Source organism: Paramormyrops kingsleyae, chromosome 6, assembly GCF_048594095.1.
Source record: "Paramormyrops kingsleyae isolate MSU_618 chromosome 6, PKINGS_0.4, whole genome shotgun sequence".
Lineage (NCBI taxonomy): Eukaryota > Metazoa > Chordata > Actinopteri > Osteoglossiformes > Mormyridae > Paramormyrops > Paramormyrops kingsleyae.
Window position 1 is genome coordinate 31,483,557 of NC_132802.1, and position 134,051 is coordinate 31,617,607.

At 45.7% G+C, this 134,051-nt stretch overlaps 1 protein-coding gene across 2 annotated transcripts; it reads left to right on the forward strand.

Moving 5' to 3' along the window:
• The first annotated feature begins 9,668 nt into the window (after positions 1-9,668).
• plxna3 (plexin A3) lies at positions 9,669-112,885 on the forward strand. Of its 2 annotated transcripts, none has more exons than XM_072713038.1 (32): positions 9,669-9,847; positions 17,744-19,035; positions 20,732-20,914; positions 57,890-58,030; positions 62,769-62,869; positions 69,285-69,408; positions 69,596-69,752; positions 70,491-70,590; positions 75,573-75,687; positions 85,987-86,187; positions 93,736-93,832; positions 94,889-95,079; positions 95,244-95,392; positions 95,592-95,712; positions 98,387-98,523; positions 99,675-99,845; positions 100,403-100,496; positions 100,578-100,817; positions 100,997-101,140; positions 102,508-102,742; positions 103,621-103,763; positions 104,444-104,700; positions 104,782-104,848; positions 105,823-105,969; positions 108,164-108,323; positions 108,807-108,910; positions 109,207-109,303; positions 109,745-109,935; positions 110,042-110,211; positions 110,540-110,752; positions 111,386-111,536; positions 112,750-112,885. In XM_072713038.1, exons 2-32 carry the CDS (start codon positions 17,842-17,844, stop codon positions 112,843-112,845), a joined length of 5,691 nt encoding a protein of 1,896 aa, XP_072569139.1. In that variant the 5' UTR covers positions 9,669-9,847; positions 17,744-17,841; the 3' UTR covers positions 112,846-112,885. The 2 variants fall into 2 exon arrangements, with proteins under 2 accessions (XP_072569139.1, XP_072569140.1); XM_072713039.1 differs by lacking the exon at positions 9,669-9,847 and adding an exon at positions 10,115-10,136.
• Positions 112,886-134,051: the final 21,166 nt, after the last annotated feature.

Here is a 134,051-nt window from a genome sequence, read left to right on the forward strand (position 1 = left end):
GCGACGCCAGGGAAACCGGAGCTCCATGTGGATGACATGGCGCTCCAATGGCACCGACGCATCACCGCTAACACAGCTAACGGGACTTCTTGTCTGTTAGCCCAGCCACATGGACACCAGCTCGGTGGGAATTGGCTGCATATCATTGTCACAGACCTATGGCGGGATGCCCAGACTCTATCATTTTCATTTAATCCCTCTCTTTTTTTCTAACAGAAGCTTCTTTTTTATGGCGGGGAGGAAAAATAAAAGCTAGCTTACTAGTTCGGGGTCCGCAATTGTGCACACAGCGTGGATCGGATTCTGCCGCCTGCTCGTTTTACGGTTTCTTAGTCTCGAATGCCCTCCGGGGTGGATGGTGCTGACACCGTGTTTGCGGCGAGCTCTCCGCCACCACTGCTCATTGCTCCTTCGGCACACTTGCAAAGGAGCACTCGGTCAAAACACGTCTCCACCGCTGCTCCCCCTTGAAATCGCCGGATCCGAGGCGCAGCGCTAAAGGCAATTTGTCTTCCGCCCGCCCGTGGGACAGCAGCTACCTGTAATGCTTAACTTCAGAAAGCCATCCACTGTAAAATGGCTGTGTAATGCAAAAATTAGCACCGTTCGCGATAGTTTCCAAAACATCACCAATAACATCAATCGTTTTTGTGTATTTATAAACCTATCTATTTTGATAGCTTTGAGGGAGTGCTGAAAAATAAAAGTAGCTTCTTTAAACGCAAACTTATAGCTATCTTTGAATGATACACCGTTACCCAACCCCGAGTTACAACTAACACTATTTACCTATGTGCATGCGTCTCTCATATACATCAAGAAGTGGAAGATGAGAATCAAATAATTCCTGTGTATCTGTATTTGTGCAAATAGCAAGTAATGTATCTTTCATTTAAGCCTGTGAGCTTCTTGGTTTAACGAGAATAATAAAGAGATTTAATAACCTTGTTAGAAAGATATACTTGGAGTGCGCCATCAATTTTTTTTTGCTTGATTCATACATGTTTTATCAGATTTCAGAAGATGTAGGAGATTTTTAAATTATCTCTCATTTTTATTGAAATTAATACAGAATACAGACTCTAGTTGCTAGGTGACTGATAATGCTGAGCATGCCTTGTAATATGGAAGGGAACTGAAAAACACACAATGTAAATCAAGACATAAAAGGATATTCCATTTTTGCTCTCGTCCCTTGAAAGCTGCTTTTCTAGTCAGGTGGTTACAGATGTAACAGGCCATGTCGTGGTTTCCATGGCAACAGAACGCTGTCGATTGTTCCTCCACATGTGGAGCAAAGTACAGCAGTAGTATTTGTATCTAGGTGTGTGAGGTGAGTGGGGGCTGCATTGTAAGAATTATTTTATGAATGATGTCATTATGATGAATTAGGTGTCATTATTTCACCAAATCAAAACAGTGCCAACAGTTGGATCTAAATCAATGGAATCCTATCTGCTTCAGTTTATTCATGATTCACCTTTATTTATCTAATTAGCTCCAACCAGCGTTATGCAGTTGTGCTCCATCGTGCGAAAATCACCAGAATACATCCCCCATTAAAATAGAGCAAACAATCTGGCAAAAAATGACTGCTGCAGGGCAACAGTTAGGTTGCCAGTTTGAGGATTCATCTTTCTATTCAGGTGTAAGAAGGTAAATAATAATAACAACAGATTATCACTATGATCCTTACGGCATTGCTCAGCTAGATTTAAGTGCATTTCAGGTGACTTATATCCCAGAAGTGCTTTATTTGTTTCACACAACAATTTACATTCAGCATTTCTTTTCATATTTGGGATATCAAAGCCACGCATTTATGAAACCAAGCATGTATCAAGCAATATGAATGCCACTAAACGACCTCTGTTTCAAAACTTAAACATTTATTTTTATTAAATATACAGCACAATATGTCTACTGTACACTCACAGGGCATCTTAAAGGAACAGTATCTAGAAAGACAGAAAGACAAAAATGAAAAAAAGGCCATAGTTGAACGCTGTGGCCTGCATTTCCCTCCATTCCAAGGGCTTTTCTTTACAGGGGCTGAGCGGCAGACAGAGGCCCAGCACCAGGCAGCACAACTACTGGCTTGGCCTCAACCCGAAGGCAAATCACTTACAGATTCGAATCGTCAAATTGCTGCTTCTCCACCTCTCTGTGGTTTTTTGGGAGGGGGGGAGAGAGGGGGCTTTTTTCCATATTCACAACCCTTCCAAGCACACATAAGTCCTTCGACAGCTGCAGCGGCTTACACGGGCTGGCCAGCTGTGCAGATCACAGGACTCTAATGGCAGTCCTCGGATGCAGCGGACCCCAGCGAGGGGCCTCGGCGCTGGGCGTGGTGCGCGGGGGCGTGAGGGGGCGGCATTGTCATGCATGCTGCGGGGCGTTTTATGGTGACTTGAGCACATTACAGCAGAATTAGCATCAATTTTCATATGGATTCCTCTACTGTAGCACTACTGTTTTGAGCAGCGTGCATAGATTTTTAATTATTTTTATATGGCCGTTAGCTTTCATTTGATTATGTTTTATGATGTTAAGCTTTTGAAGTGACTAGTAAACGCAGAAGGGTCTCTCAGCAGGGCCATACATAAACCCAGGTTCAAAAGTCGGGTGGTTGTTTTGTTTCTTTATTAAAGTGGCGTGTGTCAAAACAGGAATGTAGTGCAATGTTTCCACATTTTGTACGTTACAAGGATTCTGTACATTTGCAATGACTTACAAATGATTAAGCTGAAATATGTGAGTTGATCTTACCTAATCAGCATCAGGCTTCAGCACATTCAATTTGCAGTATTTCCAATTAAAAATTACATGTAAACTTTATTTTAAACTGGAGATTGAAACTGATCTAAATATGCCTGTATCTAGTACAAAGTGAAAATATTCTGAACCGGAATTCTACAATCATCCATCCTTCCATGTTATAATCATTTATCTCACTCAGGGTCACAATGGATTAGTTATGAATTTTTTGAAAAATACACAGAAATTCAGATCATCAACACTCCTTGAAGACTAACTTAAGTGATTTTTGGGCTTTCTAGCTTTATGGAGCTGACCTGTATAAAAATATAAGGCATTTTGCTAAAAACGTCCATAGTGGCCAAAATGTGTAATCTGAATAAACACATCTCTCCCCTCACCAGGAAATCTGTAAGGCCGTGACAGGCTAAAATACCTTATTGTGTGTATAAGTGGTAAGATGGATTTTTCTGACACCCTTTGGTTTAAAAAAATAATGGCTTGTATTCCTTTTACAGTCCAGGAAACACCTACCTCACATATTAATATTTATGAAAGTATTACTAGCAGGAAAATCTAAGCTGGTGTGTAAATATTCCTGAACTCCCATCAATTTTTTCTCTTGGTCTAGCAAACACTTACTAAAGCCACAGTAATCAAATGTAATAAATAACCAAATGAGAGTCCATTTATTTAATCAATAGATCAAACATGAGATTAAGCGGTGGCAATCACAGCAAATGTTTAGATTGTGTTATAAGTTGCCACATGGACTTGAAAAGAAAACTTGGAAACATGCAGATTGATAATTTAAAATGTTTGCTCAGTGCCTAACTGGTGGTGTGTGCAGGTTATCAGAAATATGAACTCTGCAGCAAACAGCAGAAGCACATGAAACCAAATTATAGTTGTTCAGGCTTGATAAACTCATCAAATTATTTTATTTATTTACCATATAAACATTTACATATACAAATACATACAGTATGCAGTCACAAATTTGTGTGTGTGTGTGTGTGTGTTATATTACCAATCATAGTATATTTTGTTCAAATAATTTTCATAAGCAAGAATACTACTGTGGTACTATTTTGACTTGAAAAATCTGATACATGTAAAAATGTATTGACTATTTTTTCTGCTTTGGTTGGAGCTTTAGAAGGAATTCTGACGGATTCAGATTCCTATAGAACTATTTGCATTAAATGTATAGCACATCCAGTTTGTTTTCTTAAAAATCAAGCCCTCCAAATCATAAATATGTAAATTTTACTGGGGATGTATATAAGGTAATATTCTTCCTGTGAAATAATTTCAGCTTCAAAGTCACTGAAGGATAACATAAACGTTTGGTTAAAACTGAAATGCTCTCAAGCAGATAATGCTAAAAACAAGTAATGAAGTTCAAGGGAAACAATATAGGTATTATTAAAGTGGTAAACAGACCCCTGCACTAAAAACAATTGTCCTAATAGGAGAAATAACCATTATATAAAGACACGTGACTGTATGGGGTAAAAATCCATCTAAATCTTCTAACGACCTTTCCTGGTCAAGGTCAGTACTGCGGTACCTGGAATAGCGTAGAAAGAAAATCCAGTTTGTTCCAGGAATTGCAGGCATCAGAACAGAACGACGTGAGGTCTTATTCTGGAATTAAGAAAAACGTGATTGCGTTTAGTGCAATAGTGAGTACAATCTGGGAGAGGCCAGTGAACACACCGTTAAATGGAATAACACTGGACAGATAAAATTAAAATAAGAATAAGTATACAAATTGAGATTAGCCGCACACAAAAAGCAGAAAGTAGTCTGTGAGTGTAAGGCGAGTAGCGGCCGGACACTGGGTAATCTCTTACAAACTCAATAACAATAATCCTAACAAAAACAATAAGGTTCCATAGCACTACGTGCTTTGGACCCTTAATTAAAGCTGCAAAAAGTTCATGAGTCAGCAGCAAAGTAGTTAAGAACCAGAACAGGGAAGAGTCGGGCTTTGCTTCGTCACCAATGGCTAAAAAGCGAAATCTTACTGCTTAAATACAAAGCAATTTCTGGCATGTAATTTACTGTACATGTGTTTGGGAAACAAATATTTTAATAATATTAATAATTTAATAATGTCCTTATTTGAATTGCTATATATAAAAGCCATTCTTATGCCAACCAAGATAACACGTAATATTAGTAATAAAATGAATTAATTTGCTTCCTCCTGTGGCCACTGAGAGGCACTGTAGGCTGTGATGGTGCAGAGATCGCCTCTAGCTGATTAATTTGATTGATCATGTGCATCATCTAAACAGTAACTAAGCAGTACAATAATACATAATATGGCATAAGAAACCATCAACAATCAAAGCTGGCGTTTTGAGGTTGGTAAACTATACAAGGATTCGTTAAAATTTTGTAAAAAAAAATATTTCGGCGTATACAAGCACACATATCCCCCACTTTGTAAGACATTACAATTAGAAGTAACTTATATGGTTATACACAGAAACACTATCTATAAACAAATGATAACGTCTGTAATTTGCTGCCTCGGTCCCTGCACAGGAAGTCCCCCATCCAGCACGGTGTGGCTGGCATTGGTCAGGGCTGTTTTCAGAGGAACCCACAAACCCTCTTTCATCTGCTCAGGAGGTTCACTCCCTCTCCCCTCCCATAGGGGCAAGAGTACCACTCTGTGTATCCAAGATGTGGTTGAGGAGCTAAAAGCAAAGCCCATCTTCCTCAAGTGGATCCAATTAGGGAGGCTGACAATTATAGGGGAGCCTCAGACCAAGGCCTGCTGGATTACAGGGCAAGGGGGCGACCCTGCCGGCCCCCACATTTGTGTGCGTCCTCCCCCATGCTGTATTTCCCCACTACCGTTTATTTTCGGAAACCACTCCAATGGGCTGGCCCCCACCCCAGGATCAATCCATCCCATTTTGCTACTGTTACAATCACTAATTACATTAAGCATGTAGGAAATTTACTCTAATCTGCAACTAACAAATAAATCCATTAAAACAATACACACCGCTGGAGTGAAAAAGAGACAAAACTTCCAGTAAAAACATTCTACAGGCCTGAGCGACTCAGTGCTTTTAGTTTCCTTTGAGGCAAGTATGAAGACAATCAAGATCATTCCCTAAACCCAGTGTGGTGACTACTAGTTAATGGTGATGCTTTTCCTACCTCAGCTAGAGGTGCACATGTTCAGTGCACAAAGAGATTGCTGCTGTCATCTTTCCCAAACAGGCAATTACTGGTGACACAATTTGAATAAGTGGATTGCTTTGCCGCTTGCAAGTGGATTGCTTCAGACTTTATTACCAGTGAATGACAGAATGGCTCCATAATACGTCCTGACTCCTTCAAATAAGACAGGGGCCTTTCAGATGAATAATATTTTTATTGCTTTTAATTTGGTTTCCTTTTTCCCCCCAATGATGCCAGGATTGCCTGTTTGTAGGAAGAGATGGACTTTGAGAAGTACCTGGTAACCCTTTGGGTAACACTTTACTCCTGTGAGTAAATACTAAAGCTTCATAAATCGACTTACTTGGACATAAAGATCATTAAATACATTTGCAACAACAAACAACAATAAAATATATTTAAACTAATACGGTTCATTTGCCTTTGCTTAGTACTTATATTTCTGAGTACAGTGATTCCTCTTTTACTCTCCATATACAGATAGCCTGATACGCAAAACATCATTTGTCATTATGACCTTTAAAACGTTCCCATGACAACCTCCTCCGTCCCTCCACGCACCTCTAGTAAACTTTCCATTTCTCAGTGATGTCTTTGACGCTACTCGTTTATTTTAGCTCCACCCTGAAGTTCCCACAACTCCTCACAGCCCATCTGTTACCGCGTTCCTTCTGCACACGTCTTCCCATGCAGAAAGCTGAGGAGGAACATGATGCCCCATGTCCTTAGACCAAAGAAAAGGGCTGCACACCACCTTCCATGTGACCAGCATGAAAGACACGCACTCACGGTGGTCCCCTATCTGATTATCGAGGGTTAGGTCATTCTCTACTTTATTACCTTAAGTCTATCTACCCCTTTTCTTATAATAGAGAGTTCCTCCATTCAATTTCGTCTCTCTCTTACTCACATTTGTCATAGAGCTCCATGATTCAGTTCTTTTCATTGACTCCCTGTTGCGGGACCCATTACCTTCAAACCCAGTTCTGGCTCACTGCTGAGCTAACCATGATATTTCGCTGTATATTCTATTTATCATTCTTCCTGAACCCCCTCTGGCCCCAGATGATCTTTTCCAATCTTTTCTGTCTCTCGTGTCATTTTTCTCAATCCCAAACGTTCTCTTCTTCAGCTCTTCAATAGTAAAAAAAATTATCAAACGAAACATTTAGCCTCTTGCTTTTTGGATTATGTATATTCTGAAGAATGTTTCAGTCAGTCTTTGATTTGTCAGCTACCTTTTAGTCATTTATTACATATATTCTTGTAAAAATGTAGCTTTTCCAAAGCATGACAACTTCCTAGGTTGTCATACCCACAATTCCATCCATCTTCTACCTGCTTACTCGGCCAGGGTCAGGGGGGTCCCTGGTACACCCTGAACATGAAGGCAGTTCATTGCAGGGCACACAGACCCAGGACCTCATGCACACAGTCTACGGGTACTTTAGAAACAACAATTAGACAAACTGTGTCTTTGGACTGCGGAAGGAAACCAAGACATAAATAAATATGATTTGTTAAATGTAATAAATTCATGTAATTCTAGACATTTCATTGCAACACTGTTACACACGATTTAATAACGCCATGATTTCCATCACAGATATTACTAATAATCACAATAAATCATCTTTTAAGCATATGATGTGTATGAACTTCTTAGAGCACTTTCTTGTTTTTCAAGTGATTATTAAACTTTCATCTTATCGATCCCATTTGTAAACCTTCCTCCTGTCCCGACTTCAAAGTAAGCAATTGTCTGTCAGCCTATTCAATAGGATTCATAGAGGTTGACTCATTGATTAGTTGATATATCTGGTTGCAAGATCCTTCATCTCATACTGAAGACAGCCCTTTTAAAATGTTCATTCATGGTCAAGTGATACAACTACTCTATCTGGAAACAGCCAAGTAGTTTTTACATTGGTAGAAAAGGGTAATGTTAGCATAAATGTTCATCTTATCAAGAAAACAAAAAAAAAAACTTGATGGGGTTTGTTTGCATATCTTCTGCCATTGTATGCAGATACTTCTGAAGATAAACTTGGGGCTTCTATATACTGCATATACTCTACATTGTCCTATTTAATGATTTAGCTGAAGCAATTAATTAATTCTCCATTATAGTTTCATTTTGACACTCTCTTCTAATCTTGAAGTCTATTCATAGTTTTCATTATTAATCTTTTATTAACTCACAGTATTAAGTAACACTGGCTTATGAAAATAGGGAATGTCAAAAAAAAAACGATAAGAAAAGTATATATTCTATACTTTTTCCTGGTGTGAAGAATGTGTGTGACAATTGAACCATTCAAGAAGCATTTATTCCTTTCCCCACACCAAGGCCTATCTTGGTGTTTCTGTCTTCACTCTATTAGACAGCCCAATATAAGTGTGGATATAACAATTCCATTCACTGAGGCATGTGTGACAAATACATTACTTTTCCAATGTAAATGGCAAGGGGTTTATTTAACTGTCAGCTTAGATGCACAACATGGTTAAAGCATTAAGTTTTTTTTTCTGCACGAGCCAGTGTTTTCTAATACAATTTTATTGCACAAGGAACAACTCGGATATCGGTTTTAGAATACTCACTCTAAAGTTATTTACCTAGTGTACATTTCTGACTGGATTCAAGCTAATTATTATTTATTCTTCCTTTACTGGTTTCCTTAACTCTGTTTTAATATTAGCATCTACTTTCAACGAATGCTGTTTATAATACTGCCTATGAGAAAAACAAAACCCCTAAATATCCAAGGACAAAAACACGATTAAAGACTGGTGAGGTAACAATTCGATCTGTTACGATTCAGTTACACATTAGTGTACGCGACATAAACTAGAGACTTGACCCGGATTGTTCACGGTTTTGGCTTGGCTGTGTAAAAATGGACACGAGAAAACCGCCGCATTTGTACTACAATCTTTACTGGATCTCACGCCCTTACAGTTAACATTTAAACTGCATGTGACTTTACGATCGAAATTAATCTGAGGAGTGATACATCCTTTTAGACCCAAACTATTGTGAAAAACGTTTCTAGCATTTAACATTCTCCCTAAAACGGTATTTAAGCAAAACGTTTTGAAATACAGAAGGGATCGGCTGGCGTTTTTAGAGTAATCCTACCAGAACACAGCTGTGTATCAGGCATACAGTGTAGCCATTGACACAGCATGCGCGAACACATGCGTTTTCCATGCATTTATTTTGGTTTTTAATGCTGACTTGCAGAGCAGACGCATGGCCAGCATACACAGCCTATCGACATTTTTTTTAGCTATTAATAAACACCATGCGGGATACTTCTACTTGCATTCGCCTTGTTTCGACTACATTAAAATAAAATAGTATTTTTTTCTCAGACACCATCTACCGCTCAGATAAATACAACCATTTCTCCAACATCTGGGGTTGGTCCAAAAATACCTGATTAACGACGGGCGACTACCACGGATAAAATGGGCGTTATGACCACATTTCATAAATTTAGTTGTATATTTAAAATTCTAAAAAGATTTCACATATATCATATGTATGTTTTAAAGTTTTCTAAAAACATTTAGAATAGAAAACTATTATTATGCTTCTACTATCAACATAATTTGATTGAAAATACGTTAACAGCACCCCCATGGTCATTATGGTATCTTCCGTATTTAAAGAGATAGTTACTCCCAGACTCGTTCCTGAAGAAAGCAAGACCGTTTCTTAAGGGTTTGGCGATTACAATGCAAATACAGCAGTGAGCGCCTTGTGGGCTTCTTTCGAGGATTCTCACTGGAGTCACAAACAAAATTTTTGCTTGTAGGAGAAAAACAGAAGCGGACCGTTTGTGGATGTGGAACTGTTGCACCTTACGTACAGGTAGGCGTATGGCAATATTCTCAAAACAATGCTGCTCTGAAAGATTGATCCCATGGCTGACCGATAAAGTAAGATGGCAAATGTTTATAAGCAGTCTTGATTTGCGTATTATCGTTTGTACTTGGGTTGTCGTGTCGCTTTGGGTGGCTGGGGACCGTGGAGCCTTTTCCAGATGAGTATCTTGTTGGATGCCAAGCTTATTGGAATGGGAATTTGCACTGCTCCGTTAGAACAAAGGGGTGCGATCAAAACCTATACTCGCTTGCTGATGGACAAACAGGTATCGGCGGTAAGAGACACTAAGTGCTTTGCGTATGATATTTGTAAAGGATTTGCAAAGAACAGCTGCGGCTGTTTTGTTAGCGCAGTCTGGCAATGCTGTGTTTGCCGTTCATTTCGGACATGCTTTCGTTTGCGAGTATCATTTAATTGACATGATCGTCACCGACTGCCGGCGTCGTAATTCTATAAAAACGTGTTTGCGGAGATATTGCCCGCATACGTGGCTACCGATGGCGATTGAGCACTGCCATGTGACCGCATATGTTGTGTAGAAGGGATACAATAAGCATCCCCGCCTATCCCAAACCACACTGTTATAGCATGTAAGCTATTTTCCTCCAATTCTCTGGGCGACACTGTGATCGGGACTCTTTCTTTACCTCGTTACATGTGCAAAAGTTACAATCAGTGATGAACTTTAAATGCCGCATACGCACCTTTTGGAGTGATTTGATTTATTCCCTGGATTTTCTGTAGCCTATTATGGGATGTTGGAAAGTTATCGTGGATAGAGGGTCACCTGTAACTCGCGTCGCAGCCTGATGCCGACGTGTTTGTTGTGCAGATGCGCGGGCAGCCCGTTAAAGCCGTCGGTTGATGGGGATTTTAATTTGGCTTCACGACGAGACCGGCCCAGGAAAATTACTCGGGTAGACATCAGCATCGTGGGATCTGCCCAAACATAGGCGCCCCTCGGTCCCGATGATGTTTTCTACGGCTGATTCCTGTCACTTCATATATAATGTTTTTTTTCTTCATTACTACCGATGCGTGTCGTATGGCAGTGTGTTTGTCACACACAGATTCCTGAAATGGATCCTGTTTATTACCAGGCATATGTCCTATGGCCGCTACGAGCAATACGAATTGAAGTTAAATCACATCCGCGTCGCGCTTTACGAGCACAACACTGGCTTTAACCTCCCTAATCCCGTGAGACGTAGGTGCAGGTTTCTCACGTTGTTAAATGATGGGCATCCGTTTAAATGCAGGCTGCACTTATTTCCCCGTGTAATAGGCGCATTCCCCCTCCGTGTGGATGTGTCTCAGCGGGCTGCATCAGCGCTGCTCCCCGTATTTTCTGCACACGTCTGCAGCCGGCATGCTGTGGCTGCTCGGGAAGAGCCTTTGCCATAAAACCATCTCCCGCTTTTCCCATCACCAGCCGAACCGATTTAAGGGAGCCTTTATTCTCGGCCTCAACACCACCGTGTATAATCAAGACCCAGGATGGATTATGGTGGTTATGGCAGCCCGATTGAAATCAGCCGCTATTGAGTCCATTCGCGCCTGGTGATGGGGATGCAGGGGCACCAAAGCGGTCTTTCTTCACCGTGTTGATCCGTTAGAGAAGCAGACTTATTCATGTCAGCCCCATTTTTGGGGCACCTGGAAGAACGGGAAAATTGTAGGGGAAAATGGGTTTCACCGGGTGGATTTTCCCATTGCAATACATATCGAAAGATTACATTTTGTCGATGCCTCGTATCGGTGAAGTAGAAGTGGTAAGAAATACGATATAGAGCAGTAGTTTAAACTAATGAGGGCGTTGATTGTTTTAAAATGTGGTTCTCAGTAGGCAGGTTGTGTCCCATGAGCCGCTGGATGTCACACTCATACAGAACTGTCTCCCGTTAACCGATTCATTCAATAACATGTGAATGAATGGAAAGCACATGTCTGCTAAACGGTAGCATATCTGTCATTAGGCTTTACCTTTGGCAGATCCAAGCGTAGACGTCTTCGAAGAAGGTTTAATAAACGTTAATCTTTCCGTATGGTGTAGCATACAAATGCTTGAAATGGCTGCATGCGAATTATTTTTCTATGTAGTATATAAAATAACCGTATTTTGCTATATGTGTTAAGTGTTAACACATTATAAGTGTACATATGTAGTGAGTAATGCAGTTGATTGACTGTCATTAGAAATGGTTTGCAGCAAATTCCCGAAAGCATGAATCCTGAAGTACACAGAGGTTCTCTCATGATCGCTGAAGATTTCCCCAGTGATGAATTTAATCCAGTTAGGTCAAGCCCTGCTAACAACAAAGAAATAAATGGTTGTGATTTAAGGTGCACCAAATTGTTTGTTGCAAAACAGGTGAGGCCAGAGATGTTTTGGAGTGCTGAAAACCACCTCGCACAAGATGTAATGAATGTCTTTGAGTGGTTGAAAAGATGGCTGTATATCAGTTTGAAAAATGTAGAAAATTACTGGCCTTGTGTGAGCACTAGAGTAAAAATAAGTTTGTGTTACTGATCTTGATTTAAATGTGGCACAAACAGAATGTTTGCTTTGGAGCCAGTGCTGGCCAATTGCAGAAATAATTTGCAGCCTGTGGGAAGCGTTCATGTTCTCAGTGTTTTGAGAGAACAGTGCTGAAACTTGACCTCGTACTTTGGTTTCCATAAGTATATTGCTCATGACGTTCTTTGGCAATATTCATTTCAATCTGCATGATTCAATCTCCATGACTACCTTTGCACTTTTGCACACAATATACATATATTTAGTATATATATTTTTTTAGCCTCAAAGCAGAATTCTAATGAGTACAGAAGCTGGATGTTGTTTTAAAAAAGGAATTTCACCTCCGAAAAAAAGTTAATTCTTACATGGCCAATGGTAATTTTATTCCTGGTACAGTACCCAGAGTACTATGGTTTTTGAAACATCTGATGTTATTAGGAGATGTATATGTGTATTTATTTACTTATTTATTGGATGTATTGCTGGAAATCTCCGGGAAGTAGAAAAAAATGTAGCTTTCTCTAGTTGTCTGTGTATTCATGTTTTTTTGCAGTAGTATCACAATCCAAATACTAAATTTCCCAGTAATCCTGTGAATTGTAGCCTAAATGTTTAAAAACAGCTATTGACAATTATATAGTTTGTTTTTGAGTAGAAAGTAGGTCCATGAAAATAGTGAAACATACATTTCCTCTCACACTTACTAAGCTTTATATTTCGTAGATTAGCTAAAATGTCCTTATTTGGAGGATAGTGTACAACAAGTGTAGAAAAACAATAATAAATGTAAAAAGTATGAGCAGAGTTCAAAAGAAAGAACATCCTTTTTAGAACGGGACAATTTTACCTTTTGATCATGTTTATAAGGCTCTTATCAGTGCTAAAGGTCCCTCCACACACACCACATGATATTGGTATCGACAATTAAACTGATTTTTGCAAGCATTGAATCCAGTGTCAAATTCCTTTGGTACTGAACTGCCCATTAAACATTAACATTCTCGGGCCTGAGCTGAACTGAGCGCGCTCTGCTGGTGTGTGGTTAGCTAGTAAATAAGTGGCGATGTAGCAGCACAGTAACTCTTCGCCGGTCTGCTTAGGTCTTTCTGATAGAAGTGTCTAGCTATCCGTAATGAGATCTGTTGTTTTTGTTGGCATAGGCCAGTGATTTTTCTCGTTCTCACCAAAGGTACAACAGGAAAGGTTTTGTGGGCACAGCCCACCGAAAATGTTCCAAATGATAAAGTCTAGCTATAGATACAATCTCTCAACTGCTTAGTACAAAGATCACCATTGAGATGTTTTTCATGGTACAAACCTTATGGCAGAAAGTGATCGTTTACAGAACAAAAATCTTGACCCCCCCCCCCCCATGGGGTTGTGAAATAATAGAGAAAGAAATCAGGTGACGCAAAAACATTTGTCTGTTTGTCACGTGTTCTCATTTTTTCTTCTTTTTTTTAAACCTGTTGTACACAGGGCACTAGATATCTGTAGCCTGAAGAAAATGTTACTGGCATAATTGGATATTTTAATTACCGCCTTTAAGCAAATGTATGTAACCCGTTTTCTGGCAGTACAAGACTAAGGACGGACCTTGCTGACATTTCCGCGGTTCACAGAGTGCTGCTAGTTACTCCCTGCGGAGTTAATTCAATTAGCCACATGGGATTATTTGAAAAATACGGGTATGGAGATTCGATGACAAAGCACGCTCTTAAGTTTACGTCTCCATGTATGAAAAGTAAGCTACGTTTCGAGTTTGATGCGAAAGGACCAAAAGAAATGGACCTTTACGGAGGCCGTGTAGATGTGTGAGCGATGGAGGGCTGGGGGTTTCTTTAAAAGCAGTGGCTGCCGTCTGCGTGCTCGGCTAAGTAGCTGCGGAAAACGTAGCTTGGAAAGTGGCTTTTTCTCCCCCTCCTAATCAAGGGCTATTGACCCTCATTAGTAGCATGGCGGGCAGAGGGCGCCGTGCTCCAGGCTTTGATGAGGCGAGGATTTAATGGCGTGTTTTTTATTTAATGGCAATGGTGTCACGCGGGGGCCAGTGCTGCGAGGCCCGGCACCCCCTACACCATGGCCCTGCTCCTCACGCCCTCGGCCCCTCTGTATGGGAAGCTCATTCCAGCACGGATTCCTTCTTCGAGGCACTTGTGAATCCCCTGATGCAGTTAAAGTGGAGCAGTTTAGCGCGGCTGAATTTCTTGGCCCGTTGCGGAGAGCCTGCAGCCCCGTGCTTGGCCCGCAGCGAGATGGAGCGTCTGTTGACCAATATGCTTAATGGAGGCGGCGTGATGGTGACACGCGGGCGTGACGCTGAGCGGTCACTCGAACCTCACACGTTCCCCCTCGTGTCGGCTCGCTCAGCCGCTCTGTCCGTGTCTAATGCTCCACGAATAGTGCAGTTGTCAAAATAATGATGCCTCACGACGTTAAAAGGCTCTTTCAAAGCAGCCACACGAAAGCCTTCCTTAGGCTCCGCCGCGCTGCGCTAATCTGCCCGAGAATAAGTCTCTCTTCTTTAGTTGCTTAATATTCTGTGTTAATGCCTTTGCTTTGCGTGTGTGTGCGTGCTGGTGTGTGGGCGCGGGTGCGCTCGCTTGTGGGAGGATGTGGAAGTTCAATCAATTCAGCAGTTTAACTGTGGCGTTTAATCCGTCCGCCCCACAGACACCTTGGTCAGGTAGTGGTCAGGCTGGGAAGAGCATGTACTGTATTTCAGTTAACTGAAAAATGATATACTCAACTATCTCAAGTGAACTAAGAAAAAAGCGTGTATAAGATGCAAAAATAATTGAAAATACACCCTAAATGGGATTGGATGGATGGGTCTTATTCACATGTATACACTTTTGTTCTATGTCCAAGAGAAAGTAGTCCTACATACAGATTATCCGGTCATCAGGTCTTAGAGCTAATTCTCCACTTTCAGTTGCCAATGGCGGCGGCTTCTGTCCCTCAGTGGCCAATGGCGGTGGCTTCTGTCCCTCAGTGGCCAATGGCGGTGGCTTCTGTCCCTCAGTGGCCAATGGCGGTGGCTTCTGTCCCTCAGTGGCCTATGGCGGCGGCTTCTGTCCCACATCTTACTAATCAAATCAGCAACTGAGGCTCAGATATCTTGCAGATGTCAGAACCCTCACGGCAGCTGGGTGTTAACATGGCCAGTCCATTCTCTGCAGTCCACAGAGCACACAGCCATGTAGGCTCATCATGTCCTTCTAAGAATCTGCATGTTAATGATTACATAAGTAAATCATATATTTGAACTACAGTAATTGAATTACTGTAGTTTAGAATAGTGGCTGTATTGCTTTCATATTTGTATTCCGTGCAGCATAACTGGATCTTGTAAAATTCAGTGAATGCTATAGCGAATGTAATGACATTAAATGAGACCTCGATTTCCGTGTCATTATTCCTCTCCATTATTACTGTTGAGGCAATGTCACGTTATTGATGACTGTGTCTCTAGTATCACATTGAACCTTAAATGTCTAAAGTAATTAAATTTTGAATATACTTGATGTGCAGCTCAAAATGTGAACAACACAATACTGTTCAGCTAAACAGGCATTGGCAATCAGTCAGTAATTAAACTTCATTACAGCACAGGCTTCTCCGTTCATGTAAAAAGAGCCCTTGCTGTCTGGCCAGAAGCTGTAAAGCGCAGCGGTGGATTAACGTGGAGTGAGATTGGTGACGTAACAGTGGATGGGATCCTATGAGACCGTGGAGGGACAGCAGTGCTAATACTGTAAAGCGGCATTGTGCTTACGAGGTCGTGGCTATAAAAAAAAATTAATAATAATAAAAACCTTGCTGGCCATTTGCTTGTAAAGTTCCTTACGCGCCTCGTTTTTGTTCACCTTTCCTGGTCTAGATGAAGATCTTTACTCGCCGCCATTACAGCAGGGTCAATACGATGTCAGGCTGAAAAATGGCAAGCGCTGAACCCATTCATGACCTCATCATATTTTCTTTTACTGAACTTGTGCCAAAAAAAACTGGAACTAAACCATTGACGGTAATGACTGAAAAGATGTAGCGTGTCTTTCAGACGCCGTGTGTTAAGGTGGGGGGGGGGGTGTCTGCTGTGTGATCATAGGCACCTGAGATCCAGGCCACATTTTCAGTCCCCAGTATCACCTTTTCATTTTAGCCCATCATTCTGCTTTATTATTCACTGCATATTGTAGGTTACATGTACAATTTGAAAGGGTTTTCCTCTGGTCACCGTACAGCAATACCGAGAATAGTTTATAAATATCATGTTTACTGAGGATCATTTTACTGTATATGCTGCTTAAGATGGGTAAAGATCTATAAAAAATGTACTATTCTCTAAAGATCGATGTACAGGACAGTTTCTGGTTTCTAACAATTGTACTATAATTATAACCACGTGGGTGAAATGAGTGCACTCTCAATGGGGAAAGTGTCATTGTCATCCAGTAGTTAGTTAATCTTAAATGTAACTAGTAGTCAAATGTTTGTTTCATGTGAAAAGTACTCTGTCAGAATGTAACCAGCTTATTAGGCTGTGCTTATTGTCTATTAAGCGGGGGGGATTAGCTGGGCATATGCCTGCAGATCAGCGTTTAACAATGGGGAAGGAAATATCCGTGCAGCGCAAACCTGGCTGCAAATCACGGAATTCATTAAGCAGACATGAAAGGTGGCCGTCTCTCTGAATGCAGGGGGAGCCCGTCTCTGCGGAGAGCGGAGTCTCCTCCTGCCTGCCTGTCCCAGCAGTGCCACCCCAAAGGGGTTTGTTTGAGGGCCGTAAGGCATTGAATGTTTCTGAGCACCAGAGCACAGTTTTTGATCCATCCAGTAATCACTCGTGTTAAAATTTACAAATGCATAGTGCTACCGGGATCTCAGCTCCTATAAATTCTGCCGTTCTAACTGCAATCCCCCCCACCCCCCATCTACACTTTCCGCCCCCCCCCCCAAATCCAACCCAATACTGCTGCCTAATTAACAGATGCACTTGGGATTAGTGTTAGCGATGGCTGTAAAGGTTTATTAGCGATCCAGTGAGCGAGCGGCGTGGGAGTGACACAGCCTGAAGCTGTCAGTGGCCATTCGATCAATAGCCCCCCCCACCTCCCCATGCCTCCCCTGCGAGCACACATGCTTTCCAGACCAACCATTTTGGGTCATTAATGCAGCTTTTTTCCCAAATGGACTAGAGGCAGGTGCGTGTGATAGAGCATGTCCCGTGCGAGGCGAGGCGAGGGCCAGAAATGTGCCGTCCATCCGGATCCTGCACAGCTGAGAGTTGCGGGGAATTGGAGACCTTTGCTGCCACCTGCGTGCCTCTGTCCTTAATCACTGTGCCTTTATCTTTTCAGAGATGGCCCACTGATACCTGAAGTGAAGCAGAACATAAAGGACTCCTCTGGAGAGTATCACCCCCCCCCCTTCTGCATCTGACGGAAGATCTCTAATCATGATGTCCACATGGCTGCCGCTCGTGTTCCTCGTGCTGCGCGCCGGCTGCGGAGGATCCTTCCCCACGGCTCCGACCGAGACGCCGCCGGAGACTGGAGCCTTCAGAGTGACCGACACCAGCCTGACGCACCTTACCGTGCACCGCAAGACGGGCGACGTTTACGTGGGCGCCGTCAACCGCGTCTACAAGCTCTCGGCCAACCTGACGGAGCTGCGCTCGCACATGACCGGCCCCGTGGAGGACAACTCCAAGTGCTACCCGCCACCCAGCGTGCGAGCCTGCGCCCACAGGCTGGAGCCCACAGACAACGTCAATAAGCTACTGCTGGTGGATTATGCCGGGCACCGGCTGGTGGCCTGCGGGAGCATCTGGCAGGGCGTGTGCCAGTTCCTTCGCCTGGAAGACCTCTTTAAGCTCGGGGAGCCCCATCACCGCAAGGAGCACTACCTGTCCGGGGCCAAGGAGGCCGACGGCATGGCGGGGGTGGTGGTCGGTGAAGAAGATGCCACAGCCGGGGACGGGAAGAAGAAGAAGAAAAGAGGCAGCCGCCTCTTCATCGGTGCTGCCATCGACGGGAAGTCCGAGTACTTTCCCACCCTGTCCAGCCGCAAGCTGGTGGAGGACGAGGAGAACGTCAGCATGTTCAGCTTGGTCTACCAGGATGAGTTTGTGTCTTCGCAGATCAAAATCCCGTCGGACACCCTCTCTCTGTACCCGGCGTTCGACATTTACTACGTTTACGGCTTCTCCAGCCGCACCTACATCTACTTCCTGACGTTGCAGCTGGACACGCAGCTCACGCAGATGGACGCCACCGGCGAGAAGTTCTTCACGTCCAAGATAGTGCGCATGTGCTCCAACGACACCGAGTTCTACTCCTACGTGGAATTCCCCCTGGGCTGCACCAAGGATGGGGTGGAGTACCGCCTGGTCCAGGCCGCCTACAAGCATCGGCCGGGCCGGATGCTGGCCCGGGCCCTCGGCCTGTCGGAAGACGAGGACGTTTTGTTCGTGGTCTTCTCCCAGGGCCAGAAGAACCGGGCTAATCCACCCCGTGAGACCGTGCTATGCCTCTTCACCCTGCGTCAGGTCAACTCGGCCATGCGAGAGAGGATCAAGTCCTGCTACCGCGGTGAAGGCAGACTGTCCCTGCCTTGGCTGCTCAACAAGGAGCTGCCCTGCATCACCACGGTGAGTCCCAGGGCCGCCTCCATCAGCTGCCTGTACTCACTGTGTTCCATCCCTCCTCTCGCCAAGTCTCTGCAGCTCTGGCCCCGGCCCCAGCCCAGGCCGGGCCCCAATCTCTCTTGCTGTGTCCCCATCCATCATTCATTCAAAATGAGAATGGATTTTATAAAAGAGTGATGAATTTTACATTAAAATACTTGTGATTTATCTCTTAAATTACTGTTTAAGAATCTGACCGTGGAGCATGGAGTGATATGATTGGTGTTTAAGGTTTAATCTAGGAAGATGAGTGATTTGCAGTATCTCTCAATTTCCCAGTAGGTTTATACCGAAAGCCGGCATAATGTCCTTAAGACGGGGAATCTGTTGGGCTCTGACAAGTTTTTCAGCCACAAAGTTTGCCTCTAATGGCTTGTTGTAGTGGTAGCTAGCTGCAAATGTCAGAGGCTAGCATAGAAAATAAGATATTGACTCTGCTGCTGTTTAGGATCAGATTTTAAATTATATTTTTTTCTCAATCATTCAACTCTGAGCTCTATAGGTGATTCTCTCCTATTTATTTTTCGCCCTAAGACCCGTAACCATGGTTTTCAGCTTTATTTTTCAATATATTTTTTTAAGGCTGTAATTCCTGGCAGAGTTCCAGCATTTGTATGCAACGATAAGAGCAAATCAGTGTGGTTCATTAAATGTGTGGTTAGTTTAGCTTGGATAAACAGACTTAACCATTTTTTTCATGTTTAGAGAACGTGATTGATTCAATGAAACTTATAGAAAGGTTTATTAGAGGGCAAAGCCTTCATTGGATAATTTATTTTAAAAGTGATATAGCGTGCTTTACATATCCGAAGGATTAAAAAAAAATAAAATATCCGTTGGAGGAAAAAGCCAGATTATATTGGTGGGGGGTGGGCGGGGGTGCTTATGTGCACTTGACTTGTACCAGTGTCGGCCATCATTAACACCCTCCTTCATGCTCAGCAGCAGCCCTTGACCGCGTAATGAGTGTTTGCGTCCCCCAAACCCGACACACACCCCCTTTACGCAGCGTGCACCCCCCCCCGTGCATTTCTGAATGCGGCTTCTCCTGCTTCACCCTCCTCGTTTATAATGAATGAAGATCGCTTAAAAGAACAGCTGAGAATCGCAGGCGATTTTTTTAAGAGACAACGGTGCATCACCATCGCCGTGCTTTGTGTTCCTTTGTTTAATGAAAGTCATGTTTGATGAAAAGCAGGTTAACTAAGTGATAGCTGCCTGGTGTGTCAAGATCCTGTCTGAGCCAAAAGAGTTTATTAAAATCCCTTTTATTCCTGTCTTAAATAGTGTTTTGAATATTGTTTTCGGCAGGTAGTTGTATCTGTTAGTTCCTGGTTTATCAGGTCTCATATACTCAATGTCAGCCTCTCTTCTGACTGGTGTAGAGCTTTCATTTTAGGAGTCCCCCCCCCCCCCCCCCCCCAACAGTGAATTGTTTTTGCTGAAGAGAATATAAATGAGAATAGCTCGTTAGCCATCTTTATGCATCGACCGTTGTCCTTCGTTTGGGCATCTGTGTTGGGTTTGAGCTTGTTTACAAGTAGCCTGATTAGTACCACTGACGCATCACAGCTAATCGTGTTACGGAATAATAAGCGTTCTGCTAGGAACTGGATATTCACACGTGATCTCTCCCCCCTCCGTTCCTTTTGTTTTTAAGCCCAAGCAGATTGGCGACGATTTCTGTGGCCTTGTGCTGAACCAGCCACTAGGGGGCCTGGATGCGATCGAGGGGACGCCCCTGTTCGACGAGCGTGTCGACGGCATGGCCTCGGTGGCCGCCTACACCTATGGGGAACACACGGTGGTGTTCTTGGGCACTCGCAGTGGTCATCTCAAGAAGGTGAGTCAGCCAAACCGGAGCGTCCTGAACCTCAGTGGTGAGAGTGCTTGGTTGTGTGGTTTCTTCCACAACGCAGGGGACTGGGCTGTGGGGCGTTTTTTAGCTTCTGAACAGCAGAAAAAGCAACTGACTCAACTCACAGTTGGGTCTCTGCTTAAAAGGACTGAGTACAGTTTAGGTCAGTCATGGGAAAGTTAAGAGTACATGGTGTGTTTTTCCGGCCTGAAGCCAGTGATTTCAGTTCTGTTTTTTAATTTGCAAATAAGGGCTCTTGAGTGCGTTCCAGTGCGGCCCCTGACTGGCGTGGGTGAGTGTTGTTTTCCTTTGTTGTTAAGATGCAGTCCGGCCCGGTGGGAGCTGCCAGGATGACACAATCGGCGCTCGTGTACAGGGGTGGAGGGCGAGAGGGGGTTCAGTGATTCACAGAGTGGGGGGGGGGGGGGCTGCTCCTTCAGGGGCGGGCCGTATCGCTTCTCTTGGAGCACTCCCTCTATTCACCTCTGTCTGCTCCCTCTTAATGCCGGCGGAGTTTGGCACCGAGTTCCTCATTTGGCAGATTCCACTCGCTAACCCAAATTCAGGATTTGTCAGCCCCGCCGCACACTCCGGGGTCTTTGTTAGAGCTGATCTTCACACTAACCAGGTATAAGTTAGCAGTGTGGCAGCCTGGTGGCTGTTAGCTGCTCAGCCTCAGCTTGCTAACTAGTGACTGCTTGTGTGAAACTGAAGTCCAGCACGATTAGTGTAATTAATATTAGCTGTGGGGCAGCAGGCCGGCTGAGGGGCGGCAGGCCGGCTGAGGGGCAGCGCTGTCAGCTCACACCTCCCGGCTGGTGGCTTGGATCTCAGCTCCGCTCTCTCTGGGTGGAGTTTACATGTACTTCCTGTGTCATGGGGCTTTCTTCCCGCCGTCCAAAGACATGCAGTTAAGTTAATTGGTGTCTCTAAATTGCCCATATAGTGCATGTGTGTGTGTGTGTGTGTGTGTGTGTGTGTGTGTGTGTGTGTGTGTGTGTGTGTGTATGTGCGTGCGTGTGCGCCCGGAGACGGACCCGCACCCCATCCAGGCGGTGGCCCTGCCTTATGGCTTGCACTGCCTGGGCCTGGCTTCAGGCCCCTCTGGGATCTGGATCAAGATAAGTGCTTGGAAGTTGGATGTTAGATAGATTTCATCTGAAGGGCTGAAGTGCTAAAAGAATGAAAACATTTAATGTGGATCTTTTTGAATCATCATGTGATGTTTGATAATATAAATTGATTTTGTTTTAAAGATAATGCCTAATTCTGTTTTGCATCTCTGATTAGGTCGATGACTTTTACACTCAGTGTATTAGATCATAGAATAGAATGACTTATTTACATTGTAAAACCAAATGCAACAAAATTAAGTCTTGGCATATGCAACCTTGCTCTCCAATTGGACCAGTGTTTCTCAATCCGGTCCTTCTGAGAGTTGGGAGGGAGCAAAAACATGAACTGTCTATGGGTCCCTGAGGACTGGAATTGGGAAACACTTATTAGACACAGACCCATGCATACAGGTGAGAGAAAAGCTTGGGGTCAAAGTGACGGGTCAATCATTTATTCAGCGCCATTTTTGGGGCTAAGGGCCTCGCTGAAGGGCACAACAGGGACATGAGCACTCTGCGAGCTGAGGGACTGGAAGCAATGACCTTTCGTTTGCAGGCTCAGAACCCTAACCCATGCTGCTCTGTGACACATGAATTGGTTTCCTTTTTATTTGAAAAGCTAAATAAGCTAAATTAAGAAGCTCAAACATAAGCCAACTCAAACGCAGTTCATGTCCAAGGTCAGGACAGAGAAAGCTCTACCTGTATCAAGTAAAAATCATCTCATTACATCACTCCATTGATTACATCATTGCAGCACAGGGTTAACTTCACTATTGCCAGCACTGCAACCCAGATTTTGAAAGTGAGCATTGACACGAGCAAAGTGTACTTGTTCACTTTATGTTGGAAACAGTGTGTGAGAACCTTAAATTGACCTGCTGCCTTGCTCTGTGCCGTCTGTTTACCTTCAATATATGAAGTTTACAGTTTGGTCTGTTCTGCCTGTATGTCTCCTCACTGTTTGGATATTCTTTCAGTTTGTTGACATCCACCCTTTATAAGTTTTGGCGATTATGAGTACTGGGAAAATGGAATTATGTTTGGAACTGATACCACCAGACACGGAGAGCACAATGGCCTGTGTCATTCCGCCCCAGGATAGCAATCTAAGGGCACTAATTGTGTGTGTGTGTGTGTGTGTGTGTGTGTGTGTGTGTGTGTGTGTGTGTGTGTGTGTGTGTGTGTGTGTGTGTGTGTGTGTGTGTGTGTGTGTGTGCGCGCGTGCGTGTGTGTGGCTGCTGGCTTATGACGAGTTCTGTCAGCCAAACCAGATGGCCCTAATAAACAGGCTCAAGTGACCCCCCTCAAATATTATATCAGAAGAAAAACACTCTGACTCCATCTAATCCCCTGTGGCCGTCAGTGTTTAGAACAATAACATTGTTCCACCTGGCCAGTCTGCGAAAACATCTGAAGAGACAAAGGATCCTTTTGGATGCGTCCACGCCGAGTCGCGTGTGGACTTCGGGGAACGCGGAACTCCTGCAGGACAGGCGGTTCTGAGTATGGATGATAAACAGGCCTTTAATTACAGCCCTATCTCAATCAGCTTCTCTATGATAATCCCTTTTAAGGCTGCAAGTGCACTAGGACTCTCCGTCCTGATCAGAGCAATCGCACAGAAGCTTCTCAAACAAGTGACAATTTCAGACTTCACAAATAGATCAGGCGCTGGGATCCGTAATAATTATCTCTGTCTGTTCTGCCTGCCGTGGTTCAGCTTATACGCTTAAAGGTAATGGATCCCATTGCCATTCAGACTCCGGAAATGTGCATCTCTTAGTGGCTGTTTTCATTTTTCCAGGACTGAAGGGGAATCAAAGCCGACAGGTTTTGGATCTCTTGGAATTGCGCTCTCTCCTGAGAATGACCGTGGAAGATTACTGTATGCTGTCTGTTTTGTAAAAAAAAAAAATAAAAATACACTTTAAGTAATATGGTAAAGCTATCTAAAAGAGCACTCTTAAGCTATGCCTGAATAAATGTAAATATAGCATCATTGCATGGATATATTGCCACTTCTCAGAAGCGGTGAGAAAATCCGCCATGTCTCCTATATGGAGTGGAGCACGGTCTCATTACCGTCGCCTGGGAGGGGAAGCGGGCCGCTAGCGGAAGCGCGCAGCGCCGGCGCCGCTCTGGTGCCCCCCCCCGCTTGTTTTCAGCAAGCTCTCCTACATGCTTCTATTCCGAGTGGAGGCTGGGGAGAGGCGCGGCGGCGGGGCCGCCAGCGCGGAGCGGAGATGCAGAGCTGGCCGCCGCGGAGATCCTGCCCGAACCGGCGCTGGCTGCTGTCGCCCTGTAGACGGCATAATTAAAATTAAGTGGATGACGAACATGTGCTGCAGACCGGCAGATTCACCCCCCCCCCCCCCCCCCCCAGGCTTTAGTAGAGCAGTGAGGAGAAGTAAGCAGGCTTTCCCAGTGTGGATTAATACAGGATGAAAAGTATTTAGCGTCATATTCCACGCAGGGGGCGCCGTGGTGGGAGTCACTGCGAGTCACTGCGATCGAGTCCTGCCCCGCTATTTGTGTGTGGAGTCTGCGGCTGTGTGTGTTTCCTCAGGGTACTCCGGTCACCTCCCACAGCCCAAAGATGTGCCATCGTGTTAATCGGAGTCTCAAAATTGCTTGTGTGTGTGTGTGTGTGTGTGTGTGTGTGTGAGAGAGAGAGAGAGAGGGAGACAATGGACTGGCTTCCTGTCCAGGCTGTTCCCATGCATTACATGCATTGTGTTCTCTGCTGCCTTTAGATGGGCTCAGTAACCCCCCCACTCCCCAAGACCTTGTACTTGATAAGGGGGTGCAAGTAGATGGATGATGATGAAATTCTGTACAACAGATGTCATCATGTGGGGTGGGGGGGGGGTTACGCGGCTTGCTAGCTTTGCCACATGTAGACGAGTATCGTTACAGACACAGTGTGCTAACCTACACCCTCCTTTAAGGAGACGGCAGCCCCGTCTTGACCCGTGTTTCCCAGTTCTTGGTCAAAACCGCCTTCAGTTTTAATTTGGGGTTTTAAAGGCGGCGCACTTTTGGTTCCTCCTGTATGCTGTCACTTCCCCACTGAGTCGCTTTCTTGCCGCCTACAAGCAAAAAATGTAACTGTGTGTGTGGGGTAGAGGCTTAGGGGATGTCCCTGTAAGCACAAGGTTGCTGGGTCAAGTCCCGGCAAGCAGCCTGCTGGAGTGCTTTAAAATTCTACAGTGAAAATATCCGGCAGTATAAATTGGTAGGCCGTGTTTGCGCGCTTTGTTGATGTCCTCGCGGAAGCCAACGTCGATGCTGTGTGACTGTTTGTCTGAGGGGAGGGGCAGCACCATCGAAACACGCTCTTCGGACTGGCCCTCGCATATCTCGCCCTCATATCGGATTATTTGTTTTGGCAAGCGAAAAGAGCACAAGTGCCGGCTTTGTAGCGCAGTACGGAAATCACCCACGAGCCCCTCGCACTTCCTCTCGCTCTAAGCGGGGTCGCTGCGGCCTGTGTGGGTGGGAGGCACCGTGCCCGTTTATCAGCCCTGGAGTTTACTGATCGCTCTCCCTGATATATCGAAAGTTTTAATATAAAGGCATCAGCAGAGATGCAGTTGGGGGCTTGATATGACTCACACACACACACAGGCGTCTCTGGGTCGGCACACGTCCGTGCGGAAATGGCTACGCCGCTAACCAGACCTGAAAACTACGGTGGCCCGGCGGCTTCTCAGAATAAAGCCTGTCATGGTTACTCGCGCCCACTGTGTGTTGATGAGGCAAAAGTCTCTGGCAAACTGAGAAGGATCCTGGTTGAGTCACTGGACGTGAGATGGTGTGGAGCGCCTCGCGCAACCAAACGGCCTGATTCATTTGTCTTAAGTGCCGCGCTTCTCCAGAGAGGTGTGATGTCGTCACGGGCAGGTCGGGGGGTGGGGTGATGCCACCGTGGCAGACACGCTCTGCACCCCCCACCCCCTGCTCCTTCTGCTCGCTGTGACATCATCGACCGGCCACTCGCATGACATCATCCCGGCTCGGAAGCAACTGGCGCCGGAATACTGTGGAAAAAAACACAGAAAGGGTTTAAATGAGCAGAGCTGGCCATGGAATGTGGAGGCAATGGGGAGGATGATCCTACCTCTCTCCCCCCCAGCCTGTCTTCTCCATAAACACTGTTTGCTGTTGCTGGCACCCCCGTCCTCAGTGCCTTTTATATTCAGTTAAAGGTCTGTATGGTGGCTGAAGAGATGCAGGCCTAGTACTTCAGCTGCTTGAGGGTACACTGAGTAGCAAGATGGCTGTGGAACATCCACGCTTCTCTGCATGGGTCAGCTTCCTTATAGCTGTGATAGCTGTGCCCCCCCCCCCCACTGCGTGTGCCTTAAATGACCTCAGCCCCCCAGCTAAAGATGAGGCCATTGATTACCTGGCACAGACATGCACACAGATGGTGGCCTAGGGCAGGACTGGGTGGGCTAGCTTGGGGGAGGGGGGGGTGGAGATGCTTTAGCTGGTATTATGGGAGATTTTCTCCACAATTCTGCAGTATTGCAGTCTGCCTTCGCCGTGTGTGGAATGTGAGATTACGATGAGAGCTCTGTCACGGCGCAAGGCTGAGCTGTGCGCGCACACACATACACACACACACACACACACACACACAGACACACACGGTGTCTAATCCATGGTGTGCAGCGGAGTCTGAATTACAGGTAAATACCTTTCCGGGCGGCACGCTGAAGCGAGTCTGCAGCAGGCCGCGTTAATCTCACGTTTAGGAAATGAGTCCTTTTCACTTTTTAAGCGCTCCCCCCCCCCCACCCCCCCCCCATCTGAGCAGCAGGAGCCACATTCTCACCATGTGGGGGCATATCCGGCCTACACTGAGCCGCTTTGGAACCCCCCCCCCCCCATATTGCGGTTCACCCGTACAGTGTTTGTCTAGCTGCGGGGCTGTCTCATGTTGCCGCGGCGACCTCGAGCCGAACCAGCAGTTTGTTTCTCTTTGCCGATAGGAAAGCGAGCGCCACCGCGTGTGTGGCCCCCCCCCCCGAGCCCCTTAGCAGCATGCCCGCGTGCCCCCCCGCCCCACCCGAGCCCCTTAGCCTACTTCTGCTGCAGTTGCCCTACTGCTGTTGATCCTGGTACAGCTGCTGCAGACGGCAGCCTAAGTGAAGCTTTTGCCAAAGAATCGCTGAGCAGAATCACAGCCGTTCTGAGGTGTTTCACTGTAAATCTTCCCCGTTATTACGGGGAAGCCCAGCCGGGAGGTTCCCGCTCCGCCGGCCTCGGTGGTGGGGCGCCATGCGTATGGGGGTGTGTAAGGCATGTCGGGGGGGGGGGGGTTGAAGGTCAGGGCATTTCCTCCGCTCAACCTGCCTGCTGATGTCATGCCGCAGGTGACTCTGGGTGGGGCCACACTGTCATGGAAATCGGGGCTAATTCTGAGCCCTAAATCAGCCGGGTGGGGGGGTGGCAGCAGCTGGCAGGCTGCTGATTTACAGCCATCCCAGTCCTCTGTGCCTTTGATCATGGCGAAATGTGTTTGCCGTAAATCCCTTTGTCACAGAACGCTGTTGTGGCTGCCTTTGGGGACCCAGAGTGCCGAGCTCTGCGTCTTGCCCCTGTCGCTAGGGGTTCTGGAAAAGCCTCTGTGTTTTTCGCAGTCGGCTGCATCACCTTTGCATGGACCTCCAGTAGGTCAGGGTCTGATTATGGGTGTAAAGATCCATGTTAGTTTATAGCAGAAATACCTATAAACCTATCCAAACAACAGCTCTGTTTTCGTTTAAGCTGGTGTCAGAAATGTGTCTGTGGGGTCAGGAAACATATGATTGAATGTGTCATAGTTTGTCTTTGCTCAGCATGCCATATTTTTAAAAATGTAGCTGTGGCCGAGACTCGGCGAGCTCTCCACTGACCTAAAACACAGCCCCAGTGTGGCAGGCCTCCCTGTGTGCCCCGCAAGGCCCCGCCCCCCGTGAGGCTCCGCCCATCGCCTGGCATGCAGCCCAATCGCCCATCCACGCTGAGACGGAGCTGTTCCTCCTTGTGACAGCAGTGCGGGGGTGAGCGAAACAAAGTGAGGTTAGCGATGGAGGATGGCGGGGCTTACATGGAACGGTAGGGAGATGGTTGGGTGGGAAATGGCTTCCAGATGTGTACCTCTGCTCGTCTGCCTCCATTAACGCCAGATGTGCAGACAGATTCCGTGATTAAGAGATGCCGTGGCCCGTGTCGTAGCAGAGTGCAGGCGGGGGCTCCCCTATGATCAGTGTCAGGGTGGTACGTCCCGGAGTATGCCAAGCAAGGGGAATCCGACAATTACAGCCTGTGTTTGGGGACCGCCTCCGCCGGCCCCTTGGCCCGCGTGCTTCCGTCTGCGTGGGGCAGCTTCACGGCTCCTGTGTAGCTCCTGTTAAACAGGCTGCTTCGCTTTGCATTTGCTGTGTGTGTGTCACAGGCCGCCTAATGCGAGCGGCTGTGTGCATCTCAGGGCCGTGCTGCAGGATTAGGCTTATTGTGCCGGCAGATCCGCTTTCACGGCCAGTGTTTAGTTTCATGCTGAAATGGCCGGCCGCATGACTTCATTTAAGGTCAAAGTAGCTGCGATTGCAAACGTGCTTAAACACCTGTGCCTAATCTCTGCTCCGGAGGACCGGGCCGTACGGATCTCGGGGTTCGGCCCTTGAGGCAGGATACATTTCATTGTGTGTTTTACTGCCACACAAGCTGCTGGTTTTAGCCCCCCCCCCATAAAATAAAAGGTTTTCTCCTTCTTAAAATCTGACAGTGTTATGCCTCTCGTCTGATGTGGCCGTCAGGAATTCACGAGGCCCGTTTTATTATGCAGCGCCAGTCACGGCCCCTCCTCTGCCGCGGACGTTAACCTCTGCGCGCAGTCTAACCTTGGGAGGCTGCGCAGGAAATGAGCCACCCGCTCTATGCACCGCCCCCCCCTCCTTAAATCAGTCCACATAACTGCTCCTTTTTTGTGCTGCTTCTCATAGGCGAGATGCCGTGGGTGTCATAAGAAGGGTATTTGAACTGGATAGTTAAATAAAGAACTCGGACTGGGCTTGGAATGAAGGCCAAAGCAAACTTAATGTGGATTCTTTCCTAGTGGGCTTCAACTCTCAGATATGGCACTTTGTCATACTGCTTTTTTTTCTGAAATATTTTAAGATTAAAGTTTAGGTTTTGGTTATTTAGCAAGTCGGTACAGCAGATTGGTAGTTTAACATTAGTTTAACTTCATTAGCCGTCGACATCAGTACCACTAACCCCTTTTAGGAGCCGAAAAAGTTCAGCGTAGTTTCCTTTTACTTTGGAGTCTCACAAAACCTGTAAAAGTAATTTGCAATTACAAGTGACCTCCCGCGCCCCGCTGCCCTTGGCACCACTAACCAAATACAATGGATGTTAAAAATAAGAGTTCCATCCAGGGAGCGGAGGACTCCACGCTAAGGGACTCTCGCTAACCTTTCTTTTTTGCGCTGTTGAGGCCGATCATTATAACTGTAATTTTCTGCTTTCGCGCACTCAAGCGCCGCGTTCGCCCTTAGTCACTATTTCCATTCTGTTTCTGCTGAAATTAAGGTGGTGTGAGGGCTCTTAAATCCTGGTTTTTTGCCCACTTTTGCCATTAAGGTTTTTGCCTGGAGATGGGAGACCCCGGTGAGCTGTGAGGTGCGTGATGTTGTAGGAGCGGCCCTTAATGGGATGGCTGCTGTTTCATTAGATTGTACCTCATCCATTTTTTAAAAATCGCACAATGAAATATTCAGCAGGGTTTCTCTGTTAAAGTGCCCATTAAAAAGGACTCCATGATTCTCAACGAGACTCCTGTGATCACACATTACACAGCATAACAAAATGTTAATTTCAGGAGCAAAGTATCCCCCTTAAATTTCACTTATTGGGCACACTAGTATGATTCTTTGAATTGCATATTTTTAATCACTGCCTGTAGCATTACCTGCAAGGCTGTATTTAGCTTCAGGCGTACATTTAAACTGCAGGCCTAATTTGGAGTATAGTGCCTTAATGCCATCGCTTCATGCTACTTGAGTCCATAACAAAAGGCCATGGAATGTACAGTTTTGCCGTACCTCTTATTCACCACTTATCTGGTCTGGTACTTTCGGAAGAAAACAGACTCAGTTGAACAGGTGGATGTACAGGCCATTAGCAATCAGCAGAATGCCTCACAAAAGCATTGAAGCAAGAACCAGTTAGACTGTCGGTACCATTAATTGTGTAAAACGCATTCGCTACCTCAGTATGCCGTGGGTTGCCCCCAGCGACGAGTGGGGGCAGAGGAATGGGTCATGGTCAATGACAGTGGGGTGGGAGTAGCTGTTGATGGTCTGAGGTGAGGATGGGGGGGGGCATGAGTTGCAGGGTTGGGTTAAAGGAACGACCCTGTAGGGATTCTGCAAACACACGGCTAGCGATGGGCTAATTCTCTAGATGTGCTGCACACAGTCTACAGAGCAGCATGTTCCCGTTATGATTTCTGGTAAAAAGTAGCTTGACTGCGTTTATCTTTTGTTGGAAATCGATTTATAAGTGTTAATTCTAAAATGACGAAACGACATTCCTTTAATACAGACTCTCCCCAGCTTACAACCTGTGTGACTTTCAGCGACTGTTTTTTTTTTTTAAGCCAAAGAAGTGAAAGCATGAAAAAACGTTGTATGGGTAATCCATTAAACAGCCGGTGCTAAAACATGTCGACCAGTGAGGCCGTTCTTACTAGCTGTGGTAATCATCGTTGTTTAGTCTCTGTGGAAAAATGTGGGATTGGCAGGCCATTTTAATTATGATTTAATAAAAACATCTCAGGCTGTCTAAAGCAGTGCTTCGCAAAGTTCTTACCACACCTACCATGTCAGGAAGTATTACATTCTCCGCCTACCACCTTTATGACATTGTGCTTCATCGACAGGAGAAGTATACTGGATAAGGGCTTCCGTTATTTTCACAGCATGAGGATTATCATTTGACATTTTCTCTTCAAAGTGCTGCTGGTGGCAATTTCGTTGTACTTTTTTCCGAACTTCTGCACCTCCTCTTGAAATCTTGGCTGTGGTTTGCAGTCCCGCTCTGCTTTGGTTTTTGTTGTTAATTTTGAAGTACCTCCATCCACAGGCCATTTGTGGTCCTGGTTACTTTGCTTGTTGGCGCGGTATCGGTTATAGGAATCGGCGCCGAGTATGAGTACATGAGCACTGCATCAGAAGTGGATACCGATACTAGTATCAGTAACCATGCTCTCATAAATGAAACCAGTATATTTTCAGCCTTTTTCTGTCATTTTCTCGCATTTCAGCCGCACCCTTTTTTACCCAACACATCATTGTCATGCAATTGGAGCAAAATTGCATATAGCTTTTTTTGGAAAAAGCAAAAATGCTGAAATGAAGCCATGGACTTACCGTTTCGCTCTTTGAGCTGGTATGTATTTGATGTCGTGGTGCAAACAGGCAGCCAGTGTTGAGTAAACAGTGATAGCTTGAAATAAAGATGAAGACAATATTTTCAGTTAACATTAGGATTCTGCCACTAACAAGCACTAAAATTGCCTGTAGCTTTGTTAAATCTCGTCACATTGGCTTATGAGATTTGTAAATGAATGGCATCATTTTTGATGGTGTTATCCATGGTCACGGATTGCTATAAACATGGCCAAGGAGCATCTATCAGATCTCAAAATACACCTATGGCTGTTTTTAAGACTGCACATTGTTTTTAAAAATTAGCTTGGCCTCTCCCTGCTGCTGGGAAATTTTACTTTACTGATTTCTCAACAAGTAGCGACATTATTCTCCAGTCGTCAAGTATACTTTCAATGACATCTCTGTCTAAGTCAGTTGGGAAATTGTAGGGTCTCCAAATGAACCAGCCCCCTGCAAATCTTACTCTCGTCACACGGACAGATAAGAGATTAATTATTTAAGGGCTCACAAAGAAGACCTCTGTGACAGTCAACTCTCTCGCTCTCTTTGTATGGCTGAACTGTGCCTGAAAAACTGGAACTCTGCACAAAGGATTTGCAAACTCTAAGGCTGTCTTGCTGTTTTGACTGAACTGACATAAACTAAAACTGCACTTATCTGCTCATTATAAATTTGCATCTAAGCCCCTTTCCTAGGAGAGTCCTATAGTCTGCCATTTTCCACAGACGCTGCAGAATTAAACTGAATTTCCCTCAGATCCGCTGTGCAGTCTTGCCTTTACTTAATGCTGTATTATGCTCTATGTACAGTAGATGCAATTTGTGTAGTACCCTTAATTTCCCATTTAGTATCTCAGGCTAGCTAATAGCCTTATTCATTTTTAAGGATTTTAGTATAACTATGCTGCTTAGTTATATCTACAATGAACTTGTGATGATATTTGCCAGTTTATCACGCGGTTTTTCAAAACAAATGCTCTAACAAGCTGCTATCAGATTCTGATTTTATGCGGTCTGCTTTTGATGTCGCTGCTTTTGCGTTGTGGTCTTACGAGCACGTGGAAGCTTCTCCAACACGCACCGCCTCTGTTACACGGGATTCTTTTAATGAATGTTTTGAATTGTAACTGCTAGAGGATGATGCCTGGGGTAAAAATAGACTGGGAATATACACTCGGGTGGTTTTAGAATCCCCAGTTTTATAGGAAGGCCAAAACTGTAACAGAATTATAAAGTTTTTGCTGGCCACTAATTTAATATTTTTGCAGACCTTTGAGCAGTGGCCTGTATGCTTTTTTTTTTTTTTCTTCTTTTTTACTTTTTGATGGCCAGTCTGGCAGAAATGTGCCTTGAGTATTTATAGCTGGTTATGGCTTGTCAAAGTTAATTTACTCCAGTTAACTCAGGGGACTTAGTCAGAAATGCAGTGAAAAACTGAAAGAGACAGATGGCAAAAAGGCCTGTCACAAGACCGGCCCAGATCACGAGCGGCCATCTTCCACCCCGCTATGCTAAATGACCGTGCAGTCACTTTATTTTCGTAAGCTAATTAGTGTTTTGTTATGTGCTTTAAAAACACTGGAGAGGTCTGGGAAAGTTCGCAATATGAGTGTCAAATACCGAAGGTGCCAATCACCGCAGAACTTTCCCCGTCTCTGCTGTCAGATATCCGCGTTTCCTAGTCTGATAGCAGTAGATGTCGTTTGAGGGCTTTTTTTCTCCCTGTTTCGTTTAATTAGCTTAGACTGTTCTTTCGGAGTTGGCGGGGGCTGAGAACGCCCCGTGAACCCGGGCTACACGGCGCGTGCCCGAGTCTCGCCGAAGCTCTTTGCAGATTCACTGTTGCCAGCAAAATGGGGGCCCGACCATGATTCCTTTCCAGGGCTAAAAACAGAGGCGGCCGCATGGGGCCCCTCCCATCTGGCGTGCGAGCCATCCAGAGCTCACCTCCATTTCGCTGCCGAGTCTGTGATCTCTGCGGCCGGTCAGGGAGCCGGGTGTGCCTGAAGAACTCCCCCTGTCATTACTGTGAAGTCGCCCGAAGAGGGTTTCGGGATGTGTGCGCGTGTGTATTGATAAGCTTTCTGTACAGGGAGAAAGAGGGAAGAGCAGAAGCTGGAGGAGACGTTCCATGGGCTACATTCGACTAGGGGAGCTGAAGTAAAAAGGGTCTCCAAATTTCTTGCTTGCCCAGAACCGACTTGGTAATTTGATTTATTTATGCGCCGCCTGAGCATGGCTCCTCAAACGCGGTGGCTTCATGGAATGGCCGCGTTGTTCCTTCATGCTTTTATTGGCTCAGTGTGTCGGGCCCAGGTGTGTAAGATACGCTATCGGAGGAAGGAGAGAGCACAGGAAATCTCCTCCTTCCCAGGCACAGTTAATTTCAGGTGCCTAGTCAATCTCACTGTTAGTTCTTTATTGCTGTTTAGAAGTCTGGGATTTCATTTTTCCCAATTTCTGATAAGTCAGGCTAATATCTCCCGGCGCAGAGTTTCGGCAGAAGCAGCACGAAGAACTCGAAATCCTTAATCCAGCTCTGCTTGCTGCGTGCCCATGAGCACAGACATGGATAATAACGATTAAGGAATGAAACTCAAGCTGTGAATTTGCGGCAACAGTCTGCACTTTGAGCAAACTGTCAGCAGAGTGAATGGGTGAGGGTGAGAAATCTCTGCACGTCAAGCCGTGCCACTCTGATTGCTCTAAAGATGCTTTGATATGGCCTTTTCCCCGATGCGCAGAATTCAACTCACTAATTCACTTGAGAAGCGGGAAAGCAGGAAGATCTATTCAAAAAGGGAACAAAGCACAAGACAGACAGAAGAAACAAAGGGGAGGGGGGGGGGCGATGGCACTGTAAACTGCTGTAATAATCACACACAATTATAATCTCCTGTCAATTCGGTCTCCTATTCAGAGCGGTTGATGTGCCCCATTTGGGCCCGGGGTGAGATCGAATTACTCCGTGGTGCCATTTTGAGCTGGGAATACAGACTTCATAGCTTGTTTATAATCTCGTATGTCCCATAATGCCCAGTGTGTGACTCGAATATTTGTTGTGATGAAAGCAGCAGTGTGGCATTACGGGGGACGATAATGGCAGCACCTGAAAATCACAGCCAGGTGTGCATACCTTCCCTGAAAGGTTGGGTTATCTTGGCTAAAGTGTCTGGTTGGCCCACACTGTCCCGGTGTATCCATGCTCAGAAGCAGATCCCTTCTGGGAGCAAATAGCTGTGTTGACAGACAATTATTCCCTTTACCAGCAGATAATGAATAACTTCACGGCTCCCCGTCACATGAGGCGCTGCGTTTAGTATTCGGAGCCACTGCCTGAGCCCTGTGCCATCCCCATTGTTTCTCCAGATTGATTTGCAAATGAATCATGAGATTTTGAATAGACTTACTTAATTGAAGTTTGTGTAGCAGATTAGGGGCACCCACGTATCGGCCAGCCTTACTTATGAGGTGGTAGTCTGTATTATAGATGACTATCAGTCCTGCTCGCCAGCTTTAACGTAATTAAATAAGTTTGCAACTCGAGGTTTGATGCTAAGCTGCATCTTCAGTGGGATTTGAAATTCTCCGGTGACACCGGCAGTCATGCACGCGGTGGATAGAAGACCTACATCTCTGCCGTCAGAACCTCCTGGTTCGGTCTTCCTTCTTCTTAATTACTTTTCCAGACACTTTTTTCTTTTTTTTCCCGCCTGTCCAGGATTTATTGTTTTTTTTTTTTCTCTTTTCTAATTAACACACCAGAGCGTGGTGCATATACTCCCTCGCTGCGGCGCAGTACACTGGAGGAACCCTGACCTTTTGTGTAGCGGGCGGCGTTGGTGCGGGATCCAGTGCTCCGTCTGCAGTGATGCCGTGTATCTCGGCTGACCAGACGCCGTGGGGAGAGCGCCGGCTTCTGCCGCGGGCCCCAGACCGCTCGAGGCACTGGCCTCCGCTGTATTTACACGCCTCTAATCGGCTGTTAGCCCACATGTTTATCGCGAACGCGCCGCCTCTTCAGAAGTTACGGCTTCCAGTTTTAGAACTCGCTTTTTTTTTTTGACCTTGGGCTCTTTAGTGTTCTCTTCGTCACGAGGTTATTAAACTCCGACGTCTCTCGTGCTAAAAAGGCCAGACCCTTTGGACGCGAGTGATGTCGTTTGTCTGTGTGCCTTTTAGCCTGTATATCGACGTAGCTTTGGAAGAACCAGTGGTTCGGGAATCATCTCAATCGATGTCGCTCAACACCTACAGCGCTTTGTGGTGGGGGGTGGGGGGGGGGAAGGAACTTGTGGACCCAGGTTCATCCACAGTTTAAACCCACATTTGATCCATCTTGGCAGGTTAGCTGAGGCATGGGCTCATTCTGAATAATGAACGTCTCTAAGCTCAGGCGATTCTGAGATTCATTAAAACCCGCAGCTGTGAGGAAAGCATGCGGAGATATTTTCCCAGAATCCCTTGAGGGACAGTCATTCCCCAAACCACTGCTTTTAAGCTGCAGCACCCCAAACTCCTCCCACCCTTGGTTGTGGTCTTGCCCAGCGGACTCTATGTAGCACTGCTGGCCCCTGAGCAGAGCTGGCGTTGCCCCAGCCCCCCCCCCCCCCCCACCCCGGACCGTTGTGCACGTGTCCTGGCCACCAAGCAAACCCCCGCCGCTGCCTCCTTGTGCAGAGACCCAGCCCAGCATTTGGGGGCCTTGAGTCATTGGGATTCTGCTGTTTGGACCAGCAGTGCTGTCACGTTCCCGCCCTGCCCGGCTCTGTCGCCAACAAGCCCATATCCAGCACGTAGCGTTAATGACATTTTCAGGGGTCAGAGTGACGCGTGCCCGGTTTCCGAAACCGGCCCCGACGGCGTGCGTGCGTGGCATTTACCAGTACCATCCCGAAAGCAGGGAAATAACATGTCGTCATGCACCTTACCTTTTCTGCCAGTAGCGGGCGCCGTGACCCCAGCTTGCTGCCATAAGCCGTTCCCGCCTCATTCGGGCCGACACATGCCGCTCATCCTCTCCCCGCGCTCCCGTGATGCCAGAACTGGCCCAGAGTGGCCACAGAGCCGCACAGATGTACTGGAAACAAATGCTTTTTAGCAAACAGGGAAAATAATATGCTTATTTAAAAATCTCTTTGCTTTTTTTTTTTTTGCGCTACTGCTGCACATTAGCGTTTGGCGCCGCACACAGTCATTCCCACCACTGGACACATCATCAAAGCTGCTCGCTGGTGCCAAGAATCAGCTCTGGGCTGCTGTACTGTAAGCCCTGCGCTCAGGTTACCGGGCCTGCATCCCTCCCTCCCTGCGCCGGCTTTGAATTATGTTCCTGTGCTGCTGCCATTAGCGTCATTTTGGTTTTGTTTTGGACAGGTGTAATGAAGAGGTATTTTCTGTGCCGTGCTCGGCAGACGAAAAGGGACTATCACGGCCTATAATGCAGTATCATAAAGTAATAGTCTGCATTTGTCAGGCTCCATGCCAACACTGGGAAATTTATTTGTAGGTTAAATAAAATGACAAATTAAATGTATTTCTCTGCGGGTAGCGGAAAAGAGGGAGCGGTCCGGTGCGGAATTTGCCCTGCTTTCCATCGCATGCAAGTCTATTTTCTATGCTACGCTGTCAGTTTTGTTAGCTGGAGTTTTGTGGGGGGGGGGGGGCGGGGGTGTTTACGATGTTACCGGCATTTTGAGATGTTTACATTATGTAACCTGCAGTATGTGTTTTGTACTTGGGTCTCCCCGGTGCCTCTGTGGTAATTTATGCACAGTGCACTGGGAGGGGTACATCAGCCCCGAGAGCTTCGCCTGATCAGCCTGAGAACGCAGCGCTTCTGGCTCCACTGTGTTCGATGACAGATATACCACCGCGGCACGGAATGGGCCAGTCCGTGTAGTTGTCCGCGGTGTGTGGCCTAGCTGTGCAGAATGTACCATTTCTGGCGCTAGGGGTGACTAGGGATCTTTCTGTAGCAGTGCTGCGGCTCCTGCCAGTTTCCGCAGCTTCAGTGCAAAGCAGTGCAAACACCATGAGTAAGCCACCTGGCTTGGGGTTTTCGTTATTGAATTAGTTTCACTGGATTTTAAGCATTATCCATTTTAGTTGTTTCACATAACAGAATGAATTTTTGTGCTGTGTGTGAGGAACATTTTGATTTAATTTCATCTTGAGGAGAGAAATAATGTCCTTGTCTGTAAGATTTTATTAGCAGCATAGCTAGCAGCCTTTTGTAAAATGATTGTGACCTTTTAGGTGAACCGTCCAAGGTCTTGTGTAGAAAGAGTGATGCAGAGCAGGACACGTGCCATCATTTAGTGACATTTAACTTCAGTTATTGCGTCATCAATTTCTCTGGCATTGCCAGACACCTGAATAGACTGAAGAATAGACTTTATATTTTCAGTGAGACATTGTTTCTCTGTCTTGAGTTTTTACTGCTCTGTTAAACGTTTTTCAATGGGATAGATTTAAAAGTAGCCAGGTATAGCGAGCACTGAGCTGTTTGGGAGATTTTATGCCGCAAGGAAAGAGGCCCATTAACTGCCAGCCAGATAGCATTCTCTTATGAGAACATAAAGATAAGCTTAATTACCCCCAGTCATATTTAAGGTGCGCAAATAGCCCTGTACACTACTGCTGATAAATATAATGGGTTGTGATGTAGGTATTTGGAGTGCAGTGAGTCTAATAAAGAATTCAACTTAATGGCAGTATTATGAAGGTTTCCAAATTAATATTAGTAGAGTTGCTTTTGTGTGTCCTGTAAAGAGTATTTAAAGACTTTATATGCAAAATAGTTGCTCCAGTACTGCTTAATACACACAAATGGAGATGGGGAGCAATACCAAGGTCTTAATGCGCCGATGGACCCCCTTATGCCTTCAGGTCCCCTCAGGAATACTGTCATAAAGGTTCTGAATGGTGTGTAGTGGGCTTTGGGGGATTCCTCATGAAGAAGGGCTCTAGTCCTTTGGAGGGATCAAGTGCGAATCTACTGCTCTCTGTTTAGGTCTTGGTGTCTGACTTCGTCCTGGTTCATAAAACCGCTGTCGAATCTGTTTTGCATTGTATGTGCTGGCATTGTGTTGGAATGTGGGCGCATCGTGAGGGAGCAGTGTTTGCACCATTGGGCACGCTTAGTCCTTAAGATGGCACCAATAATCCTTGGCAGTTATATGACCATGAGGAGCAATCATCAGGCCTAGTGATTCCTGCAGGAAGGCCGCCCATACCAGCAGGCACTGAGAGCTGAAGGCATTCTCTGGCTTTGGCCAAACATAAACCTAGCCAGATGTGGGGGAAACGGCAAACGATGACTCATCAGACTTTTCCCACTACTCAGAGGTGCAGGTTTTATGCTGCTTACCTCAGAGTGTCTGTCTGTCTGTCTGTCTGTCTGTCTGTCTGTCTCTGTCTGTCTGTCTGTCTGTCTGTCTGTGTGTGTGTGTGTGTGTGTGTGTGTGTGTGTGTGTGTGTGTGTGTGTGTGTGTGTGTGTTGGCCCTGGGTACATGCTGGTTCAGAAGGGCAGCCCTGACACACAACCCAGCTTTTTCAAGCTCTCCATGTACAATGTGGCACAGAGCTTCTGATTCGGGTCTGTGGTCATTTTGGAAATCACTCAACATGCTTAGCAACTGTCCTTGATGTATTAAACAGTTTAGCAGTTTTTATGACCAGTGTATCTGGAATTTGAGCAACAATTACTTGGCTTTTTGCCTTGAGTTAGGGTTGCTTTGACTCCTGTTGCTTTAACTTGTATCAAAGTCCGTCTTCGCTGACAAAGACTCATAATCGGCATTCACCCTAAGATGTCTCACTTTCGTTGCTGCGTTTGTAATTGAGGTTTAGTTTCCCAGCAGTTTAACTCCCTTATTTTTCCACCCTGTGTGTTTGTGTGTGTGTAATTAAGTATTGGATATTCGCATACGTTTTCTGTGCACTTTTAGAATGTACAAGTGTTCTTAATTGAATAAATACAATGAAATTGGTCTCATGAAATTATTTGAATAACTCTTATGAAGACTAATTCTGTTCGCAGTGATGCAAATTGCCAGTAGAGTAGTAGAGGCCCAGCAGAAAAGGGGCAGTGGATCCGGATTGCGGCCTGACACAGCTGCAGTGTGCAGCTTAACCGCCGACCATCATGGGTATCCGATAGTGAAATTGCATTACTGACCCTTCAGAGATTTATTTTGGCTGTAGCGACATAGTAAATTTCCCAATTACCAAATGAGAAAAGTAAGAAGTCTGAAATAAGCTGTCCATTGATACGGTACAGTCTGCCGCCCCTGGTGTTTATGGCCATGACCCCTGTATCCCCTACACCCTCTGCTTCCAGAGCACTTCTCCTCCCAGCATGCCACGGGGTGACTTACTCGTAGCCGGCTCCCTCATGCCGGAGACATTTATGAGCCCCCTAGGCCTCGCTGTCCTCTGCTCTACCCCCTACTCTGCCTTGATGAAGTGATGGAAGAAAGTAAGTCAAAAATCGAGGATCTACGTTGACCCCAACAAAAGTGCGGGGAACCTGCATAAAGATGGAAAAGACTAATGAGAATGGAACAGAAATGTCATAGTGGGAATGGTGAGCATGTCCCAACTGGGAGAAAACCACAACTGGGCCGCAATAAATATGCACCGATCTCAATCTCAAACCAGCACTGTGACCTTCATCGGATCGGATCACTTCCTGTATGCTATCAACATTTGTATGCGAAAGTACATTTTTGGCTGACTGGTGACCTTCAGGAAGGCGAGTAGTTTGGGTCGGGGCAGGTAAGGGCCTCAAACTGCCAATAAAGACTAACAGTCAAATAGAAAAGATAAAAAGTACATTTATTTTCATTTCTAAAGGTAGAAACTGAGACTGTGGATTATCGTATGAAAGGATTGGTTTTATAAGTTAAAATTAAGCTGACATTTAAAGAGAGCTGATGCTTATAGAAGAGATCTGAGTTTGCATATTGCTGAACTCAGGTCAGTCCTGGTCCCTGCAAGGGTGAGCGGTGACAGATAATGGTCCCTGCAGTCTCTGACCTGAAAACAGTTAGGGCTTCCCTGTAGCGTCCCCAAGTCATTTTATACTAACAGTATTGGCTCAGCTGCTGAAATGGCAACATGGCATATTTCAGGGGCAGGAAATGATCCCCAGTATGTAAACCATTATAAGATTATAGTATGAAAGGAAGATTTAGCACCAGTTGTACCTGACATCTGCTCTCCTAAGTTTTTCTGAGATCTGTATTTTTCTTTTAATATTTACTTCTTCTGTCGCTGCATGGGGGTTTCTTCCCAGCCAATTAGAAATGGGCACACCCTAAAAGCTTGTATCGATTGGTCCAATATCTGCGTTCTGAAAAATGTTTTTCCATTTGAGGGGCAGAGGGTGGAAGGCAGGTGATTGGTCGCAGTCTTCTGTTTCGGTGTTTAGTCGGGATCAGCACCTTGTCGTTTTCAACAGGCACAAAGCATTTAATTTGAAGCTGTTAAATCACAGGAAGGAAGAACAACAGGTTTTTTTTTTTTTTGGTTAAATATGACAGTATTTGGTGGGGATGGATCTGTTATGAGGCGACACAGAGAGATGTGAATCAATTATCGTTTGGTTCCCAAGGATACGGAGAATTACGCAAATCTACCATTTCCCTGCTGAGTCTTTCACTTCCCTCTATGTCTCCCTCTCCTAGTGTCCCCCTCTCTCTCTCCTTCTCCTCTCAAGACATGATTAAAACTTTTGTGTTGCTGTCTCGTGGAAACCACTGGGAGCACTTGAGAATGCTCTTTGGCACATTGCTGGGGATTAGGCCACAAAGCCTGGGAGTATCCTGGGGTTTGCTGCCTGGTTGGAGTGAACCTGATTGGGCTTAACCTTGGAACTGTTCTCTGGGGTATTTAAATGAAACTGTGGTTATAAGAAGATTTCTGTGGAGTGATGTTTAATTTGTCTTTAAGCGTATGCATAATTTATTCGTTAACAACATCCGTTTTTGTCGATTGCCATCTACTGAGATATGTTTGGACCATGTGGTTGGAATGTTTGTTACACTGACATGAAGTGCTGGGGTGGTGCGATCAGCGATGTGATGCCGCAATTTGCGTCATTAGGTTCCTGCATTTGTTCTTTTATAATTCTGCCGACATGTTTTAATCCAGAGGTACTGTTTCTTTCCCCTGGAAACTAGATTATTAATATTGTCATTCTGTCACTAGCTTTGTATTTGGTGCTCCTGAGGAATAATGGCTTTATTTAAAAAAAAAAAAAAGGTTAGAGTGATGTCAGATTGTTTTATTAAGGTTATTGCATTTTCCAATTCTCGATCAATTTTTTTTCACCCTCTGGTAGGCACGTCAACAGTATAAAATACAAATTTCCTTAAATGCACGAAAAGAAAGCCAGCAGACGTAAAGGTCATGTCAAAGGCTCCGTCTGCCGCTGCTGTCTAGATGAGCTTATTGCTCTTTGTCAGAAGGACCTGGGTGATTAGCTGCGGTTTCCTGCATTGGAGTAGGAGGGCGGCACTCGCGTCATTCTGTATTAGTGTTTCCTGCAGGCCTTGCCTCTCCCCCACCTGCTTCTCCATCAAACTGGCACAGAGTGCCATTGCTTTGGGGAGCAGGGGGGTGTCCAGGCAGATCGTGTCCCTGGGAGGGGGAGAGAGGCGAGCGCTGTGCTGGGCAAGAGGTTGGGCGGGTCAGTTGGGAGTCTTTGCACCTGTAGGGGGAGGAGTGCAGCCAACGGTAAGCTCACTGAATGCCGCCGGCAGGCAGACGTCTGTGTGGGGGTGTACGTGTGTGCAAGAGATAGTAGGGGGCCGGAAGCTATTAATGAGCTTAAGCCTCTCGCTTCCCTCCTCCTCCAGACCCCGGTGACTGCTGTCTCCTTCCCTCTGCTCCTGTAAAACGGCCCCAGAAATGCATGCGATCTACTTGAAGGCTTCAGTTAGTCACTGGCTATAAATTGACAGAAGGCGGCAGCTGCAAGTGCAAGTCGGCTGTTTGCCGTCGTCTGCTGCAGTCAACAGTTCCTCAGGCTAATTTGTCGAATTCAGCAGAGCTACGTTTGCGTGTTCAGTTAAAGTGAAATTCCACAGATAAGATAAACAGAATTAATTTAAGGAAAGGGCTCACAATGATGGTACGGCACTTTTTAATGCATTGGCTTGGAACCATGCCTGTCATTCCGAAGTCCTTTACAAAAGGTTAACTTTTAAAATGGACCCAATGCTTTATAAATCTAGCTTTCTGTGTTCGGCGAAGATGTCAGCAGCGTTTTGTTTAAAGGGCACGCAGGGCCGTGGCCTAAAAAATAATCATCTTGCCAACTGTTGGTTGATGTACAGGCCACAACTGGCTGAGCCGCACTAACACCTTGGCGTGCTTGAGGTCCGCATGCAAACGTTTGCAGCAATAATGCTGAGTGTATGTTGTCTTTGACATTGGTTACTTCACAGCTCAAATTAGGGTTAAATGTTAAACGACGCTAATAAAGTAAAGTGCAGACATGCTTTTAAAGAGCTGCTTTTAGGGCCATTTGTCTAGGTGACTCTAATCCCCAGATCGCCTCTGAAGAGGTGCTGGGTAATCTTATGTGGCTCCAGCAGGTTGGGGACGTAGGGATGTCCCAGGGAAATCTCCGCCCAGGTTTCCTGGACCTTCTGCAGCTGTTGCATCCTGGCGTACCCAACCCCCTGCCACCTCTCCAATGACGTGGCCCCCAGCTCTCCGTCAATTTAACAGGCATCCAACACGGCGAATCAGATGCTTTCTATGCCAGCATGGCTGCCAGCAATGACACGGTCATTGGATTACAACTGTTTGAAATGTGACAGACAGTAGGCGTCGTGCGTTTTGGCGCGTCCAGGTCAGGAGGGAACGAGGCGGGGAAAGAGCGACTTGGGGAGAGGCAGGATAATTCCGCTCTAATCTCTTTAAGAACTTTGATCTGAGAGGTGCTTGATGCCAGTCTGAATGTTCTGCCATTTGTCACGAACTCTTCAGTTTGCTGTCCCATTTGGGTCGTGTTTATGCTGTTCTATCGAAAAAAGCCTTTGGCCATAAAAGTGCCGTTGCGCTGAAATTCTTCAAACCAAAAAAGTATTGGGACAGGAAGTAGGTGACCATGAGGCTGACTGTTAATCGCTAAAAGCTCTGCTTTAGTGGCACCTTTTTATACTGAGCGAAATTGTCCAGATGAAACATCCCGTATGTTTAGGATGTGCAAAGTCTAGCTAAAGCCCCGTTTTATGTCAGGGGCTGTTACACGTTTGTGTGTATTTTTAGTAGTCTAGTTAACCATTTCAAAATTGTTTATTTGAAAATGTATCCGTCTTCTAACTGCGTATCCTGCTCAGAGTCAAGTTTATTTAAAAGGCAACAGTAAAAACGTCATTTTAAGTGATTTTCACCAGGCTTTTAGACGGATCTTAACTCAGTGTTTTTCCCTCCAACAAATAAATCTGTGAAACGTATAAGATCAAGGATATTAGTGGTACATGGTGCTTTGGCCAGCAGCAGGAAAGTGCCAATAAGACAAGCTTGGGGTTACAGATCACCATGTAGGGAAACACTTGTTCATCCTGTATCTGTGAGCAGGGCAGAGGCGACCCACCCCCGGCTCTCTGCGGGAGGCATGAGCAATCTAATAACCGTGATCCCCTAGTCATGGCAGATGCCTCTAGAATTAGATGACAGTAAATTAAACTATGTGAATAAACAGGCAGGTAGTGCATCAGATATCAAGCCAAACGAGGCCGTTTTTGTGAGCGCGGCTGGGGATCGCAGGTGAGACGTCACCGCTAACGGCGGCGGGGGTTAATCCGTCGCCTAAGCCGATCTCCCGGAAGCCAGAGCCTGATTGCTCATTCCCCACAACCTGCCCACCCTCTGCTGACTCCAGGCTCACGGGAGAAGGGGGGGCAGGCTTACGGGGCGGGGGTCCAGGAAGAAAGCTGGGGTTTCCATATGCTGCAGTTCTTGAGCTGAGCCCTGTAAATGAACCGCACATCATTGTGTTTGCGTGGCCGTGCCTGACTGAGGGGCGTGGTCTCTGACTGAGGGGCGTGGTCTTTGATGACCTCATCGCCACTGACCAGTTCGGCCGCAGCTTGTACTGCAAGTCTCGGGCTCTGAATACAGGACCTGCCAGATCCTGAGAGCAAAGCATGATGGGGTGTCAGGAAGGCACTTAATCCTCCTGGGTTTCTTCAAATATGTTTTGCCTGCGTTTCTGTCATTCTGTTTGCTCAGTTATGAGTCCTGTCTGCTGCTTTGACAAATTAATTTAAAATATGTTTTGGCTCAGTGTTAGGTGGGACGCGTGTAATCTGGGCAGCGGGAGGGAGGCAGTGATTGTGATGGTGGTCCCTCTTTTCCACAGAGCCATGATAAAGTTGTCTGCGGACCTTATCTGCTAGTGGAGGCTAATTGCATGACCCAGAGGGTTCCATGCTCAGCGGAATCAGGCTTTGTAGGACACATCCGAGAGTGAGCACACCCCCAAGCCTCGGTGAAGCATTTTCCCTTCCTCAAAGCACTTCGGCACTGGGCGGGGTGGGGGGGGTCCCTTAAGGTGTGGTACTAATTCTGTTTTAAAAACATTTTAGCGTGCACTATAGGTGGCAGCTATTGACAGACAGCTTAGTTATTTTAACTTAAGGTGATTGGGTCGATGGTGTTTACGCTTCAGAAGTCGGCGCCCTCCAAAAGACATTTGGCATCCGATTGGTGGAGGTGCAGTGCCTTTAAGGTGGCCTTCGCTTAAAGCTGCAGGCAGCTGAAGTGACAGGTTAAACGAAGCCATCTGTCCATGTGGCTCACTCTCCGACTCTCCTCCTCACTCCCACACATTCAGGTAGTGCGTACAGGGATAGGTCATGCCATTTTTAAGGGCATGGCTCTGGGACCAGAAGGGTGTGTGTTCTAATAGGATCCCCATAGAGTGCCGGATGTTGTGCCTTTGCGATGCATAGATCGTCCCAGTGAAATATTTATCTGTATAAATAGGCAAGTCTAGAAATAATTTTGCACAGAGTAGCAAAATAATAATGTGTGTGGGTGTTTGTTCTTAAGTCGACCTTCTGCCTAACTCATCTTGAATCCCCGGGGATAGGCGGCATGCCTCAGTTTTGCCTGTGATATGACAGACACACATCATTGTTATCTTTTGAACTGTGACTTATTTATTTTATTTTTATTTTTTGCTCCCTGTCCCCTCTTTCACCACAAAAGGCGGAGCGTAAACGCTGTAAACTGTGGCCAGCTCTTCAGAGAGGGACAGAATTAGATCACAAGCCCTCCAGATGGCTCAAATTTAATTATTTAGTGCACAGAAACGAATTCGGGTCAGCCGCAAATATATAGGATGGGCTGGAATTGCTTATATAGTGGGTGTGTTTTTATTGCAATGTGAAGGTTATAAATCCCAGGCAGTAGCATGTTGTTAAAGGTCATGCAGCCACCTTGGATGGCCTCTGCCGTATGGAGGGACTGCCTCTTAAACAGAATGGCAGTGCTGGCCCTCCTACTATGTATGGGCAACTATACTGCACAAATACCCACAGACACGGACACACCAGAAAAATGTCACCACAAGGTCAAATGACAGGTTCTTATCACATTGTAGGGACATTTGGTTCCCCCAATGTAATATATACATCCCCTCCACACACACACACGCACAAAGTGATCTGTCACAGTGCATCAGTCGTCTCAAAACTCTCCTAGAGTTATCCCTGGATCTGCAGTAATCATGCAGTACACCCCTAACATTAGTTGACTCGACCACTAGCCCACCTTGTTCGGCTAATTGCTACCTCATCAAGTTATTTAACCAGTATGATTAATTAATTGATCTGGCGGTGAAGTTTAAGGAGTAAATGGAATATCTGGGGTGCCATTTAATCTTTCACCCTCTTGTGTTTGACATGCTTTATGGTTTTCTGTATTTACAGCTGAGGCGCAGGGATTGGTTTTAAAACACGCCATAACTCTGACAGGGATTTTTTTACTGGCGGAGAGCCTGGTGACCGGAAGCGGAGCGGGATCCTGTGCAGGGCTCGTGGGGCGTGCCTGCCGTCTCTCTGAAGGTCCTTGTGGGAGCCGTCGCAACGTGATTAATAAAACCCCCAGAGCTTGTCTGAGACTGCAGGCAGTTGAAGTAAAGATCCGACCCAATGTAAACATCAGAGGCCCAGAGAGGCACAGGGCCGGACCCTGTGCAGTCCCTTCCCCGTAACCGTGTCCCTGCCAGTGGCAGAGGGGCGCACAGGCACCTGCATTTCCTCAGTCTGGGACAGGTGAGCCTGTCAGGTTTCACATTTCTGGCCAGGTGTCAGACACCCCAGCAGAAATAAGCACACACACGCTTTAATCCAGATTTGTTACTATATTTATTGTAAAATTCTGGGGATCATTTTTCTTCTCGTTAAAGGATTTCCCTAATTATCTTGTCACCTACTGTTAGAGAGCACACCATCAGAATACTAACGGCAAAAACTTTGCTTCAGAAGTTTCCGGAAGGAAGCTTACGAAAGAGGGAATAGAAATAACAAATCTGTGAACACAAAAGACAAACACAACAGATTCGTAATTTAAATAAAATTACACACTGGGAAACAGCTGGTGTCACAGTAACATTTTGCTGTATAAATACCTTTAATATGAAATGGCTGTGGGCTTTCTCTGATTGGCTGGCTTATTCATCATAAAACATCTTGGTATGGTTTACTACTTTTTGTCCATCCAGCATGTCATAGCTTTGTCATGTCCACCCCAGATCCAGCAATTCATTTCTGCTCTCTGCAGAGGTCACTGTTTTTGCTCATATGTCCTGTAGTGTACATGCCTCTCTAAGTCCTTTTGTTCCTTCAAAAGGACAGTTCAGGCTTTAAGATAATCACATGTGGATGTGCTTTTTTTTACCGTCAAAATAGAAATCTAATTTTTTTTTTGTCCCCCTGGATATCAGTAAGGTTTTTGGGTCAGTTGTTCTTAAAAGATATGGATAATATAACACTGTAATTATTGCAATATTCTTGTTATAATCTACAATAGCATTGCATCATACGTAATGTGCATTTATACATTTTGAAGTTAATTTTCCTAGATAATCTGCACAAGTGCAGTCACACATACTGTATGTAGTAAGACCCACTTTTATCTTCAGAAGCACTTCAGAGGTAGATGGTTGCTTGCTCACATAAGCTATTATACACACCACTGTTGTACGGAGCTGTTATTTTTGCACCTGTGGCCTTCCTGTTAGCTTTAACGAGCCTGGCCATTCTCCCCTGGCCGCTCTCATTAATTTGTTTTAGGCCACAGAGCCGCCCCCGACTCACTGTTTTTTGTCCATCGCACCATTCTCCATGAACTTCAGACACTGTAGTGTGTGAAAATGCCCAGAGGGCGGCTGTTTCTGAGATGCTGAAATACCGGAGTTACACGGCGGGATTCTGTGGATGGCAGGTAGCTGAAGAAGCCAGGGCCTGTATTCCTGAGACCGTGTACCAAGCGGTTCTCTTCCACTTCTTTGCTGTGCTTTTTATTTTCCATCTAAGGAGAGCACTGACCACTCCTCTCAGCTCACCCTCTGCCATGGTATCACGGTTTTTATACGTTATACATAAAAGTATGTTAACGCCGATGGTGCATTGCGTCCAGAATCCTCTGTGGTCACTTAATGTTCTCTGGAGTCTAAATTCACTCACTTGAATAATATTGTTTTCCTTTCTAAACCAGGCATCCCTTTAAGTTGGATAATGCTCTTAATATACCATCTGTTAATCAAAATGCTTTTTAATGCATTGGTTTGTTAGAGTGACTGGGGAACAAAAATTAGCATGAGGAAACAGAGATCCTATTTCACAGTGCAACACTGTTTGTTATAGCTAGCCAAATACGGCTTTGCATTCTTGCGTTGTATCATAAAGTTTTAATACGCCTGTGTGCCAAGATGGATCTCCCCTTTCACTGGTCTTAAAGCAGAGCGAGTGGACCTGAGGGACGAAGAGACCCTTGTGTCTGTTGATCCCATTATTTCATAGGCTTTTTATGGGGAGGGAAAACATGACAGATGCTTGTCAACCGTTGAGCCAAAACGCTAAACCTGTGTTAGCAGAGTGGAGTCCTTCACCCGATGGCGTCCGATCCCTCGAAGTGCTCGCTGGCGTCTCAGCCGTTCACATGGAAGTGTGGGATCTTAAAGTGAGGATGTTCAAGATCAACATGCCATTTCCTGGCTGCTCTCTTCTAGTGTGGGCTTGTGTCTGACTCGGGGCCCCTCGGTTAATTGGCTGCAGACGGACCTGAAGGGCAGTTGGGAGCTCGCCGATGGTCCCTTGGCTTCTCCCGGTACGGGAGCTGCAGGGGATGTTTGTTCTCCTGTGATCAGCTGGGCTTGGCTGCACCCTGTGCTGCTCTCTGGCGGCTGTGTTCTTTGGAAGGAAGTTCCTTAACTTTCTACATCTGTTATATGACTGGCGAGAGATCAAGGCCATCTCCAGATATACAATACAGGTCCATCTTTTTGGTCATGTGTTTGCCATCCCTCAGCTGATTACTTCAGCAGACCACTGGTGCAGGATCTCCATGACGATACCGACATGTATTTTAGAAGCATCTATATTGTGCATGACAGTATATTTTATGTTGTTTTTAACTGGCTGCCTAATCCTTTTGTCTCCTGATATGAGGCCATGTTTACATCACAGACCTGTGACATCACTGCTGTGAGGCTTTGGCTTGCACCATATGGCTTGTTCATGATGATTATCTTTGTTTTCTGGTGTGAGATCATGGGAAGTGTGGAGGATGATTGAGGACTGGAGAGAGGAGCTGTAGAAGCACACAATGGCCATGCAGTCAGCCGGGCTCTGATGGTCTGTAAGCACTCCTCAGCTGACACCCTAGGCAAGAGGCGCTTTTCCACTGCCGCCAAGAACCAAACCAAGCCGTACTGCGAACTGGCCATTTTCCATTGTAAATTATGCGAGCCGTGCCCAAGCCGTAACTGTGCTGACATGGCCCCGCCTACTATCAGGGCTGGAAGCTTGACTACACCGAGCTGGTTGCATCACCACCAACTAATTGGTCAAAATGCACAGAAATAAGAAAGAACTGGTGATGCATGGGTTATCTGAAGGAAAACTACATATGCTATATATTTATTCATACTTCGTAGTGTCACACCTTGCGATGTATTGACTCATTCCCAGTAACTTCAGACCTCCTCCTTAAAATAAAAAAGTACTATAGAACAGCTGAATGGAATGGATTCGTAATGCAAATTTTAGCAACCTAATGCTAATTCCGCTAGCATTTGATGCTAACGTAACACGACTTTTCTCACAGATGTGCTACTGGAAATTAGGGCTCAGCAAATCATGACATACACCATGTGAACGGTAAACAAGCGTCTCTTCCGTTTTACGTCACTGTCACTCCCCAAATCCAGCCAAGCCTTCTGCAGTGGAAAATCAAAGCGAGCTGGAAACGTGCTGTCACTCGTCTCTCTTCATGGTACGGCTCGGGTACGACCTGGTTCCTATACACCAGCGTAAAAGCCCCAAGGGTATCAGTCACCGGGTATATGCTGTCACACACTAAGGTTAATTTAGAGGAACCAATCCATCTAAACTACATGTCTTTCGCATTCCCCGAGGGGGAACACTGACATTGGGAGAACATGCAAATTTCACACATACTGGGCCAGACAGGAATCACACCCACAGGCCTGCAGATGAGGTCACAGCTCTGCCTGCGGAGCCACCATGTCACTCGTAGTAAATGAACCATGATGTGGGATATAAACTTTAGCCTGTTGCCATGCTAACAAGTACTAATTTACACACCGTCTACAGGTACCTGGTAGACCCTGAAAGACATGGGTCCTGTGATGCATATTTTGAGCTTGGGCCAAACTTTCCTTTTGCTGTTTTTCACGTTGCACTTTCCTCCCAGGGAGAGCCTTTCAGGCAGGGGTGAGACTTTTGCACCCTGCTCTCCCTTGTAGTTGAGTTTGTGCTGGTTTGAAAGCCTTGCCACAGGTTTCGCAATCTGAACTTGCTTGCCTGTTTGCCTTCAGGCTACCCCGGGATGAAAGTTATAGTGTAGAGCAGAATGATGGTAAAATACTGTTTTCCTCTGTATGATTTAAACACTGACACACCGATGTACAATAATATATATTTTTCCACGATCATCTGCAGATTGGTCACGAAGAGAGAAAGTTTTAAAAAGGATGGATAAAACAAGGACCCAAAACATTAGCAGAGGATAGATCTTAATTAGGCAGATTTATGGTGTGATTCTCAGCTGATTTAGGGCATCTTCACTCCCCCCCCATGGAGGGACAAAGCATCATTAGTGTGGTTAGATGGTTTACACAGCACCCCTGGACTTTTTAGATGCATCACTGTGTGCTTGTCACTGCTTATCACTGATGTGAATGCCTGAGGGCCGGATCGAATTCTTCATCATGAAGCGTCGTTCCCTGATATCCTAAGTGACTAATCACACTGAAGAACCTTTGTGTTCAGAACAGGCAGAAGGGGAGTGTCCATTGTATTCCAGAATGCAGTAAGATTTCTGATGATGTCTAGTGTAATTGTCAGAAAGCTTGAAAAATACTCTAAACCAGGTTGGGTTTATGTTGCTTTAGCTCAGGGAGCTGGATCAGTGTGTGTACAGTTTGGTCGTGAAGTCTCTTCAAATTTTATAGCATAGCATCCTAATAAATATCAATAAATAGTTGAAAAGTGAACAGTAAACAGAAAGCCTTGGATTTCTCATTTCCTGAATGTTTTAGCACCATTTTCTTTGCAGACATTGGGTATGTGCATCCTGAGTGTATGAAATGCGCTATATAAATAAAACTTGAAAATTAATAATAAAAATGACTATTATTATGTGGGAAGCGGTCTGGGTGGTGGCTGTCGCTGGTGCTGATGGTTACTGGTTTGGAGTGCTGCCAGAATATTCACAGATGGTCATAGATTGTCATGCGTACGGTGGCAGTGAAAATATAAACCTCATGTTGCCGTTCTCTAAATGATTTCCTTTCCTTTCTATCATGGTTAAGTAAAGATGTGCAGTTTGTTTGTCTTTTGTGTGGAATGAAGTTCTTCAGAGGTTTTAGGGGAAAAAAATAGTTTGGGCATTTAACTTCACTAAAATGCATTTAATTAGCCAATTTGAGCTGTGGGTGAATTTGTTCTTTGTAATACAAAATTAGGAGTCGAAGACTGGGTCATGTCAGTAATCAATTATGGTAATGGTTGGGGAATCTTAGCATGAGGCTGCATTTGGGCCGGGGTCTGGGAGGCGGGTCTGGGGGGCGGGGCTGGGGTCTGGGAGGCGGGGCTGGGGTCTGGGAGGCGGGGCCTGGGTGAGTCGCCATACATGCAACCGCTGGCCAGCCCTCCTTGAGCAGCGCCGCTCTGGAGACAGAACAAAGCGGGGCGTGGGCTCTGAAAATGGCCGTCTCTGTTTGCCGGTCCGTCATGCTTTTAGGCTGATCCCGCAGAAACAGGATAAGAAGCCTAATTGAATTATTGGCTCCTTTTGTTCTGTCCGTGGATATGAGGCCACAGTTTCTCCTCCCCCTAAGAGGATCATCTCGTGGTTCATGGATTTCGACCCCGTTGTCCAGACCCTGGGCTCTCGGGTTCAATGTAAAATAGATTCTCTTCAATTAAGAAAAAAAGTCTAAAGCAGCCTTTTTTGTTCTTAAGTCTGATGATTTTTCAAATATTACTGTAGCATTTTTGAATTTATAGATATACCTCAAAAGTAGAACAGTGGTATTTGATGTATTTTGAAAGTTAATGACAAGGTTTAAAAGTTTAAAAAATAATTGTTGCTGTCCAATGAAATGCGTTTCCAAAAATTTTCTGAGAAACTCATTTACAAAATAAACTAAAAATGTAATAACACATTTATCACCACAGATAGAAAACTACCATTACATAGCTGTCACTGAACGGTTTAATGTTTTAAAAGGACTTGCATGTATTGCTGTCAGTGATGCAAATATGCCAGTGTCAGCAAGATACAAACTAATCTTGTTTTAGATTCACAGTTAACAATGATGTGGATTAGCGAGCTATCTGGCTATCAACTTTGTTGTTAAAATTACCGATATATTGTAATGAATACCATTGTTAACTAATACAAATGAAAGTGCTAGTTAAGAAGATGACTTCATAAAACATTTTTTCATTGGTCAGTCTGATGTCAAGCACTACCAGTAGATAGAGGGGTACGGGTCTATTTTATCTGTAGTATAAAGTCACAATTGTCAAAAAGTGCCCTTATGTGGTTTTCATCGGATGGCGGTGATATCTTGCAGCTACTCCTCTGAGTTCCACTGAGCCTGCTTTATCTCAGGGTATCTATGGCAGAAGTGTTGGCCAATCAAGAACCAACACAGAGAGCAGAGAAGATGATGTAAAACAATTAGGGTGACGGCAGTGAGTATGTCTGCAGCTCGTTTGGTTACCTGCTTTATTTTCTAATCCAAGCACTCACTTATGCATACATGTATCTGTTATGACACAGGATCCACATAGAATTATTTCAGCCCTTTTAGCTGTTTAATAATACTTTTTTCTACATTTGCTTCCTGTAATAAATATTTAGAATTGAGTAAAACAAAAGGAGGATTTATGTTTTTGAGAGTGCTGGCTCTTTTCCAGTTTAGGATGCCATTGAGTGCTTCTCTGTACACTATAAACATTAACTATTCAATAGATTGATTGAAACTATACCTTAACGAGCTCTCAGATTTATTTCGGTGGCATTTAGGCCAAGTAGGGAAAAAAAGCTTTTTTTTTCTGTGTGAATATGCCATCCACTTGAGGTATTTTTCCAGACTGACATTTTTTTTCCTGCCCTTCAAAGATGGGGAATGACAGATTGTTGATTAAATGATCAATCTATTGAGCTGACCTTGTAATGCTGGGGAAGAATTACTGTCATTGAGACTTTACAGCAGATGTCCCTCTGCTTTGTGTGTGGTGCTCATCTGCTGGACAGAATGACGCTCTTACCTCTGGGCTGTTCCCCGTCCCCTAGGAGACGGCTAGTGTTCTCCACTCTCATCCCCAGCAGACGGTCTTCATCTTTTAGTCATTGTTTATTGGTCAAGAGTTCTTCAAATTTCTTGTGTTTATGGCGTAATTCGTTGTCGCTGATTAATTTTAACAGTAAGTCGGCTGTGCTCCTCCTTCCCCTCGCCGCCCGGCCTCTCTGTCTCGCTCTCATTCCGCCTCCATTTTTCCCTTTTTCTTCCACTCGATGATGGATGGGCCGCCTCGCCCTCCAGACAGATAATCCATCCTGCTGCGACTGGCAGTAATGTCAACAGCGCCGGACTCACCCTTAATTTACAGCACCTTCTCCCCCACCCCCCCACCTCTTTATTAATTCATATATTTGTTCGCTTTTCAGAGTTTAATTTGTTTACTTGTTTGTGTTTGTTTGTGTCCGCTGTCACTTTGTCAGAGCTTAGCTGGGCGAGTGAAGCTTGCGCTTGCTCCCAGGTTCCCGCTCCCGCACATATAGCTGTCTGACATCTTGCGGGAGGGACGTCCTCACTGTGCATTCGCGTTTCTGTCATTTGTGTACATAAATAGTTGTTCTGCACGTGCAGAGCTCTGGAAAAAATGTTGCACAAAAAGCACAAAAGCACCTAGTAAAATTGGTTTGGTTGAGTTTTATGCATGTTAAATGCCATTTTTTTCTAATTATACATGACTATGCTAGAATTTGCTAAATTAAACTTCACACTGTTTATTATTACCATCATAAATGTGTGTGGAAATGAATTCATTTGAGAAACATTGTTTTTCCCCTGAGTTACTGGATATCTTTGTTGCTGAAATTTGTATGCAAACTTATTTGAATTAAGCACATTATATCAGCAGTCTTCAATTTAAACATCCATATGTACAGGTAGAGAGTTGTAGAATGTGGTGTGCATTAAATGTGATTACAAAAACACGGTGATTACACCAATGGATAATTACTTAAACAGGACAAATGAATCGCTTTTTTTATGGTATTTTGAAAAAAAAATCTTATGTAGCAGGCGCATGTCAATCTTAAAATAGTTCGTAATGGCAGTCCTCCCGTAAGAAGCGGCGCTGTTTCCAAAGTCTTGCTTGACCAAATAAGCAAGAGCCGATTCGGAGGCTCGTCCAAACATATGTTCATAATGTACAGCCAAGAGTGATCGCTCTGTTTCTCTTTTTTTCTGCTGGTTCTTTTAAGCCTGAAATGTGTGTGAGCCATTACTGTCAAAACGCAGTGCCTCAGGTGCTCTGCCTGAGTATATGTATTCCAAACAAATGCAGAGCTGATTAATGGTTATTTTACAATTTTTAAAAAAATCTCCCAATATATGTTTGACAATCCAGAAAATACATCACAGCATACCTTATAATGTGAGCCTGAAGTGTTAGTCCAATGATTGACCTCAATGCTATACATTTATTTTGATTAGCTACTTGACAGACATGTTTTTTGTTTGTTTGTTTGCTCATGAGATGAATAAAATTGACTGAAGTTCAGATTAGTATTTTCATATTTCATTAATGTGGATCCTAATTTGGTCAAACAAACGTAAACGCGCATATGATATACAAATCGAGCAGATTAGCGCAGCTTCTGATGAGAGAATCCGATGGCTAGGCCAAGACCGGTCAGAGAACAGGACGGGCCTCCGCCCCCGCCCCACCCCGCCCCAGTTCGTGTCCTTTCACAGTGTATAATTCTGTACCTCCCATCAACAGGAAGGATCAAAAATTGGGTTACAATCAAAACATCAACACCGCGGCTTCCCCGGGTCTGTCGCTGCGACCAGCAGGTAATTAATAGACCGGTCGGATCCCTGTGCCGCTTTGGCATCAGCTGAGTCGTGGGGCGGAAGTGGAGGTAATATTTATCTTAATTCCAATTACCTTCATCTCAGCCGTTTGATGCTGTCAGGAGGTCAGTTCTCAGCAGGTCCAAAGCAGCGCTCTGCATTTCAAACGGTTTGATTCACCAGGACACTCCCTGTCAGGAAAGAAAAGATTTTCTCTCCACGCCACGCCCTCCCCCCACCCCCCCATTAATTGAGCGCCGACTTCAGAGAGAGTGATTAGTGCTTCGCAGAATCAAGGCATCTTGAAAGCAAACTAGGCTGAGGTGGTCGTTAGGGTATAGCGGGCGTACGGTGCGGCAAGGGGTTTGTCACCGAGCCTTTTCTAGAACGTGCCGTCTGCTGAAACGCTCCCGTAATGTATTTTGGCAGCGTCGCCTCCCAGTTCATAAAGAAAGCGTCTCCAATGTATATCTTTACATGGCCTTGTTTACATACTTTTCTGAAATGAAGCCGGGACCGTAAACGTGTAACCTCCGCATGCAGCTTGGCTGTTTATGGCCGCCTCAGCAGCTGCTGGGTTCTGTCAAGCTCGTCATGTGAGCCGGTGCGCTCTTCCCCCGAGTGTGCGGCTTGTTAAATCTAAAATGGCTTTGCGCTCTAATTAAATGGATATTTCATCTCATTCCTTGCCAGAATGTTCTGTCTGAAAGTTGCAGAATAGCAAAGCAAGATCTGTTTGTATAAATAGTTTTAGAAAATAGGTTTAGAGTCGGTTTAAACAAGACTGCGTACAACAGTGTGCTAACATTTGCGGTGATTATGATGTGACCCCCCATGAACTATGCAAAAAAAATAATTTTCACCGAATTTCAATATCCATGCTAATCTTTTGTGTTACGGTTTTACCCTGAACAACCCCAAAAACATGTATGGATTTTTACATTTCACGACCACCCTGAAAACGAGGGTTTGTGAGGTTGGAGTGTATCCTGCCGTCGATGCATGATGGCAGCCATTTTGTGTTCTTGTCACAAGGTGAAGAGATCGCAAGCAGGGTGTGATCTGATCTCGTTCCCTCAGCCGGCCTTAGTACTGAATGTGTCCGCAGTGTGTCTTGCGTTCTTCAGGTGTTTTTGGGAATATTTATGGAATCAGACATCAGTTATATTGTATGCTCTGTGCACTAGCCATGGCTGATTATTATTATTATTATTATTATTATTATTATTATTATTATTATTAAATTCATGACTTTGAATGATGCATACACCCCCGAGAAAAGGTGGTGATTCTGATTATTCTAAGAGAGAAAGATCTGTGGTGAGTTTAAACCAGTTTTGCATGAGATACTGATATTGGTCCAAAACTGGTGTCAACAAATCTGGAACTCATTCAGCGGAATGAGAACAAGTGCAGTGACACAGCTGAGGTGGTATTTAAGGTTGAATATATTTTAAGGGCATTACTTAACACTGACCTTAACCTATATCTAAGATGTTGTCCTTTTTGTTGCTAAAGTGCTGCAGCTTAAATAAAAAAATTTGCCACCTCTTTACCTCCAACCCCAGTTTTCTCTGAAGGTCTTCAGTTTTCCAGTCACAGATTAACCAACCCTGAAGGATTTTAAGAACACGTGCACTGAAAGAGTCGAGAAATGATGAAACATGCGGCTGCGTTTAACGGCAGCAGCGGCCTCATTTATCAGGGCGTTGGGGCCCCTCTGCGAGCATCACTCACTGTTTACCGCCTGACAGAAGAAGCTCTCCGATTCTGCTGGACCGTGTGTTCACTCTGTTTTGGGTCTCTTGGGACTGAAAAATTGTGGCCCGTATCCCTGCCCAAAATGAAACTCTGTTGTCGTGCTCCACAATGGGAGCCCAGCGCGTAGCGTTGCGGCCGTCGCCCAGTGCGGCCTCGTGCTGCCCTTCCTCTCGGGGCCAGCAGCCCCTGCCTTGGCCGGCATCTTGTGACACCCAATATGGCAGCCTTCGACTAATTGATGCCACCTTGTCAACACTAATTACTGGGACCGCGGCAACGAGGAGGCAGCTAATTAACAGACTAACGATGTTTGTCACTTCAGACCGACCCAGATATTTAGGGAAAAGCCAGACTTGTCACCCTCACATCTGCTGTTTTTTCCCTTCGTGTTTTAACATTCGTCTTGCCCTTTCTTTTCATTTTTCTCTCTCTGGCTTTGGTTGGATGTATTGCCTCTTCCTTGTCACATTTACATCAGAATTGATTGGGACAGTAGTGCAACCTGCAATGTCTCACTGCAGAGTAAAAACAGAGGAGAGGTGCTCCTCGGCTCTGACTGTAGTTGTCAGTTTCACACATTGTATGGAATCGCATCAAAGGCTGTTTTCATTTGACTTTTTTAGAAATTCTTTTCCCAAGCATGCTCAGTGCTCTAGTTACCACGCGGTGTAAGGAAACGCGTGAGAGACTAAATGATGAATGTGTGTTTGTGTGTGTGTGTGTTATATTTCTGTGCATATCACATTTAATCTTAATTTTTTAATTTCAGATCCGAGTGGATGGCATTCCTCCTCCATCCCAGAATGCTCTGCTGTACGAGACAGTCTCGGTGGTGGAGGGAAGTCCCATACTGCGGGATATGGTCTTCAGTCCAGACTATCAGTACATCTACCTTCTGAGTGAAAAGCAGGTGAGTGATTTACAGCATAAACGGGTGTCGGATTTCTGCTGCAGAGCCCAAGAGTAGAATAGTTTTAAATTTTGCTTTTTCTAAATCACTAGCCTGCCATGAGGTATTGATGATAGGGTCATTTTATTTTGGTGTGTATGTCCGGTTATGGGTTAATCTTTCATTGGGGTTGAACCCGGAACCTGATTGGCTAAGGAGACAATGGGTTGGATGGAGGCGATTGGATGAGTGCTATCCCCCTTTGTCTTTAATGTTGTCTAATAAGTAGTAGAATTTATTGCCGTTTAGAATATTGTAATGAGTCTACCTGAAATTTGCTTATGAATTAAATTAACCTTGAATTACTGAACCTAAGACCTAAAGCGCCGGTTCGATAATCTTTTTCTCTTTTTTGCATTGCAGTATTCATTTGCTATGCTGCTGTAAGTTTCATTTTTAATTAAGCCTTGCAGTGCATCCTCATGTGGGCACATTGGCGTATTGAAGTATTGGTAGTAGTTCTTTTAAGCAGTGAATGAATCCTGGAAATCAATGATCCTGGCAGCTAATATACAAATGAGCGAATTGTTTATAAAGCCTCTGAGTGGAAATTGTAAAGGCCGACAGTGAGGCGGCCTGTGCCTGTTAGCAGACCGTCTATGAGCATGAAAGCGTTTGTTCTGCGCCGCGCGTTTTGTCAGCGGGGACTGAATGAGCTTCGGTGCCGTCAAGTGTTCTTGTTTTAAAGCCCGAGCGGAACTTCAGTCGCTTGCTTTTAACGCGCGTAGGACGGGGAACGCCGAAACCTACGGCGACGTCTTTGAATCTTTGAATCCTCCCCAGCTGGTTCCCCCGTCGGAAAGCTGGCGGAAACGTCTCCATCGAGACTGCTGGGGAATAAAGCCGTGGGGGGGGGCAGAGAAGCCATGCAGCTGCAGCAGAGGAGCTGGTGTTCAGGTGCACTGAAGAATGACTACTGAGAGACTCATAATGCACCTTTAGTGAGCCCCCCCCCCCCCAGCATAGGCGGGTGATTAATGGAGAGAATGAACTACTCACATGCGCTTTTTCTGATATGCTGACATGTATGATATGTTTTTCAAAATATGTTATTGATTGATTTTACACAAATCACAATGTATAATGCCACTGTGAATTTTAAGCAGATTACTCTTTTATATCCATATATATGTGTGTGTGTATATATATATATGTGTGTGTGTGTGTGTGTGTGTGTGTGTGTGTGTGTATGTATATATATATATATGTGTGTGTGTGTGTGTGTGTGTGTGTGTGTGTGTGTGTGTGTGTGTGTGTACTAGTCGACAAAACGGCGAGATAGACTTAAGTCGGCAAAGTGTCGACTTAGGTGTATCTCGTCAATTCTCTGTTGTCACTTTTAAGCTGGTCCCGCGAGTGTCGACTTAGACCAGTTTTACTGTATATGTATATATGTATGTGTGTGTGTGTGTGTGTGTGTGTGTGGTGTGTGTGTATGAAATAGTGACATACTGTGCATTAAAAGTAGGGTAAATGAAAATGCACAAACATACTCTCTCCTCATAACATATCGAGAGAGAAACTGCATAGGAAAACTAATAACAAATAAATAATGGGGAGATACCCCCCGCCCATATATATATATAAAATATAGATGTACTTTAAATCTCGTTCCTCAGAATTACGAGCGTCGTTGGATTAGAAGAGAACTCTTTGGGCACCTGCATGTATATCGTGCATATATATATATATTCTGAGGAACGAGATTTAAAGTACATCTATATATATATATATATATATATATATATATATATATATGTACATCTATATATATATGCACATCTATATATATATGTACATCTATATATATATGTACATCTATATACATATATATACACACACACACACACACACACACATACACACATGCAGGTGCCCAAAGAGTTCTCTTCTAATCCAACGACGCTTGTAATTCTGAGGAATGAGATTTAAAGGGTAGCCATTTATGATGTATGGTTTTTATTTAAGATACTTTGCATTCAGACCAGACATCTGTCGTTAGTGTGGAAAGTTCTGTCCTAGCATGTTACACTGGTATGGAGTTCACATTTATTTATTTGGCGCTTTTATACAAAGTGACGTATATATGGTGATCTGAGCTCATCGTCAGCCAGAATCCCTGCAGCATTTTGGGTTAAGGACCTTGCTGAAGGACCCGCCCCTGGCACGGGTACTATGCTAGTCCCAGGATTTGAACCCACGACCTTGCAGACATGGGCAGCTACGCGCTGCAGCACACGGCTGAGAAAATGCAAGACTGGCAAGTGCCAGGATGGGCATGTTGCAATATGGATGAATTTCAATTCCTACACTTAAATATGCATACTCATTTTTTCACACTGTCAGTAATCCAAGGGGATCTCTCTTGAGAAGAATTGCAAATATGATGAAAAGTGCGCTGTTTTGAGCAAAACAATGAACCGCCACACCGGAGGAACTCCTCAGTAGGAGTGTGGAGATAAAGGACAGAGCACCCACTTCTGATTTAACTCTGGAACGTGTCGGTATGCCTGTTCAGAAGGCAAAGACCTGCATCAGCTATCCTCAGACTCCACAGCGTGTTTCAAAGCTTATGAAAAACGAGGTGTGTTCCGAAATGAGTGAAGTTGGATCAAAGGTATAAAAGACAATGAAGGAAAATGTGGAGCTGGAGAGTGAGGTGCACCTCAGCGTTTTACTGCGGGGAGATGAATCCCCAGGGAGGAGATACCAGCAGTCATAGCAGCAGAAGAAGCAACTCCTGTCCAGCTCCTGCGTTTTTCTTTAATGATCGACGCACTTGGGCATTCAGGACTGGAAGCCACGCCCACATTCCAGATATCGACGTTCCCTTTAAATGATTAAAAGGGGAGTGCTGTGTGTTTAAGGGAGCATCTCACCCTTGTGAATTGATTGTTCTGACAGGGAACATTAAAAGGCCTGTTGTCTAGAGATCATCAGTGAAATCTGAGTGCTCGCCAGATAGACGCTACCCAAATAGGCAAAGGCGTGAGTTTCTGCAGTGACCACGTGGTTTTTTTTTTTTCCTGAAACCGGCAACATTCCTGCCTGTGTCGTCCCTCAGAGCTCAGCCATAGTTTCTTGGGTTCTGGGTGTATGAAGACACAAAATTACTAGGCATAACTGATTTATGTCCTGCTAGGTTGAGAGGCTAAGGTACTGCATTAGGGGCAGGTGTAGATAGGTAAGACATTTACACATAACTTCTTTGTTTTTGGGATCAAAGAACTGCAAGTAAGGGCTCAATGCATCAAATACTCATTGATCTCTTGCTTAGTATAATTTTGTTTACTGCTTGAGGTTGTCATATGTGTTACACATGACTGTTAGCCTGTCACAGATTTAAAAATTCCCCCATAGCTGTAACCACATAGTGTGTACTTTTTCTCCTTCGTACAGTATTGTGTGATTTTTGCTTGGGATATTGGGTTGATTTCCACGTTTATAACTGCGTCTGTGGTCCTTGTGCCATGACTAGCCTGTGCCTGCCGTGTTGTGCCTTTTCCTCTGACTTATTTGTGTGGGTATTGGACACGAGGCTCATTGACAGCAAGTAGCATCTGGGGAGATGGTGGTTTGAGGGAGTGGATCTCGAACATGCAGAGCCTCGCAGAATAAATTAACACGGCAGTCGGGGCACAGCACCTCACCCGCCCACCAGCCATCTCTGTGGCTCAGGGTTAGAGATGTGCCGGGGGTGTCCGCCGAGCCCCCCATCATACTTCTAGGAGCGAGGCAGAACCTGCAAGGTGGGGCCCCGTCCCCTGGCCCGGACTGGCAGAAATGGCATGGTTCCATGGTGTCTACATTCAAAGTTTGAATCCTGATGTATGATAAAAATATTCTCCTGCTTGTTGAGAGTCGCTGTGTGGCCACATATGTGTTCTTTTGTAAGTACAGAATGACGCAGCATGATTTTTTGCATTGGGCCTCTTAGAGACTTGGCTTAAAGGGTCTAGGTTCGGGATCTGGCTAATTATGTCAGGGTGTAACAAGTACACTTGAAGGCTGATCGTGTCAGTAGAACATTTGTAGAGTAATACGGATGGTGCCCTGAGGACGAAAGGTTCAGTGCAGAGCTTGCTTTGTGGCCTCATGCCACCTGGGCTGCGTGTCTGATCCCTGCCCTCTGTTCCCTGCAGCTCCGCACCTGTTGTCCCTGCGTCGCACGTGTGGTTAGCTGTATTGGAGTCTGTAAATTGTCCTTCTTTTGACTGTATAAATGCCCCACAATGGACTGACATACTGTCCAAGGTTTCCTGTAAATCTCTGCCCAGTGCATCCTGGGATAGGCTCACCACAGCGCTGCCTGGGATAAGCAGCTGGATGGATTCATCTCAAGTATGTAAGGTCGTTTCTGACACTTCCTGCAATTAAAGGAAAACCCCCTTTAATTGAGATAATCCGCTCCAAAGCACATTGCTCCGAAACCAGGATTTGTGGGTACATATTTGGTGCTATGTAGCAGAAGTTCAGGCTCTGTTTGAATATGGCTATATAGAAATATCTAGAATTGCGAGGTGACTCATGATCTATGCTTCCAGGAACAGATGCCATGAATTCAGTGCTTTGGCTCCATTACACCAGCATAAGATGCCTTTGTATGGCTGTCATTCGTGCCTGTAGTGTCCATGTCGAGGCCTGTTTGGGTTTTGCGCTGCTTTGTTTGCGTTGACCCTTGACCCTTTGTGTGTTTCAGGTGAGCCGGGTGCCAGTGGAAAGCTGTGGGCAGTACCATAGCTGCCGGGCCTGCCTTGGCTCTGGGGATCCCCACTGCGGCTGGTGTGTCCTCCACAACAAGTAAGTACAAACACTGCCGGCATTGTGGCTTGTGTCCGACAAGCCGTGTCCATCTTAGATGAGCATCCAGCCTGGCGGGTTGCTGTCTAAGTCACCCTCGACTTGCCTTCGTAGCATGTGGACATTTCGCCTTCAGTTCCTGTGTGATTTCTCTGGGATAATCGCATTTCCTCCAGTCCAGGGGCGTGCTGTTCCTGTGAATTGGTAACTGTAAATTGCTCTTGGTGTATTAATTTGTGTTTTTGTGCCTGCTTTGTGCTGGGCTGGCCCTCCTTACATGGTCCATCCCAGAAGCACTTTCATAACACCGCATCCTTTGTGGAATTATCCCGCCGGCGCTGTAACCCTGCCTGTGTGGGTAGCTAATGAAAATGAAAAGACAGATATAATGTATGCTGAATTCATATTCAGTGTGGGGAGGGCGAAAGAGCAGAGGGACTAGCAATGCAATATGTGATGCAGTGCGAGCCTAGACACATCTGGATTTATGCCAGCCAATCAGGAAGCTGCCCTGAGGTTACTTTCACCTGGCCTACATAGAGTGTAGCAGGTGGCAGACCTCCCAGATGTGCTGTTCCTGAGAGTCCTTGGGCAACAGCTGTTAAATCAGAGAATGCCTGAACAGCTGGAGTTCTCTGGCTCGCTGCCATTCCACCCTCCCAAAGCCCTCGCTAGACCTGCTCTGTGCGTCCCAGGTTTGGTAAACTCCCTTGGATCAATATATACAAGCACCCCATTTGTCTTCAGTGGGAACAACAGGGAAACGCGTATGTAATTGCTGATGGGAGTGGTCTGTGCTGGTAAATCCCACCAATGATGCACACCATGAGGAAGAAGCAACTTTAAATCGTTTCCAAACAAAATTTAAAACGACAGGATTAAAAGTAATTTCCTTAACTGTGAAACTGAGAGCATTTTGCTAAATGCAGTATTGATGTCCCCCCCCCGCAGCTAAAGGATATGGACTGACTTCATGCTTGTGCCACCCCTCATGTTGTACAAAAGTAGCGGGTGGGTCACTGTTGTTCGGGGAGGGGACAAACTGCAGTGTTTGTCTGAGCTTCGGCTCTTCAGAAAAACTAGTGAAGAATTTCAGAAGCCCAGACTTCCATATTTTCAATTCTTCCTTACCTTAATCAAGATAAAGATCTTTAATTAAGATGCAAATCTCGGATTGATGGAATAATTAGAATAGACTTTGCAGCTCCAGTTTGCAAATGACATTTCTTTGCATATTAATGCTGTATTCCCAGAATTTACATGACCTTGTGACAACCACTGCACACTGCAATTAGTGTGAGATCAAGCAAAGTGATGAGAATAGATTCAATGGCAGAATTGTCCCCATTCACATATTTCGCTTCCCCTCTCTCCGCACAACATCCCCAATTGCGAGGCTAAATCCTGCCTTTTAAGGAGCACGCTCAGTAAGCCTACCGTCTGCCCCTCTAAGTTTCCTGGCTCTCAAGTTGTCAGACTGCTATTTGACTATGAATGCCCACATGTTCAACTGGGAACAATGGGAGTAGTGGGGTAAAATTAAGAAATGTGGCAGCCACATCCATCTCGGGGGCAATAACCCCCTCCCCACAGCACTGTGCGTTCTTTCACTGTTGGAGGTCTAAAGAGGCCAAGAAAGAAGGCCATTGTTCCCCCTCTTTGGGCGGCTGTGAGGGTCAGTCTGAATATCCTTGTACAGCAGAATCACCTCGGTTCCAAACAACATGCTTTAGAGAGGATCTCTGTTTATGTCCAACCTTAAGGCTATTATCTAATGGGTCACCCATTTAATTAAGAGACTTTTCCAGTGGCCAAATAGTAGCTTAGCTTGTTTACCCTTTTAGATATCACTTGCTTTTTTCAATATGGAAAATACTATAATGGTATATTGTTTAATCATATATTAGAATTAATTTCTACTCAAGCAATTAATGAAAACTCTAATCCTCTTTAATGCTAAACCGAGTCCCACCCCCTTCCCCCTATAGATCATTAGCACTAGTATTAGGTTTAATTGTAGTATTTTCACCTAGTGAGTCACTGGAGAGCAGAATTCATGTCCTCTGGAAATTCCCAGTGACAGTCCTCACTATGGGAATTGCCAGAATTGCTTCTGTTTAATTGACACTCAGCTTTTGAAGGTAGAATGCCTATATTCGGGTGGCATTTCCAATTTCAAATCCTGTTTTCCACAGCTCCTAGCAGGTGGGATTATTACAAAAACAGAAAATGGCCCTTCACGTGCATCGATTGTGCAAATTCATGGCACCATTAATGTGAACGGCTTATGTGATTAAACATCAACCAACTTCCTGTTTACCAAGTATAGCGCGACAGGAAAGATAGTGATCCATTTGTGTAGATAATAGTCTAAACAGTATATTCATGTAACCATTTTCGTTATTGAACGTTCTTTGCCAGGAATATTGTGGAGAAGAATGTTGTACTTTAAAGGTTTGCATTGATCTTTAAAAGGAGCGGTTAGTACAGTAGTTAATTACTTCAATTTCATTGCACTGAACCTTGGACACAGTCTTATATGCCACTTTGTTTCAAAGCCCCTTTTCCCCTCCCTGAGGGGAGCTACGCTGAAGGGTTGCTAAAGAGACCCTTTTTAAAAGCAGCCTCCCCATGTGCCACCTCAGCCTCTTACTCTTTTCAGCTGCTCCCTGGAGGCTCTTTAGCTTTGAGCCACCATGTTAGCCTAGCCAGATAAGGGGAGAAAAACTAAATGCACCCTGGGAAATTGTCTGTGTCCATGGCAACAATAGGAAACTGGAAGATGGATTTGCAGTGTGATTCAAACCAGTGGTGTTTAGTGATTTCTTCTGACCTGTATATTGTGTCTCTTGAAAAGCAGAGAAACTGGCCACTTTAGACTTAATTTCTAGGTATCACTGTTGTGTGCAAATGTAATTTGTAATTTCCTGAGGCTTTATCAGTGCTTAGTAATAATGTGTTCATACTTTATATCAGGCAGAGACTGTGCTTAGGTCATCGACAAGTGATTCTGCAGTGCTTATCTTATTTTTTGTGTAACTGGGAAAACAGCCTTGTTTTCTTTAAAAGGAAGAGCTGATTTTACTTTTTACTCATGCTATTATTATTATTATCATTATTATCATTAATAATAATAACAATAACAATAATAATAATAAATTGGTAGTTCATTGCTCCCCATGGGGAAATTCTCTTCATGCTTAAACATAACCTCATATTTAAGGCTTTTTTCTCAGTCTTCATAATGTTGACAAAATCTTGATCTATATTAAAATGAAATACAATTCAGAGTATAATGAAATGTGCCCTGCGTTGGGTTGGTGCTCAATCCTGGATTGTTCTCTGCCTTGTGCCCATAACTTCCAGAACAGGCTCCAAACCACCGCAACCTTGCATAGGACAAGCAAGTATAGAAGATGGATGGAAGGAGGGAAGGAAGTGAAGTGCGATGTTTAAGTAACTGAACTGAAGTAATGATAGACCATTTCATAAATTGATCAGCTTTAAGCTGGTCTTTGGCAGTGGTGTTTGATGATTGGCTTGTGGAAATGAGATTGCCATTACCGGAAGGAACATCCAGATTAAAATCAATCTTAAACTGACTTGCCTTGTATATCCATACAAATTCAATGAATACGCCACATTCTGTAAACATACGTAAAGGAGAGTCCGCCGGCTGCTTTCTGGTCACCTACACAGGTACTTGGGCTTATGTTAGCAGAAATCAGTAGGTCAGCTAAATTCCGGAAGCTGAAGGTTATTGAATCCTGTAAAGGGTTCTGTAGATGACAGAATGACCCAAAACTCGCTCCCCATCTATATTTTATATTTGCAATGAAGCCGTAGTCTTCGTCCCCGTTTATCACTGAAGTCGTATTGATGATTAAAGCAGGACTTCATGACTATCTCCTACGTCTAATGTGCTCGATTGCTCATTCCGCTCTGTCCCCATCACACACCAGTTAACACACACCTCCCTCCCCCCTAGAAGAAAAATCTCAGTCCTTCATCTTGCTCGATGTATAATTTCATACATTTAATATTTTGAGGCAGTTCGGGGGGGGGGAGGGGGGATAAATTGGCGGTTTTGTCTAATTAACCTGGTAAAATCTTTTAGGATGGAGCTGCTGGATACTGTAGTTAGATTCAGTCTGTGGGGTCATTAAAAGCACAGCAGAAATTAACAAATTCAATAACCTATGGAAAAAAATAAAATAACGAACACATAGAGAACTGATTTGTTCGAGAAATATCTTATTTAGTAGTGAAGTAGTTAGCTGCTTGACCTCATTTTGTGTGGTAAAAGGATGAGCTTGTGCTAAAATGAAGTACCGCATTCAGCGAGCGCCTTCCGGAAAAGGTTAATGTGGCACCCCAACCTCCCCCTCACTGAATCCCCCCACACACACACACACACACGTGTCTTTTAACGCTTCAGTACATTCTCCTCACTTGACAATTTATGGCCCCATTTGACCTTATCATTTCTCCAACACAGAGCTCCTTGTGCTAATTGACGCTGTGTTCCGCGCGCCTCGTCCTCACCGAGGTGAGGCAGGAGAAAAGGCAGCAGCGAGGGTCCACGAGGCCCCCCAGGCGAGGCCCCCGGCCCGGCTTTGCCTGCCGTTTCTGGCCAGACGAAGCCACTTACCACAAAACCCATTTCTTCCAGTTCTATCAAGGATTGGAAGTGTAATTTGGGGGAATTCATTTTTCAGAAATGGCAAAAGGAAGCTCATTCGGACGTGTAGAGAGGCTCTACAGGTTCATGTTTTGGAATATCTGACTGATGTAACAATGACCGATCATAATTAAATTTCTTATCATGAGTTTAAAGCATCGTCATAGTATGTTTACTTAATATACAATATCTATATATTGCACAAGAGGGGAAAAAAATCAATAAATTCCCTTTGGGGGAAGTTCTGGAATTAATGAGATGACACGTTCTGTTGGTGTTTCTGTAGTTACCTGTTCAGCCTCAATATGCTGACTATTGACTAGTTGTGTGAACATGGAAACAGGCATGATTAGTATAATTAATATTACTTTAGGCAGGCGGTGTGGCATTGCTCAATGGGCAGCCCTGCCACCTCTTACCTCAAGATTTGCGAATCTCACTGTGTGTGTGTGCGTGGGTGTGTGTGTCTGTGTGCGTGCGCGTGACACCTCAGTGTTGTGCCCGATGCTGCCTTGGATATGCGTAAAAGGATAAGCAGCTAGAAGATTTGTAGACAGAATATTTATTTAACTGTATTTCTATTATGTTAATTGTAAATTATTTTTGTCATGATTTGATGTCTAAAGCCCTGTGATTTATTTATCTGTAATAGTACTGCATTTCTGTCAATTACGTTGTTTTCAGTTCAGCGCTCAGTGGATAAATTGTTTAATTGTGTGGGTGGTTGATTGTCTGAGCCTGTTGTAATATTTTTGTTAAATACAGATGTTAGTCTCGTTGTTTTGTTGGTTCCCCCCCCCCCCCCCCCATTGCATTTTTATAAAAGTGAGTTCTTTTTTTGTTTGTTTTAAGTACACTATGCTACCTTTCTCCATGGAGACCTGGCCAGCTCCTTTCACAGCTGTATGCAGACATGGAACTTTTAATGGCACTTAACACATCGGACAGTTGCACTTATGTTATAAATGTTTTAATATCCGACTGCGATGTAGCATTAATGTGCCAAGAAAAAGATTTTAACTCTGTGCTAACAAAAAAAACATGTAGCTAAAAGAAGTAAACACGCACATTGTTGCTTTTCTTTATGGCATGTCAAAGTGTTTGATTGTCAAAACTGTAGTATTGGAATAACAGTGTGTTCTGCTAACAGTGATTTTAAATGCGAGACAATTCTGGATAATATGTTGACTGTTTAATGCTAATATAATGTGTTAAAACTGCTAGCAGTTTTATTTTTAGCATAAATGAGTGTGCTATGAGAAATCTCGCCTTGTAAACAGTGCAGAGACCTAATGGAAATGCATGCTAGTGTGTGTCCTTCATACATGTCCTTTGTTCCTAGTCCCACATCGGTTTTGAATATGGAAAATATTGTTTATCGTCCCTGTGGAGATTTAACAATCGCAACAGTCCTATATAACTGTAGCTGGTTACATTTGCAAACTTATTTCTTTTTAATTTGATCACAGAATGTGTCATTTCACAGGTTGGGTTTAGGCACCTGACTTGTTTTTCGTTGCCAAATGTGATACCTAGATACAGTTGCTTAGCAACCCAAAGTTTCAATGAAACCCTCAAAAAAAAAAAAAAAACCAGGAGCAGGCTGCTAATAATGAATTGACTCGTCATGATCATTTGCCTTAAATAGCGTAGACTGAAGTAGACTGAGTTCTGATGGTATAGGCTTCAGTGCGGTGTTTTGAATGATCTGTTTATACCTTGCCTGTCTTTCAGGTGCTCCAGACAGGAAGCATGCGAGAAGTGGTCTGAGCCAAAGCGCTTTAATGTTGAGCTGGACCAGTGTGTTGACATTGAGGTCGTACCCAGCAATATGTCTGTGACCTCTGCCTCAGTCCAGGTAACACGCATGAGAATCTTACAAAGGGTTTCATTATGGTCAAGACATAGATACAAAAATGCGAAAATTACAAACACACGTCAGAAAAGTGTGTAATACAGAAACCGTTCTTGTAGAATACAAGCTGATACGACTGTTTAATTTTGTCCCCCCCTCACCCTGTGTTTCCGTCATTCTGGGACGTCAGCTCACCGTGAAGGTGCGCAATGTGCCCAGTCTCTCTCAGGGGGTCACCTGCGTTTTCGAGGGGCTGGCAGAGAGCCCGGGAGAGGTACTGGACAAAGGTCACGTCCTCTGCGTGTCTCCCTCGCTGCGGGACGTCCCATCCGTCACTCTGGGTCACGGTACGTGTGCCGCTGGGTTTATTTCTGGAAGCTGTCTCCTTCTGTTGGCACGTTTTAAACGTTATAAATATTAGTAGATGGTGATCCAACCAGCTCATGAGTAAAGTGAAGCGCTGAAGTTGTTTACAAATTGATATAGATACAGAAACGAGCACATCAAAGGACAGACATAATTCTGGAACGCTGTTATTTTTATCGTATACGATTTCAGCATTAGAGCACAGCTAATCCAAAAAAACAGTGCATTACAGCATAAAAAAAATCAGCCCTCACCTGCTGCCAAATGTTCACACAGCCAGAGTTGAATCCAGTGTGTCAGTTTTGCAAAGCCCTCAGTTTCAATTCTGACAGTGAATGAAATGTGTAGTATGCGCATTCGCAGCTAAATCAGCTCACTTTTAAAAATAGACTATTTCACATTTGCATTCTGAACTTAAATGTCTGTCCTGTCAGTGATTCTCTGTTCTGCTGTGACAGTGGCCCCAAGCAGCATTTGCAAATGTCCACCTGGGAAGGTTTTGCCAAAATAATTGAAGTTTTAGTGTGTGCTGTAAGGGGACGGTGATATGTTTAACCAGAACGCCCAGTGGATATTATACTGCGTACTGGAAGGGCACATTCAGTCAGACTTTCAGCATGTTTGTGGATTTCCTCAGGGCCTAATAGAGTGTAAAATTGTGGTTCTTAATACCCCGTAAGAGCAACCACTTCGCTAAGTAAAAGTGCTTCTCTTTGCAGGGGACAAACGCGTGGTCAAATTGTCCCTCAGGTCCACGGAAACTGGACACAAATTCATCACCACGGATTTCATCTTTTACAACTGCAGCGTTCTCCAGTCGTGAGTATCTTTTTATTAAAAAAAAAAAAAAACTGCATGCAAAGGGGGGAATAAAGCACACTTATTTCTGAGGAATGAATACACCAACCTCAAAAAGGAAGTCCACGCAGGGTGTTTCTCCATGCGTGCTGTCTATAGCATACAGACTAGTTACTGTTGTGTGGCAGGTAATGAAGAATTTAACACGGAGACGAGAACATCTGGTCATGAGCCCATAAGTCGCACTAACGGGTCAAACAGGAACGTTTCCTCACTGCCGCTCCAAGTGGCCGTGCAAAAGGCACTATTCACCAGCCAGTGTCAGGGAGCGATGTTTCCCAAAGATTATTTGAAACCCGACAAGCCAACAATACCAGCTAGCCAGCTTCCAGTAGATTAGCAATTTGCCATTAATAGAAGTCATGAAGGCGTGTAGAAGTAATTAACTTTACGGCTGCCTTTTTATTAGTCAATATGCGCTTTATGAATCCTCTGTAATGGCAGACATGCACAGGCAATGCACTGTCTTTTTGCTTATTTTAATAGAATAGGACAATAATCAGTTTAGCCTTTTCTGTTTCTCTTTATAGTCTATTCTGTTTTTGTCTGCACTGAGTCTGTGTTTGGGAACAGTAAAGGCAAGCTTCTGCAGATACAGCTCTCTCGTGAAGTGAGGTCATCATTATTAAACACTTTGCTTTTTGAAAAAAATATCTGGGCATTCAGATGTTCTGAAATGTCTTGAAGGGACGTCCATGAATGAAGAATGTATGTTTTCTTGAACTGTGTGCTTAATCTAAATTGAAATTTGTAAGTTACTCTGCAACTACTCTTGATGTGGGACAGTAACAAGTACAGCGTCACTACTAGAGGTGCAGGCCACTGCTTCCGTGTTTTGCCTTTGTCCATTTTTTAACTTGCCTTTTTATATTTGTGTTGGACGTCGGGCCCTTTGTGGCTCCCCGCCGCCTGCATGAAATCCAGGGGCTTCTTCGCCCTCGTAATATTCTGCACTGCGGATGTGGTCATGTTGTAGGGAACCACGTGGCAGCACTCAAACGATAAAATATGAAGGAAAAGTAAGGTCATGTTAGTAAAAGTGAATGGTTGATGGGTTTTTCAAAAAGAAAAACGATGCAGTAATACAGTGAGTCAGCTTTGACGATGGTGCCTGTTGATCACGGTAAATTTCTGCTTTGGAATAAGCCACTAAACAACCTTTTAGGCTTGTATATCCTTCACAGCACCCATGGAATGCTGGTTCTTGGCCATGCTTGAGGTGTGCCGAGTAGGCCGTCTTCCTGAAGTGCACATGCCCATCCCTACAGCCCTGTAACATGCCACTTCAGCAACGCGGCACGTCGTCATGGCCCCCTTCGGTAGATCTTGGCTTGTGTCACCTTAGCAGCTGAGTGCGTGCGACGCCATGCTGGGTAGGAGCCCATCCTGCAGAATGGAGACAGAATGGTCCCAGTGGCTGACACTACTGCAGCCTTGTGCTTGTAGCTCTCTTTTCTTCCGCTCTCTCTGATTGTTGAGGCCAGCTTGGTGATGCCTGAAACACTAGGTTGGATCAGTGATGTCGGTGTTGATCTGGACTGGGATCTACTCAGGTAGTCATGGCAGGGCAGCGTGATACCCTGCAGGTCTCTGAGACCAGTGCTTCCTCAGCTAGTTTCCCTCTATACCTGGAGGTAGGAAGGAGATGTTCGAGTTATGGTCAGTTGTGGTTAGGCGAGCTGGTTATTTTGTTCTGTATTGAGCAAAGTGGAACCACGGTGGGGAATCGTGGTCTCTTGGAGGAGTGACGAGGATGTTCACTAAGTGTGGTCAGTGTGGAACCCAAGCCTGACAGCGTCGTGACCACTGGGTTTCTGCCTTTGTTCTCTGGTTCTCAATTACTTCAGAGAAGTTCCAAGGTCACCTGGTGCTTTATGTGTAAATATGTGGCTGACAGTGACCTTTAACCCCAAGGGCAGTGTGCTATGCTGTATAGGAGGGCTTCCCTCATCGTGGGAGCTCCTGCTTTGGATCTTTTAACCTGGGAACTGTGAGCTTGTCCCATTTGGCTCTGACGGACAGTGTGCAGTGATGTCGAAGCTCTCAACACCGCAAGTCATCTGCGGAGCATCATGTCAGCGGCTGAGAGGTGGAAGAAGTCCATGCAGTGAAAGGCAGAGCCTCAAAGCAGCCACTGCAAATACAGTCCAGAGTAATGGAAGCTAATGAAGCATTTTGAGCAGGTTGTAGAGCTTCAAAGCATCATGGTGCTGATTTTTCATTTTTTTTCTTTTTTTTGAGCCAGTGCAGTGACAGAAAGTAAAATTGATGGTCCGCATGCATGAATAGCAGCAGTTGTCATTAATTATACCAAAGAATTCCCACCTGACATGTTGTTTACCAGCACAGTTGACTGTTGAGGTAATGAAATATTAACCAGGGCTGCATGTCCCAAATACCCTGCAGTAGAATCGATGATAAGATGGGATGCTTTAGCAGCATTGGCTTCCCATGCAGTTACCAGGCTGTATTTTTATGGCATTAGGGGAGGGGGGGGGGGTCCTCGTCCCCATGCGATACATGGTGTTTTCTGGATTCACACGTCTAAAGGATGTTGTGAATTGTCAGGTGTTGCAGTGAGACGGTCACGGGCTCCCCAGATGTTCTGTTCAGGCCCGAACGATCTGCAGTCATGCACACTGCTGAAAAGCCAGAACTTGGGTTCCCTGTGACCCCTAGTAACCTCACTGCAGCGTGGTGCCATACCTAGACAGTAGGTTTGATACCATAATGCAGCTTTTGTGTGTCTCCAGTTAACCATTCAATTGTTTAAATGTCCTCCGTCAGCCAAGGGATCCACCCACTGGCTCAATTGTAAAATTTCTGTTTTGTTAAACTGATTAAATTGGTAGTTGTTAGTATGTTGTGGAGAAAAAATGTGTCAAAGCTCACGCCCATGCACTCTGCTTTCATATTTAATTTGCAACTATTTATGATTTGGTTTTTGCAGTTTGCACATATAATCAAGAATAAACTGTTTAATTAATCTGTGAAGGATTGTGCATGCGTAATGAGGCTGCTCAGGTAAATATCACGGTCTGATCGGGGGTAGCGGTGAACGTGTGCATCAGGAATCAGGACTGATGTTTTCTGCATTTAGTTTGCATGTGCAAACATATTTGTCACCTTTGATAGTAGCTAAATAATGCTATTTTTAGGGCATAAAATTGTCCTGTCCGTTAGCAGAATGCATACGCAACAATCAATTCTCCAATGTGGGAAAGCGAGAGAGCGAGATCCATGCTGGGGCCCTGCAGTTGCCATGGCGACGCCGACTGAGGCCTACCTTGCCAGAGCGGTGCGCTTGAAGCCTGCGCCAGATTTCCTGATCTCACAAAAGCCCTGTGGGAACATTTAGCCCTTGAATTGTTTCCCCCTCTGGCATGACTGGCGGACAACACTAGCACCACATCTACCCTCACCCCCCTTCCCCCACGTTGCCATTAAACCCCGCCCCCCACAATTCTTCAGCCACCCAAGAGAACCCCCTTCCCCCTTTCATCCTCTGGGATAATGGCCACCTGTGAAAGTCAAGAGGGCAGCACCGAAGCTAGAACTGTGCAATCATATCTTTCCAGAAAATATGCGTCGTTTCAGGCTATTGCAGTGAACTGCTTTTCCCTAATGTAAGCTAAGAAGAAAATTCAATATGACTAAATATTGGAGCCCGTCTCCCTCTGCTTCACTATACATACACAGTTAGCGTGCCCATCTGCAGCCTGTCGCTTTTGGTTTTCCTTTGCGCGTAACCGCTGACTATGATTTCTGAACGCCGTGGCCCTCCGGTTAAGATGTAACTCGGCTATTTACAGAATCGCCTCCGAGCACCGAAACGGGAACTAAACATGCTGCAGCTGGTCAGTGCCGAACCAGTCTGGAAGCAGGATTTCAAAAGCGCTAACCTTGTTGCATGTGGTTTTTTTTTTTCTTGCTTTTTTTTGGGGGGGGGGGGGGTACTTTTGTCAGACTGCTGAAATTATCAGTGATCTTACTGAGTTTAGAAGGAGTACCCTGGGCGCAGCTGACAGTGTACATTTCAGCAGAAGTTTGCAGTGTTTACAGTGTTTTCCTGTGCTGGTTAGCAGAGTGCTACACCAGGGTGCTTCCAGTGGTCAGATTTTTATTGTTTGCCTAGATTCATTGATGCTACCAGAAAACACCTGAATCAGATGATAGCAAGACCAAAGAACCCCCCCCCCCCCACCAATGTAAATGCAATGGAATCCGCATTAAGATTTGTGAAGAATATATCTGTGACAGACTCGCAAAATGCAAATGTGGATTCCCGTCATTGCAGACGCAGCAGGAACATTGTTTTTTGCATTGTTTTGACAGGCAGCGTGTACGTGTGACGTGGGTTCGCTCACGCTTCTCAATGCCTTCTGGGGGGGATTTTTCACAGTAGCCACAGAGCTGGGGATATGATGAGATGTGAATCCGCCCAGCCTCCATCGTTCAACATTGCTTTGTGCCTTTCAGCATGTCTTAGGGAGAAGAGAAGCAGTGCTTCTCCAAGATTAAAGACAAATGTACGAATCTTAAAAGTACGAGTCATTCTGGGCTTGAGACATGAGCTCTTTCCTTGTTATTGAGGTGGATGTTTGGTCTTGCTTCTCCAGAACCTCCTGTGTCTCGGGACTCAGTAATGCCCTCGGTTGTAATCATGTAATTGGAATCATCACGCACATCAGAAGTTCTAATGCTTTCTTTCCATTTAAGGCGTAATTAGATGTTAATTGAAAGGCACCTAGAAAATGTGCATGGATTCTTTGGGCCAGATGGATTTGAGTTGCCATTGTGTTAAGCTAGGAGAGGTTAATTACATGGGAAGAGACATAAAAGCTCTGAAATCTGACTGCAGCCCACCGTCGGCCTGCAGAAGCATTATGGGCTGGCAGTGGCTCTTGCTGTCCGCTTTCCTGACCCTTGTTCTCCCTCCCCAGGTGCCTGTCCTGTGTGAAGAGCCCTTTCCCTTGTAACTGGTGTAAATACCGGCACATCTGCACCAACAACCTGGCCGACTGCTCCTTCCACGAGGGACGCGTGAGCAACATTGAGGTAGGGTGTATGGCGGCTCCGGTCGGGCTCTGGGGGGGGGGGCACAGTATCGCTGTAGCCCGGCCCCTGTGACCCGGGTTAGCCTGTGAATGAGGCCTAACCTGGTCGTGACCCGGTGAGACCTGGGTCGTGGCCCCTGCCCGCCTCCCACACTGTCCCCATTGTCCCTCCCCCACAATCGCACCTTTGATGGTAGCTCTACCGCATGTCACCATTCTCGCTTGGAGGGCCTCCCCCGCCTTTCCTCTCCCTTTCCCTTTTAGTTGCAGCTTGGTTCCTTTGTCCTTTTCTGCGATAGGCATCTATTCAAAAGCAAAAATCATTTAATTTAGCCCCCTCTCTGAAGGAGTGGCGGAAAGGTTCTCTGAGTTTTTCCCAGCCCCGGAGAGCCCCAAAGAGAGGCAGTCGATAAAAGTAGGTCATAGAGTTGCGCATGTTATTTCTTTATTCCGGCAACATCTCATTTAGGTTCGGCACGGAGGTGAGGGTGCTGTGCTCCAGTCTCAGATTACTAGCTTCAGCTGGCTGTGTGTTTTTTTGTTTGTTTCCCCAATCAGACTAGGCTCAACTCCCAACAAGAAACTGTTGACCAAGAGCACAGAAGTTTATGGCTCTCAATGGGCAAAAGCCAAGAGTCTCTGAGCTGGAAAAGTAATGAAACTTCATACTTTAACCCTAGGGGGTTGTGATCATAGTTCATAGCTGACCTGCTATTTTAGATTCATACCTGTGGTGTTTGCTACGGATAGGGTCTGTGTCGACCTGAGAGGTGTACCTCTAATCCCGCTGTGAATCGCAACAGCGTGCCGTTCCACTCTCCCATGTCTAACGACGGCGACCAGAGGCCTAAGCAAAGACAAAATGCTGTTATACATCTAATAACTACATTTATAGGATTGTGGAGCAACACAAATCGTGGTCATAACATGACCTGGGTATCCCAAAGGGTTTAACGTAATTACACTAAAAAGTACGTCTGTTAATAAATGCCAATTGTACATTATATTAGTGCCATATCAGTTTTTTTTCTTTTTGAATCATTACGGTTTGCCAGCTACAAAACAGGGTATTAGCTGGACAATTAAGATGCTGACAGTATAATGTCAATAGCTGTCATTCTGAGATAAACAATTTATGAAGGTACATTATTTGTTAATATAGCAGGTAGCAGCCAGCTCTGTTTGTTTACGGTGTCGATATCCAGATGAAGCAGAGGCTTCCCTGGCGCTCTATTGTTAATGGTGATAAACGTGTTAATATGTGAGTCGTTTTTAATGGCATGTTAAGTGTTGCTCTTTTTAGCATAACGGAAAAATGTTATTTATGTGTTTCTTCATTGACCAGAGAATCGCAGCTCTTCGGCTAGACTCTGACTGTTAGGTGTTCTTTAACTGCCGTAAGTGAAAGTCAGACTGGCCCAAAGTACAGTGATGCAGGTTTTTCTTCCGTTGTGTGACTCCAAGGTAAGACAGTGCTGGTGTCACTGCATGTGATCTTTCTGTCCCTTGGGCCTGTCTTCGTTTAAGTGTGGAAGGTCTGTCTTGGCCGCATATCCTCTGCACTGAGTGACAGTGACATAATTGTCCTACTAACTGCTGAGATTTATAAGGCATCTCCCCCCCCCCCCACCACCCTGCCCCTCCCCCTCCATCTCCCCTCTCGGTGCCTCAGAACACATTGATTTCACACTCGAGTAGATTTCAGACCCAGTTCAGTAGCCCAGGGCTCATGCGAAAGCTGCAGCTGGGACTGCTACAGCTGCGTTAGGCAAGCGTGTGTGTGTGTGTGTGTGTGTGTGTGTGTGTGTGTGTGTGTGTGTGTGTGTATGTGGGCAGGCACAGCTCATGTTGGGTAGGGAATTCCTTAATGTCAACACAAAGGGCATCGCTGGGGCTTAGGAGCAGCACGGCTGGTTTTTAGTGTGCAGCTCCCATCACGTGCCCCCCCCCCCCCCCCCCATAAAGAACACATGAAAACAACCCAAATTGCATTTGCAAGGCCCCTGCCTATGGCTGTCTGATCACCAGGACCTTCATATGCTAGTAAATGCTGATGGTTTGACTGATACCCAGAACTGCGCTTTGATGCAATTGCACTTATTTTCCTGGATTAAAACATACCCTTCAGCCGCTCATAAACTCCATGTTTAGAAAGTTTAGTCGAATTGGCCCAGTTATTACTGCCTCCAGCCTCTGTTTGGTTACATTATTAAAAAAAATGGCAGTCGCTTATTCTTTTATTGGTCTCTATCAAGCCTTGAAGTAATCTCAATGACTTTTATGGTTACTGTGATCATACTTTTCCAACGACGACTGAGAGGCCATATAGGTTTAGCCACAAGCGACTGACTTGAGTAATGCTATTAAGTACCTATTTTGAGCATATCTTGCATTGACGTGCAAGCAGTAACTATAAATAACCAATAAACTTCTCAGTTTTATTTTTTGGTGCCGGCATATTTACTGTAAACTGACGGTAACCTTTTCTCAGTGAGTTTGTTTGCATTTTAAATTCAGTGTATAAAGCTTGCTGGTTAGAACCGGATGGTAAGACATTTTGTTAATCCCATCTAAGTGAATTTGGCGTCCATTGTCATAGGTTTACAGAGGAGCTAGAGGTTAATTGAAACTGATATGCTGACTGAATGGATGCATATCAGCGGATAATGAGCGAAGGAGGTAAAGACGGGATAATTTGCCAGGTAATGAGCAACTAATATTGGCGTTAAATAAGAATAACCCACACAGTTAGCATCCACCTTAAAACATAAAAAAATCCCTCCCTGAATGGTGTAGGGGTGAGCATGAAGATAGGAGGAATTACAGAAAGGAAGAAAAGCCCCTTCTCTTCCTGCGGAACCCGGGAGAGACGCATCGCCGTCGGCTTTTGGCACATTTTAATTTTACACTTAACTGAACATCAAAGAGATGCCCTATCTGTGCTTATCAGACAGCGCCAGCAGCGACGCGGAGACGTGCCAGTCACTCGCCCGGCCTGCCCACCCGTCCGCCCGCCCGCTCCCCCGTCCGCCCGCCCGCTCCCCCACCCCCAGTACGGGCATTGACAATCTCCTTATCTCCTCTGGAAAAAGAGTTACTCAGCGAAAATGAGTGACTCACACACTGTTGATACTGGAGGGATAATGTTGGAGAAACAGGCCAGTGTACACTCCCCCATACACACACACACACAGTCGTGTAATCATATCTTTTTGGGGACCAGGAAACTGGTCCCCATAAGGTAAAAAAAAAAAACGGGTATTCATCACGTTGTGGGGATATTTGGTCCCCACAAGATAAGGTATACCTAGACCACACACACACACACACACACACACACACACACACATTTATAAAATCAAGCATTATATAAGTCTAATTAAAACATCTATTCTAAGCTCTGCATTTTCTCATGGTAGTTTGAAAGAAAAAATAAATCTGTAATCACATTTGTTTTGCAGTAGTGACCTCCTTTCATCAGACGTCAGAATGGCTGCCTGAAATCATCGTCTCTGTTTGCGTCCTCCTTGGCCCGCTGACTGCTGGCCCGAAGTGCAGCTCTCCCCAGCTACAGCGGGGCTCTCGGCTCTCAGACACTGGGGCCGACTTGGCTCTGGGTTCAAGTGCAGCTTTAGCGTAGCCGCCAATGCTCCAGGGGTTGGCTCAAGCACAGGCCGGGGATGCAGCCTCCTGACTGAGAGCAGGTCCGCCGGCCCCCCAGCGGTACCCAGACTGCACGGGCTTCGGTAATCCACAACACAGCGGCTTGCTTTATGGTGGGAGTCTGCCATAGAAGATGCCAGAGCAAGAGGGTAGCTAACTTTAACTTCAGGCGTCTTCCGCTAAAATCCTGCCAAGAATGAAAACAAGACTCATTATGGTGTCTTAACAGTGGAGGGAACGACGATTAGGTGGTAAGACCAGGGCTCTGGTTAGTTTCTACCCCCTCATCTGAGCCACCTTCCCCCCGAACTTTGTTTGAAAGTTTCAGTTTCCATGGAGTAATGTGTAGCATGTTGTCTTGTCCCGCTGTTAATCTCACACGTTACGCAGCTCCTCTGTGTACAGAAAGGGAGCCGGAGTACTGGCCGCAATTCTCCGCGTAAGAAAACCTCAGTCTTACTCAACACTTGGTAATCCGAATGTTCGGCATGGATGAAAGTTGGAATTGTTAAAGACGGGCCAAAAATAACTGAATTCATGAATATTAAACATGGGAAAGTTATGGCTTCCTGCGGGTTACAGAGCAGTTTGAACTGCGAGGAGTGAGCACTAACATAAAGCCAGAAGGGGGCCTGAATTGCCACCTAGCTCTACTTTGGAGTGTCTTTTATAGTCGTGGATTTAATTGTTGTGGTTGTGTTTTATTGGCAGAGAAACTGTCCTCATTTATCCCACATAAATTGGTTTGGTGGTTTAACCGTTAGTGACGTGCAGTCACTGCCACTCGTGGCTCTCACTGCAGTTGCTTTCCGTATTAGTTGTCAGTCTGTCTGTTTTTCTGTGCTTCTCTATGGCTTCTTCAGAGTAAACAGTTCTGATATGAACAAATCCACCCCCCCTCAAATCTCCCGGCTATCTCTGACATCTCTATACGCCGCTGATGCCATGGGTACAGAAAGCACCCAGTATCATCACGCATTCGCCTTACTGTTAATTACAACAACAAAATGTAATCACTCTGCGCTATTTGTTAACTTTAAAAGGAGCCCCTTGTTGCTCCTATGAGATCCAGCCCGGGAAGACTCGCTTTCGTGTCGGCCATTCCCAAAGCGCCGGGGGATCGGGAAGAGCCTCGCTCCCCCTCCAACACTGCTAACCGGTCCCCTTGGCGCCGGGTCTCTGTGGGAAGACCCTTTATTAATGAGTGGCGGGCCGGTAATTAATTGAGGGATGAGTGACAGAGGAGCCATTAGTCCCACAGGAAGTGTGGCAGGGGGCCCAGGCCTCGGGTGGGGAGTGATCCTGCAGATCAGAGCTGCGACAGCTCCAGCAGGCAGGAAGCGGCTCTGCGTGTGTCTGTCACCAAGAAGCCATTTGGGGGCCCATTCCTCGCCACGAGACTCGGCCTTTACGGCCCGCATCTGGAGCCCCTGACAATGGCTGCCTTCCCAGGGTAAAATAGCAAAGCGTCAGGACATTTACACCATCTTGTCTCGTTGCTGCTTGCTGGTGCAGATTGTAGAAGGTTAAGGTCCTCGCAGACGCAGACTCCTCTCCTGCTGCTTATAGCACAGGCCGGAAATGTCCTACAGCAGCATCAAACAAGCCTGGGGAGCACCGGCGTTTTGGTGGTGAATAGGAGCTAAACTGACACTTTCCAGAATAACAGAAGACAAGTGATGTGGTAGAGCAAATAAAGAACAAACACTGCACCAATTGAATGAAAATATCCCATATGAAGTAATACTCATATGGCAATAAAGTAATCAAAATAGTTTGATAAGAGTACTGAGACTCAAAGCTGCAATACTTCAAAGATGCACAAAATTTGGTTCATATAATGCATGTAAAATTTCATTTCTGCAGAATGTTTTCAGCAACAAAGACAAATATATTTTGCCTGTCAAATGTATTAATTCATGAGCTCGCTTAGACCTCATTCTGACGCCTACAGTCTGATATGGGGCTGTATTCCATTACAATATCCTAATTAAGGCTGCGTTAAAGAAGTTCCAAAACTGTGTATCTGCGTATCACATTTTTGCTATCATTCATAAAAGTGATGTATAGCGTAGATAGTGTTCATAATTGAATATGATGGTGAATTTCAGAAGCCCTGAAAGCTTGATGGAAGATACCTGGACAGAAACACAGGTGGGGATTAATAAGGAAATGACGTCCTTGTACGGGCCGTGTCGCTGTTATTCAGTAAGTGTTTGAGCAGTTATCCGTCTTGAATTGCAGCACTTTCGGGTCTTGGCGTGTGGAACACCGAAAGCGGGCTCACACAGGCAATGTTTCAGCTTTAATGTGTGGCGCCGCGCGACCTGCGGAAATGCCATGTGCTGTGTCACTTCCACAGCTGCCCTCTAGGAGGCGCTACTGAAATGGGGAGATAAGCAGGGAGCATTGCTGGCACGAGTGTTTTGTCTGTAGCATTTTTATCAAAAGATTTGGAGTCACGTTTCCCAGCCAGATGAAAGCAGGAAATTTTATAGCGTATAAAGTTAATGAGATTAATGGCCAAACTGAGAGGGATGAAGAGAGAGACGGAACAAGTAAACAAAGGAAGGAAAAGTGTGTGCGAGTGAATAGTGATGTTTCCAGACTCCACACCAAGGGTGTGCAGTAAGAATGTTGTGTTTGGGGTCAGTTCATGAGTGCGTCAAGTGTTTGTTTGTGTCTGTGGTCAGTTGGCAAACGTGACCGAATCTGTGTATGTGTGTGTGTCTGTGTGTGCGTGCGATTCCAAAACCTGTTATTTTGACCTTGTGGGCACATTTTTTGTTCACTGTCATTATATATATATAGAAAGATAGATCCTTAATGTGAGTGTGTGTCTGTATGCACGCGTGTGTGCACGTTTGTGTATGCATGTGTGCGTGTGTGTGGTCAGTCTGTAAGAATGAACGCCCATGAGCCTGTGTGCGCATATGTACTGCACCTAGGGCAGTGATTTTTAATGTTTCAACAGAGGAAAGTGCTTAGCTTTGTAATAACTAGGATCTGCACAATAAGGTTAATGGAAACACTGTCAACAGGCTGTAAACTGCCAAGTCTGTCTTAATGGGGTGCTAATCAGCACCAGGGAAACAGCCTTCTGGGGGGGAAGAGGGGGAAAAGCAGCTGGTGGAGGAATGGCTCCGTCAGAGGCGTGGCTCCCTTTATGACAGCACTTTCACAGCGACGTGCGTCGCCACACTGGCTCCAGCGAGATGCGCCGCATGGCTTTTCACAGCCTTATTGCCGTCCGCAGTCTGAAGGAGGCATTCTTCAAAGGAGCGTGTTGTGGTCACTTGGTTTACTGTAGTTCATAAAATGCCAAGAAAATGAATTAAATTGAATTAACGAAGGAAGCAGATTTTATATTCATTGTTTATGTGTGTCTGTGTAAATTAATGATACAAATGGTTCACTTGCAAAATTGAGTCGGCTATGAGTTTCACAGCAACAAGTTTCTTCTTTGGACGTTTTTGTTTTTCTTTTCACAGTGTGTAAACATTCCCTTTCGTTCTGAAGCATTCGTTATGATGTTTACAGTGTTAGATTGGGTTTGATCTTTGTTTGCGGCTGAGCTGTTGGGGCAAACTGCTGCCCCCGTGTTGCGCCGGCACTCTGTCCGCAGTCGGGCGCAGGTCTGGGTGTGGCACACGCATTGCATGCGAGCGCCGGCGTTGCCTCCCGCCGCTGGCTGGCTGGCAGGCTGGACACGGCCCGCGAACGCCCAGCTGCCAGCTTATCTGTCGCCTTCACAGCCAAGTCGAACGAACCATTTATCTCGCGCTTGTTCCACTGGTACCCCGCGACTAATTAGAGCTTGTTAATGAGGACGAGCGGTGGGGAACTGGGGAGACACCGGTACCTGGGGGCTGAGGGTGCCGCAGCATTCCTTTGACAGAAATTCCAGCAGTCAGAGCTGGAAGTCCAAACAATGGAGCCGAAGTGTGTCTTTCTTGCAAACAGTCGGTGTGTTACATGAAGTGATCGGGGGGAGTGAGGCAGAATGAGCGGGACGCCAGTGGTTCACGGCCCCAGCTTAGCCTCCCTCGCTCAGCTGCTCTGTTTTCCCGGGGGAGTACCGAAGGGGCTCACGCATTCCTCGCCAGGGCCTCTGGGGTTGGAATGGGGTCTTCGCCCATAGGTCAAGGCTGCCCCCGCCCTATTTTACAGCATGACGCTACGAGAGAGACCCAACGCCATTAGGGTCTGGTGTCTGCACCGTGTAGCCAGGAAGGCAGGTGACGCCCTGGCTCAGCCCTCCCCATGAAATGTTGGCAGAAGTAAATGGGCCCAGTAATTATATGCATGCATTCTCATTCTGCATGGGGGGCGGCTGGCACAGGGGGGGCCTTCCCAGGTAGAGTGTCATTAGTAATAAAAATCTGCACCCGGTGGGATCGTACATTAAGGAGATCGAAGCGTCGCCCTGTCTCGCTCGTGCGACTAATGAAGGTAGCGGCTCGCGGGCGTGATGGCAGAGCTGCCCTTCCTCGGGGCCCAGACAGCGCCATTTGTAAATTAAAAATGGTGAGAACTATTATGTTCCATTACACGTCACTACCAGCGATGGATTACCGGCGCAGTAATTCGGCGAATGAAAAATGTCCTTTGGATGTTTTCAGCCTCTTTTGCTAATGGGCGCTGCACCTTTGGCGCGCCTCCCCCGCCGCTGAGCCCCACAGCCGCGGCTCGGGTGGCCCTCCGCCATGCGCGTCAAGGAGACGCTGCTTAAGCATATTGACGGTAACCGGAGATGTCGGCCATTAAATTAGGCCTCCCTCGAGCTACGAGGACGCGACCTGTCTTAAAGCAGGACAGCGGGAGACAAAATGGCGTCCGGCTGGCGGCCCTGTCACGAGCTTCTCTGGTTACCGCTGAAATGCTTCTAATGAATCTGTGGAAAAGCCATGAGTCACGGACAGTGGACAGCGGATCTGCCGCCACAGAGACGTGCATGAAGCAGGGGCGTATTCAGCTGCTGCAAACTGGTGCTCTCCGTTACGCTCAGGAGAGAGAGGGGGGGGGTCCTTGTTCTTTTTAGTCCATTGGATGTGATATCCCTCTCGGGGACTTGGCACAGCCCCGATTTGACCCGAGATGTGACGACCGGGGCAACTGGATTAAGTCACCCAAGCTGTCAAATCTATCAACGGCATCTTGCGGATGCTGCATTTTAAGGCTTTGGTTAAATATGGTTTTTTATACTTGAATACCTTTTATTTTTTTAATGTGTTTTGCAGCCACTGGAGAGAAGGTCTCTTGGGAATGAGTGGCAGTGATATATTGGTCCTATTTGCAAAGCAAAGGATCATGCAAGCAGTGCATGCAAGTAATTAATGTTGACTGTAATGATTCACATCAATTACTACATGTATTTATTACATATTAGAAATAGGTACGGAAGGAAGTCAATTCCTATTAACAGAGAGAGATATTTGAATATCACATTAATGTTAATGCAAATTAATATTAATGCAAAATAAACAATGACGTTGTTTTGGGAATTGATCCCTAAGATTTATTTACATATGTTTTCTTTTGGCATGTTTGGCAGCGGCTTTCTGGGGAAGCTCTCCTTGGTGTTGTCTTGGTGTTGCTGACTAATATGACATGACAGGTTACTAGGGTATGGACCATGTCAACCATTAAAACCAGTACAAGATCATCAGCATCTCCAGCTGCCCCCGCCATTGAAAGTATACTCTTGACCCAGGCGGGACATGACTCTGTGATTTGATGTCATGTCAGTATACAAACCCATGCAATCAAGGTGCCTGCACAGAGATTTACAGCCGGCGTTGCGTCATCGTTAGTGCGGAGCTGCGTCTGCGGACTGCGGATCCTGCTGCCGTCTGGACCTCTGCCTTGATTTATTACTTCTTGACTGGCAAATTGCTTTTTACGGCCGCCCTGATTGTGCTTTCGGAGTTAAACAGATAACACATCATAGTAAATATCCCTTTAATGTATGGCCTCTTTGATGTGGAGATCCAGGTGAGGCTTCTCCCAACGTCGCTAGGGATGTGGTCTTTGTTGGAAGCCCACATCACATGACCAGCTAGGGGCAGACATGCAGGACTGTAGAAGACATTCATTTCCCGCTCCATCAGTACAATTTTGGAGGATCCTGTGGCTCGTGAAGCCTTTGATGGCTCCAGCAGCTATGTAATGGGAATTTTAAATGGTCAGATAATGCAGCGTGCGTTTGTATGTCACGTCCGGCTCTGAGATGCATACATCTCTTTCAGCTTCTAGAATGAAATGTGTATCGGCCGTGTTGGAGATCTTCGTTTGGTCTCGTCGTCAACACCCGAGATCCCTGTCATGCTAAGCACATGGGGCTTTTACCCCAGTGTGCATTAGAGTAATGGCCAAAAAGCCAAATCACTCCCAGCTGGTGTTTAAGATCTTTTTGTCCGTAAAATAATTACAGTGCTTGTTAGCAATAATCATGCCTGATTGTTAATACTGATGAATAAAGTTTAATCAGCTGAAGCTAACAGAGCTATTGAGCTATTGAAATATACTACTTCCTTGATTTTGTCCATAATAACAACGGTCCATTTCAGTGACATTATCTGGAGACTTTATCGGCCCTGAGATCTTTTTTTTCTTCTCCCACCTTCTCTCGATCTAGGGCTGCCCACAGATCTTGCCCATCAATGACATCCTGGTACCCGCTGGCGTGATTCGCCCGATCACGCTGCGCGCCCGCAACCTGCCTCAGCCTCAGTCGGGCCAGAAGAATTACGAGTGCGTCTTCAACATCCAAGGCAAGGCGCAGCGCATCCCGGCCGTGCGCTTCAACAGCTCCTGCATCCAGTGCCAGAACACCTCGGTAAGGCCCTCCGGGAACGCTGACCAGTCACGTGTAACCCTTCCCTCCTCGCTACTCTGAGCACAGAGGGAACGGCTCAGCTTGATTTATAAGCCGGCCGGGCAAGCATCTACTTAGAGAACAAGGTATTTGTGAACCATGTTTATTTGAGCAGCAGAAACCAGATCGCTGTGCTCAGACCAGGAATATCAAATACAAGTCAAGGGGACTGTCCAGTGACTTGCAGGTCATGGAAAACTTCATTCTGAAAATCAGTAGCGAAATCAATACATAGCATTAAAGCCTCTTTGTTTTCTTAAACCCAATGAAAAATGTGGTATGTCAAAGAGCTGACATTGAGAGTCTCCCCTCTCCCCCCCCCCTCTCTCCCTCTCCCTCTATCTCACATTGATGTTACAGACGGCTGCCTTCTGTGACCCATCTGGTTGTCACAGTAACCCCAGGGAATCTTGTAAAATAATTAGCCAGGCACAGGATGCGGGTCTTAATTTGGTCTGACAATGTGACCCACTGAAAGGGAATGGGGTGGGCAGGGGTGTGGGTGGGACCTGGGGGGGAGTGGGGGGGGGGGCACAGGATTGGGAACCTCTCTGGAGTGAGGGTTCAGCTGGCCTCTGTAGCTGCGTCTGTCCCCTTCCGGCTGCTGACCCCTGGAGTTCAAAGGTCACCCTGCTGACCTCTGCCCTTTGACAAGGCGATTAATGTCTCCTGGTAATTTAATAATGGGGATCACGTCTTGTGTGCGCGCGCACACACACACACACACACACACACACACACACACACACACGCACGCACGCACACACACATGGCCCTTCCTTGGCATGCTGGCCAGGATTGATCGTTGTCCTTTTTACCGGTGACACATGCTGCCTTGTGCGCTACTTCTCCGCAGCCCGAGGAAGGCCCCTGCCGTGAGGAGCAACTGTTGTCCTTTCCTGCACATTCTCGTCTCCTCACACTCATTGCTCTTCCGGCTTGGGCCACTCCCACGTGCCTCTCAAATCTGTGCCTGTTCTTACATCAGCCTCACCTATTAGAACCACATAAATAATGTGGCACTGTACCTTTGTGTGTTAACAGTGTGGAATACTCACAGGTGTGATGAGAACTGTTTACCTACACGGATTGGTATGCATATCAATTACAGTCTGCATAATTAAAATAAGCAGATGGAAAATGCAAATAGTTATGTAATGCGGACATAAGGATGGCATTAGGTACAGCAATTAGCAGGTAGGAATTATTTTATTGGTTGCACAGTGAGCAGCTTGTCACAGATCTCTCTCATCTTTGTCTCATCGCACATCAACAGCCATTCCTCCAGGCTAGAGTTCAATTATATGCTGCCTTTTTCTTCCTGGGTTTATCAGCCTTTTCACCGAGATTCATCGAGACGCACACACCCTTCCTCTCTCTCTCCCTCTCTGTCCCCCCTCCCCCCCCCCCCCGGGTTTGGATGGGATCCTCAGATTAATTGTTGGGCTGATTACCTGTGACAGGGCACAGTAGAGCCCATCATTGCTTTTCTTTTTCCGTCTCCCTCCCATATTCAGAGAATCTCTCCTGAATAGTGATTCTGAGTTAGGTGCAGATTGCACTTGGTCCCAGGGAACAATACCCCCCCTCCAATGCGCTCGTCCATACCAGGCAGTGGCTATCAATCAATACAGCCCCGCCTCATTCCCACAAAGCTGTAGACGGGTGACTTTGAGGGCATGGGGTCCATGCTAATGTAATTGTGAATGTCCTTGGACAGGCACGCTAGAATGAATTTATTGTGCTTCCTGTCTCTCTTTACATGCACCAATAGCTGTTTATGGCTCCTTTTTTGTCTTTAAGGTGAGACAGTTGATTTGGAGGAAAACTGGTAGCCTGGGCATTGAGGTCCGTCCGTTACGCGAGCTCTGGATTGGCACATACTAGTTTGTGAGTTAGAGCTCACCTCGCGGTCGGATCCCAATTTTCGGCAGAAATCCTGCTTTGCGCTTAACGTCATCTCAAGCTGCTGATCACAGGACAGGCATGCATGCACCGGGACGGCTCCGGGTGAGCAAATCGCCCGGCTTTGCGGGGATCATCCAGCATTACGGCATCTGTTTTGACAAGAAGTCAGACTGCTCCTCTCTGTCCTTCCTCAGCTAAAGTCATCTGCCCCTTCCTGCACAACCCCTGCTGACACAGGGCCTTGCTTCAATCTCGCTCTCCCCCATAAGACTAGCTACCCAGTAGCCCAGTGATTTTTTTTCCCGAATACCCAGAATATCAGTGGACGTTTAATAGGCTTTTTCCAGCTTTTGGCTTTAGTTGCCCCCTGTTACTTTGTTTCATGTCTCGTGTGTTTCAGACCCTGTAGATGCCTTATGATCCATTGATTCTGCTAAGACATTTTAACATTGAATTCCAAAGTAGTTTCGGGCCTCATTTTGTCTAGGTGTTATTCGGATTTTTTTTGCAGTATCTTTAGTGATTAACGTGATTGCCAATCCTACAGATAGATTTAACAAGCCATAGTCACGGATGTTTCGCGACCCAAAGCGTCCTCAGGTTATCCGGATAAATGCTACTGCGGTTGCTACTAGCAAATAGGACGTAATGGCCAAATGCATTTCGGATCACTTTAGCTACCTTTCCCCGGCGTTTTTCACAATGTGATCTCACCCGTCCTGACACTGGGTTTTCTCTTCAAGCTGTTGACTGTACAATGACTAGTCCTGTACACATTCTGATCGCACCAGCGAGTGAGGCGTTGCTGGCTGACAGCCAGCCTTTGCCCTGGCGGAGTGGTCCTCAAAGTGGCTGACAGATCAGAGCCAGCTGACATGTGGCTTCCTTTCCTCTCCAGAGACAGATTCTGACAGAAACAGAATAATAAGCAGTTTGTCCATGGATTTTATCAGTGTCTTTAGCCTGTAGTAGCCCATCAACCACATGCCACCAGTCCTCATGTCTCAGCCTTGGTCTGCTGACCTGTTTCAAATCTCCGTATGACTGTAAAATAGGCTTTAAAATGACTCTTGGAATGCATAAAACTCTCATCCCTGGTCCTGGAATTGTTCCAAGCCATTTGGCTTCAGAATGCAAGTTCTTATATAGCAGATCGCAGGGTGGGGTGTTGCAAATGTCAGCTGTAAGTCAACGGAGAAATGATGACCGTGTAGCTGTGGCAATGATATTCTTTTTTCCTTTTCGAAATAGTTCTGTAGTAGAAGAAGCATGTATTTCTCTCTTAAAGTGAAGAGAATATATATGTATGACGTATTCTACATGTAAAGTCTATCCACAGATTATATTGTACGGAGAAAGGAACAGTATGCTTTAAAAATGTCGTTTTATGCATTTTTTGTTAAATGCAAGCCATGTCACAATATTGGGATGTATCAACCCAGCAGGGATTAATTCAGTTGCAAATGTAAAAAATCTGCGTTTTCTTATGGATTTTTCTCTCTAGTTTTAGAGGACATTAGATGTATTACTGTGTTTCCCGCTTGTTATCTGAGCAGCGCTTGCCCTTCTTTGCTGGAAAGCAGGGCGTTTGTACAGTTCTGACGTAAACGCAGCTGTCCGTGTTGACGCAGTCCAAACTGCTGGAGCTGCTGAGGATCCTGCCAGGGATCCGGACAGGTACAGTACATTGTTTTTAAAGGGCCAGCGATACCTAAGGGAGATGAGCTGATTCAGCACATATGTGCATTTCTCTTTGTTATTGGCGATCCATCGATGCGTGCAATTACTGTGCGTGTGTCAAGGTATGTAGGCACATATGACTAAAGACAGTTATTCGCTAAATTTATTTTACACCAGTACATCTGAGTTTACGAAGATTTCCTCCAGTTTTTTAGAAACATACCTATCATGTTTTTCCTCCAGTGATGAACTGAATGTGCTAGCATTGTCGAGTGTACTTTATTCTGTTTGCCAACATTATCGATGTTGTTAAAGCGATTACGATTTCAGTGAAGTCTGAGAGAAATTGGGCCCCGAGCTGACGATTTGATTTGTATTTGTGATCTCAGAGGTGCAGGAGATCATTGCCAGACTCTGCATCTTGTATTTGACGCGCTAGAATTGGGCATGAGGCTATACGCATCGGGTCACAAATGTAAATTATTTTCCATGTATTGATTTGTTAGCACACTGCCGAAAGCATGGATTTTATGCCCCATAATCCTGCCTAATACCTCATGCATACAGTTTTCGTTCCTCGTTCTCTTCTTTTTGATCTATACTGCAGACATCAGCAATACACAGCCATTGCCAGAATAAATCTACGTTAAATGGATCCCTTCACCCACGACTAACTGTTGGCTTTCTATACGGAGGTGCTCTCCTTATATATACATTTATGTGATTGTCCTGTTATACGCTGTTAAAATGCACATGATTTTATGTATTATCAAGGCATATTTAAAAAAAAAAAGAAAGAAATCCAAAATGATCCTGTAAACGCAGTGTTGCTAAGCACTGATGACCCCTTAGCGACAGGCCCCGTTAGCGTTACCCAGGAAACGTGTAGAAGAGGCCTTTTAAACAATGACCAAGTTCTGAACTTCCTCTTGATGGAAAGTGTTCTCACAAAGACTGCTATTATTGTGGATCCCTAGTAGTGCAGCTTTTTGAATGTAAGAAAAGGAAAGGCACTTAACTGTTATTTTTTCTTTCCCATAGTCCCTGTATACCCGCCTGTACTCATTATTGTATTATCGGCACGAAGTGCTCAATCAGTGATTCAGTTCAAATTTAGTTCCATTTTGTCTCGTGCTTTTTACTATAAGAATGGCTTTAAATTAGAATGCTAACCTCCATGTTGGCCGCTAATTGCGAATCTGCTGGTAGTTCCTGTTCTCCAGCTTAGAATGTCTCCTTCAGGTGTAGGCATGAGATCTTGCCTTGGGGATGAAGCAGTTGTACCCTTAGACCAGAACAGAGAACATATGTACCATCTCCAGTGCAAATGGTATGAGTCGCACTGCTGATGGTTAGCATCTGAAATAACCCGTTCTGTGTTCTGTGCTCTTCACCCTTTACACCCAAGTGGTCAGACAGTTGGACGCGAGCCAGAATTAGCATGTTTATCAAATTGTGTGCTCTGCATTCATGACCAGGTCTGAAGCACAATGGTTTCTTTCAGATTCGGGGTTCGAAAGTAGAGTCATGCATCATCAGCTTGTGGTGTTTTTAATGCATCCTTTACACTTCTGATTTGTTTTTAGCAGTTGATTTTTTCAGCGGGGCGTGCCGACTTTTTGCACTCTTTCAGATTTCAGTGTGATGCTTTCTCTTAATTGTGAGATTGCAGTGAAACTGATAGTTGTGGATGTTTTTTCCTGAGGTCATTGCAGCGGCTCTCATGGAAAAGGAATGTTTTGGTTTTCCTTGGAACACAGCGCTCACCTCAGCTATGATGGCACAAACTCAGCTGTTTTATGGCAAATGCATTAAAATCATTCATTCCTCATAAGTTTATAACAACAGCGTGTCTTGTCCTGGGCTAAAAGACTAAAAACACAGATCTGTTACAGATATATCCATAAGACCAGAATTGTTCTAAGTTCCACCTAATATTTTAACAGCTTTAATTTCTTAATTTCCAAACTTCTGAATTAAGCTTTATGCATGTAGTGATAGCCAAGAATTTATGGGACAGTAATCAATCTCTCATGATTTCTGCTTATTTTCTCTTCAGAAACGGTAGTTATGGGTGCTTGTATGAGGAAGCTTTTATTGATGGAAGTGTTTTGGTAAAACTGACACAATGCAGCCCTTTTTTCTACTGTGGGATGTCTGCCAGACCTCAAGGCACTGCACAGCAAGAGGTCAGAGTTTGGAAGTTACACAATTGCTCATAATTACAACCGTGCAGCTAACTTAAACACAGATGTGAGCACGCTGTCCGCGAGCAGATTCTCATTTAAGCTTTCCTCGCGTTGCATTTATCGTGCGTCCGGTACTGTGACGTCCACCACACGTGCCACCGAATGACCATGTGTCACCTCCACGAGAGTGGTGAAGGTGTCCTTGGACAGAGAAGCAGAGTTAGGCCGTAATTCTGCTGGTCTGGTACCCGGCACAGTCAGAGCTGAGCGAAATCAGCCCACATCTGGCAAACATAAGTGTCGTCATGCGGCCAGTGCCAAAGGCTTCCATTTGCACGGAGCCGCTGACTGATCTCCGCTTAGCGTCCCGAGTTTCTCTGAAAGGAAACCGTGTGTCCGTTCTCATGTGCCTCTACAATGGGTTTCGTCATCGGAAATTTGCTTCAACGAGGCTTTGCTTTTTTAACCTGTGGCGCAACTGAGGATGCTTCTGGCCGTATTGTTATGCGCGGCTTTTAAAGTCGGCGGGCTCAGATGGTGTTTCAGGCTCATTGATGGAGTCCTGCATACCCACTGCACTTTGTGTCAAGGGGAGATGGGCACAGGGTAAGGTGTGGAATTAAGAAATGGTTTAGTGTTGTATGGTTGCAGGGCTGATCTGAACACAGAAATGCAAATCGGATATTTATCAGCTATATTTTTCCCTGTTATTAACTTGTGTCTAAAAGACTTTTGTTGCTGTGCTGTCGTTGTGCAGCTGACTGATTGATCCCGGATGTGTCAAACTCCCAGCCAATCCCCCACCCCAGAGACTGGGAGGCTCCTGATTCCCGATGAGCTCATTCCTCAGGCCGTAACACCGGCTTTCAGCACCCACAGGAGTGCATTCCTAACTTGAATTCCTGCTAGATGTTTCCCCAACAGCTGCGCAAAGACTTAAAACCTCAATGCTGCACACACAGTTCTCCATGCGATGGGCCGCTGCTGGTCGCAGTGTGCCCTCCCTTCCCCCCCACCCTCCCTAATTTAGAGGCTGCATCTGACATTTCAATCAAGCTGATCTTTGGAAGTGTGCGTTTCGTCTGCTTTGTGCGTACTTGGCAGTCGGCGCAATCCGTCGCATATAAATCTGAATAATGCTGGTTCATTGTGGTGCAATAGAGCTATAGGTATCACATCATATTATCTCTGGTTTTGTCTGAACAGGTATTTTAGCATGATGTGAGGTGTGTGTTTCTAATGCCCTCTCTTTCTTGGCACTCCCCAACAGCCACCCCCTCAAAGTGCCCTAAGTGTTCTGCCCGCCCGTCGATCGATGTGTCTGATCAGCGAAATTCTCCCAGGAATGCGTTTGCTAAGTGCTCTGAGTGTTGCTGCTAATTAAAACGTGGCCCAAGAAACCACCATTACCCCCCCCCCCCCCCCCACCCCATCTTTTTTTATTCACCTGACAAGCAGGCACACAGCACCAGTGAGCTGCATACCCACTGCGCTGCCACTGGAGAGGAGCCCAGAGTCTGTGTGGCTGCAAAGCCATCTCTGCTCCCTGTAAACTGTGTTGCAGGCATGTCAGAAATGCCGCGTAGTCTTCTGAGAAAGAATGAGGCAGCGTTCGGGAACCATGCTGACTGCAGCCCATTGTGTGTGTGTGTGTGTGTGTGTGTAATATGTATGTAAAAATGAATGCTGTCATTTCCACACTGAATGACTTTTTCCTTTCCTTTTCTCACAGTACTGGTACGATGGCGATGACGTTGGTGACCTGGCTGTGGATTTCTCCATTGTTTGGGATGGGGACTTCTTTATCGACAAGCCGGCTACGATGAAAGGTACATCCGTGGGCAACACTGCTGCTTTGTGCTTCTGCGCAATGGCTGGTTTATTATTACACAGCTGTCAGCTTGAGAGAGTGTACTGGTAAGAGGTCTCTGTTTTCAGAAGCTTCACTCATCTCCAGAAGAGAACATTTGCCCCCTAGTGGAATGTTGCGCGCAATACTTTACTTTCCACAACAAGCATTATTTAAACAGATAGAAATATATACATATATAATATTATTGCACTCCTCTCCTCTGTGTAAAGATATTTAGATACATGTTTCAAAATATAGGAAATACCAATGTAATTAACACTGCCAGTATTGATTACCGCTTAAGCGAAATGCATATGTAAATGAGTCACTGAAATATATAAACGCACAGAGTCAAAGGGACTCGCAGTTTATACATCTTTTGAGCAGCATCTCTGCTTATGTAACGAGACCTTTTCAATCCCATTATCTTGATGAGCAAAATATTGCACAATATTGAAAACTGAAAAAGTAGCTCTCAGGCACCAGCGATCTGAATGCCGATTGTTACGGACGGCACCATTCTGGATGACAAGTCCCCTTTGTTACTTTTCCGGCGATTGGCGGGAAGATTTTGCCGCCTGCCGGTTTTTGCGAGCCTCTCCCTTTCATTACGCTAAACTCGTGACACTGAGGCAAGACGGACCGCCCGTGCCGTCGGAGAGAGAGTGTTTAATCTCTGCGGCTGGCGGGCTCGTCTGACCGGCAGCAGCTCTACCCGCGCTCGGCCAGCCAGGCAGATTTCATCGCTCTGTCAAGTCAGCGATTGGCTTTTGTGTGAAGATTAGCGGTGAGGCGCCCGCGTGGGCAGCGGCCTATCTGATGGGACGTTCTGCCTGCGCCGGTCAATAACAGCCCGTGCTGCCCTTACTCCTGCGATGGCGTTATCGGAGCTGAGCGCGCCATCGCTCTCGGTCAGGGGGCAGGACGAGTGGCGGAGGGCGGGCAGCCCCGGCCCTGAAAAATCACGCTCCTGGGAAACCAATCTTCCTGCATGTGTGACTGACTCCTCTGCCCCCCTCCCCCTGCCCCCCAGCCCTGCTGTACAAATGCGAGGCTCAGCGGGAGAGCTGCGGCCTGTGTCTGAGGGCAGACAGCGCCTTTGACTGCGGCTGGTGCCTTGCTGACAAGAAGTGCCTCTTGCGGCAGCACTGCCACACCCCCGAGCTAAACTGGATGCACCAGAACCGTCGCAGCGTGCGCTGCAGCCACCCCCGCATAACCAAGGTACATCTGGTTCCTGCGCCTCCCTGCTGCTAGTGTGTATCAGACTTTCAGTGTGTTTGTGGTTCCCCATCTCTGCACACCCGCGTGCCGTGTGCCCGGGGGTGGGGGGGGGGGGGCAGGCATTCTTTACACGCCTGTCTTGACACGTCCACGGCCGCATGCAGATATGGCCACTCGCTGGACCCAAAGAGGGCGGCACGCGGGTAACCATAGAGGGAGTGAACCTCGGCCTGCAGGTACGGGAGATCACCCACGTGCGTGTCGCTGGCGTCCACTGCATCCCCGTCCCGTCCGAGTACATCAGCGCCGAGAGGTAGGAGCTCGCTCTTTCCCCATGTTTACCACCACCGACCCTCTACCTCTGACCCTGTCTTAGCCGCTTTGGCCTTATCTGTGCTGGTAACATTAAGCTGTTAGTGCTGGAATGTAAAAAATGCTGCTCTCAGCGTCTGGCTTGGCTGTTTGGGGAGGGGTGCGGCGTGACCTGTTGTGTGACCCTTTCTGACCCACAGGATTGTATGTGACATGGATGAGTCACTGCTCTCCAACCCCCCCGGAGGCCCGGTGGAGCTCTGCATTGGTGACTGCTCTGTAGAGTACCGCACACAGTCCACGCAGACTTACTCCTTTGTGGTATGTCTGCCAGGAGATGATGCTTTTTACATATATAACGTGGCTGGTGAGCTGGCCTAGCCTTTTCATTCGTTGTGGGCTAGCATAGTGTTTCTGTGTGCTTTGGGCTCACCTTTCTGTCCTATATGAGCTAGCCTTGCTTCTCTATATGCTTTTGACTCTCTGGGCTAGCCTAGCCTGTCTGTCCTCTGTGAATTAGCCTAGCCATTCAGTCCATTATGGGCTTGCCTAGCCTTTCTGTCCTCTGTGAATTAGTCTAGCCTTTCAGTCCTTTATGGGCTAGCCTAGCCTTTCTGTCCTCTGTGAATTAGTCTAGCCTTTCTGTCCTCTGTGAATTAGTCTAGCCTTTCTGTCCTCTGTGAATTAGTCTAGCCTTTCTGTCCTCTGTGAATTAGTCTAGCCTTTCTGTCCTCTGTGAATTAGTCTAGCCTTTCTGTCCTCTGTGAATTAGCCTAGATTTCTGTCCTCTGTGAATTAGCCTAGCCTTTCTGTCCTCTGTGAATTAGCCTAGCCTTTCTGTCCTCTGTGAATTAGCCTAGCCTTTCTGTCCTCTGTGAATTAGCCTAGCCTTTCTGTCTTCTGTGAATTAGCCTAGCCTTTCTGTCCTCTGTGAATTAGCCTAGCCTTTCTGTCCTCTGTGAATTAGTCTAGCCTTTCTGTCCTCTGAATTAGTCTAGCCTTTATGTCCTCTGTGAATTAGTCTAGCCTTTCAATCCTTTATGGGCTAGCCTAGCCTTTCTGTCCTCTGTGAATTAGCCTAGCCTTTCTGTCCTCTGTGAATTAGCCTAGCCTTTCTGTCCTCTGTGAATTAGCCTAGCCTTTCTGTCCTCTGTGAATTAGTCTAGCCTTTCAAACCTTTATGGGCTAGCCTAGCCTTTCTGTCCTCTGTGAATTAGTCTAGCCTTTCTGTCCTCTGTGAATTAGCCTAGCCTTTCTGTCCTCTGTGAATTAGCCTAGCCTTTCTGTCCTCTGTGAATTAGTCTAGCCTTTCAAACCTTTATGGGCTAGCCTAGCCTTTCTGTCCTCTGTGAATTAGTCTAGCCTTTCTGTCCTCTGTGAATTAGCCTAGCCTTTCTGTCCTCTGTGAATTAGCCTAGCCTTTCTGTCCTCTGTGAATTAGCCTAGCCTTTCTGTCCTCTGTGAATTAGCCTAGCCTTTCTGTCCTCTGTGAATTAGCCTAGCCTTTCTGTCCTCTGTGAATTAGCCTAGCCTTTCTGTCTTCTGTGAATTAGCCTAGCCTTTCTGTCCTCTGTGAATTAGCCTAGCCTTTCTGTCCTCTGTGAATTAGTCTAGCCTTTCTGTCCTCTGAATTAGTCTAGCCTTTATGTCCTCTGTGAATTAGTCTAGCCTTTCAATCCTTTATGGGCTAGCCTAGCCTTTCTGTCCTCTGTGAATTAGCCTAGCCTTTCTGTCCTCTGTGAATTAGCCTAGCCTTTCTGTCCTCTGTGAATTAGCCTAGCCTTTCTGTCCTCTGTGAATTAGTCTAGCCTTTCAAACCTTTATGGGCTAGCCTAGCCTTTCTGTCCTCTGTGAATTAGTCTAGCCTTTCTGTCCTCTGTGAATTAGCCTAGCCTTTCTGTCCTCTGTGAATTAGCCTAGCCTTTCTGTCCTCTGTGAATTAGTCTAGCCTTTCAAACCTTTATGGGCTAGCCTAGCCTTTCTGTCCTCTGTGAATTAGTCTAGCCTTTCTGTCCTCTGTGAATTAGCCTAGCCTTTCTGTCCTCTGTGAATTAGCCTAGCCTTTCTGTCCTCTGTGAATTAGCCTAGCCTTTCTGTCCTCTGTGAATTAGCCTAGCCTTTCTGTATGCTTTGGCCTCTCCTTTCAGTGCTCTCCTGACTAGCCCAGCCTTTCTGTCCTCTATGAGCTAACCAAGCCTTACTATGTTCTGTGACCCAGCCCAGTTTTTTCCTGCACTCTAGGCTGGGCTAACCTTGCTATCCTTGGGAACTAGTCTTCTGGCCTCAGTTCTACCCACCGGCAGCCTGCAGGCTATCTTTTGCTGACCTGTAGGTTAACCTTTCTTTGTGCTGCAAGGTAGTGCTACACTGCCACGCACAAAGACTGCTTGTAAAAGTGTGCCCAGTGTGATCTAATTATCCAGATCTCCCCATGGAGCAGTAAGGACCGCCGACCAGGAATGTGGCAACGGTCGATTATCCAGAGGCCTCTGAGCTGCATGCAGGGATGAATGGGCCAGACCGGGCCTCTTAAACGCACAATCAATACTGGTCTTGCAGTTTAATTCTGGGAGAAGCAAATGAATATGTGTGCAGTGGGTGATTACGCAGTTACACGGCTAATTTGGGCAGAAGGGTAGCTCTATTTGGACAAGCACTTTCTGGTGTAGCGTTTATGCTGGGTCAGTTTAAGGTACCAAAAATAAAAACGTTTTCACTGCCGGAACAAATTTCAAAAAAACAAAAGTTTTGTGAATGTGTGCTGTGTTTCAGTGTGTGTGATATATAATCTCAATCACATCACTTGGGTATCGACTGCAGGATTTATTATTATACGAGACTGTTATATAAAATGTGTCCCACATAATATGACAGCCTTACAATTGGGATTTTGCTTCTAAATCCTCGATGAGCATGTTTTTCGGTGACTGGAGGGGGGTGTTTGGTAGGCAGTCAGCTCTGCGGCCTGACTGCTAATGCACGTTTCCTTCCCCAGCTTCCCAGCTTCGATCGCATCCACCCAAAGAAGGGGCCTATGTCTGGAGGCACCAGGCTCACCATCTTCGGAAAGCACCTGGACGGCGGCAGTGCGGTGACGGTGTTCCTCGGCCAGGGGGAGTGCCTCTTTGTCAGGTGGGAGCGAGCTGCCTAGGTTGGGCTGCTGCAGCCTCTGAGCTGTCTCGTTAGCTTGTAGAAGTAGGTATTTTCAAGACGTTTGGTATGTACAACAGAAACTAGCGTAGTACCAGTCAATAGCTTGGATGTCCCAAGGCGCCGACAAAGGAGAGTGATAGTGTCACATCAAATGACCTGGCCACCTAAACGGAGTTGAGATGATGTTTGGAGCTTGACCAGAGAGCGAAGGAAAAGCGGGCATTAAGTACTCAGCATATACGGAACCTCCTTCAAGACAGCCGGAAAAATCTCCCAGCATGCTTCCTCATGAAAGTGGCCTAGAGGAGACAGTAGGGTCAGCCAGTCCCTGGAGCAACTGGGATTAAGGGCCTTGCTCAAGGGCCCAATGGTGGCATCACTCTGCCGACCCAGGGATTTGGCAACCTTCTGAATTCCAAACCACAGAGCTGCCTCTCCCCACCCCCCGACCAATTATTATTTTTTTATTTAATACTTTTTTTGGTCCGTGGATAATTCCATATATGTTGTTTATATATTTCATGTCAATAATCACTCTGAATTGTAGAGATTGGTACTAATAAGCCTTTCAGTGTACTGGTGTGTCCAAACTGGTATAGTATATACACAAAGCTTGAAAGAAAAAAAAAAGACACATGATTTTATGTGGTGTTATTGTCCATATAGCATATTTATACCATGCAGCTGTTTACAAAGCTGTTTGTTGAATGGCACTGATTAGAAAATTGTGATTTCCAGTAAATACCATGAAGCTGAACTCTGGGACATCAGTTCGAGGTTATGTGCTAACCTTTACTAGTCACTGTGCTATCTGATTCATGACACAGAAATTCTACCTCTTTTGTACTGATGTAAACCAAGGGGAACAGGCTAGTTGGGCTACTTTAGATCCAGTACTGGCAAATCGAGCCAGTGTTTATCGGCTTCTATCTCATGGTTTGATCACTATGAATGTTAGCCTGTAAGATTAGCAGTCAGTCAGCATAACACATTGTAGTCTACTGCTTGGGTTTAAGGAACTGATTGTGACAGCAGAACAAAAGCATCCATCCTGGTTTGGCCTAAATCTTGCATGATGTTATTTTGGAGACATAGCAGAAACACCATTTGAAATCTTTTTGTTTCTGTAGGAGAAACATGAAGGACATTGTGTGTGTGACCCCTCCGTCCACAAGTGGATCCACTTCCTCGCCCATCAGGCTGTTCATCGACAAGGCGGAGATAACCAGCACTAACACAATCTACTTCTACACCGAGGACCCCACTGTGGGTGGCATCGAACCCACCTGGAGCATTGTCAAGTGAGTGTGCTTTCCTGGGGTCCTGCTTGGTCGGCACTACGCTCTGAGCATGTCCACAGCCCCGGAAGACTGAGGGCTTGTTATACTGAGCACGGAGAATCCATTAGCATGCAAAATACCTAAGGCGAAATTCCCTTGGAGATTAAAACGGGCGTCTTGAAAGCCACCCTCGGACACAGATAAGGTCCCATCATAACAGTTTCATCATGAGACTCTATAATGCAATATACAAGAGCTGATGAAGTCTCAAGTATATATAAATTCCTAATAGATTGCACCCAGAGGGCCTGAGAAAACTGCCCACTTATTCAAAAGCCCAACAGTTCTCTCTCTCAGGCAAATAAGCCTCATCAGCTGCGCACTGCAGAAAAATCTCACTTCAGTCCAGTGCGAAGAGTCGGGCAGCCGTCATCGGTGCCCAGGCCTTTGTTTAACTCTTCGGAGATTGTTTAATGCATTGCATTAACAAGAAAATGCGTGTATAAAATGGAAAAACCTAACATCTATAGTGATGTAGCTGTTCTCATGTCTTTCTGGTTCCTCGGTCGTTTTTCCAGTGGGAGCACGACCATCACCGTAATGGGCAACAACCTCCTTACCATTCAGGAACCCAAAGTCCGGGCTAAATATGGAGGTGTGGAGACCACCAACGTAAGTTACGCTCATGCCCGTTAAGGCGTATTCTGTTCCGGCCTACATTGGCATGTCATCACCTCCTCCTGTCCTCTGCAGGTGTGCACCGTCATGAACGATTCCACAATGACCTGTCTGGCTCCCGGCATCGTCTACACCAAGCGGCAGGTCCCAGAGTCTGGCCTGCACCCAGATGAGTTCGGCTTCATCCTGGACCATGTAACCGCCTTACTCATCCTGAATGGAACTCCCTTCACCTACTATCCCAATCCCACCTTTGATCCTCTGGGCAGCTCTGGGATCCTGGAGGTGAAGCCAGGGTCACCTATCATTCTTAAAGTAAGTTACCCCACCAGAAGGAGAGGGCACTTCCTGTGCAGTTATTTCATCTTATCTCTCTCTTTGGTCCAAAACCTCTTCATGCCAAGATAAACGAGTAGTATGTTAACGGTTAGTGCCAGCTACAGATATCATTGTTATGCTGATGAAACTGAAACTGATGTCTTTCCTCAAAATAGGGGAAAAACCTGATACCCCCTGCTCCGGGGAACGCCCGACTGAATTACAGCGTGCTGATTGGAGAAACCCCGTGCCTGTTAACGGTCTCAGAATCCCAGCTGCTCTGTGATTCGCCAGAACTCACAGGGGAGCAGCGAGTGCTGGTACGTCTGACGGTGTAAACAATGGATTTTCATTAGTACGGGAGCTACCGACTAACAGTAATGGGGAGAAAGGACTATGTCTAACTGAACTCTATTGATTCTCTTCTGTCTCTTGTTTGCACACAGCTTGGCATTTTGCACATTGTTTTTAGACAAATTCAAGCTGAGTGGGTTTGACAGCAGTAGCACAACAACCCACCTCCCCCCCCCCCCCTCATGTGACGGATGGAAGCTTCATCTTTCTGATGACTAATTAGCCGCCATAAAACTTTTGCTCCGGCGGCCTCTGAGTGAAAGGGCATTCACTAAATCTTTACATATCGATACGCCGGCATGCCTGGGCTTCTCTTTGGCCCAGTGACGCAGCCCGCAAATCTTTGAAATATTCAAACCCAATTTAGCCCAATCAATAGACACCGCTGAGGAAAAAGGAAGAGGTGTCTACAAATCAAAGGGGAGATTAGAGGCAAACAGGAGGTTAGCAGGAAGGTGTCAGTGATTTGTGAGGTGGTTTTATCTCCTGGGACGCTAATGGAGACAGACAGGCAGCCAGTTTGACTGGAGAGTTTGTCACCTGACTGTATGTATGCTGCTGGTTTTTTGGTTTCACAAATGCATGTGATTAATTAAAGTGGGTCAGGGTGTAATGATACTCCAGAGGTAAAACCTTTAGGAAGCCTTAGTTAATTGGTAACTGGCCAACAGCAAGTCTCGGTCTCCCAGGGGCCAAGTTCAGCTCCTCTGCAGCCACCTGTGCCCCAATGTTCAGCTCCTCTGCAGCCACCTGTGCCCCAATGTTCAGCTCCTCTGCAGCCACCTGTGCCCCAATGTTCAGCTCCTCTGCAGCCACCTGTGCCCCAATGTTCAGCTCCTCTGCAGCCACCTGTGCCCCAGTGTGCAGCTCCTCTGCAGCCACCTGTGCCCCATTGTGCAGCTCCTCTGCAGCCACCTGCGCCCCAATGTGCAGCTCCTCTGCAGCCACCTGTGCCCCAATGTTCAGCTCCTCTGCAGCCAGCTGTGCCCCAATGTTCAGCTCCTCTGCAGCCACCTGTGCCCCAATGTTCAGCTCCTCTGCAGCCACCTGTGCCCCAATGTTCAGCTCCTCTGCAGCCAGCTGTGCCCCAATGTTCAGCTCCTCTGCAGCCACCTGTGCCCCAATGTTCAGCTCCTCTGCAGCCACCTGTGCCCCAATGTTCAGCTCCTCTGCAGCCACCTGTGCCCCAGTGTGCAGCTCCTCTGCAGCCACCTGTGCCCCATTGTGCAGCTCCTCTGCAGCCACCTGCGCCCCAATGTGCAGCTCCTCTGCACCCAGCTGTGTACTCGGCGTGCACCCTTTGATGTCCCCCCACACGTGTTTGCTCCCCCAGATTCTGGTGGGTGGTCTGGAGTACCCCCTGGGGACCCTGCACATCTACTCGGACAGCGCGCTGACCCTGCCGGCCATCATTGGCATCGGTGCCGGCGGCGGCGTGCTGCTCATCGCCATCATCGCCGTGCTCATCGCCTACAAGCGCAAGACGCGTGACGCCGACCGCACCCTCAAGCTGCTGCAGCTGCAGATGGACAACCTGGAGTCCCGGGTGGCGCTGGAGTGCAAGGAAGGTACGAGGATGTCTGTGGCCGCTAGGTGGCCGTCACTTCCCAATTCCCACTCGATGAGTCCATGTTCACTGCTCAACATCCACATGTATGGTACCAATCAAAAGTCTGGACACACCTTATGAGAATCATATGGTAGCTACCCAAAGCTTATCTCCGTGTAAATATTTTCTTGTGAAAAAGGAAGTGCCGTGCCCCCACAATCCCCCTGAACCCTATAGATCTGGTTTGGGATGAGTTGGATCAATGACTAAGAGCAAAGCGGCCAACTTGTGCCCAGAACTTGTGGAAGGTCCTTCGGGACTGTGGGGGAAGCATTCCAGGTGGCTACATCTGCAAGCTGGTTGAAAGAATGCCAAGGGTCTGCAATGCTGTCATCGAAGCAAAAAACGGCTGTTTTTGAAGAGTCCACAATTTAAGTGAATTTAGAGATGCTCTCTTGCAGATGGTCATTGCGATATTTGGCATGTATTACTTCATTGCCTCTAAGGTGAATAATGTAGCTAAAATAGAGACGAATGCATTAAAAGCTGGTGTGTCCAGACTTTTGACTGCTCCTGTGTGCGAGAGCCCGGCGGGGGCCTCCCTCAGTGGCTCAGTAGCAGCTGGGCCACACGCACCAAAGCTGCTGGTTTTCCTCAGTGCTCATACATAGTTCACTGCGGTGCCTCTGCGGCTTCTATCAGCTGCGCTGTGGGCTGCTGTATTCAGCCACGTCAGCGTTTGCTGTGTGGGAAGCCTGAGCTGAGTAAGTGTCCCATCCCTGTGTGATTACGGGGCCATTCTTTACGGCCCCTTTTACTTAATGAAATGGCTCAGTAACGGGCCCGTGATGGAGAATGAGTGTGCGCGCAGTGAGGCCGTCCCTCTCGCTCGCACAGCCTTCGCCGAGCTGCAGACCGACATCCAGGAACTCACCAACGACATGGATGGGGTGAAGATTCCCTTCCTGGAGTATCGCGCCTACGCGATGAGGGTCATGTTCCCCGGCATCGAGGATCATCCCGTCCTGAAGGAGCTGGACGTAAGACCACCGCACCGGGCTGGTTACGTGGCGCCGCGTTGGTGGTCCGTCGCCAACGGCGACGTACACCTGCAAACGCACCTACCTCCCGAGCCCCTGCAGCTGCTGCGCTTAAAGCCATCCAGTAAAGGGAGTAAATTATACCCTTTTCTGTTTAAAGTTCCCTAAGCTCTCCTGCAGTATACGCCTCTAAGCATGTGAACAAGCTTCTCTCTCTTCTGCCCTCCTCCTTCTTCTTTCTGTCTTTTAATTAAAACCTGAGGTGGAATGAAATCGCAAACCCCATGTGGGCTCAGTGAGCCGCGCGCCTAGAAACTGCCTCACTAGAAATGTTTAGAAAACAGCAGCAGCAGGAAGCTACTCTTAGTTATTCAGCAGGCCTGCTTCTGAGCAGCCTGGAAGCTGCTCTTAGTTATTCAGCAGGCCTGCTTCTGAGCAGCCTGGAAGCTGCTCTTAGTTATTCAGCAGGCCTGCTTCTGGGCAGCCTGGAAGCTGAGCCTCCTCTCACACTGCATGTTTCACTTCTCCCCGTCCCTCACCACTCTTCTTCCCCCCCCCCAGTCTCATTTGTAAATGCCAACCTGATAATCCCCCCACGTTGACCCCAAAGACCTCTCCCTCTCTGACCTCCTCCTCCTCGTCCACCCTGCCACCCCCCCCACACCCGCCTCTGCCCCTAGTCCCCCGCTAATGTGGAGAAGGCCCTGCGTCTCTTCAGCCAGCTGCTGCACAACAAGATGTTTCTCCTGACCTTCATCCACACACTCGAGGTGCAGCGCTCCTTCTCCATGCGCGACCGAGGCAACGTGGCCTCCCTCCTGATGGCGGCGCTACAGGAGCGCATGGAGTACGCCACCGTGGTGCTGAAGCAGCTGCTAGCCGACCTCATCGAGAAGAACCTAGAGAACCGCAACCACCCCAAACTGCTGCTCAGGAGGTGAGGGTCCCATTCGGCGTACCCCGACCAGCCCTCCCCCGGTAACGGCTGACGGGCATCTCCCTCTCTGCTCTCCCTCAGGACCGAGTCTGTGGCTGAGAAGATGCTCACTAACTGGTTTACCTTTCTGCTCCACCGCTTCCTGAAGGTGGGTGCCACTCCTGACAGCTCGCCGTGGTACCCGTTACGCAGCGGTGGCATCGCGCTGGCGCGTCAAGGCGCCGGCTGGGAGCTCTGTGAAGTCCCCTCCAGCCGTGGCCCTCCGCTCTCCGTCCGCGTGCATTAAGTTGATGAATGCCGGCCCCTTTGTGTGCTCCTCCGGGCCTAAATGGCTATTGCCATGTATTTTGGATTCCATCCAGATATATTTATACTACATCAGTACACACGTGAAGGAGCTTTGGCTGCCAGTCAGACCAATTACTGTAAAATCTCTTCGTCGGCTTATTTAAACTCCGTCATACTTTCAGATTCGTTTCCATGAGATATGGAAACAGATGTCATTAGCTATCTTATGACTCAATACCAGTTAGGGTCCTTTATTTAATTATTTTTGTTCTAGTGCACCTGCTATATCATATTCTCTTTTTTGCCGTGCTGCTACATTTCTTATTCTAAAGTGTCAGTTTGGAGAAAAGAGGCAACAGGGTGTTTTGCTTCCAGGTTTAAAAGAATAGTCCTTTCAAGGAAATCCGCACTTCTGAATGTTGACCCCAGTGGTGAAAGAGGAAGGAAATCTCCACCTGGCCCCTGCACCATAAAGTATAAAAGAGTATAAAAGCAGAGGCGTGACTCAGTAGCAGGCGGCAGGCTACCAGCTCGTCACCCTGTGCTTTGTGTTCGGCGCCTGATGGCTAAGGGCCTCTCTGCTTATGGGGACTGTGAGTCAGGATGTCACGCTGTAATTAATAACGTCAAGTTAATCGTGCCTAAGAACTAAATCATAGTGTTTTATCAGTATCACTGTTTAGTCATCAGAAGCTTTTAAGTGGGTAATTGGTGACTTCTGAGCTCCTCAGAAATGCCGAAATGAAGAGTGATTGCCCGTGCGACCGCCCCCAGCTCGCGTGTGCACGCGCGCGCACACGCACACGCATACACATGCTGCCCTCTCCCTGCCAGGAGTGTGCTGGAGAGCCCCTCTTCATGCTGTACTGTGCCATCAAGCAGCAGATGGAGAAAGGCCCCATCGATGCCATCACAGGCGAGGCCCGTTACTCCCTGAGCGAGGACAAGCTCATCCGCCAGCAGATCGACTACAAGCAGCTGGTGAGTGTCCGTGGGCCCCTGGAGCCACTTCGCCCCCCTGGGCCGCCGCTCCCGCCACCCCACCGCTCTCCGTCTGCGGCCCCTCCTCTGTCTCGGCCGCCCGAGGTGTTCCAGATCCGCCATGGGAAAATCGGGCTGAGGAATTTAATTTATTATGGGCAGGCAAGGTCGCACAATATATTTTGCAGAAGTTAGGAGGGTTCTGGGCACAGCCCTGGGCTGAGTGAGGGAGGGGGGGCGTGGTGCCTTCCCAGCATGCTGTGTGAGCAGTGCGAAGGCGGGGTAGCCGGTGAGGTGGACTTTCAGGGAGGGGGAGGCTGGCTGGCCGGCCAGCATTCAAGTCACACGCGCGGACCTGCTGAGGGCTCCTGGTGATTCATTACAGAATAAAGCGATCTATTGTGTGGCCGTAAAGGCAAAGGCGCTTCTGCCGTCTAACGAGGCCGGCGCTGTCTCTGTGCCTGGAGACGCCAGTCACCCGATTAAGAGTTCATTCTGAGTCAGGCTCCATTGTCCAATCTGCACGTAGCAGTTTTGCAGATGGCAGGTTTGCGGGGCTTATGTGCTGGTACGCTTGGCGCCATTTGCGCTGCGGTGAACAAGACGCACGGCACGTTCGAAGCTGTCATCCCGCCAGCCAGCTGTCTGTACGGCACCGCTATGGTGGGGGGGGGGGGGGTTCGGGTTTATTCCCTTCAAGAAATCAATTGCGCCGTGGTAAATGTCCTGGGATTTTCCTTTAAAGCGATGGGCGCCCCCAGAGGACCCATCAGTCTCATTAGCCCCCCAGGGACCACCAGGTCGGGGCCCTGCGGAGCACGCTGCTCTGATGCCTCTGCTTACTAATGTATTTCCTTTTTCACGCTCACTCACTCGTGTGTTTGAAGTGCCCTGAAACAAATTTCCCTGTATCCAGCTCTAATATGAACGCTGTGGCATCAAAGGTTGCGTCCTCTAGGTTTGCGGCAAATTGTAAATAAACCACACCGGCAATTAAAGCGGCAGGATGTGATTCAGACAGCGAGCTCATGGTGCACCTCCCGGCTTTCCGCAGAATCGGAGGTTGAAGAGCGGTCAGTCGACACTTTAAAGCCCCAATCGGAGCTTGACGCAAATTCTTTGAATTTCTGCTGCCCAGAACCGGTCTCTGTCATCCTAAATATAGCCTGTCCGCAGTTCCCTGAGAATTCCTTAATTTGCTGTGTAATTGGTTTTTAATCAGAAATGCTTCACTTGTTAAATATTTTTCTTTGCATGGCAGAGGGGAGGTAATTGACTTTACTAATGATCAGTGAGTGGCAGGGGTGCATGCGGCATGGCTTACTGTGCCAGCCACACGCCGGTTTAATCACCCGATTAGCGGCAGGCGCACGCGCAGCCCCTCTGCGCAGTAAATATGGGCTGTCAGCATTGTGGGGACATGCGTGATGCCTAAATATATTAAGGAAAACGGGAACATTGAGGGTTAGAATGAAGCCCTGCTGCACGTTGTGTTATTACTCAGGGTGTCATTAAAGTATAATTAGTCTTCCTACCTTTGGGGGGGGGGGGGGGGTTGCTCGGAATATGGCGAGTCGCTTGTCTGTTTTCCTTCATTTCTGCCTGCGATTCCCGCCCCAGCCTGCGACCACAGCACTAGCCTTCTTTGCTTTTGACGTTCCTGGTTTCATCCCGCCAGCGGAGGCGTGCGTGCGGTGCACGGCGTGCCAGGCGGCACCCTGCCATCCCCCCAGCGCCCCCCTCTCCGCCTTACCCCTCTGCTCTGCAGCGTAAATCTCGATAATCGATTAAATCAATGATCTCTCCTCTGGTGATTCATTTTATCGACCCAGCGCGACGGCCGTAATTCTTCCCCGACCGTCCGGCGCTGACGTCCGCTAACGGATTTGTTTTCGGGCCCATTAGCCATTCAGAGTGCCCCCAAACAGTATCTCAGGCGAAACCTCCGTGGGTGAATGGATCTCATCCCATATCCTCAGTGCCACAGGACAATCCCAGCCAGAGAGAGCGGTGAACCAAAAGCCAATAGAGCGATTTACAGGGATTTACAGTGACGCTTGCGTTCTGCTACTCGGTCCTCACCTTCCTGCCCAGTGCACCTTTGGACCCCCGACCACCCACCCCCCCCACCCACCAGCCATTGCCTTGACGTAACCTGTCACTGTGCGCCCTTCCTCCTACTCCTCTTCCTCAGACCCTGATGTGTATACCCCCTGAGGGTGAGGCGGGCACTGAGATCCCAGTGAAGGTGCTGAACTGCGACACAGTGACCCAGGTGAAGGACAAGCTGCTGGACGCCGTGTATAAAGGCATCCCATACTCACAGCGGCCCCAGGCCGAGGACATGGACCTGGGTAAGCCCGTCTCTGCAGTGCTGGCCCTCTGTCTTTATTAACTGCGCAAGGCAAGCTCAGAATAGCAGCTGCCTGTAGGTTATGAATAAAAGAACACGTTTGGGTAAGCACTTTTCTTTTCCTCTTCTGAAATATTTAGAAATGTTGCAATATTAATTCCATAAAGTGGAGCAAACTCTGCATTTTTGGGTTTCAAAGCTCAGAAAACTATTCGTCATTCTTCCTTCATAGGCTGCTGCGTGGCCAGCCAAGTTTTTCCAAGCAACTGCTAATTAATATTAATATTACAACTAGGTTTATGGTAAATATTTTCCCCAGTTTAATGCAAATATAAACTATACATTTTATACATCATCCTTTAATTTGAATCCATTACTGTTACTTTTCATCATAACCAGAAAGGTGTGGTTATACCCGCAAGCAACGTAGAAATGAATTATGGGAATGATCATTTTTGCATAAATAAGCCTTTTGTCCCTTCAGAGTGGAGACAGGGGCGACTTACCCGAATCATTCTCCAAGATGAGGATATCACTACCAAAATCGAAAGTGACTGGAAACGACTCAACACTCTGGCCCATTACCAGGTTAGTTACACCACGACAGTGACACTGGACGCTGAATCTACATCCTAAAACCGCCATGAGATCTGTCTGGTGTATAAAAATTATTTATTAATCAATTAATGTAATTATTCACTTAAGTCTGCTTAAGTGAGATAAGATAAATGAACATGCATACATGGAACTAAGATAATTAGTTCTAAATAAGTTATAAGGTTTATTTAGAAGCCAATTCATTGCTACTTAATCTTAGTAGACAGAGGGAATGATGTCTATCCATCTTCCAGGGCCTGACCTTATTAACGTGACTCTTCTCGTAGGTGACTGAGGGCTCCCTGGTGGCCCTGGTTCAGAAGCAGGTCTCAGCCTACAACATTGCCAACTCCTTCACCTTCACACGCTCCCTCAGCAGATACGGTAAACAGCCCCCGCCATTCAGCATGGACTTCACCCACTGGCATTCATGCCGCATCGTGGACACCGGGGAGGATCTCGCATTCTCCTTCTCCATTGTGTGTGAATCCTCAATGGGTCATGCAAGTGTTTTTCAAGCAGCACAATCTGTGTGCACTTTGACCCGATGGTCTAATGGCGGTGGCACAGCCAGCTGAGATTAGGCACACTTTTGGCCATGATAGTAAGCAGGACCATGTCAGCGTGGGTGTAGGTTGGATACGACTCACATCTCCAGCTTAGTAGTAAGTGCAGTAGCAGGTAGATGTTCCTTCAAACACCCCACTGTGCCATTGTAAAAGATGTCCACAGAAAGTAATTAGTATCACCAAGTTGCCAGCAGAAACGCAAACCGTTCCCAGCGTCCTTGTGGGAACCTGACGGTGGTCAATGTGTGTTTATAAGAGAGTCTCCTGAGGACATCCAGTAGCCCGGACAGCCTACGTTCCAGAGCCCCCATGATCACCCCCGACCAGGAGACGGGCACCAAACTGTGGCACCTTGTCAAGAACCACGAGCATGCAGACCAGCGTGAAGGCGACCGTGGCAGCAAGATGGTGTCCGAGATCTACCTGACCCGCCTCCTGGCCACCAAGGTGAGCGCCGTTCCCCCCAACCCCCCCCTCCCCACAGCCATCGGTGTGATGAGTCCTCCACTCTTACGGCGGCGGGCCGTGACCCCATCTCCGACTGCCGCCACAGGGCACGCTGCAGAAGTTCGTGGATGACCTGTTTGAGACTGTGTTCAGCACCGCCCATCGTGGCAGTGCCCTCCCCCTCGCCATCAAGTACATGTTCGACTTCCTGGACGAGCAGGCTGACCGGCGACAGATCAGTGACCCCGATGTGCGACACACCTGGAAGAGCAATTGGTGAGAAGCCCTCCCCCCCCACCCAGTCTTCCATCACCTCATCATCTCATGCTTGCATACACAGAAGCCAGTAGCTGGTAGAAACCTACCATTGCATCACTCATTTTGCAATGCTAGTTTGGTCTTGCATGGTGCAAGGAAAGGTTTTTGCTGTTGAGATTCTAAGTGACAATAACCAAGTATCACCTACACTCTAAAAAGGGCAGCTGCTTCTTTAAGTTGTTTGCTGAACATGTATTCAGTCGCCACCTTCTGAATGTCTCTGGTCGCCACACTTCTTAACGGTTTCTTCCTGTCCATCCCGCATTCTCTCAACTCCCTTCGACAGCCTGCCTCTGCGTTTCTGGGTAAACGTCATCAAGAACCCCCAGTTCGTGTTCGACATCCACAAGAACAGCATCACGGACGCCTGCCTGTCGGTGGTGGCTCAGACCTTCATGGATTCGTGCTCCACCTCCGAGCACCGGCTGGGCAAAGACTCGCCCTCCAACAAGCTGCTCTACGCCAAGGACATCCCCAACTACAAGAGCTGGGTAGAGCGGTAGGAACATAATGCTCTTCTGTAGCTTTTGTTCCCTTTTCAGAACGAGCTCCATTGCCCAAGTATTTTTTTTAGGAATATTTAGGAAGTAATTATTAATGATATATCACTTGTTACATTACAGACCTAAAATCCTTTTTTAAAATTTAGACCTCAACTTGAGGGTAAATTTGATCGGTCCTGGTGAAAGATTACTAATTCATAGTGAAGGATTTCATTACTGCCTAACAATACTGAACACTCCACAATTCACAAGATCTGTGTTGTTAGCCACTTAAGTCGCATATACACACCCAGGACAAAATATCGTCTCCCTGAGTCCCATGGTGCTATATTTACTCAACAACATTTTCCATACTATCATGTACATAGACAGTATACTTCAGGTACAACACATACACAGTGACTAGACAATATGGTGCATACTGGTCAACCGAAAGTGCAAACGTGGCACAAAGATGAGGCATAGCAGTGCAAGAAATGTAAATTGAATTTTAAAAGTATAGACTGTGTTCTATACTGTTTTTTTGTGCATTTCTTGTGGGCCATTCTGAGGTTTCTTTGAAAGGTCAAAGTGGGTGAGATGTTTCCCTTTAGATTTCATGTTCCATGTTGCCTGCTCGTTTGACTCAGGTACTACCGAGACATCGGTAAGATGCCCAGCATCAGTGACCAGGATATGGACGCCTATCTGGTGGAGCAGTCCCGCTTACACGCCAACGAGTTCAACACACTCAGCGCCCTCAGCGAGCTCTACTTCTACATCAACAAGTACAAAGAGGAGGTGGGTCTCCCCCACGCCGGCCCCGTTTTCTGGGTGGGGGTGCCAATCAGATGCCGGTCAGATATAGATTACACATGCCAACCGGATTCTTTGAGTAAAGCCGTTATTTTTTCTTATTCTTAATTAGACATGAAATGGTATGAAAATTTAATATCACAATTATAGTGATCAAAAATCCCGGTTATCAGTATTAGTAGTATTCTTAAAATGTGCCGAAAATGTTCAAAAAGTACTGATACACAAACTGAAATGATTTCACCAAGTTTTATATTAAAAACCACAAATAAATTAGCGGCACTATGTGCTTTTTGTTTGTATAAACACTAAAATAATAACATAGGCAATATCTTATATAAACACATGAAACTGCCTTCCACTATGTTTTCACTAATACAAAACAAGCCCACGTTGCACCTGCACAGCTACATCTGGGAGACTTTGTTTGATGCTGGACAGTATTTCACAGGAGTTTTTCAAAACACGGTAATGAGCCACGGTTTTGATGATAAATAATATTGGAAATGGTAATATTAGCCGAAATCAATTTTACCATGGTTTACTGTGAAACCAGTAAACCTTAATTGTACCCAGCTTCCTGAGGCTTTAGTGGCAGAGTGTAGCTAGAGGTCACAATGAATGAATGAATTTTACATCTATAAAGCGCTTTACAGAACCTGTGGCGGGCCACTTCCCCCACCACCACCATGTAACACCCACCTGGATGATGCGACAGCAGCCATTCTTCACCAGTACGCTCACCACACAGTAGCTAAGGTGGTGAAGGGGCAGGATAGAATTCACCCGTTAGATATAGGGGATGATTGGGAGGCCTGATTTGAAAGGGCCACAGTGGGCATTTTAGCCAGGGCATTGGGGTGTCACCCCTACTCTTTCAAAAGATTCTGAGGGTTTGTTTAGAACAGATTATGAGGGTCAGGACTTCAGTTTTCTGTCTCATCTGAAGGATGACACCATTTGTACAGCACAGTGTCCCCATCACTGCACTGCAGCACTGGGATCCACGCAGACCACAGGATGGGCTTCCCTGCTGGCCACACTAACACCTCTTCCAGCAGATACCCAGCTTTCATAATTGGTCTCCCATCCAAGTACTGGCCAGGCCCAAACCTGCGTAGCTTCAGATGGATTGCTTAGACTGAACTGCAGGTGCTATGGCTGCTAACACTGGACTCCTCTTGTGTCCCCTCTCCAGATTCTGACAGCACTAGACCGTGACGGATACTGCCGCAAACACAAACTGAGGCACAAACTGGAACAAGCCATCAACCTGATGTCGGGCAGCAGCTGAGTCAGTGGCACGGAACAGGGTGTGAGGGAGAGGGGTGCGGGGGGGGTGGGGGGGGATGGCGGGGACTGGTGTCTTCTGTTTGGACATCCACAGTGTGTGCTGATAGGGGGGACACTGGACAATCAACACCAAGGACCACAGCACAGCTTGTCGAGCCCACTGCTTCTGGACCAGACCGTGTGGCCAAACCCTCAGCCCCCTAGACTTTTATCTGCTATGCCAGTGAGACCTGCAGATTTTTGTTCCCCCCTCTATACTGGTTTTTTGTTGTGAGAGACTGCCTAATTGTATGGATGTGGACTGCTATGTATTTTATGAGATACATTCCATGAAAGGCATATATGCAGTTGCCTTGGAAACTGTGCTGAATTGCCAAGCTAGTGCCATGGAAAAAGGATAGTTTTGGTCTGGGATGATAATGAGAATGATAATGGTCTTGGTAAAGTAATAAAATAATACATGCATTCTCTGCCGACATCCCGGAACAGAACATGGACTGGGCATTCTGTCTTGAAAATGATGGCTATTGCTCATACGATGGTTCTCCTGGTTCCAGTCAGACTAGAGGTGAAACCTTGGACCTTCTTCCTTTGTGCAATAAAAGGGAAGGTCTGGTTCCTCTCAAGAAAAAAAAAAAAAAACACCGAATCGACAGACAAGGCCAAACTTTGGGATCAGCAGTGGCCTGAAATGACAGCATTAAAGGGAGCGTTTGGGGCTCGGTGTAGGCGGTCGCCTGTCTGCTCCTCCGATACCATAGACCTAAAGAGACGCCTTTTTTATTTTATTTTTTTACTTGAATTTGGGGCCAAAAAGGACTCTGTATAGGAAGGTGGCTGCTGGCCTGTTCCGATAAGGTAACGCACACGGGGTGCTGAATGGCTCGTCTTTGTAGTGTCCCTGTTGGAATTCGGTGCTCCCCAAAAGGCCCGGTCTCCCCCGACTGGCCGCCCGACTGCGCCTCACTCCTGTGCCCTGCACCGCCGTGTATCCAGAGCAAAAGGGAAGGAAAGAAGACAACAAAAAGGTTAGACAGTATCACATTCCACAGACAGCGCACATTTGCTGGCGTGGAGAGCACAGCCGTCACAGATACCGCGCGTCCCAAATCGAGCCGATGCACCAAGAGCAATAAGCGTTTGTTCTGCAGTGAGCCGTGACTAGGGGATCCCCTGGGGGGCGCTGTCAAGCCCGTCATCCTCTGCCGGGCAGCATCCCGGGGAAGATGGTGCTCTGCTGCAGCCACATGCGCGGGCGGCTTTTGTTGGGCCCGGCGTTGCTGCAGTCTCGCCATATCGAGAGTGACGGTACAGCACCAAGCACAAAATAAGGCGGGCGGGGTGCAGCGTTACTTGTGCGTTTGGCTCTGGTTAGTTTCGTTTTCAACTACAGCCACAAACACTGTGTGACGATTGGTTAGGGGGCTTTTTAGTTATGTGTGTTGCCACCTTTTAAAAAAATAAATAAAATTGACCCATTTGTAATGTGAGATACGTACTGGTGTCAACCATTTTAATCATCATGTCAGTCCAATCAGAGTCAATTTTACATTTTTTACAAGGCTATAGAGGTTAATATAAAATGATTATTGGAAAAAGTAAGCCAGTTTACCATGCGTTTTAAAAATATTACATACTCAGGGCGTACATACGTGTGGCCCTGAGTTTTGGTGTAGTTTGTGATGCTGTTTCTCTGTGAGGACTGTTTCCACGGCAGCAGTGGTCCCCATGTCGTCATGGTCTGTGCGGACGCTGGTCCACAGGCTCTATAACCCTGCATCAGATCTGCTGGGAGATCAAACACACAGAAGGAGTTAAAGGTGAAATGTTCCTGGCGATATTAGTCTGCTTTTAACATTTTTTCTTTAGTTGTGGTTCTGAGTTCTGGCCTTACAGACAATGGAGTATTTATTGTGTTGTATTTATTATGTATTTATTTGTATAACCATAGGATGCACATTGTTTTCTTTAAAACAATGTGCAGTATCGATGGCTGAGTCTCATACTTGATCTTGTCTTTTATAAGCTGTGAAAGCTGAGCAGTGGGTTAACCAAAAGATTTGGTTTGCAGGACTACAAGTCAGTGGGATCTGATACAGTATATACCTAGTGTTCAAACGTGCATTACACAATGTCCATACGAAATTAAAGTGACAGCGAATTTGAAGAGTTACAGCTTGAGAACAGATACACTCCTGTCACTGGGGACAAAAAAACACTGTAGCAAAATTGTAGTGGAAAAAGCATATTGGTCGATTGGCTACATTCCTGTGCACGTTCCACCACAGCTAGGTATTAAGCAGGACATGAGAAAGACTTTAAAGAATTGAGTGCCGAATTCTTTTTTCTGTTTCACTTTGTGGTTTAACTGAGAACACTGTGAAATTGCAGCACCATACTATGCTTGATCCAGGTCTCGTGTGTGAGTCGTTAATACCCGACAAAGTCGTCTGATTGCAATCAGACTTAATTGTCTGCATCACGATCTGTTCCAGGTCGACGCAGATGGATTGCGGGTCGTGTTCCTCGTGTCGGTTCTACGGGAAACGCCGCAGGCTTTTTTGGGCTGGGTGTTTGCAGGCGAACCACGCGGTTTTCCGGCGGGCGCAGCTTCTCTCATGATTAGCGATGCATCTGGTTCATGTGTGATTGTTAGCCGGGGCCTCGTGAAGAGGAACAAATGCCTGTGGAGGCTGAGATTTGTTGGGAAGTCGGTCACAAAATTCGTAAGACTGCCTTAGTTGGGAGCTCATCAACGGCCAATGTTTTTGCCTGGGTTTGAGGAGCGGTTCCCAGGCGTAGCAGTGGTGTATCCATTATCACTGTACTCACGATCTGATTAAATCACAAAAACTGAAGACTGTCCTGCAGCACTAGATTTTATACACAGGTTAACTGTCCACATTTAACGCAGAGCTGAATCACCTCAATCAATGGAGGTTAATTAGACTTGCATATCAGATCTCGCCCAGAAAGATTGCAGACCTCTTTTCCCACATTACACATTAGATCTAATTAAATCAGCAGAGCGGAAAAGCAGTCTTTCCACATTGCCAATGGAAGGAAACTGCAAGTAAGACCCTAGTCAGACCTTTGAGCGTCTGGTAACTTTACCGTGGTTTTTGGAGACCAGACATTTGCATACAGATTTTCAAGCTCATACAATATTTAAAAAGCAGTAGGGATAATCATGTAGGAATGATCTTTAATGAGCATTTTTGTGTTTATCCTGTTTTTCAAGGATGGAAATTGGGTCACTGTATTGGCCTCTTGTTCTGTGGTGGTTTAGCCTGAGAGGAAGTAACGCTTTGGGTCTAAGTGGCTGCAGTGCTGCTGTGTCAGCATTGTCGGAACATTTCGAATTAATCGGTGCTTTGATGGAGCCACTTTCTGAAATGAAAAATAATAATAAATCTGAGGAGCGTGGAGGGGGGGGTGATGAATCGTATTTAACGCTTTTCAGGTGGTAACTTTCCATGAGTTGTATCCGTGGGTGCTGCCAGTCTGAGCCTCGTATGCAGAAACGGACTGTCAGCTTTTGGGGTGGCAGTGAAATGGGAAGTATAGTGAGGGCTTCAGCCGTGTGTGTGTGTGTGTGTGTGGGGGGGGGGGGGGGGTCATTCGGAGAAGGGCCAGCTACGGGGTGGGGGGCGGCCTACGGAACTCCGAGCCACCGCAGATGCTTTGATCTGTTATCGTGACGTGGTATACACATCGAAATAAAATAGGCACCTGTAACCATTATGGGGGGGGGGAGAGACTCAGTGCAAACTTGTGGTGTTTCTCAGTAGATTCTGTAGAAGGTATTTGTCGGTTTTAGGTCCAGACTACATTTCAGTCAGTGTTCTAGTTAAACATTCGTCTCAGAGTTTCTTATAATTTATTCGTCGGCTTTGTTTGTTTATCCCAAATGTTTGAATCCATTTTGACAACAGACTTGTTTACAATTTGGAAGATATATGGAATATATTAATGGTGTGTCCAGAGGGGAAGAGGCTTTGTGAGTGACTACTTGAGAGATGGGTGATTGCTCTGCCTAGTCCTTAATTATATATAAATATATAAATATATTTTGTATAATTATTTGTTTAAATGTTTCTTTTTAAATTATTGTTCTTTTTCGTTTATTTGTTTGAAAGCGTTGTAGTAATGAATCCTTTGAAACGCTGGCTGCAATGAAGTGTTTTGTATATATTTGCACTTTTTTGAGTCTGAGAGGTTTTCAAAGATTGGAATATAACTTAATGTTAAAATGACAAGCATGGTGTTTTTGTTTTGCTAATTAAAAGTGGATGATGCTATATATGTGCTTAAAAGTGTTGTTTCACATTGTCTAATGGGACGTGTTTCCCAGCTTATTTGAGTACAGCCTTTTGTTCAAATAAAGACAAGTGTCTGTCAGAAAACCACCAACATTTCCCTCAATGCACACAAGTGTTGTTGATGCATGACAGTGATGCTGCTTTTGACAGATGATTTCTTAAAGATTATAGAGTAATGGTGGTGTATACGTTAAAGAAATGTGAAAGAAAGCAAATGCACATGCATGTAGTTTATATTGCTCAGCAAGTTAGCGATCTGTGCTTGTGTCCTGATGGTTGTGTGTTTAGATCCCATGGTTGGCAATGTAGCCATATCACTGTTGGATCCATGAAGAAATCCTTTCACCATAAGAGCTTCTCTCTCTGACCTCAAAAACTTTCCTCACATTGGACAAAAGCATCTGCTAAATATGCGAACGTATCAAAAATGCAAGGTTGAGAAGAGGAACCTTTTAATTTTGTTTGGACCAAGCAACCTGTGACAGTCATGATGAAGTTGAAGCAGCCTTTTTATCCCGTCTTACCAAATTAAAAACAGGCCAGTGGATTTCATTACAACCTCCAGCATTTTTTTTTCTATCTTAGATCAAAAGGACTGGCAGTAGACAACAATTTTCTGAAGTTTCACAGCTTTTCCTTTTATTAATTAGAGAGGCAGATCAAAGATGCAGAACATCAGGCATGATTGGGTGCAACAGTCAAACAAATCTCAGAAATGGGCTGAGACTAAGGTAGGTAATTCCCCCAGTGTCCCTGAATCAAACGGAATGAATAAAAATGACAAGCCACCCACAGTATCAATATTCAAGCCTTCCGTGATAAACACCGGACTTACACAAATACGACTGTCTCTCTGTGAGGAAATGCTGCAGCCAGAGTAGATGAGGGGGCCAGCCACCAACTGCAAGACCCCCAAGGCCTGTTCAAGCATCCTGTCTGTCTGCTTGCATGCAGAGTGCCCTGCTGCCCAAGCCTTTTGCCTCCGCTTCTTTTGCTGCACTAAAGATGTCTCTGGGTTAATCTTTGATGAATTTCCTCCATTTGTGATGCAAAAAGCTTCTCCGTTGCTGACAGCCCCATCGTAGCCCCAAGCTCCGTTTCTCTTCACGTTGCCCGTCAAGTGTGGACATGCCTTGTTGCCTTAATCAGATATTACTTTCATTTTCACCTGGTCCCTTTTATAGCGCGTGTGTTTACTTCTCAGTGTCGGCAGTGACCATAATGTTCCAGATGCCGGAAAGGAAAGTGAAACAGACAAGGTTGTTTCTTGTAGGTTGTGTTCCCATTCTCTGGCGTGACTTTTTTTCCATTACACAGATAATATGCTCAGAAATTGAACAAGGAATCTAGTGGGCAAATGTGCCCTGAAATGTTAGCGACACTATTTACATGCCCTCTAATGTTAGCCACAGGCTTGTGCCGGACCTGAAATGTTAGCCGCGCGCCGTACCGGCCTTCTAATGTTAGCCACGCTCCGTACCTGCACTGAAATGTTATCCGTGCGCCGTACCTGACCTGAAATGTTAGCCGCGCGCCGTACCTGCCCTGAAATGTTAGCCGCGCGCCGTACCTGCCCTGAAATGTTAGCCGCGCGCCGTACCTGCACTGAAATGTTAGCCGCGCGCCGTACCTGCACTGAAATGTTAGCCGCGCGCCGTACCTGCCCTGAAATGTTACCCACGCGCTGTGCTGGCCTTCTAATGTTAGCCGCATGCTATTCCTGCACTGAAATGTTACCCGCACGCCGTACCTGCCCTGAAATGTTACCCGCGCGATGTGCTGGCCTTCTAATGTTAGCCGCGCGCCGCGCCGTACCTGCCCTGAAATGTTAGCCGCGCACCGCGCCGTGCCATACCTGCTCTGAAATGTTAGCCGCGTGCCGTGCTGGCCTTCTAATGTTAGCCGCGCGCCGCGCCTGCCCTGAAATGTTAGCCGCGCGCCGCGCCGTACCTGCCCTGAAATGTTACCCGCGTGCCGTGCTGGCCTTCTAATGTTAGCCATGCACTGTAGCTGGATCTCCTGCAATAAGGAGTTCTTTGTTTCCCAGTAATTGTATTTCCATCACATCAGGTTCTGGAGGTCCTTAGCGTGCTGTTTGAAAGCTTCCTCCCCACCCTGTGATGCATGAACATGTGAACCAAAACCCCTGACCCCCGCCCTGCATGACTATTAGCTTTTATCCATCAGGCCTTTGATGTGTCCTGACACCCGGCCCCTTCTTGAAGTTTCCTTACTAACCCCCTGCTGAGGACTAGGGCATGAGGAAATTGTTCACATCTACACAGAGCAAATGGATTTCTCTGTATTCTTATGAGCTGACCAGTTTTTGCGTGCTCCTACTGAACCCTGAATACGGTTCGGTTCTGTTACCAATACCAGTGAATTAATACTTTGTATGGGTTTGTGGTAGAATCATATCTGTCTGACATTAAGGTCTTTAATGAGATTCCACAGGCTGTTAAAAGTGTGGTTCAGCTTGCCTTTAATATGTATTACTGTAGAGTGGGTACAACATTGCTCCTGGGATTTGAACCAGCCTGCCTTTTGGTTTCCAGCCTCTGTCCTTAGCCTGCCACCCTTTTTCTCTAGTTTGTAGTAAATCTGTACAGATGCCAACCAATGGCCATCGTTTGAGTTTCTGAGCCCATAAAGACGTCCTAAATGCAGGATTCGATTTTGGTCTCCTTTGAATCGTTGGTTATTTTCACAGTAGTGGAATGTAATTGGTGTCGTTTGTGATATTTAGCGTGCTGTTGATACTGTATCACACCCTCCAGAAAAGAGGAGACCGTGAGTCTGCCCAAAAGCCCCATGAAGACTTGCCTCCTAGGAACATGTCTGGCACCTGCAGATTGCCAGGTGTTATATGTAAGAGACAGTGGCACTGACTGAAGAAACCGAGTTTAAGGCAGAGATTTTGTTAGTCTCTGACTCCCATGTGTAATCCAAGTCCATGTTTAGTCTACACTGAGCACCCCTTCCTGTGAAGCAGAGCTTGTAACACCCAACCTTGAACTTCATCTTTTCATCTACAGGAAGCAGACTTCAGAGCCACACACTTCAAATTGCTCTCGGTGTAATTTTCAACGGCGCCGTATATTTATAGTTCAGAAAGATCTTTTTCCGCGTCTCATCAGTACTTTGGAGTTCATCGCAGCAGTTTATGTTGACAGTGAAATCACTACCTAAGATTACTGAGCTGAAGTCTGGGAATTTCCTGCTCAAAAGAGATCTTCGGCAAGTCTTTGGCCATATAAAAACAGAAAGATGGAAGATGGAGAATATGGGTGCCATACGCTGGTGGTTTTCAGTGAGATATTCCCCTGGAACAATAAGGATGCAGAGCATGAGAGGTGCTCCTTCACATGCAATTTGCAACAAGTACAATCAATTAAGAGTAATAACTGCAATCATATTTCACGTTTGGGTGTCTCAGTGAGTATACAGTTTCTCTCCAAGCCCCGAACTGGTGTTTCTAAATTTCTCAGCTGCTTGTCAACTCTGACATAATATAAAACTGTTTCTGGACCCTGACGGTCCGAACAAACCACAATGGCGGAAATGGTAACATTATTCACCGTAACATCTTCAGCAAGGCATTAAGGGTGAAAAGGGGGCAAGATTCCATTAATTCAAACAACAGTGATGAGTGTAGCAGGAGGAATTATCGGTTCATATATGTTCAGTACATCATTCTTCAGTTCGGTATGCAAAATGAAACAAATGAACACATTTCTTGACATGGGCAGAACCTAGATTCACAAGTAGACATTCAGCATGGGAAACACTATGCTGATTGTGGCTGTGAGCTTGTGAAAACGTTCTGATTTCACAATAAATTACACCAACACTGGAGAGAGAATAGTTGAAACCAAGACTGTCCGTCAGTGTTATACTGAATTCGGATAAGTTGCCAAGAAAACATCCAACCTGCTAATTCATTTGAGACATCATCTGAGTATGTGTACAACTGAAGTAAGACAGAAACAGCCTTTGCAAGTTAGTCTTTCCATGGCATTGAATCAAATTCAGCTCCAGACAGGTGACAATACTTGGTAGTAGAGAACATGGGATTTAATTAATTAAATTTGCAGTTTTTTTAATTCATCTATTTTTCACAATGTGCAAATAAGCATGTCTTATTTCGACACATTGACGGACGCATTGCCTTTTCCTAATTCTTTTTGCAATTTTAATAATAAATAACGAATTCTGTTTTCCCTGCTGTACCGGATTTGCACCGAACTGTAAACCCACAGCTGAGCTTTGTACCGAACCATGAAATTTGTGTACCGTTACACCCTACTAAACATACTAAATATGAAAAACTTTTAAAGAAAGGCTGTTTACATAGCCACTTTCTCCTTTTTCCTCATCACACGGAAAGCGGTAGAAGGACTAATCTTTTATTTTTTGTTTCAGATCGATTAAAAACACTTACACAACTCTGGCATATTGGCACGTACCTGAGTTTACTCCAAAAACAGTATTGTAACGCAATTGAAGCATCGTAACTTAACAAAAGGATAATGTGTGTGAGAAATTGAGCAGGGACTGCTGCTGTTGTTGATGTTTCCCTCCTGGGATAGGCTCTGCACTCCAGCTTCCACTAACACACACCTCTGTTGGATAAATGTTTGTAAGATGGATGTATATTTCATGTGTAAGAATTAATTCCTCCCTAGGTCTGATGCACACGGATTAAAAACTGTTAAAAAGTTCTACGATATAGTGTCACCACCTGAAACTGTTTTATTTATTTATTGCCATTTTTCTGTTTGCACCAGAGATAACAAAGCCTCAACACACCAACCCATATCATTGCCATTCAACGCAATAATCCGGTAACATAAGCATGGGCAGAGAGCAGAGCTCTGATCCGAGCTGTGTTTCTGAAGAGAAAAAAAAAATCACTGCGCTAAAGAAATAGGTCAGCTTGTATACAGAAAACAGGTGCATGTTTCAGATGAAGAGAATTACAGCCTAAACAAACATTTTGTTGGAATCAGTGGCATGATATCACCGGTGACATTTTGATCTGTTTCAAAGGGAATGACCCAGTTCTGTCTCCTGTCAAAGGACAGAAAGCTGGAATTAGAAAATACTGGTACGGTTTCAACCTGCCAGTACTGTCACCGTGAGAAACAATGACGCGGCTCTGTGGGGAATTATTGTGCAAATGCGTCTCATTGTTCGTGTCACCCACACGTGACCGCTCCCCCTCCCCAGCGTGGTTCGTGCGGTCGCGCGTGTGTGTAGGTGTGCGCTTCCTGCGGCGGGCTGCTGTTAGCTGCCGCTTCCCAGTTAAAAATCCGCTTCCAAAACGGCATGAAAGACAAAGAGTGTAATCGGTGTTGTGGGATCAAACAGGGCGTGGCTCTTAGCGCCCCGGCCGGAGGAGCCCCTCCCCCCCTATAGCGACCACCGCGTACCACGCTCACGCGCCGCAGCCCGTGCCTCGCTTCCGCGCTGTTTCCAACAGGACGGGATTTATGAGGAAAAATAACACTTCCATGAATATTAATGTGCAGCGGAGGTGCGCCGTCTGACGAACACGGGCGAGAGAGGGAGGAAAAAGAGAAAAACGAAGAGCGGTTCCTCCAGACAAAAGGGAAGGATTACAGAAGAAAAAAAGAGAGAAAAACAGGCTGCGAGAGGCAGGCAGCCTCCGGGGCTGGTGGGGGTCTATAAATAAGTAATGCGTGCTGGGGGGCTCTCATTAGTAGAGCACTCTCGATTCCAAGGGGAGCGGAATCTGCTGCTGCGAAATAACTGTACACACCCGCGCGCGCACATAGCGGCGACCCCAGTGCGGGGGGGGAATCAAACTCAGCCATACGACATGCACCTTCATTAATCAGATCTGCAAAAATGACACGTGTCCCATTCGCGCTTTCATGGATATGAATGCATTTATGTACTATTCCCTTTTCTCAATAAAATAACAGCAAAAGGGCAGATATAGAAACTGTCTGCTACAGGGGTCTTGTCGGGGATGGATACCTGGTAGCTTCGAAGTAAAAAATCCTGGTAGGCATGCAGGGCAGATTTCTATTTTCGTATTACGGTATAACCCTGAAAAATGCTAATTTCTCTCTCCACAGCAAAAGCAGTAGTTACTCGGCTCCCAGTTGTCAGCGAAAGGATGGAACGGGGGGAAAAATCACATTTTAGTCGGAAAAGCGTTTTATTTATTTGAAGGTTATTGATGACACCCATACCGGGGTCTGGTTGGTTGGACGTTTTTATTATACCTGATTCTGTGGCATATTCTGATGAAATTCTGTCAGGTAATACTAAAGGAATCAGCAGTTTTAGCCTCCCAGTCTGAGTGCAGTACGGCTTGATTAATTTCGATTAAGACATTAAAGTGATGAAATAAAGAAGCACTATACTCTTAGGATTCCGATTCATTTGTCTTTGCACAAATTTTACGTTCTAAAGTGAAAGTTTTTAACTATAGGAAGTGAACTTCCAACTGCGTGTAAGTCGTATAAGTTACAGAACTCTTTAATCACTTTCGATTTGGGTACCAATTATAAATATTTACCAATTCTTTAAGTACAATATTCAATATATTGTTAAAAAAAAAAAAAATGTTTATTTTTGATATTTAACTTTTTCCAGTGGTAATTACAGAATTGGTAAAACATGTGCCCTTATTCACAATGTAACCCTCACGTGGAGAAGTAGGTTGGAAAAAAATAGATTAAGCCATTGTTCTTTTTTATTTTTATACATAATTTATTCACTTACCAACCAAAGCGGCCATAAATATTACATTTGTATCTTTTATAGACTTGTGCATAAACAGAGGAGAAGCAAGATCATCTTTCTCAAAGGTAAAACAGAAGCTCCCCTTGAGGATTTAAGGAGTCCTGTTTATTTTTCTGCTGCAGGAGGTCGGCCCTGAGCCCCTAAAACCATACTCTTCCCTAAAACCGTGTCCTCTGAGCACCATGCCTAGTGGCTGGGCTGCTGTCAGCGTGTAGCCACACGCAACATAGCTTGGAAAACGGTCAGCTGTCCTTTGTAACTGCTCTACTCATCCCCAGCCACATTTGCGAGCCTCCTGATCTGTCAGGGATGTGCAGGCGGGACAGGGCATGGGAAGTCGCTATGCATCTTCCTGTCATTGCCAGCCTAATTTAATTGCAATTTCCCAGGCGTGAGACCCTGCTTTAAAGCCACTCTGGCAAATGAAATGCTACCTGGTCCTGACTTCAGCTCCGATCACTCCTCCTGACAACCTCACCCCCTTAATCAGTTGTGCACTAACCGTTTCAAATATTTTTCTTTTCATTGATTTTGCTGCATTACATTTCTCTCATCTCCCTAAAGCTTTCTCTCCTCTTTTCCCCAGTCCATTGATTTTCTGATTAAGAAAGCCCAACCTTACACATGACATGCAAAGCATGCAATGGGTCTTCAAATGGCAATGAGACTAAATGCCTCATTCCCTTAAAGTAGATAGATTACATGTTAACATCATTTTACATTCATTTCCTAATTATGAGCAAGGGTGCATCCACTAAGGTGATTGGGTTCTTTTTTTTTTTTTTTTAATAAAGCCATGCATTGGCATCATTCAGCCCAGTTCCATTAAACAATTAGTTTTCATCTAATGTGGCAACATTACAGAGTGTGCCTGCTAAAACTGAGGTTTCTGGTTAGAGTAAGAATTGGGATGGTGAACAGATCTGCATGACATTAGGAGGGGAGGGGGGAGGATGGAAAATTACTTTATTAGGAGTTCCTGGGGGGGGGGCATAAAATATCAGCTTTAATGGGAAATTTAAAGGGATAAAAATTGCATCCAGCCTGCAGAAATGAAATGCAACAACATTGTCAGGGGCCTGTGAGACAAACCAAACACTGTTTTGTATTGTTTGTGACTAATTTCATGTTATTGGAGGGGCTTTGTCAGCTGACTTCGTCCCACCCCATAACATCCACAACTTCTCAGTCGTACACTCAGCTACAGTTCGTGGTCACATGAGCTGAACTTTTATAAGTTGGCCCTGCCCTATAAAATAAACAGAATCGAGCTGAAGATAATGTTACTCAATGGTCAACCTTATGGATTACTGAGCAGCCAGAAATGTAACGCTAAGTCTCTTGCTGCCAGAAAATGCTATCTGGTCAGCTTGCTGAGAAGCAATTTCAGGATAGAACTACTGCTTCACAAACCTTTGTCCCAGTAATATATAAATATTGATCATATGATTTTACACACATATAGGTTCCTACCAGAATTTAGTGCAGTGATATACCCTTAACAATGTAAGTACCCTGAAATTGTATAGAACTTCTCTTCCTGGTTCATCACCAACGTAATGCCGGCACCCTGGTTTTCTATCTGGTGTCTCCAAAGAAACCATCTTACCCTGTCACCAAACCTCTCAATAGCCCCACGTCTCTCATTCAGTATAATCCTACTCGACCTGTCAACTGTCTTTGACGCAGTCAGCTTTCAGACCCTTCAGTGGACTCTGAACAATAAGGGTATCAACAGCACAGTCCTGTCATGGTTTAAATTTTATCCTTTCAGCAATTCCTATCAGCTGCCTCTGCCTCTTGACAGAAGTGCCCTAGAGAGTGGTACATAGACCTTCTCTCTGAACACTGGATCCCTCTCCGCATCACTGTCTCATGTCACGTCATGTGTTCCATGTCTGCCACTATACCGACGACGCTCTTCCCATTTTAAATCTCAGCACATCTGCTCTGATGTCATGCCATCATCTGATGTCCATCTCCTCCGAGGCAGATGTTATCTACATTCGTAATACATACAGCCCTTCTTAACTTCTGCACTGCTTTGCTCAGACTGCAGTCGTTGAGAGTGCAAACAACCCTAAATTAAATTCCAAGTCTTCCTGCACATAGAAAGGTGACTATTTTTCTGATGAACCTCCATAGACACCCTATTGCAACCATAGAAAAGTTTAGGTTTGGAAACATATTATTTTCCGGACATCATCGGTCCCTGCGCTAATACTAGACAGCTCTGCAGCAACAGCCAAGTGTTTCCTATTTCCTGCAGTCAGAAAATTGCCCAACCAGTGTTTCGTTATTTCTATCGCTGTCCTCCTTTGGAGGACATAGCATCCAACATATCTGGGGTGGGGGTGCCCCTTTTGCCCGAACGATTGAAAGTGACCCTATCCCTGGTCAAAAAATTTACCCTAAGCCCGCTTCCTCACAAATGTTCATGCACCTGGATACCTGGTTATGTAAATGGTTGATTTAGAGCATCTGCTTAGCAATAAAAGTGTGACTGTACTAATAATAATTGTGCTGCCAACCTTTTTATCTACAGAGGATTATATTTGATAGCGCCAATTAAAATATAATCAGGCACGTACAATGCTCAGCTTGACTCACACATCCTTACTGCTCATTCCCATTGGTTCTCAGCTCTTCACACAATTTAGCTGCAGGTACTGAAGTGGTGACACGTTGCAGACATATACATACAGGATATTACAGTGCATCAAATGAGAACCTAAGCTGCTATAGGAAACTGTAATCGTGTCAGTGCTGGAATGTACCTGAAACAGTAGATAATAAAAGTGATATTATGGGGGGAGAATGTAATGTAAAGTGAGAAGCAGGGGAGCTCCAAGGCTGGAGGTAACTCATTAAAATTGTATAATCCAGGCTTTAGCTATTATATAAATCAGCGTTTTGCCACTATGTCACACTGTTGTTTTATGCGTTAATTAACAACCTGCACCCGATGCGATATCTGAAGCATTATCTAAATGAGCGCTCACAGTGAAGCAATGTTTCAATTACCATTGGTTAAATCAATTATTATATTAATCTTCCCTTTTATCAGCTGAATAATTACCAAATGTAATTTACCTAGGTCTATGTATCAAGAGAACTTGGGTAAAACTAATTATGAGCAATGTCAAGCATTCAGTCAACAGGCCCCCTTGTCACTGTAAAGAGGGACAGTTTTTAGGTGTATCACCTTTTGGCAGCATTCACTTTGCCATTAATGTCTGAATATTAATTTTTGACTTAATCATGAACCACAAAGCTACTGTGGTTATTTTTATTTTTCTCTACATAACTCTAGTCATGTGCCCACTGTCGTGATGGGCAGTGGTGGCTTAATGGTTAGGGAAGCGCATTTGTAATTGAAAGATTGCTGGTTCATATCCCTCGACCAGCAAGGTACAGCCCTCAAGCACTGCTCCCCGGGCACTGAATTAGCTGCCCCCTGCTATGTCACATATGAGTTAAATGCAGAGGTTGCATTTTATTGTTGTGCACTGTGTGCTGTGGTGTGTCAACAATGACCACTGATCATCAAATTCTAATTCTAAACCAAGTGACCAAGATAAGAGGTTAGGGGATCAGGGGTGGCCTTATCCACAAAGGGCCAGTGTGTATGCAGGCTTTTGGGATAATCTTTAGGTTGGCTGTTCAAACCCAGGTGTGAAGACTCTTCAGCCAATCAGTCCTCTTATTAGTAATCTAATTAGGGTTTTTCAGCAAATATCTCAGTTTCTGGATAAGATTAGCCACCCCTAGGTAAGATGATGAATGGATGATAACCCTATTGAAGTTTATTCAGTGATTACAAATATTAAGATAACCTATGTCTTTGGTCTAAATAAAAGTCCTGATAAATAATCTTTTAAGTGGACATACAGATGCCCTGTGTACTGGATAAATGGTAATGTAAGAATTGATGATGAATAGTACTTTAGGTACTGGATTCATTAGAGATATTTCCTGGCTTCAGTTTTAAGATGTGATGTTTTTTAATCCCCTGATATCAGACACATAGAAAGATAAATACATTTTGATGTTTCACGGAATGCAGAGAATCCCTGATGTCATCATCCTGCATAAGATCACCAGTTTCTTTGGGAAGTTGCTCGTTTTTTATTATGGGATGTCCTCCATATAAACAACATTTTTAACCGCACGTCCACCCATGATCAGTATCCAAATCCAGTTCAAATCCACTGAATTAAAACAAGAAAAGGGAAACTTAATGTAACAGAATTTTACTTCTGCCAATGTGTTTGTTACGAAAAATACCTTTGAAAATGTGCAGTTCTTTCTTGATATATGTTTTAATCATTCATTGTGTATCAAATTCTACAAGTAAAAGTATTTTAGTGAAAATAAATAAGTAAATATTGCACATCATACTGAAAGCCAGTTACGAATATTCTCCAAGTGTTCTTCAACCTACTTAGACTCTGTGTCTGCTCTGAGTGCTGCATCACCATAAGAGGTTCACTGTACAGCTATTCCTGGATATATATTTTATCCAATGACACTGTAGCTGCAGGTGATGTACAGCCATTTTTCTTAGACACAAAAGTAAATGTGTAACTTAAGTACCACAATGCGTAGTTCCTGAGGTGATACACAGTAATGTAGTCGTTAAAGTTTCCTGATAATCGTTCCGACAGTAAACCTGGTCAAAAGGAAACATGAAGGATTTATTTCCGAAGAACAGCCCTGTCCTTGAGCTAAGATCAAGGAAGCCATTTCACAGGGAGTGTGCTTAAAGAAATTTTACGGCTAATTGGAGTTCTTATCAGATACACGGTTGAGGCACTTGGGAGAGAGTGAACGAACCATATCTCGAAAGAATTAATTACCAAATCCTTCTCCCGCAGGCACTGAGGCTGAGGTGAAATACCATCATGGGCTCTACTCAGAGTTCAAGTCCCTCTTTCAGACCAGTTTGCTTTACACAACATAAATCACTGGTTACCTGAGCTAGTGAGTGTATCTAAACGGGACCAAGGAAGCCTGGAAACAGATTTCTATCAAACGTTATATATGTGCCGCTGCCACTGGAAATGAAGAAGTGGATATGGCACCGTTACCCCATTCTCAGTGTTTGCATGAAAAAATGCATCCACATGTAAGCACTGACAAAACAGCAGCACTAAAAATAACTTGGGGAAATAAGGTGGATTCTAGTAAGACAGATTCTGCAGGGAAATGTTTGTGAGACACTGACTCCCCCAGTTTTCTCTCACCGAAAGCTGGAACATAGGAATTGAATTGTAAGACAGCAACCTTAAAATGGGCAGATCGAAGGGCCAGCAAGCATATGGTTAAATTAGCTTTCAGCAGTTGCTTCTCAAAGGGCCTCTGTTAAATGTAACCCCACATTCTCTGAGCTCGGGGTCAAACAAAAGCAAACAGGGGCCAGTGTCAAATGAAAAGAAGAAGTGAATGTGCTTTCCGAAGCAACGTCCACCCTGAGTGTACTGAACAAGAGGAAAATGGGTTTCATAAGGGTTTACACGAACTTCCGGAATGATCTGCGTAGAGCAACTTGCTAACACGCTTAGAAGTTTTGCAAGTTTTTCGACTGACCAGTGAGCATCTACTTTATTCTCAGCTCAATCAGTGAGAGAACAGCCTGTTCCGAGTGTCACTGACTTTGGCTCAAGAAGCACTGTCTCTAAGCTTGTTAATAAGGTCAATGACTCTGAATTTTAGAACTGACATTACTTCTCCCTAACATCATACTATTCAGAATAATTCATAGGGGCAGAAACCATCATGTGGGAAGGAGTGAAAGTCAATGTAAGCGGTAAACAGAAAACAGTGCCACTTTATTTGGCTGAGGTATAAACATTTCATTCCACTGTCAGAGTCTGCAAAGATAAACTGACATTATAAAAAATAATTTACATGCAGGACGCCACATGAAGACAGTGAGAGTCTTATTTAAGATTCCATGTTTATTGGATGGACAGATAGATGGATGAATGTAGAAGAGAAACGCTATACTTATTGCTATCAATACAACTTTTTAGATAGTGTACCCTTTTATCTTTCTTTTTTCTGGTATAAAATGCTCATTTTAAATAATACTATGTTGCTCAACTCAATGAACTGGCTTATGATTGCTGATCAATGGCAGTTTTTTCTCAATGGCATTTTTTTTTGGAATATCATCCCAATTACAGTGCTCAGCAAACATCCAGAAACTGGTGCAGATTGAGTATGATTATACGTTAGACTGTCCCCTTTCACTAACTGCTTATTCAGTCCACACTTTCGGGGACCATGAAGCACATAGCAGGAAGACTAAGCCATATGTGCAGAATAACATGCACTAAATGCATTTTAGACACACCTAAGAACACTTGTTTACACACACGTACATTCAGTACAACTACAGTTTAGAGACTCATTTCCTTACTGTGTGCATAGAAGTGGGATTGCAATCAACAGACTGACTGGGAAATGGGTCAACATCTCTACCCTTGTGCAAATACCATAGTGTCTTTAATGTTAATATTGAATTAAGACCTTGGCTTAGACCCTCTTTTCCCATAGTGTTCCCTTTACTGTTTTGAAGCACTGATCATTTATTATGTCTGCAGAGAGGAGTGCCCCCTACTGGCACACCAAGCCACCAGATAATTATCTCTATGAACTGGACAGATAATGCCAACAGCACCAGCCACATGAGGCCACAATGTTACCTCCTGAGACACCATGCCACCTTCTCTAATATATGTTATTAGGAACGTCAACGGGATCCGGATAATTACTAGTTTCACATTTTGGATATTATTGCAAAAAAATGTAGCAAAAATACATAATGCATGATGAGCAAACCTGAGGTCATTCACAAGAGGATAAAATCTCCCTCCTAAAAAGGGTCAACACCTTGGAACATGAGAATGAATTGCACTCAAAGAGTTACTCATTTATATTTCATATCTTTCATGTTAAAGGTCCAAGAATTCAGCCATTTATAATTACGACATCACCTCTGTTCTATACGTTCCACGTTAATAAAGATGCGGCTGGACCGCTGGCAGTTAAGCGCCCTGAACCATTAGGCTCCATCCATTTACCAGCAGCTCTGCTCATGAGAGGCGCTAATACGCCGGCAGAGATTGATAATGGTACATTAAAATCCTTTAGTTTGGGGCTCTTCATGAACACTACAGTAAAGGGCGTGATTTAAGTATGAGGTGTGTCATCTGCCAGCTGAACTGGGGAGTTCATGGTGGGCAGGTTCTCTAAGGCTTTCCTCACACCCACGCAGGCATGTCTAGTGCCAGAAGGCTGCCTGTGGTACCATGACCACAGCCTGCTCCTCTACGACCCAGCATGTGTAAAGACTGCGGCCGGCATTGCAGGACGGGGTACCTGAGGCATCACTTTGAGATTTCCCCTTGTTCTGATTTGTTTCGCATTTTATTTCTCCAGCAATGTAAACAGAAATTAAACTGTGCCATTTTTAAGCAATGTTTATATTTAACGATTTTATTAGGACTTATTCTGAGAGACTGGACGACAAGTGTCAGACACCTAAGAAAAAAAACAATGAGTTTAAATATATTCTAGTGAAAGAAAGGAGGATTACATGATCAATCCATCCATCCATCCATTCATTTTCTGTAACCGCTTGTCCTATTCAGGGTTGCTGGGTGTCTGGAGCCAATCCCGGTGGCTACAGGCGTAAAGGAATGACCCTGGATGGGGCGCCAAGCCATCGCAGGACACACTCACACGCCATTCATTCTTACATGCATACCTATGGGCAATTTGGTGGTACCAACTCAAATTAGCCTCCGCATGTTTTTGGCCTATGGGGGGAACCCGGAATACCCAGAGGAAACCCCACAACGGCATGGGAAGAACATGCTAGTGACTGGTTCAGGGAGATAACCTGAACATGTGATTGGGTGGTCCCACCTCCTCTACAATCTGAATGGTTATCTCTCTAAACCAATCATTTTTCCTTCTGCCCTCAGAACATTTTTGTGTAAGTAAAACACAAACTCCACATACATGGAACCCAGGTGCCAGAGGTGTGAGGCGACAGAGCTAACCACTGCACCACCATGTCTCCCCCTATAATGATCCTAATACTAATAATAATAGTAATAATGATTATTATTAATAGTAATACTAGTATTGTTGTTGTTGCTGTTGTTGTTAATAATAACAAAAATAGTAATAATGTATAAACAAGGTTTTGTTTTGAGATATATTGGGTGTTAGATATTGTTACTATGCATCTGTTGAATTATTTGTTGTGTTTTGAAATGGCACCATGGATAACACTGCTGCCTCAGGCCCAGCTCTCTCTCTATCTCCAGCACGCGCTTAGCTAAACCGGCCATAGCATGTCTGAGTGAGTACCCTGCCATAGACTGGCTTTCTGGGTAGGTTCCTTACTCATAACTAAGCTGTACTAACTTTCAGTATGTTGTGCAGATTTCCTAGCAGTCTTCATTGCACGGCTTCTGAATCTGAACATACCAGCCACAGCTAAGTGTCATTTGCACGATTTATTGTGACATTCACTCTAGGGGGGGTCTGCGGGACCTGTGCGGAGGTCCTGGTGCAGGGCACAGCCTTTGCACTGGCTCCCCTCTACTAGCAGCGGAGCAAATCAACGCTAAACCTCTGCATCATCACTAAATGGAGCGCATATGCTTCACCCCAAGAATACACCTACCACAGTGCATCTGCCACTTCCCCCCCGACACAGAGACGTGATCTGTAAGACAGCTGTTGCCTTTCAAACCCTGAGTTACAAACATGTTTAGATAGGCCCCGCAGGTCCAGTGTGCAAATGCTGCACGTCGTAGCATGTGGTGGGGCTGCAGGAAAACACTGCTGCACTGCTCCCATGACGTGGGCCGCCGACGTGCTGGGGCTGAGGGAGGGGCGGCGGCAATGTCCAGCACAGAGTCCTCTGGCTTCTGGAAATTTGGAAGGAAACGATATTTTGCAAGATAAGAATTGCTGTTTCCTGGTGCTCATCAATCCCATCATCCAAAAGGCACATATCAATCACGTGGACGTCCTAAAGTAACACCCCCACCCCCAAGAAAACATACCCTAAACCACGCTTTTTGTTATACCGAAACTCTAGCTGTGCAAGCATGTGAAATGAATATAAATCCATTCTGTTCTAACACTATATCACATAGACCATATGCACCACTTAATGATGCTGCATGCATTTTTCTGTATTTAAGTTCTTTAGTTTAAACGTCCTGATTACGATTACTGACTATGTACTGTGGTGAAAAATAGCCTCCCATTCTGCCTGTTTCATTTAATTATTGCTCTCTCTCATTATTTAGAGCCGTGTTGGATTACTTGATGTCCTAAATCGCAATACATGCTGGGGTTAGCATCGTCTGGAATAGCAGTTGATACCTTCAAGTTACTCCCATTTGTCAGTGTCGGACCTTTGAGCTTGTGTGTGCCAATAACACAACACTCTCATCCTTCACCCAGATGAGGTCACACTTTTAAAGGGGTCCTCCGTTCTTTTACAGGTTGGACATTCTTGGTTTCTTTGGGTAATCTGAGGATTTTGTAAACCTCTTTCTAATTTTCCATGCATTATTCACTTACATATGCAAAATCCCTGCCTTATCCTTTGCCTTCAAGCTCATTGATATTGTCAACTGAATAACAATGCAAAGCATTCTGAAAAAAGATTTATGGTCATGGAGGTTGCCTATTCAGAGCTGCCAAACTAAACAGGAAGTGTGTGGTTTTGCAATTTGATTCTTACAAATTGTTATCCAGAGTCTATTGTGTTCGTTGGTTGGTGGACAGGTAGGTGGCGCTCATCCTCCCAGACAAACTAAACGATTAACACTTCAGTATGGGAAAAGAGACACTACAGGAATGATATGCTGTGTCAAGGTCCAGACGCACAGACGGTACAGGCTGCTGTGGTGGGATTAATTCCTGTCCTGGCAAAATTAGTATCTCAAAAGTGTTGATGTTTCTGTGTGTGTGATTAAATGTTCTAAGGCATGTCTGAAATGACTTCAGCATGTGTAATTGCTTAAGTGTATTTTTTCATTTGGCAACTTTCAGAAATCCAAGACCAACTAAT

Excerpts from the sequence above, each read along its gene's own strand:
- plxna3 (XM_072713038.1), top strand. The coding sequence starts at position 17,842 with ATGATGTCCACATGGCTGCCGCTCGTGTTCCTCGTGCTGCGCGCCGGC. Across the intron at positions 98,524-99,674 it reads GGGGAGTGCCTCTTTGTCAG|GAGAAACATGAAGGACATTG; the intron begins GTGGGAGCGAGC and ends TTGTTTCTGTAG. Across the intron at positions 108,324-108,806 it reads GGCCGAGGACATGGACCTGG|AGTGGAGACAGGGGCGACTT; the intron begins GTAAGCCCGTCT and ends TTGTCCCTTCAG.